Source organism: Salmo salar, chromosome ssa21 (genome assembly GCF_905237065.1).
Source record: "Salmo salar chromosome ssa21, Ssal_v3.1, whole genome shotgun sequence".
Lineage (NCBI taxonomy): Eukaryota > Metazoa > Chordata > Actinopteri > Salmoniformes > Salmonidae > Salmo > Salmo salar.
Window position 1 is genome coordinate 41,699,198 of NC_059462.1, and position 144,179 is coordinate 41,843,376.

Sequence of the window (144,179 nt, forward strand, 5' to 3'; positions counted from 1 at the left end):
ACATTCTTAAATACAATGACAGCCTTGGAACAGTGGGTTAACTGCCTTGTTCAGGGGCAGAACGACAGATTTTTACCTTGTCAGATCAGGGATTTGATCTAGCAACCTTTCGGTTACAGGCCCAACGCTCTAACCACTAGGCTACCTGCCGCTGTTAAACAGCCATCACTGACACAGAGAGGCTGCTGCCTACATGCAGACTCGGAATCATTGGCCACTTAAATAAATGGATCACTAGTCACTTTAATAATGGCATATCTTGCATTACTCATCTTATATGTATATACTGTGTTCTATACCATCTACTGCATCTTGCCAATGCCGCCCAGTCATCGCTCATCCATATATTTATATGTACTTATTCTTATTCCATCCCTTTACTTAGATTTGTGTGTATTAGGTAGTTGTTGTGTAATTGTTAGATTACTTGTTAGATATTACTGCACTGTCGAAACTAGAAGCACAAGCATTTTGCTACACTCGCATTAAGATCTGCTAACCATGTGTACGTGACCAATACAATTAGATTTGATTCTGTTTATGAGTGAGGTTAGCGTACGTCATCGGCCATTGTTACTCCAGAGATGTCATGTCCCATAATGTCCAGCGTGTAGAGCCAAATGATAACAGATATCATCCTGCCTAATAAAAGGAGAGAGCAACAACATGGCTTTTTGCATAGTTCTCCGTCTATTCTCTCTGTATTATCTGTTAGGTCGATCTACCTCTGTCTTTGCCATCCCAGGACATATAAGTGAATATGATATGAATTAAGAGACAAATGGTCAAGGTTAATGCTACCCAACTCAAAATCTTTGACTTGTCTCTGTGTTAGTTTAACTGGACCTATGTGTGTGTGTGTGTGTGTGTGTGTGTGTGTGTGTGTGTGTGTGTGTGTGTGTGTGTGTGTGTGTGTGTGTGTGTGTGTGTGTGTGTGTGTGTGTGTGTGTGTGTGTGTGTGTGTGTGTGTGTGTGTGTGTGTGTGTGTGTGTGTGTGTGTGTATGCATGTGCGTCAACATTTACAAAGGTAGATGTAATTCCTGTGATGGACCTCTCACATCTGGATTGATGCAGGTAGACAATACAAGCATTCAAAAACAGAGGGACAATTCAGTCACAGAAGCATGACGTTCTGGTAAACTAATGGGCTTGTTATGGCTCACAGGGCTTTTGTGAAAGAGATTTGTAACATGCTCTGTTGAACACTACAACACAGTTGGCACGATGGGCGCGGGCATGGGAGCGCAGAGGGATATGCATGGAAGCGTGTGGATGCCAATTGTGGGGCCAAGGGCCTGGTTATGAAGGAGGAACACACACACACACACACACTGACACACACATGCACTTTAGTGACACAGCATTGTTCAATGTGACTGGTCTAGGGAAAGGCCTTTATGCTTCTGGAACGTCAACATTAAACCACAGATAGAACAATGAGACAGATATCTCACTGGATGTATACATGGGAAACATCCGGTTGGCATTTCCACTCACTGCCAAATATGGTAGTGAGAGGATGCCCACTGGGGGGCAGTGGGAGAAAATTGAACAAGATGGATTTTGGCAGACATTCTGATTGGATTTTGGCAGACATTTCTTTTTCATTAATTAAACATTTGATCTCAAAACAGTTTTCTGTTCACAAAACTAAAATCTGTTATGAACAGAACGGACTAAGTATTGTAGACTTCACCCTTTGCAAAAGTAAAAAAAAAAAATTGCGTTGTTTAGAAGGAGTGCCAAGGCAAATTGAGTTATTACACACGAGCACTTCACAGAGTAGGCGTTCCCTAACGAAAATATGCAGATGTATACTAGAACGCGCCAATAGGATCTCACTAGCGCGTGCTTGGCTCTGCCCACCTCCTTGCTTGTTCTGCCCACTTCCTTGGATAAGGATAAGCTTTAAAAAAAGCATGTTGAAATGTGAGTGTTGACTTTGCATGTGTGCTTTCCTCTTTTTCGAGGAGATGGGATTGGGTAGAGTAACATTAGGACAGACAGACCATTGAGTGATGAGTGAGTTGTTATGTGGAATTTCCCTCCGAGGAATCAAATGATAGTGTCTCGCTTTGAGAAGCTCATTTAACATTCCTCTAATTCCAATCATGTTAGTGATTGTCAGTTATTGAATTTCTTCTTGGAAGCGGGAGTACAGTTTGCCTGGCCCCAACCAAACGCATAAGCTCTCGTTGTACTGCGTGGTCGAGGTCCGGGGCTATAAGTACAGCTAGAAACAGTATTAAAAATAGCAGATACTTCCAGATGGTGACCTGCTGACGCTGTGAGTCATTGGTCAGTGCTCAGGATGTAGGGTGGAAGTCATTGGCCAGTGCTCTCCCTCAGGATGTAGGGTGGTAGTTGTTGGTCAGTGCTCTCCCTCAGGATGTAGGGTGGTAGTTGTTGGTCAGTGCTCTCCCTCAGGATGTAGGGTGGTAGTTGTTGGCCAGTGCTCTCCCTCAGGATGTAGGGTGGTAGTTGTTGGCCAGTGCTCTCCCTCAGGATGTAGGGGATTACGACTGGACTGAGCCATCTTGAGACTTCTGAGGTGAGAGATGGGAAGTGAAGAAGTTGAACAGAGCTGAAAGAGTGTAGGAATGGAAAGAGGATGTGTAGAGAGTGGACAGAGGAGAAAGAGGAAATTAAGCGATAACCTATTAGACAGCAGAGAAGTTAAAACAAAAAGGGGATGTAGGAATGGAGAAAAGAAACAGGGTAGAAGTGAGGTCAGGTGTCCAATGGGAGCAGGTTTCTCAGAGGAGTGTGATGAGAGGTGAGATGTCAAGGTCCAGAGAGGACACACTTTCACACCAGCCTGCTACTGCCACACACACAGGTTATGTTCTTCTATCGTCGTGGGGACCTAAAATGAATTTCCATTCAAAATCTTACTTTCCCTAACCCTAACCATAACCCCTTACCCTAATTCTAACCCTAAACCTAACACATCAGCTTAAAATAGCCTTTTTCCTCATGGGGACGTGGGAAATGTCCCCACGATGGAGAATTTTTCTTCTTTTACTATCCTTGTAGGGACATTAGGTCCCCACAAGGATAAAATAACCACACACACACACACACACACACACACACACACACACACACACACAAGCTTCTCTTCCTCTTCCTTATCCACCAGGCATTATGCAAAGACAAACATGAAACATGCCGGTCTGATCAGCCTCAAGGATATAAAGTAGCAGTTCCCTTCCTGCACAAAATTACTTATACTATTAACATCAGCCCTTTCAATCCCCCTCATCACACTGCAGACCCACAGTCAGCTCCATTCTACATCACACTGCAGACCCACAGTCAGCGAGTCTACATCACACTGCAGACCCACAGTCAGCTCCATTCTACATCACACTGCAGACCCACAGTCAGCTAGTCTACATTACACTGCAGACCCACAGTCAGCTAGTCTACATTACACTGCAGACCCACAGTCAGCTAGTCTACATTACACTGCAGAGCCACAGTCAGCTAGTCTACATCACACTGCAGACCCACAGTCAGCTCCATTCTACATCACACTGCAGACCCACAGTCAACGAGTCTACATCACACTGCAGACCCACAGTCAGCTCCATTCTACATCCCACTGCAGACCCACAGTCAGCTAGTCTACATTACACTGCAGACCCACAGTCAGCTCCATTCTACATCACACTGCAGACCCACAGTCAGCTCCATTCTACATCACACTGCAGACCCACAGTCAGCTAGTCTACATTACACTGCAGACCCACAGTCAGCTAGTCTACATCCCACTGCAGACCCACAGTCAGCTCCATTCTACATCACACTGCAGACCCACAGTCAGCTTCATTCTACATCCCACTGCAGACCCACAGTCAGCTAGTCTACATTACACTCCAGACCCACAGTCAGCTAGTCTACATCACACTCCAGCCCCAGTCGGCTTCAGTCTACATCACACTCCAGCCCCACAGTCAGCTCCATTCTACATCACACTGCAGACCCACAGTCAGCTAGTCTACATCACACTCCAGCCCCAGTCAGCTTCAGTCTACATCACACTCCAGCCCCACAGTCAGCTAGTCTACATTACACTCCAGACCCACAGTCAGCTAGTCTACATTACACTCCAGACCCACAGTCAGCTAGTCTACATTACACTCCAGACCCACAGTCAGCTAGTCTACATTACACTCCAGACCCACAATCAGCTAGTCTACATTACACTCCAGACCCACAGTCAGCTAGTCTACATTACACTCCAGACCCACAGTCAGCGATTCAATCAAATGTATTTATAAAGCCCTTCTTACATGAGCCGATGTCACAAAGTGCTATACAGAAAACGAGCCTAAAACCCCAAACAGCAAGCAATGCAGATGTAGAAGCACGGTGGCTATGAAAAACTCCCTAGAAAGGCAGGAACCTAGGAAGAAAACTAGAGAGGAACCAGGCTCTGAGGGGTGGCCAGTCCTCTTCTGGCTGTGCCGGGTGGAGATTATAACAGTACATGGCCAAGATGTTCAAACGTTCATAGATGACCAGCAGGGTCAAATAATAATAATCACAGTGGTTGTAGAGGGTGTGCAACAGGTCAGCACCTCAGGAGTAAATGTCAGTTGGCTTTTCATAGCCGGTCATTCAGAGTTAGAGACAGCAGGTGCGGTAGAGAGAGAGTCCAAAACAGCAGGTCCGGGACAAGGTAGCACGTCCGGTGAACAGGTCAGGGTTCCATAGCCGCAGGCAGAACAGTTGAAACTGGAGCAGCAGCACGGCCAGGTGGACTGGGGACAGCAAGGAGTCATCAGGTCAGGTAGTCCTGAGGCATGGACCTAGGGCTCAGGTCCTCCGAGAGAAGAGAAAGAGAGAAAGAAAGAGAGAATTAGAGGGAGCATACTTAAATTCACACAGAACACCGGATAAGACAGGAGAAATACTCCAGATATAACAGACTGACCCTAGCCCCCCGACACAAACTATTGCAGCATAATTACTGGAGGCTGAGACAGGAGGGGTCGGGAGACACTGTGGCCCCGTCCAACTATACCCCCGGACAGGGCCAACCAGGCAGGATATAACCCCACCCACTTTGCCAAAGCACAGCCCCCAAACAGTGGCTAGTCTGCATCACAATCCAGACCCACAGTCAGCTAGTCTACATCACACTCCAGACCCACAGTCAGCTAGTCTACATCACACTCCAGTGTAGTCGATGAAGCTTAATTAAAGTATTGATTGTTAAAGAGGCTAGACATCTAATCCTCAAAGCTGATTGGGCCAGATCATTCAGAAGCTAGATTTTTTTTTCCTTCACTGTTGGACACATTGCATAGGCCTCAGTAGTTGTCCTTTACTGTTCAACACACTAGTACACTGACCTTGGGGGGAGGGGGGGGGGGGGGGGTAGATCAGCTTTAATATTGCACATAGATTGTGGATTCTATCAATATAATTGTCTGCATAATTTCTAATCCCCCATATACAGTGCCTGGTATTCAGACCCAGTAGTGACCTGTCGTTCAGGGAAGCTAGGCCTGTTTTGAGCCCCACAATTTTAGCTAAAAAATGTAATATATCAGTTTGCAAACAATGTAAAAAACAACATCGAAAGCTGCAGTACAAAAAATAAAATAAAAATAATAATAATAATAAAAATAATAAATGCATGAAATGAAATGAAATGTATGCATTCACTACTGTGAGTCGCTCTGGATAAGAGCGTCTGCTAAATGACTAAAACGTTTAAAAAAATGCATACAAACATGGTCTCTTTTTTGTTTTCTTGAGTAAGGCAGCTCCAAAATGCAGGTGTTTCAGCCGAGCTCAGTGCTTTCTGTGGTGGTGGGACAGCCAGGGGAAAATACGGAGCGTAGGTGTTGGTAATGTTCTCTAGTTGCACCATGATTATCTCAGTGTTCTGTCACTCATGGGGACAGTATGTCACCGCCAAGTCTAAGTGTAGAACTAAACATTTCAAGCCCCTTTGGAGCTGCCATAGAGTTACATTAGAAGTGCCCATCCAAGAAGGCTCAAGGTCATTGGCCACAGATAAAATGACGTCAAATCACATTATATCTACAGTAGATTTGATTGGACATGTCAACATCACACCTTCAAAATCTTAGCTAGCAGTCATCATCATGAATCAAGTCGACAATCTACTGGCAAATCCTTTTTAATCCTTGTCATGTGAAGAGAAATAATGAAGAGAAATTATAGATAAAACGTATCGGTGCTCATCGGCCATAAACATTACAAAACAAGTTGGAAATCGCAAATTCAAAAATGAGTGGTTTGGAAGGAATCAATGACAGTGGCAAACTGCAAGCATTGCAAAGCTATCACTAGCCTGCTATTCAGTGGAGTGGCTGTGTGGTCCCAAATCTGGGATTAAGGGTCTCTTTTCCAAGTTTGAAATGATAAACATTCAACATTGGCCATGCTGTCAATGAAGCATGATTTGTGCCACGCTCAAAACAACTGTTAACTTGGAACTGCAAAAACTTGACTTAGTGAGTTCAAGACAACTGGGAATTCTGGAAAAAATGACCGCTGACTGGGAAAATACATTTTGAACGGTCATCCAACTCGGAATTGTAAGTCGGGAACTCGAGCCTCTTTCTAAAGCTATGACCTGTAGATCAATGACGTCATCATGATTCGACCTTGTTTTTTTCCGAGTTCTCAGTTGTCTTGAAAGCACCATAAATCCAGAGAATGCCAGACTTTGATGACAAAATTTGCCCACGAAGGACCGCCGTGCCACCTTCCTGTTCAAGTGAGCACTACAAGGTGAGTCCAAAAATGTATTGTATGCTGCTGCATAAATTATGTAATATGCCAGGGAGATATGTATACTGTAGCTAAGAAAGTAATACTAAGTGTATGTTGTGTAGTAAGCTGTAAGCAGCCCATGTGCCTCACCCTAATAATTTGGTCTATTTACCCCTCTTAATTTCGCCTACTGTTCTAACCTGTTTTAGAGAAATGTACTCATCAAATTTTGTAAGAGCTTTCATTGTCTGCTTACATGCCCCCTTCATTTATCCTATGGTTCTGGCTTGGTGTACATGGAGAACAATGTAAGAACGGTCCATGTTTTGAATTATGTCGCTGTACATTTCAAAAGTGCTAAACAAATAGTTATATTCACTACATCCATCCTAGCTCGCTCATTAATGTCTTAATTGAATTAATGGATTGCCTCTTATCCACTTGTTGTCCCCTTATGCAATAGTTTGTACATCTCAATTGTTATTGGAAACCACATTTGTTTAAGCAAGTCAGCCATATCAGCTATGTTTTTTTAAAAGGCAGTAAATGAGGATGAATTAACTGTTTCACTGCCAGGCAATTAATGTATTGTTTAGTGTTGTGAAGTGGCTTTGCTGGCATGCATCCCACTTTATTTTAGTATTTTTTGCCCCACCAACATGCTAAAATAGCCCCTGTTCAGACCCCTTGACTTTTTCCACATTTTGTTACGTTACAGCCTTATTCTAAAATTGATTAAATAAATAATAAATCCTCAGCAATCTACAACGCGGATCGAATGAGAGCTTGGTGCCAAATGCGTCGCGGAATCCAAACAAAAAAGTTTATTGTTTTGAAAGTGTATTGGAAAGTTTCTTAGTAGCTAGCTAACTTTTTAGTTTGGATCCCGCGACGCATTTGGCATCAGTTGCTGGGACTGCTACTCTCTGTCCAGTGATCTTGCCGACCAAGGCAGGGTCTGAGGAGCTATTTGGCATAGCAGCTAGCCTAGCTGCCTATCAAGCTAGCTGGGTTTCTTGAGGGCTTGAACGCAGCCCCCGATGCAGTTAGCCATTGTGACTAGGACCGTGGATTGTCCCGGGTTTGTGGCTGTCTAGATCCCTGCTGTTTGTTGTGTTCAATCTTCCCTGTGACCTGCCCTGTCTGGAACTGTGAGGAGTATCAGCGTAACCTACGTTGCTAGCTACCATGACAAAGACCAAAGCCGGCGGGAGTACCGTTGAGGACAGTGGTGTCTCTCTATCACACGTGAAGTGCCTTTTAAACTAACAGAAATAGTTCTACAAGCAGTTGTTACAACAACAAGAAAGTAGTTTCAAGTGTTTTGTCCAAATACTGGTCGATTCAACTAATAAAAGAATGGACAACTTCACCAGAGAGGTCCAGGACTTGAAGGACGGTTTGCAGTTCTCCCAGGGTCAGCTCGATGAGGATAAACAGGAGAACGGCAAGATGACAGCAATCTGTAAGTCATTGAGAGAGTACATCAGTTCTGTGTGTGAATCCATGATAACAATGACGGATAAATCAGATCGAGGGATAATCAAGGAGGAACAACATGGTTGTGGATGGAATTGCAGAATCCCCACGAGACCTAGATGGAGTCTGAGGACAAAGTGAGGGAAATTATCTAAGAGAAATTGAAGATGGACCACAGGAAGATTGAGGTGGAGCACGCACACAGGACTGGAAAACCCACCACCGGCCCAGGTGATAGGAACTTGACCACTATCGGCCTGGGCCTGAGGTTCAAGGACAAGGTAGCTGTTCTGGAAAGAGCCAATAACTTTAGAGGAATGTATATCTTCTTCAATGAGGACTATCCTAAAGCTGTAGGCCAGAAGAGGAAAGAACTTATCCCAGCCATGAAAGCTGTCAGACCGCGTGGTGACATTGCTTACATCCGCCATGACAGGCTCATTGTCCTCTCTCCTTCCCAGAAGCCCGGAAGGGATGAGAGAGCCAAGCCTATGGGTTCATAGCTTCAACCCCGCAGCACACACACACCAATTGATTAATGGAGTGCTGAATGTATATATATATCTTTTTTTTATCTTGCTTTGTTTGCTCTTTTCCATATTATGTCTATCTCTGATAAGCTACCCAGGAAAGGGCTGAAAATATCCCATATTAATATGTGTAGCCTTTGAAATAAGGTTCATGAAATCAATAACTTCCTAACATCAGATAACATTCATATATTAGCCATTTCTGAGACTCACTTAGATAATTAATTTGATGATACAGCAGTAGCAATACAAGGATATAACATCTATAGAAGAGACAGAAACACTTATGGGGGAGGTGTTGTTGTATATATTCAGAGCCATATCCCTGTAATGCTAAGAAAATATCTTATGTCATGTGTAATTGAAGTGTTGTGGTTGCAGATTCACTTGGCACATCTAAAGCCTTTTCTTTTGGGGTGTTGCAAGTGCTAACTGTCAGTATCTAAATAATGTGTGAAATGCTTGATAGTGTGTGATGTAAACAGAGAGGTCTACTTTCTCTGGGACCTGAATATTGACTGGTTTTCATCAAGCTGTCTGCTCAAGAGGAAACTTCTCACTGTAACCAGTGCCTGTAATCTGGTTCAGGTTATTAATCAACCTACCAGGGTGTTTACAAACACTACAGGAACAAGATAATCTACATGTATCGATAACATTTTTACTAATACTGTAGAACTTTGTTCTAAAGCTGTATCCGTATCCATTGGACACAGTGATCACAATATTGTGGCTATCACCAGGAAGGCCAAAGTTCCAAAAGCTGGGCCTAAAATAGTGTATAAGGATCATACAAAATATTTTGCTGTGACTCATATGTGGATGACGTAAAAAATATTTGTTGGTCTGATGTGATTAATAAGGAGCATCCAGGCACTGCACTTGATGAATTTATGAAATTGCTTCTTCCAATTATTGATAAACATGCACCTGTTAAGAAACTAATAAGTCTGGTCGCACATCTGACTGGCTGACTTACTGCAAATTGAGTAATTATGTGACTAAACAAAAAAAAATGAAGCCAAGATCAATGATATAAAGAATGATTTAAAAAAGTACTTTAAATTAAATTATGTCAGGAAGACAAATTCAGCTCCATCTTTTATCGAATCAGATGGCTAATTCATCACAAAACCATTGATGTTGCCAATTATTTTAATGATTACTGCATTTGCAAAGTGGGCAAACTTAGGCAGGAACAGTGAGCCATCGTATTCAGGCATAAAAAGAACGAATAATGAAAGAAAAGCATTGCAAGTTAGAATTTTGTAAAGTTAGTGTGGGAGAGGTGAAAAAATGATTGTTAACGATCAACAAATGACACACCTCCTGGCATTGACAACTTAGACGGCAAGCTACTGAGGATGGTAGCTGACTCCATAGCCACTCCTATATGTCATATCTTTAATCTGAGCCTAGAGGAAAGTATTTGCCTCAGGCCTGGAGGGAAGCCAAAGTAATTATGCTACCCAAGAGTGGTAAAGCGGCCTTTACTGGTTCTAACACCAGACCTATAAGCTTGCTGTCAGCTCTTAGCAAACTATTGGAAATAATTGTGTTTCACCAAATACAATGTTTTTTCTCTGTAAACAAATTAACAACAGACTTTCAGCATGCTTATAGAGAAGGGCACTCAACATGTACTACACTGACAAAAACTACTGATAATTGGTTGAAAAAAATGTATAATAAAAAGATTGTGGGAGCTGTACTGTTAGATTTCAGCACAGCGTTTGATATTATTGACCATAACCTGTTGTTGAAAACATTTATGTGTTATGGCTTTTCAATATCTGCCACATCATGGATTCAGAGCTATCTAATAGAACGTAAAGGGTTTTCTTTAATGGAAGCTTCTCTAATGTCAAACATGTAAAGTGTGGTGTACCGCAGGGCAGCTCTCTAGGCCCTCTACTCTTTAAATTTGTTACCAATAACCTACCACTGTATTTCAACAAAGTATGTGTGTCCATGTACTGTATGCTGATGACAACCATATATACATCAGCAACCACAGCTAATGAAGTCACTAAAACTCTTAACAAAGAGTTGCAGTCTGTTTTGGAATGGGTGGCCAGTAATAAACTGGTGCTGAACATATCTAAAACAAAGAGCATTGTATTTGGTTAAAATCATTCCCTAAGTTCTAGACATCAGCTGAATCTGGTAATGAATGGTGTGGCTGTTGAAACATTTGAGGAGACTAAATTACTTACTGTTACCTTAGATTGTAAACTGTCATGGTCAAAACATATAGATTCAATGGTTGTGAAGATGGGGAGAGGTCTGTCCGTAATAAAGAGATGCTCTGCTTTTTTGACACCATATTCCAAAAAGCAAGTCCTGCAGGGACCAGATAATTGTCCAGTCACGTGGTCGAGTGCTGCAAGGAAAGACCTAGTTAAGCTGCAGCTGGCCCAGAACAGAGCTGCATGTCTTACTCTTCATAGTAATCAGAGGGCAGATATAAATACTATGCATGTCAGTCTGTCTTGGCTAAGAGTTAAGGAGAGAATGACTGGATCACTTCCTCTAATAAGAAACATTCATGTGTTGAAAATCCCAAATTGTTTGCATAGTCAACTTACACACAGCTCTGACACACGCACTTACCCCACCAGACATGCCACCAGGGGTCTTTTCACAGTCCCCAAATCCAGAACAAATTCAAGAAAGCGTACAGTATTATATAGAGTTGAAGTCGGAAGATTGCATAAACTTAGGTTGGAGTCATTAAAACTCGTTTTTCAACCACTCCACAAATTTCTTGTTAACAAACTATAGTTTGGGCAAGTCGGTTAGGACATCTACTTTGTGCATGACACAAGTAATTTTTCCAACAATTGTTTACAGACAGATTATTTCACTTATAACTTACTGTATCACAATTCCAGTGGGTCAGAAGTTAACATATACTAAGTTGACTGTGCCTTTAACCAGCTTGGAAAATTCCAGAAAATTAGGTAATGGCTTTAGAAGCTACTGATAGGCGAATTGACATCATTTGGGTCAATTGGAGGTGTACCTGTGGATGTATTTCAAGGACTACCTTCAAACTCAGTGCCTCTTTGCTTGACATCATGGGAAAATCAAAAGAAATCAGCCAAGTCTGGTTCATCCTTGGGAGCAATTTCCAAATGCCTGAAGGTACCACATTCATCTGTACAAACAATAGTACGCAAGTATAAACACCATGGGACAACGCAGCCGTCATACCGCTCAGGAAGGAGAAGCGTTCTGTCTCCTAGAGATGAACGTACTTTGGTGCGAAAAGTGCAAATCAATCCCAGAACAACAGCAATGAACCCTGTGAAGATGCTGGAGGAAACAGGTACAAAAGTATCTATATCCACAGTCAAACGAGTCCTATATCGACATAACCTGAAAGGCCGCTCAGCAAGGAAGAAGCCACTGCTCCAAACCACCATAAAAAAGCCGACTTCAACTGTAGAGTCATTATTGCAAGGAACTCTGTTCCATCTCATTTTTCTCAAATAAACAACAAACCTGGTTTCAAAAAACAGATAAAGCAACACCTCACGGCACAACGCCTCTCCCGTATTTAACCTAGTTCGTTTGTGTGTACGTATTGCAATGTAGGTTAAGTGTGCCTTTACATTTTTTTTTGTGTAGTTCTGTCCTTGAGCTGTTCTTGTCTATTAACGTTCTGTTTAATGTCATGTTTCATGTTTTGTGTGGATCCCAGGAAGAGTAGCTGCTGCTTTTGCAACAGCTAATGGGAATCCTAATAAATTACCCAAAATACCCCATAATGACAAAGCGAGAACAGGTTTTTATTTCTGCAGCATTGAAGGTCCCCAAGAACACAGTGGCCTCCGTCATTCTTAAATGGAAGAAGTTTGGAACCACCGAGACTCTTCCTAGAGCTAGCTGCCCGGCCAAACTGAGCAATCGGGTGAGAAGGGCCATGATCAGGGAGGTGACCAAGAACCCAATGGTCACTCTGACAGAGCTCCAGAGTTCCCCTGTGGAGATGGGAGAAACTTCCAGAAAGACAACCATCTCTGCAGCACTCCACCAATCAGGCCTTTATTGGAGAATGGCCAGATGGAAGCCGCTCCTCAGTAAAAAGCACATGACAGCTCGCTTGGAGTTTGCCAAAATGCACCTAAAGACTCTCAGACCATGAGAAACAAGATGTTGTGGTCTGATGAAACCAAGATTGAACTCTTTGGCCTGACTGCCAATCGTCACGTCTGGAGGAAATCTGGCATCATCCCTACGGTGAAGCATGGTGGTGGCAGCATCATGCCGTGGGAATGTTTTTCAGCGGCAGGCATTGGGAGACTAGTCAGGATCGAGGGAAAGATGAATGGCGCAAAGTACAGAGAGATCCTTGATGAAAACCTGCTCCAGAGCGCTCAGGACCTCAGACTGGGGCGAAGGTTCACCTTCCAACAGGACTACAACCCTAAGCACACCCTAAGGCAAGACAACGCAGGAGTGGCTTTGGGACAAGTCTCTGAATGTCCTTGAGTGGCCCAGCCAGAGCCCGGACTTGAACCCAATCGAACATCTCTGGAGAGACCTGAATATAGCTGTGCAGCAACGTTCCCCATCCAACCTGACAGAGCTTGAGAGGATCTGCAGAGAAGAATGGGAGAAACTCCCCAAATACAGGTGTGCCAAACTTGTAGCAGCATAGTCAAGAAGACTCGTGGTTGTAATCGCTGCCAAAAGTGCTTCAGCCAAGTACTGAGTGTAATGTAAATATGATATTTCAGAGTTTTTATAACAGTTTTTTCTTTGGCATTATGGGGTATTGTGTGTAGCTTGATGAGGATATATATATTCTCAATCAATTTTAGAATTAGGCTGTAACGTAACAAAATGTGGAAAAAGTCAAGGGGTCTGAAAACTTTCCGAAGACACTGTATATTGTTTTGTAAATAGATATATTATTTGAAATATAGATTTTTAAAATATATTTTCCTTCTTTATTATTTTCTCCTAACCTTACCACTCCTCCCCTAATTGTAGTAAACTTAATGGACAATAATACTTAGGCTTCTACTTCCAGCTTAAACATACTACAGTGAGGGAAAAAAGTATTTGATCCCCTGCTGATTTTGTACGTTTGCCCACTGACAAAGAAATGATCAGTCTATAATTTTAATGGTAGGTTTATTTGAACAGTGAGAGACAGAATAACAACAAATAAATCCAGAAAAATGCATGTCAAAAATGTTATAAATTGATTTGCATTTTAATGAGGGAAATAAGTATTTGACCCCCTCTCAATCAGAAAGATTTCTGGCTCCCAGGTGTCTTTTATACAGGTAACAAGCTGAGATTAGGAGCACTCCCTTTATCTCAGCTTGTTACCTGTATAAAAGACACCTGTCCACAGAAGCAATCAATCAATCAGATTCCAAACTCTAAACCATGGCCAAGACCAAAGAGCTCTCCAAGGATGTCAGGGACAAGATTGTAGACCTACACAAGGCTGGAATGGGCTACAAGACCATCGCCAAGCAGCTTGGTGAGAAGGTGACAACAGTTGGTGTGATTATTTGCAAATGGAAGAAACACAAAAGAACTGTCAATCTCCCTCGGCCTGGGGATCCATGCAAGATCTCACCTCGTGGAGTTGCAATGATCATGAGAACGGTGAGGAATCAGCCCAGAACTACACGGGAGGATCTTGTCAATGATCTGAAGGCAGCTGGGACCATAGTCACCAAGAAAACAAATTGGTAACACACTACGCCGTAAAGGACTGAAATCCTGCAGCGCCCACAAGGTCCCCCTGCTCAAGAAAGCACATATACATGCCCGTCTGAAGTTTGCCAATGAACATCTGAATGATTCAGAGGACAACTGGGTGAAAGTGGTGTGGTCAGATGAGACCAAAATGGAGCTCTTTGGCATCAACTCAACTCGCCGTGTTTGGAGGAGGAGGAATGCTGCCTATGACCCCAAGAACACCATTATTATAGTATTGATCGATTGACTTTTCAAATCACCCAGCAGTGCTATTTGCAGAGTTAGCCCATAGTAAATGTTTCACTGACCTTACTGGAAGTCCCTATAGACTCTATTTTAACAGTCCTCTCTGTATGTCCCTGTTCTTCCTGCAGATACTCTAAACTAACAAGCTAACCTACTTTTCCCCCCACAACTGAAACCTGGACTGAGGTTGGGCCCCGACTGCTCTGGGAGAATGACTTCACATTGGAGTGTTCTGGCTTACTGGATGGATGTGTGTGTGTCTGTATACGTTGGCGGGGGATTGGAGGAGATTTATGACCTCACTTCAGGCTGAATTAACAGCACATCCAGTCCCATAGACATGTTCCGTTTCCCTTCCCTCTATACTTGGTGTCTTCCAAAACTATGCAGTTAGCAGCAAGAAAATAGTATGCATTTTCCAGCTCAAACAAATATTTCTATGTGTTTATTGACATTCATTAGGGTTGTTACTTCTTCTATGAGTCTTATTTGCAGGTCATTTGAACTCGGAAAAATATGCTGATTTTATGCAACTAATACATAACTGGTTTAGCTGAGGAGAGAAGCACATGGTGAGGGTCGTCATGGTCGACAGCAGAGTGCTGGGAAAACAGGGAGGTGTTACTAACGCCTGCTACGTTAGGAAGATGTTTCTTTTACTCCTGCTAAGTTAGGGAGGTGTTTCTTTTACGTCTGCTAAGTTAGGTTAGGGAGGTGTTTCTTTTACGTCTGCTACGTTAGGGAGGTGTTTATTTTATTCCTGCTACGTTAGGTAGGTGTTTCTTTTACTCCTGCTAAGTTAGGGAGGTGTTTCTTTTACGCCTGCTACGTTAGGGAGGTGTTTCTTTTACGCCTGCTACGTTAGGGAGGTGTTTCTTTTACGTCTGCTACGTTAGGGAGGTGTTTCTTTTACGCCTGCTACGTTAGGTTAGGAAGGTGTTTCTTTTACGTCTGCTACGTTAGGCTAGGGAGGTGTTTCTTTTACGCCTGCTACGTTAGGGAGGTGTTTCTTTTACTCCTGCTACGTTAGGGAGGTGTTTCTTTTACGCCTGCTAAGTTAGGTTAGGGAGGTGTTTCTTTTACGCCTGCTAAGTTAGGTTAGGGAGGTGTTTCTTTTACGCCTGCTAAGTTAGGTTAGGGAGGTGTTTCTTTTACGTCTGCTACGTTAGGTTATGTAGGCGTTTCTGTTACGTCTGCTATGTTAGGAAGATGTTTATTTTGAGCCTACTATGTTAGGGAGGTGTTTCTTTTACGCCTGCTACGTTAGGGAGGTGTTTCTTTTACGCCTGCTACGTTAGGAAGGTGTTTCTTTTACGCCTGCTACGTTAGGGAGGTGTTTCTTTTACGCCTGCTACGTTAGGGAGGTGTTTCTTTTACGCCTACTACGTTAGGAAGGTGTTTATTTTACGCCTGCTACGTTAGGAAGGTGTTTCTTTTACGCCTGCTACGTTAGGGAGGTGTTTCTTTTACGCCTGCTACGTTCTATATGATCAGAGGACCATACATGAGGATGATGGACTTCTGCTTATTGGTTAAGAGGGAGAACAGATGTTTGAACACACGCACACACAGAACAGCTGCCCTGGTACCTGAGGTTCAGAGCCACACACAGACACAGCTGCCCTGGCCCCTGAGGTCCAGAGCCACACACAGACACAGCTGCCCTGGCTCCTGAGGTCCAGAGCTACACACAGACACAGCTGCCCTGGCCCCTGAGGTCCAGAGCCACACACAGACACAGCTGCCCTGGCACCTGAGGTTCAGAGCCACACATAGACACAGCTGCCCTGGCACCTGAGGTCCAGAGCCACACATAGACACAGCTGCCCTGGCCCCTGAGGTCCAGAGCCACACATAGACACAGCTGCCCTGGTACCTGAGGTCCAGAGCCACACATAGTCACAGCTGCCCTGGTACCTGAGGTCCAGAGCCACACATAGACACAGCTGCCCTGGTACCTGAGGTCCAGAGCCACACATAGACACAGCTGCCCTGGCACCTGAGGTCCAGAGCCACACATAGACACAGCTGCCCTGGTACCTGAGGTCCAGAGCCAGACACAGCTGCCCTGGCCCCTGAGGTCCAGAGCCACACATAGACACAGCTGCCCTGGCACCTGAGGTCCAGAGCCACACATAGACACAGCTGCCCTGGTACCTGAGGTCCAGAGCCAGACACAGCTGCCCTGGCCCCTGAGGTCCAGAGCCACACACAGACACAGCTTCCCTGGCACCTGAGGTCCAGAGCCACCCCCCCAATTCATTTATGCCTTTCTTAGTTAACGTTCGGTGTCACCCTCCACCACTTACAGTTCATTTCCTTCAAAAACAACTACAGACCAGATGTTAATTTTTGTTATTTCAAAATGTATAATTTCACGATTGCTACACAGGTGAAACTGCACAGGTAAAAAATTGCAAGAGGGTCACCACAGGGAGTAAACATCAAATAAGTGGGCTATATGTTTGCTTTTATGTCATCCATTTATTGCTGTTTTCTGTATTCCTGCTTTGTGTGCAGAATGACGTGTACATGTAGTAGTGTTGTAAATCTACTGGTCTCTATTGGTGAATTATCATTGCTGTACAGGAAGCATGCTGGTGAATGTACATTTTACTGTTGAACTCACAAAGGTCTGGGCTACTGCATTTCCCCACATGGTGCCAAGACACAAGTAAGCACAACGCAACTGTGAGACAGTTATTATGTGACTCTTATTACATCCACACACTCTCTCCCTTTGTCTCAAACACACTCTCTCTCTTTCTCTCTCCCTTTGTCTCAAACACACACACTCTCTCACTTTGTCTCAAACACACACACACACACACACACACTCTCTCGCTCTCCCCGTCTCAAACTCACTCTCTCTCTCCCCGTCTCAAACGCTCTCTCTCTCTCTCCCCCCTTTGTCTCAAACACTCTCACACGCACGCACGCTGGCACGCACACACTCCTTCTCTCTGCCCTTTGTCTGTCTCTCTCTCTCTCTCTCTCTCACACACACACACACACACACTGCTCACCATCACAAAAAAAGGTCACAGAACACATTTGACGAGCAGTCATCCCTCCCAACTCATACTGAAGCACTTTCATTACTCCAGTGCCATGTTAAAGTCCTGCCTCTTCCTGTGGGAATGGGTGAGGGAGAGTTATGTCCTATGTCAACACAGCTTAGAGGCCTTCCCAGCCTCTCCACCCACCCACCCTCACAGCATGACAGCAGGGTTATTGCAGCCATACTTAATAGTAGCCTGGGGCCAGATCTCTTAGTGCTGTATCCAAATGTATCTATTTGTTTGGCAATGAAATGACCATAGGGGTTGGATACAGCACAAACAGATCTGGATCCAGGCTAACTAAACAGATCAAGACTAGAGTGCAAATGACGTGTAACAACAACACAAGGAGAATAGAGAGATTCTTAGTCACTTTATGAGACTCTCCTAATAACATCATCATCTGTCGTGTAAAACAAGGGTAAGAAAACTAGTGCTCTTTTAATGTTTAGTACCATGATGTCAACGTCATCGTCACCCAAAAATATGTGCTCTTTTTATGTCATGAACCTGAACGACTCCTGCAGATGTAACGTTACATTATTGAATATTTCCACTTGTTATGAAGAATGATGCATAGTTGACTGTCAGGAAAGGCATTTTTCAGAGTAAAAAAAAACAAAAATATAAGTTGATGCCTTGTCTGTCTGTCTGTACAATGTATATATATATATATTGCTGCTTATGTGAAGGGGGAGTTAAGGTTTATGTACTATAAAGTTGGTAAATTCACTCAAATTGTCAGTGACAGACATGGTTTCATTGTTCTGTCTATGAAGTCCATTTTGTTTATATAACATCTGCTTGTTAGTTGGAGAAAAGACTCGGAGGAGCACATATTTTTTATCTCTGTCCTCTTTAAACAAGTTCCAGACCAAGAGTCCATGAATGTTGTTGCTCGTCCTCTGGGCTGTATTCTACTGACATCAGTAAATCACACAGGGCAGACCAGAGCTCAGTAAAGCACACAGGGCAGACCAGAGCTCAGTAAAGCACACAGGGCAGACCAGAGCTCAGTAAAGCACACAGGGCAGACCAGAGCTTTCAGTCACATCTCATCACGTCATGGCAGTGGGTAATTTCCCTTCTCAGTCAGGGAGAGAAAAAAGGCCACAGGTTCCCCAGAAACAATCCAGACTACTATTTTCACTTCTGTTTCAGTCCGTCATAAGTCTTCGGCAGATCAGATAGATGGTTGAGTTAATTTCTTCATTTCCCAACCCTCTTGGTTCTCTACTTGGACCGGTCCTGCCGTGCCCCCCGCCACACCAACACCCCGTGAGGAGGAGGTCAGTGGGCTGCTCCGTTGTAAGACTTGCTGTACATACTGAAATCGGTTTCTACATAGTCGTTGGAGATGGGCTGCTTGTACAGGGGGTTGGAGGCCTGGGGGGGGGGGAGAAAAATGGGTCAGTCAGTTGATTAAAATGCACATGTCGAGGCAGGGTGGACATTTGAGGTGCAGCCTCTGAACTTTGGAACAGTCAGTTTTCAAAACAACTATCTACCTAACTGACAGCTGTTGTCCAAGAAGACATCTGATGGTTTCAATCAACAGATGTTTTATTCTCCTGCGGATGCTTCAACTTAGGCTGTTCACACTGATCACATTTAAGTGGTCATACCGATCGTATCATACACAACTATGTTCCCATCCCAGATCCTACATATGTCTTCAGTTAGCTGGAGTGTTATGATATATGGAAACTGTTCCAAAGGTACACCACAATAAGATTCAATGACCTTGAAATTCCACAACTGTTAGACGTCTACATTACGTCTCAACATTTAAAATGGAATGTGCATATATTCTATCCTTCTCAGACATGCAAGAGTCTCATTACTTCTATAGATCTACTCTGGCCCAAAACAGTCAGTAACAGTAATTCACAGCCTTTCATTTGATAGATACTGTAGTCAGTGTAATAGATAGGACAGTTATCCTTCTCATTGATTCCCATAACTTACAGTATTTGGCAAAAAACTGTCAGTCTCATAAATTCAACCTTTCATATGTAAGTCAGTGAGGTAGGCAGGTTAGTTCCCTTCCTCACCATCTCATATCGTGCGCGGGAGCGTGCGCTTTGGAAGCGGGCGAACTCTCTGCGGTCGTGCACGGTGATGACCAGCTTCCAGATGGCTAGCAGCACGATGCCCACCAGTAGGATACTGCCCACCACCGCCAGGAGGACCGTCATGGCGTCCGGCGCTGCGCCACACTCTGGGGACGGGAGGAGAGGCAAACAAATAAACAAACATAAAACAAAGGTTATAAAAAATCTGATATACACAGGAACAAAGAAAATACTCAAAGATTAAGACAAATATAGAACGAGAGATATAGACAGGAACATTGAAATAGACAGACAGACAGGATAAATAAAGAGATATCAAATTAAATGTTATTTGTCACATGCGCCGAATACAACAGGTATAGACTTTACAGTGAAATGCTTACTTACAAGCCCTTAACCAACAATGCAGTATTAAGAAAAATAAGTGTTAAGTAAAAAAATAGGTATGTAAAAAATGAAAGTAACAAAGAATTAAAGAGCAGCAGTAAAATAACAGTAGCGAGGCTATATACTGGAGGTACCGGTACAGAGTCAATGTGCGGGGGCACCGGTTAGTCGAGGTAATACAGTGGGGAGAACAAGTATTTGATACACTGCCGATTTTGCAGGTTTTCCTACTTACAAAGCATGTAGAGGTCTGTAATTTGTATCATAGGTACACTTCAACTGTGAGAGACGGAATCTAAAACAAAAATCCAGAAAATCACATTGTATGATTTTTAAGTAATTCATATGCATTTTATTGCATGACATAAGTATTTGATCACCTACCAACCAGTAAGATTTCCGGCTCTCACAGACCTGTTAGTTTTTCTTTAAGTAGCCCTCCTGTTCTCCACTCATTACCTGTATTAACTGCACCTGTTTGAACTCGTTACCTGTATAAAAGACACCTGTCCACACACTCAATCAAACAGACTCCAACCTCTCCACAATGGCCAAGACCAGAGAGCTGTGTAAGGACAACAGGGATAAAATTGTAGACCTGCACAAGGCTGGGATGGGCTACAGGACAATAGGCAAGCAGCTTGGTGAGAAGGCAACAACTGTTGGCACAATTATTAGAAATTGGAAGAAGTTCAAGATGACGGTCAATCACCCTCGGTCTGGGGCTCCATGCAAGATCTCACCTCGTGGGGCATCAATGATCATGAGGAAGGTGAGGGATCAGCCCAGAACTACACGGCAGGACCTGGTCAATGACCTGAAGAGAGCTGGGACCACAGTCTCAAAGAAAACCATTAGTAACACACTACGCCGTCATGGATTAAAATCCTGCAGCGCACGCAAGGTCCCCCTGCTCAAGCCAGCGCATGTCCAGGCCCGTCTGAAGTTTGCCAATGACCATCTGGATGATCCAGAGGAGGAATGGGAGAAGGTCATGTGGTCTGATGAGACAAAAATAGAGCTTTTTGGTCTAAACGCCACTCGCCGTGTTTGGAGGAAGAAGAAGGATGAGTACAACCCCAAGAACACCATCCCAACCGTGAAGCATGGAGGTGGAAACATCATTCTTTGGGGATGCTTTTCTGCAAAGGGGACAGGACAACTGCACCGTATTGAGGGGAGGATGGATGGGGCCATGTATCGCGAGATCTTGGCCAACAACCTCCTTCCCTCAGTAAGAGCATTGAAGATGGGTCATGGCTGGGTCTTCCAGCATGACAACAACCCGAAACACACAGCCAGGGCAACTAAGGAGTGGCTCCGTAAGAAGCATCTCAAGGTCCTGGAGTGGCCTAGCCAGTCTCCAGACCTGAACCCAATAGAAAATCTTTGCAGGGAGCTGAAAGTCCGTATTGCCCAGCGACAGCCCCGAAACCTGAAGGATCTGGAGAAGGTCTGTATGGAGGAGTGGGCCAAAATCCTTGCTGCAGTGTGTGCAAACCTGGTCAAGAACTACAGGAAACGTATGACCTCTGTAATTGCAAACAAAGGTTTCTGTACCAAATATTAAGTTCTGCTTTTCTGATGTATCAAATATTTATGTCATGCAATAAAATGCAAATGAATTACTTTAAAATCATACAATGTGATTTTCTGGATTTTTGTTTTAGATTCCGTCTCTCACAGTTGAAGTGTACCTATGATAAAAATTACAGACCTCTACATGCTTTGTAAGTAGGAAAACCTGCAAAATCGGCAGTGTATCAAATACTTGTTCTCCCCACTGTATGTACATGTAGGTAGAGTTAAAATGACTATGCATAGATAATAAACAGAGTAGCAGCAGTGTAAAAGTGGGGGGGGGGGGGGGGCAATGCAAATAGTCTGGGTAGCCATTTGATTAGCTGTTCAGGAGTCTTATGGCTTGGGGGTAGAAGTTGCTAAGAAGCCTTTTGGACCTAGACTTGGAACTCCGGTACTGCTTGCCGTGCGGTAGCAGAGAGAACAGTCTATGACTAGGGTGGCTGGAGTCTTTGACAATTTTTAGGGCCTTCCTCTGACACCGCCTGGTATACAGAGGTCCTGGATGGCAGGAAGCTTGGCACCATTGATGTACTGGGCCGTACGCACTACCCTCTGTAGAGCCTTGCAGTCGGAGGCCGAGCAGTTGTCATACCAGGCAGTGATGCAACCAGTCAGGATGCTCTCGATGGTGCAGCTGTATAATTTTTGGAGTATCTGAGGACCCATGTCAAATCTTTTCAGTCTCCTGGGGGGGAATAGGTTTTGTCGGGCCCTCTTCACGACTGTCTTGGTGTGTTTGGACCATGACAGTTTGTTGGTGATGTGGACACCAAGGAACTTGAAGCTCTCAACCTGCTCCACTACAGCCCAGTCGATGAGAATGGGGGCGTGCTCGGTCCTCCTTTTCCTGTAGTCAGTCCACAATCATATAGATAGGAACATAGAAATAGACAGGACAAATATAGAAAGAGATATATATATATATATATATATATATATATAGACCGGAACATAGAAATAGACTGATATAGACAAGAGACAGACCAGAAACATAGAAAAAGGCATGGACAGGATACAAAGACAGGAAGGGAGATATACACAGGAAAGTCACAAACGAACAAATATAAACAATGGCTCTTAAAAAACAGGCCTTTGTTTACACGATGACATAAATCTAATATCATCCCCACACTGTCCAATAGAATGCATGTGCACAAGAGGCCCAGCACAGACTCATAACAGTAAACAGATAGGGTCTATTTTCGTACATCAGCAACACATGGCCTGGTGTTTTCTTCCTCCATTTCTGTGAAAATGAATGTATGAGGAGAAGCAGTTGGCTGATGGTTTATGTCCATGTTTTCTGCAGCAGAGGATAGTCTTTGACCAGTACTGACCTGGCTCTTTGAGAGCTGTGAGGACTGACATGCCGTTGGCGTGTTCAGAGTACGTGAACTTCATCACACATTCGTTCTCCGTCTTGTACAGGCAGAGGACAGCGTTGGGGTCGTCTGTTTCTGTGAGAGGGGAGAAAAGAGAGAGAGAGAGGCGCTGCTGAGACACATGCAATAAAACAGCTGGCTAAACTACAGCTTCAGGGAGAGAGGGAGGAGAGAGAGAGGCGCTGCTGAGACACATGCAATAAAACAGCTGGCTAAACATACTGCTTCAGGGAGAGGGAGGAGAGAAAGAGAGAAGAAAGAAAACAAGAGAATGGGGAGAGATCCAACAGCACAACACTGTGCAAAAACAGATCAACATGTATTATTTTATTGGGAAAGCACTCTTGGATAGTGAATGATTGCACTCCACGGTAAGGACAGAGATTTTCTTTGCTTTCTTGTCCTTGCGAACTCTTTATTATTCAAATATTCTAACTGCCTTGGGGATTGACTGAGGAGCCAGACTACCTCCAGCCTTTCCCCCATAGCCACCTCCAGCCCTTCCTTCTCCCCTTTGCTTTTGGCGAAAGATACGTTTCTGGAATGTACATGAGGAATCCAATAGGGGAAGTCAGATGGTTGGAATAGCTGAGAGAGAATGCAGTAAAACAGAGCAGCCCTGGGACAGGGAGGGCAGAGCTGGGCTGGGCGACACAGAGGGAAGGGCCTTAAAATAGTTTAACAAGCCCTTCAAATCATGAGCCAAAGAGTCTACGTCTCCGCCAGGCCTGCCATCATTATAATTCCCAGACAACTAACATTAACTTATTAATACATTCCTAGGCACAAGTTAAATATATCCCGCAATGCTGAGGTGGAGTGAAAAGCTTTTTTTTTACAGTCAAAAGCCCTGCGACTCTGTTCCACTTACGGGCCATGATTTTAAAAGCCATCACGCGATGACAGTTTAGCTTTATGGTTGCAGGTAGAGTTACATGTTTGTTTTGAGGGCGCGGTAGGGAGGAGGTAGTGTATCTAAACCTGTGGCATGCTTCCCAGTCGAAACAGTTTGCGCATACAGTGCATTCGGAAAGTATTCAGTCCCCTTGATTTTTCCACATTTTGTTATGTTACAGCTTTATTCTAAAATGGATTAAATTGTTTTCCCCCCTCATCAATCTACACACAATACCCCATAATGACAAAGCAAAAACAGGTTCAGAAATACATGCACATTTTTTTATTTATTTAAAAAACGGAAATATCATATTTACATAAGTATTCAGACCCTTTACTCAGTACTTTGTTGAAGCACCTTTGGCAGTGATTACAGCCTCGAGTCTTCTTGGGTATGACGCGACAAGCTTGGCACACCTGTATGTGGGGAGTTTCTCCCATTCTTCTCTGCAGATCCTCTCAAGCTCTGTCAGGTTGGATGGGGAGCTGCACAGCTATTTCCAGGTCTTTCCAGAAATGTTCAATCGGGTTCAAGTCCGGGCTCTGATTGGGCCACTCAAGGACATCCAGAGACTTGTCCTGAAGCCACTCCTGTGTTGTCTTGGCTGTGTGCTTAGGGTCGTAGTCCTGTTGGAAGGTGAACCTTGGCCCCAGTCTGAGGTCCTGAGAGCAGGTTTTCTTCAAGGATCTCTCTGTACTTTGCTCTATTCCTGACTAGTATCCCAGTCCCTGTCGCTGAAAAACATTCCCACAGCATGATACTGCCACCACCATGCTTTGCTGTAGAGATGGTGCTGGGTTTCCTCCAGACATGTCGTTTAGCATTCAGGCCAAAGAGTTCAATCTTTCATCAGTCCAGAGAATCTTGTTTCTCATGGTCAGAGAGTCCTTTAGGTGTCTTTTGGAAAACCCCAAGCGGGCTGTCATGTGCCTTTTACTGAGGAGCAGCTTCAGTCTGGCCACTCTACCATAAAGGCCTGATTGGTAGAGTGCTACAGAGATGGTTGTCCTTCTGGAAGGTTCTCCCATCTCCACAGAGGAACTTTGGAGCTCTGTCAGAGTGACCATCATGTTCTTGGTCACCTCCCTGACCAAGGCCCTTCTCCCCAGTTTGGCCAGGCCGCCAGCTCTAGGAAGAGTATTGGTGTTTCCAAACTTCTTCCATTTAAGAAAGATGGAAGCCACTGTGATCTTGTGGACCTTCAATGCTGCAGAAATGTTTTGGTACCCTTCCCCAGATCTGTGCATCGACACAATCCTTTCTCGGAGCTCTATAGACAATTCCTTCGACCTCATGGCTTGGTTTTTGCTCTGACATGCATGCAGTGTCAACTATGGGACTATGGACGGGACACTTCCATGAAGTGTTTGCGGTCATTCAACGACAAAGTGCAGCAACAGCTAGGCCCTACATTTTTTCTCTTGAGATGTAGTGCACCAAACATCTTAGATAGATGTAAAATTGCTCGATTAAGACCCCTGCAAAAAACGTCAAAATGAATGACAGATTTCTTGATTTATCTTAGATTAATTCTGACTATTATGAAGAAGTGTTACTGGGCACGTTGTTGCTACGGTGGCTCAAGAGGGACAAACATTCATATTTTGCCACTTTTTTCTAGTTTTTCAAGCAAAGATCTTTAGGGAGTATGCAAGCACAGACATTCGCGTTGCCTAGCCGAGTTCTGCTAGAAGCAAACCAAACCTATGTATTCGGACACCTTTAGGGTGTTATATTTTAAATGGGACTGCGTGTCTTTGAACAAAATGATGGGTTTGGCTGCATGGCTGTTATTATAAGCTGCTATCAGGAGGACAGAACAGAAGATATCTGTCTGCTCTGCCACTACAGACCCAGACTGACACTCGCCAGATAATAACATAATCAGACGCCCACTCGGACTGGAGAGGGTATATTTATTTCATAAATACATACATGTGACGTGGGGGCTGTATTAGCACAGAGATGGCTAGACACTGTGTGTGTTCATGAGTGTGCCTAACTTTGGTCTGAAGCTACCCTGTCAGAGCAGCTGGGTCATGTCACATTATCTAAAACAGCTGTATGTATGGCATGTTTTGGCGAGGCTGTGCCCAGTAAGAATAGGGGACAGCTAATAGACAAGGACAAGGGAAGAGGTACAGTATGTAATGCATCGACACAACTGAAAGTGTTGCAGACGCTAACCACAGACGTTGATACTCCTCTCTATGTGTGTCTGCAGGCCAGCTGATGTTAAAGAAAGGAACAAGTCAGTGTGTTGTTTACTCACTAAGCGTTTCCACGGTGATGATCTCATCCTTGCATAGCCGCTGGCAGGTCTGATTGTCGGACAGTCTTCCAGAGCTGAAAAGCCGGCATTCGATGCATTCCCTGGAGCGGAGAGGGAAAGAGATGTCGGGAGGGAGAGAGGGAGGGATGGATAGAGAGAGACAGAGAGAGAGAGAGAGAGAGAGAGACTGTGAGCGTGGCATAATGACATACATCATACACGTGTCGTGTTCACAGGAGCACAGAGGTGAACAGACTGTGTGTGAACAGGCCTTGAGGTTAAGGTCAGGTTAGGGTCAATAGTCACACACTAAAAGGTCACCTTTTACCTGTCTTAAATAAGATCCATGTGTGACGATAGGAGCATGTTGTGAGGGTACCCCAGTCCTGACTGATAGCAACAAATTCAAATCAAAGTTTATTGGTCGAGTACACAGATTTGCATATGGTATCGCAGGTGCAGCGAAATGCTTGTGCAGTAATACCTAGCAACAAAATACTAAAAGATACACACATAACACCCCCCAAAAATAAATAGAAATATCATAATGAGCAATGTCAGAAACCGGTATATAAATATACACAGTGGCCACTGTCCTACAGACAGTGAGTCACGTTGCCGTGGCATGCTATATAAATCAGGCAGACAGGCATCCAGTTACTGTTTGATTGAACGTAAGAATGGGCAAAATAAGTGACCTAAGTGAGCATGGTATGATCGTTGGTGCCAGGCTCGCCTGTTCCAGTATCTCAGAAATGGCCGGCCTCCTGGGCTTTTCACGCATGACAGTGTCTAGGGTTAACCCAGAATGGTGCTACAAACAAAAAACATTCAGACAGCGGCAGTCCTGTGGGTAAAAAAGGGCAAGGATGGCAAGGATAGTGCAAGCTAACAGGCAGGCCACAAACAGGTAAATAATGACGCAGTACAACAGAGGTGTGCAGAACGGCATCTTGGTCCTTGTCACGGATGGGCTATTGCCGAATCCTGGTTCCTGTTGCGTCATACTGAAGGCAGAGTCAGGATTTTGCGTAAGCAGTACGAGTTAAGGGCTTGTAAGTAAGCATTTCACTGTTGTATTCGGCGCATGTACAAATAAAATTTGATTTGAGTCCATGGCCCCATTCTGACTGGTGTCAACGGTACAGGCTGCTGGCGGTGGTGGGAGGAATGTTTTCCTGGCACACATTAGGTCTCTTGATACCAATTGAGCAACGTATCCTAACTGACCTAAGACAGGGAATTGTTACTAGGATTAAATGTCAGGAATTGTGAAAATCTGAGTTTAAATGTATTTGGCTAAGGTGTATGTAAACTTCCGACTTCAACTGTGTGTGTGTATATATATATATATATATATATATATATATATATATATATAAATAATACACACACACACACACACACACACACACACACACACACACACACACACACACACACACACACACACACACACACATATATAAATATATAAATGGGTGTGCAAAGACAGCATGGACAGTATATAGAAAAAATGTGTAGAGCATAGCAGTTATATAGGTAGAGCCATGACTAGAATACTGTATATACATATACAGTATGAAAAACAGTATGTAAACATTTTTTATTTGACCTTTATTTAACTAGGCAAGTCAGTTAAGAACAAATTCTTATTTTCAATGACGGCCTAGGAACAACTGCCTTGTTCAGGGGCAGAACGACAGATGTTTACCTTGTCAGTTCGGGGATTCGATCTTGCAACATTTTGGTTACTAGTCCAACTCTCTACCACTAGGCTACCTGCCACCCCAGTGTTCAATGACGCTGTACATAGGGCAGCAGTCTCTAAGGTGCTGGGTAGAGTACCGGGTGGTAGCCGGCTAGAACAGTGATTAAGGTTCAGGGCAGGGTACTGGGCGGAGGCCGGCTAGTGGTGACTGTTTAACAGACTGATGGCCTTGAGAGAGAAGTTTTTTCTCAGTCTCTCAGTCCAAGCTTTGACGCACTTGTACGCCTTCTGGATGGTAGCGTGCCCCTGGTGATGCACTGGACTGACCGCACCACCCTTTGGAGAACCCTGCGGTTGCTGGCGGTGCAGTTGCCACACCAGGCGGTGCTACAGCCTGACAAGATGCTCTCCATGGTGCATCTGTAGACGTTTGTGAGGGTCTTAAGGGCCAAGCCGTACTTCTTCAGTCTCCTGAGGTTGAAGAGGCGCTGTTGAGCCTTCTTCACCACACTGTCTGTGTAAAGGGACCATTTCAGGTTGTCAATGATGTATACGCAGAGGAACTTGAAGCTTTGACCCTCTCCACTGCGGCCCCTTCGATGTGGATGGGGGTGTGCACTCTCTACTGTCTCCTGTAGTCCACCATCAGCTCCTTCGTTTTTCTGACGTTGAGGGATTATTTTCCTGGCACCACTCTGCCAGGGCTCTCACCTCCTCCCTGTAAGCTGTCTCGTCGTTGTTGGTAATCAAGCCTACCACTGTTGTGACATCTGCAAACTTGATAATTGAGTTGGAGACGTGTTTGGCCAAGCAGTTATGGGTGAACAGGGAGTACAGGAGGGGACTTAACACACACCCTTGTGGGGCCCCGTGTTGAGTACCTTCACCACTTGGATTCTGCTCGTCAGGAAGTCCAGGACCCAGTTGCACAGGGAGGGGTTCAGACCCAGGGCCCTGAGCTTAGTAATGAGTTTGGAGGGCACTATGGTGTTGAAGGCTGAGGTGTTGTCAATGAACAACATTCTTACATAGGTATTTATCTTGTTCAGATGGAATAGGGCAGTGTGCAGTGCAATGGCAATTGCGTTGTCCGTGGATCGGTTGAGGGTAATATGCCAATTGTAGTGGGTCTAGGGTGACAGGTAAGGTGGAGGTGTTATGGTCCTTAACTTCTCTAGGGTAGGGGACAGTATTTTGACATCTGGATGAAAAGCGTGCCCAAAGTAAACGGCCTGTTACTCAGGCCCAGAAGCTAGGATATGCTAGGATATAAAACACTCTAGAGTTTCCAAAACTGTTAAAATAATGTCTGTGAGTATAACAGAACTGATATGGCAGGCGAAAACCTGAGAAAAATCCATCCAGGAAGTGGGATTTTTTTAATGTTTGTAGTTTTCCATTGACTGCCAATACAGATTCCATTGACTTAGGACTCAAATTTCACTTGTATTCTGAAAAATGAGGGAGCAAGACCACTTTGACCACTTTGAATGAGTGGACACTGTAGTGTCCCTGAGGTTTTTCATGCACACGACCGAGAGCGCGCCTTTGTTTTCCTTTTATATTGACGAAGCTTTTGTCTGGTTGAAATATTATTGATTATTGTGACTAAAAACAACCTGAGGATTGATTATAAATATCGTTTGACATGTTTCTACGAACTTTACTGATACTTTTCGGATTTTTCATCTGCCTGTTGTGACTACCTTTGAGCCTGTGGATTACTGAACAAAACGCGCAAACAAAACTGAGGTTTTTGGATATAAAGAGGGACTTTATCGAACAAAACAAACATTTATTGAGTAAATGGGAGTCTTGTGAGTGCAACCATATGAAGATCATCAAAGTTAAGTGATTAATTTTATCGCTATTTCTGACTTGTGTAACTTCTCTACTTGGCTGGTAACTGTAATGATTGGTCTGCTGGGCGCTGTTCTCAGATAATCGCGTGGTATGCTTTCGCCGTAAAGCCTTTTTGAAATCTGACACCGTGGTTGGATTAACAAGAAGTTAATCTTTAAACCGATGTATAACGCTTGTATGTTTTATGAATTTTTATAGCGTCCCACACCCCCTAGAGAGGTTAACTAGCCTCTCAAAGCACTTCATGATGATATGATGAGTGCTATGAGGCGATAGTCATTTAGTTAAGTTACCTTCGCTTTCTTGGGTACAGGAACAATGGACAACTTGAAAGTGGGGACAACAGACTGGGATATATAGAGATTGAATATGTCCGTAAACAGTCCAGACAGCTGGTCTGCACATGCTCCGATGACGCAGCCTTGCGAGGGTTAAATGACTTCCTCACGTCGGCCATGGAGAACGAGAGCACACAATCCATGTGTGCATCGGGGACCACGTCGGCGTCTCAAAATTGTTTTCATCGAATTAGGCGAAGGCTTTCCCTTTATAATACATGATTGTCTGGAGTCCCTGCCACATAGTGGAGTTGCAATTCAACGGCTCAGAAACTTTGTCCCTGTACTGTTGTTTTGCCTCTTTGATTGCCTTACAGAGGTTGTAGCTGGTCTATTTGTACACGTTTATGTTCCCGGTCACCTTACCATGGTTAAATGCTGTGGCTTGCGCTTTCAGTTTTGCGTGAATGCTGCCATCTATCCACATTTTTTGGTTTGGATAAGTTGCAATCGTCACAGTGGGAACAACATCCTCTATGCACTTCCTGATGAACTCAGTCACAGAGTCAGTGTATATGTTGATACTATTCTCAGAGGCGACCCTGAACATTATTACTGTTATAAAAAAAATGTTTACAAATATTTTCTTAACTCTATTTTCTTAAATCTGCATTGTTGGTTAAGGGCTGGTAAGTAAGCATTTCACGGTAAGGTCTACACCTGTTGTATTCGGCACGTGACAACTACATTCTGATTTGATTTCCCAGTCAAAGTGATCAAAACAATCTTGAAGTATAGATTCCGATTGGTCAGACCAACGCAGTTATCTTTTATTTATTTCACCTTTATTTAACCAGGTAGGCTAGTTGAGATCAAGTTCTCATTTACAACTGCGACCTGGCCAAGATAATGCAAAGCAGTGCGACACAAACAACAACAACACAGAGTTACACATGGAATAAACAAACAATAACACAATAGAAAAAGTCTATATACAGTGAGTGCAAATGAGGTAAGATAAGGGAGGTAAGGCAAAAAATAGGCCATAGTGGTGAAATAATTACAATTTAGCAATTAAACACTGGAGTGAGATGTGCAGAAGATGTATGTTCAAGTTGAGATACTGGGGTGCAAAGGAGCAAAAAAAAATATATATATAAAAGAAATAACAATATGGGGATGAGGTAGTTGGATGGGCTATTTACAGATGGGCTATGTACAGGTGCAGTGATCTGTGAGCTGCTCTGACAGCTGGTGCTTAAAGCTAGTGAGGGAGATATGAGTCTCCAGCTTCAGTGATTTTTGCAATTCGTTCCAGTCATTGGCAGCAGAGGACTGGAAGGAAAGGCGGCCAAAGTAGGAATTGGCTTTGGGGGTGACCAGTGAAATATACCTGCTGGAGCGCATACTACGGGTGGGTGCTGTTATGGTGACCAGCGAGCCGAGATAAGGTGGGGCTTTACCTAGCAAAAACGTATAGATGACCTAGAGCCAGTGGGTTTCGCGATGAATATGAAGCGAGGGCCAGCCAACGAGAGCATATAGGTCGCAGTGGTGGGTAGTATATGGGGCAGTGGCGACAAAACGGATGGCACTGTGATAGACTACATCCAATTTGATGACTAGCGTGTTGGAGGCTATTTTGTAAATGGCATCGCCGAAGTCAAGGATCGGCAGGATAGTCAGTTTTACGAGGGTATGTTTGGCAGCATGAGTGAAGGATGCTTTTTTGCGAAATAGGAAGCCGATTCTAGATTTAATTTTGGATTGGAGATGCTTGATGTGAGTCTGGAAGGAGAGTTTACAGTCTAACCAGACACCTAGGTATTTGTAGTTGTCCACATATTCTAAGTCAGAACCGTCCAGAGTAGTGATGCTGGACGGGCAGGCAGGTACGGGCGGGCAGCGATCGATTGAAGAGCATGCATTTAGTTTTACTTGCATTTAAGAGCATTTGGAGGCCATTGAAGGAGAGTTGTATGGCATTGAAGCTTGCCTGGAGGGTAGTTAACACAGTGTCCAAAGAAGGGCCAGAAGTATACAGAATGGTGTCGTCTGCGTAGAGGTGGATCGGAGAATCACCAGCAGCAAGAGCGACATCATTAATGTATACAGAGAAAAGAGTCAGCCCGAGAATTGAACCCTGTGGCACCCCCATAGAGACTGCCAGAGGTCCGGACAACAGGCCCTCCGATTTGACACACTGAACTCTGTCTGAGAAGTAGTTAGTGAACCAGGCGAAGTCATTTGAGAAAAAAAGGCTGTTGAGTCTGCCGATAAGAATGTGGTGATTGACAGAGTCGAAAGCCTTGGCCAGGTTGATGAATACAGCTGCACAGTATGGTTTTATCGATGGCGGTTATGATATCGTTTAGGACCTTGAGCGTGGCTGAGGTGCACCAATGACCAGCTCAGGAACCAGATTGCATAGCGGAGAAGTTACGGTGGGATTCAAAATGGTCGGTGATCTGTTTGTTAACTTGGCTATCCAATCTTTGGGGATCTCAGACGATACGAAAGAGAGGTTGAACAGGCTAGTAATAGGGGTTGCAACAATTTCGGCAGAATAATTTTAGAAAGAGAGGATCCAGATTGTCTAGCCCGGCTAATTTGTAGGGGTCCAGATTTTGCAGCTCTTTCAGAATATCAGCTATCTGGATTTGGGTGAGGGAGAAATGGGGGAGGCTTGGCAAGTTGCTGTGGGGGTACGCAGTGCTGTTGATCGGGGTAGGGGTAGCCAGGTGGAAAGCATGGCCAGCCGTACAAAAATGCTTATTGAAATTCTCAATTATCGTGGATTTATCTGTGGTGACAGTGTTTCCTAGCCACAGTGCAGTGGGCAGCTGGGAGGAGGTGCTCTCATTCTCCCTGGACTTTACAGTGTCACAGACCTTTGAGTTTGTGCTACTATTTAAGTCCCCAGCTTCAATAAATGCGGCCTCAGGATATGTGGTTTCCAGTTTGCACATAGTCCAGTTTAGTTCCTTGAAAGCCGTAGCGGTGTCTGCTTTGGGGGGAATATACGCACGACGGTGACGATGACTGAAGAAAATTATCTCGGGTGGTAATGCGGTCTGCTTCTGATGGTGAGATATTCCAGATCGGAAGAACAAATGAACTTGAGTTCCTATACATTACCACAATCACACCATGAGTTGTTAATCATGAAACAAACCCTTCCGCTATCTTTTTCGAGGAGAGTTCTTTCTTCCTGTCTGCGAGATGGGCGGAGAAATCCGGTGGCTGAATTGATGGGGGCAATGTATCCAGAGAAAGCCATGATTCCGTAAAACAGTGTATATTACAGTCCCTGATGTCTCTCTGGAAGGAGATCCTTGCCCTGAGCTTGTCTACTTTATTGTCCAAGGACTGAACATTAGCAAGTAATATACTCGGAAGCGGTGGATGGTATGCCATCTGAGTCTGACTAGGGCCTCACTCCTTCTACATCTTCTTCGGCATCTGCGTTTTGGTGCCGCTCCCGGGATGAACAGAGTTGCCTCGGGAAGTTCAAACAAAGGATCCAGGTCAGGGAAGTCGAATTTCTGGTGAGTAACCGCCGATCTAATATCCAAAAGTTATTTCTGGCTGTAGATAATACAAGAAACGTTCTGAGCAAATAATGTAAGAAATAACACTTGTAGCAGGCTCAAGGGTGTGGGGTTTCCACGTCACCAAGTTCAATAACAAAACATGCACCAGTAGCACAACTAGAATGCAAATGGGGAGTTTATTAGGGATTTTTGTATACTGGGGAAGAAGGGGGAATTCACCAATTACCTCACAGTCCACAAGCCGTTCTCATTGTCCGTTCCATTCTCCAGGGGTAATCCTAAAACTCGGGTCCTCAGCCAATCTGGTACACAAGGGGGGTAATCAGACAGTCCAGGTCACAACGGGTAATCACACAGATATTGTTTTCTCTTCTCCCACTCTTCATAACGCATGTTTTTCTGTCCATTCTCTGCCTCTTTGTGCAGGCCGTTTGCTCTTTTATCTCCAAGCACTCCCTGGCTGTATGAACCACAGCCTCTCCTCGTTGGGGCAGGAAGTCCATATAAGGCTTGGGGCTTGAGCCAGCGGGTTGCAAAATATCTCCCCTCAATAACCACTCCCCTCACCTCTCCCTGCCGTCTGCCACACACCCCCCCGTCTTCAGCTCCGACCGGGAGGGAGGGGTGCAGTCCAGCTCCCTAGAGCATCCCTCCTGGAGAGAGCATCGGCATTTCCATGGGCTGCACCTAATCTGTAGACGACAGAGAAAGCAAAGGGCTGTAAGGATAGGAACCAGCGGGTGACCCTGTCCTTATTCCGTGACATCCAAACCAGTGGTGCATGGTCTGTTACAAGGGTGAAGTGCAGTCCCAATAAGTAATACTTCAGCGTTTCCAGCGCCCACTTTATCTCTAGACATTCTTTCTCCACAGGGGAATATCTTCGTTCCCGTGGCAACAGCTTCTGGCTAATGTACATGACTGGGTGTTCCTCAACTTCTTGTAGCTGTGATAGGACGGCATTCATCCCGGTTTCGGATGCATCGGTCTGTACCACCAGTGGTTTGGAGATGTCCGGGGTCACCAGCACAGGTCCAGAACACAGTGCTCCCTTTAGGTCCTGGAAGGCTTTCTCTGTCTCCTCGGTCCATGTCACCTGGGTGGGCAGACGGCTCCTGGTCAAATCTGTCAGGTGGCTAGCTAGGTAGGCAAAATGGGGAATACATTTCCGGTAGTAACTAGTCAACCCCCCAAATGTGCGTACCTGCTTCTTGGTGAAGGGGCGGGGCCAGTCCCAAATCGCCTCCACTTTCTTCACCTGGGGTTTGACACATCCCTTCCCGATCGTGTACCCCAGGTACTCAGCCTCCTGCAGGCCAAGCCGACATTTCTTTGGGTTCGCTGTTAGCCCCGCCTCCCGTAAAGCCTGCAGTACCGCGCTCACCTGGTTTCGATGTGTCTCCCACTCGCTCCCATGGACCACAATATCGTCGATGTATGCCGCCAAGACGTTTTTTGTTCCCAGGCTTCTTTATCCACGTCCAGCAGTCCTCGGGGTCGTCTCCCATACAGGAGTTTGAAGGGAGAGAATCCTGTTGAAGCTTGGGGCACTTCTCGGATCGAGAACATCAGGTAGGGTAGCAGCTGGTCCCAATTAATTCCGTCAGCCTCCATCACCTTCTTTATCATCTGCTTCAGGGTTCGATTAAACCTTTCCACCAACCCATCGGTCTGTGGGCAAAACACTGAGGTGTGCAACTGGGATATTTTCATTAGCTTGCATAGATCCTTCATGATTCGCGACATGAACGGCGTGCCCTGGTCAGTCAATATCTAGTCGGGGATGCCTACTAGGGAGAACAGGATGACCAACTCATGTGTGATTCCCTTGGTGGCCATGGTGCACAGGGGAATGGCTTCTGGGTAGCTGGTGGCATAATCCAGAATCACCAGAATGTATTGGTGCCCTCGGTTGCTCTTTGGTAGAGGTCCCTCCAGGTCCATCGCAATCCTGCTGAAAGGGACTGAAATAATGGGTAGGGGAATTAAGGGACTGCAAAAGTGGGTTTTGGCGCCACCTGCTGGCACTCCGGGCAACTGCAGCAGTATTCTTCCACTGCTCTCTTCACCCCCGGTCAGTAAAACCGTGCCTTGATCCTGTCTAAGGTGTTCTTCACCCCTAGGTGAGCCCCAAGAAGGTGGGAGTGCGCCAAATGCAAGACAGATGGTACAAAGGGATGGGGCACCAACAACAACTCCATACATTCGTCATTCTTCTTCACGACCTTATATAGCAACTTCTTCTTTATAGAAAAATGGGGGTAGGTAATTTGACTTACCCCTCCACGGGCTTTCCGTCCACCATGGTCACCTGCTGGAGAGCACTGGCCAAGTAGGGATCCTCCAGTTGGGTCGTGCCAAACCGGCCCGCGGGGTCTGGCGCCACCTCATGGTCAATCGGGAACATGTCGTCCAGACTCGCCACCTCCCCCTCCAGTCTGGCTTCAACAGAGTCCCCCTCCGAGAGGGGGTCGGTTGACGCCTGGGGGTCCACTTCCTGGAATCCACACATCCGGGCATCCCTCCTCCTGGTGTCCCTCCCACCTCTCCGCCTTCCTCCTCCCTTCTGGTTCCCTCGGTTCCCCACGTCTCCGGACATACTGGTCCACAATTGGCGGAACATCGGGAAATCCCTCCTGATAAGGACCGGCATAGGCAGGTTTGGGACAACTCCCACTGGTCCTATGTGCTGTCCCTTTGTGGTCTGTAGGTGGAAGAGTGTAGTAGGGTAGTCCTTGGTCTCACCGTGTATGCACATAATGGCCACGGTCTCCGCCAGGTTTGAGGACTGGGCGACATCAGGTCGGACCAGCGTCACCATAATCCCAGAGTCCACAAGTGCCGTGGTGTCCTTTCCATTGGCTCTTACCGGGGTGACAGGGGAAGGACCACTGTCCCTAGGCCAGCATGCCATCAGCAAGCCGCAGGGCCGCCCATTGGCTACCTCACTGGCTGAAGCCAAAGGCATCGGGACATCACGGTTTGAACAGTTCCAGGCGATGTGTCCCGGCTCGCGACACACATTTCCTGCTGTCCAGGTTCAGGAAGGGGTGTCGTCTCGGGGAGCTGACTGTGGGTGTCCCCCTATCCTTAGCCGGGGTTCCGGTGTGGTCCTCCTCCCTTTTTCGCTCCTTTGGGCGAGTGGAGGGTCCGCCTTCCATGGCTGTCCTCTGCGCAGGACCTCCAAAGCCACCTGTTGTCCTTACACCAGTTCCACCAGCTGATCTGCGCCCTGCACGTTAGCTTGGCTGGCTAACTTTTTAACTTCGAATGGAAGAGAGTGTATAAATTGATCTACGCCCACTTTCTCCATGGGCGTGAGCGTCAGGGGTTCAGCAGTTAGCCAGCTCTTGGCCAGCCTAATAAGATCAAGCATTTGCAATCGGGGGGGACGCTGTAGGATCATACGCCCAATCATGGAATCTTTTTGACCTGCTAATCAGGGTGTAACCATACCGGCGCAGGATTTCCTTTTTCAGCACCTCGTAATGCGTCACCTGGTCAACCGACAGATCCTGATAGGTCTTTTGTGCCACGCCTGACAGGAAAGGTGCTAGCAGGCTGGCCCATTGCTCATGGGGCCATTTCTCCCTAGCCGACGTCCTGTCGAAGGCTTTGAGGTAAGCCTCGATGTCATCAGCCTCTGTCAGCTTCAGTATAAACCTACTGGGTTTGGGACAAGAGACTTCTTCGCCTGCCGCTATGCTGGCCTGGACGGCTGTCAGTTGACTCAGTTCAGCTCGCAGGAGAGCAGTCTGCTGACGCTGTTCCTCCAGCAGCTCCCGATGCATAGCCTGCTGTGCTATGTTCACCTCCACCAGCTGTTTCACCAATGCTTCCATTGTGCTCCGTGTCTTTTTGTTATTGAGCTTGGTTTGGGGTGCCCGCATTCTCCACCATATGTAGAAGGCCCAAGGGTGTGGGGTTTCCAATTCACCAAGTTCAATAACAAAACATGCACCAGTAGCACAACTAGAATGCAAATGGGGAGTTTATTAGGGATTTTTGTATACTGGGGAAGAAGGGGGAATTCACCAATTACCTCACAGTCCACAAGCCGTTCTCATTGTCTGTTCCATTCACCAGGGGTAATCCTAAAACGTGGGTCCTCAGCGAATCCAGTTCAGTAAACAAGAGGGGTAATCAGACAGTCCAGGTCACAACGGATAATCACACAGGTATTGTTCTCTCTTCTCCCACTCTTCATAACGCACGTTTTTCTCTCCATTCCCTGCCCCTTTATGCAGGTCGCTTACTCCTTTATCCCCAAGCTTTCCTTGGCTTAATGAACCACAGCCTCTCCTCGTTGAGGCAGGAAGTCCATATAAGGCTTAGGGATGGAGCCAGCAGGCGGCAAGATATCTCCCCTCAATAACCACTCCCCTCACCTCTCCCTGCCGTCTGCCACACACTGAACAATAAATAAATAAATGCTAAGTCGGCTTGGAGCTAGAAACAGGGCGACCGTGTCTGTTGGGGCCATCATCCCCGGGATAGCCTGCTTATACACACGGAGCCTGATACAGGAGGAGTTTGGGTCAGAACCGTTAGTTTCTTTGGGGGTCACCAATGGAAAGGGATCTTAACATATTTATTATGTGTCTTGTTTTACAGAACTAATTTAGAACTAATCTTGTGTGAGTTATATCCGTCTTAAATCCTATTTGTATCTTAATGCATGGTCATCGATGATATGGGTCCTATCATGATGAGTCAAATATCACCATCAGGTGCACATTAGAAACCCCTGGACACTTAGGGCATGGCTGACCCTGCTCTCCCTTTCGCCCTCTCTTCTTGCCCCATCTCTCTCTCTCTCCCTCCCTCTCTCCGCCCCGTATCTCTCCCTCCTCCTCTCTCTCTTCTTGCCCCATATCTCTTCCTCCCCCTCTCTCTCCTTCCCTCTCTTCTTGCCCCATATGTCTCCCTTCCCTCGCTCTCCTTCCCTCTCTTCTTGCCCCGTATCTCTCCCTCCCTCCCTCTCCCTCTCCTTCCCTCTTCTTGCCTCGTATCTCTCCCTCCATCTCTCTGTCCCTCCCCTTCTCTCCCTTCTCTCTCTCCCCCTCTCCTCTGCCCCTCTCCCTTCCCTCTCTCCCTCCCTGTCCCATACCTCTTGGTGCCACAGGCATCAGGGCAGGTGGGGCATTTCTCGCAGGTGTCCCCGAAGGCCCCTGGTTCAGTGCACTGGCAGCGCCCACACGCACAGCTGCCCCGCCCGCTGCAGATCTGCCCGTCATCAGACACACAGGATGAGGTGTCAGTGGAACAGTTACAGTTGTCCCCGATGTAGCCCGCATGGCACTTACACTCTCCACAGTGGCACTCTCCGTGACCTGAGGAAGAGAGGACAGATGAGGAAGATTGTGAGGACAGTTCTTCAAACAGAGTTTCAAATGGTATAAAAACAAGTCAATATGTTAGCGCCAATTAGCTTTACACAAGAAAACAAAAAACACAGATAAAATCATTTCTGAGACAAAGTGATTTGAAAAAAATACACATCCACGTTCAAATTCCTATAATAGGCCATTATCTAGCGAGGAATGATTTCCAAACATTAACAAAGCATTTATAGACAATACAGCCAATCACACACACTTCATCATCTGTTATTGATCACAAAATCTGTGAAAAGCTGTTTTCTGGCCAGAAATGTGTCTCCAGTGATGAACAACTAGACTGGATCACAGTTATTTCAGTCGGGGGAGAGCTTGGGCATCTAATGCCGGCAACAAGCCATGAAACACTAACAGTCTTTAAAAAGGCCCAGTGGAGTCCAAATGCATTTTTCCCCGTTTTATATCATACTGTACAACAGCTGATGAAACTAACACTGTAAAAGTGTGAAAACATTTGATCAGTGCTATTTCCTGACATTGTAGTTGCTGGTTGAAAATACAATCTACATAGGACCATCTAATCAGCAAGTTTGCATGGACGGGAGTTTCGGCTTTCCATGGTGACATTACCATGCGTAAATTGGGTAAAAGACCAATAAAAAATGAGAGTTCCAAACCTCTCTGCCAAAAACAGCTAGTTTTCAGTTTTCCCCTCCACACTCAGAACACTCCCTGACAGTCCTAGCAAAATTCTTGCTTGAGAAAGTTTTTTGCCAATTTGAATGGAACTCAATCACAGTAAGGTACTTAATTGTTACCCAGAAATGATTTGATATTGATATAAAAATGGCTGCATTGGGCCTTTAACGGAACAAACATTATCGACATCGGGAGCTAGGGACCAGAGGTCAACCAAGAGGCAGCCCAAGGGTGTGATGTCACAGTGGAAATAATCCCTGTTCAAACACTGACTTGTTTTAGTAGCGGCCCTGTGTCAGTCAGTGTGTGTGTATGTGTGTGTGTGTGAGATGGGAAGGCTGGGTTCTTCAGACAAGAACAGCTGTAATTAAGTCCTAACGGCTGTGCTTCAACGCTGACTTTAAGCCAGTTGTTCCCACAAGGCCCCACAACGAGAGCATTCATATTAGGCAGTTGAAAAAAGCAAAAGACAACCAGCACAGAAGCAAAGAGATGGCAAGCCTCAATGTTACACAATTAGTCTACATCTGATGACCAAAGGCCTTGCAATTAAAAAAAAAAACGATCAACTTGGCAAATCTGAAATAAAGCAACTTAAAAGAGGCCCTGTTCGGGACAGAGGCACTAGCCTGGGGGGTTAGTCTGACCAGGAAGTCTAACAGCACTGCTGTTGAACTGAGCCCCACCACACCACAGCTGGTAGCTGGAGGTTAATGTCTGAGGTGGGAGTCTACTGCTGTAGGAGAGTACAGGAGGTTGAACTGATCTGCTCCAGGATCTGTTCCTACAGACCTCAACCCTGTGAGCTCTAGTAAAAAGCAGGCTGTCTTCTTTATGGAACAGAGTGACCTCTAAGGTTCTTTAGAATCTCCACCTGCAATACTCATCTATTTAGACCTGGGAAGTAAGGGGACACTTGGACATAGGCCTCAATTGCGTGAGACAGAACTTTCTCAGGCCCTTTCTAACAGAGAAAAAGCCAAGTCTGATCTTCCAAGAAAGCTCTCCTAATGCAATCCATGTGTTTTAGCCTAGTTCTCCCTGTCCTCTAATAGCAGGATAATTCCACTGAGATTAGGTATTAGAAGAGCCTTACCTCATTTGGCTTATAATAAACTTTACAGACGGGACAACAGGGGGCAAACTAACCAGTCTGAACATTACAGCAGAACAACAGCACTGCACTGCTAGCACACAGAGTGGTGCCTCATCTATAGAACACCTATTAGGGTTATTTTGTTAAAGTTGTTCTAGAATCTATAGAAGGATTCCATTCTGTTGTGGGTTGGTAGAGATGTATGCAGACTGACAGACAGGGCCCAGAGAATGTAGGCCGCCTAACTCATTTAATTTGTGCTGTCTATTGGAGTAGGATACTTTGTTTTAAGGGCATACATCTCAATCATGGGTAATGAGTTCCAGCTTGAAGTGCCCCTCGGAAAGATGTGCCTAAAAGCAATAAAAAGACAAAGCCTAAAATTCGCTTTTCAAAATGAAAGAGGACAGTCGGTAAAGCCCTTTCAATTTGATCATAAACATATACAGTGCCTTCAGAAAGTATTCATACCCCTTGACTTATTCCATATTTGATGTGTTACAGCCTGAATTCAAAATGGATAAAATCATTTTTTTCTTACCCATCTCCACACAATACCCCATAATGACAAAGTGAAAACATGTTTTTAGAAATTGTAGCAAATGTATTGAAAATGAAACACACATTTGGCAGCGATTACAGCTGTGAGTCTTTCTGGGTAAGTCTTCAAGAGATTTCCACAACTGCATTGTGCAAAATGTTCCCATTATTCTTGTCAAAATTCTTCAAGCTCTGTCAAATTAGTTGTTGATCATTGTTAGACAACCATATTCAGGTCTGGCCACAGATTTTCAAGTAGATTTAAGTCAAAACTGTAACTCAGCCACTCGAGAACATTCACTGACTTCTTGGTAAGCAACTCCAGTGTAGATGTGGCCTTTTGTTTAAGGTTATTGTACTGCTGAAAGTTGAATTAATCTCCCAGTATCTGGTGGACAGCAGACAACCGGGCTTTCCTCTAGGATTTTTCCTATGCTTAGTTTCATTTTGTTTTTTTTTTTCTTTATCCTGAAAAACTCCCCAGTTCTTAACGATTAAAAGCATACCCATAACTTGATGCAGCCACCACTATGCTTCAAAATTACTCAGTAATGTGTTGTATTGGATTTGCCCCAAACATAACACTTTGTATTCAGGACAAAAAGTGAATTGCTTTGCAACATTTTTTACAGTATTACCTTAGTGCCTTGTTGCAAACAGACCGAATGTTTTGAAATATTTGTATTCTGTATAGGCTTCCTTCGTTTTACTCTGTCAATTAGGTTAGTATTGCGGAGTAACTACAATGTTGTTGATCCATCCTCAGTTTTCTCCTATCACAGCCAATAAACTCGTTAACTGTTTTAAAGTCACCATTGGCCTCATGGTGAAATCCCTGATCGGTTTTATTCCTCTCCGGCAACTGAGTTAGAAAGGACGCCTGTATCTTTGTAGTGACTGGGTGTATTGATACACCATCCAAAGTGTAATTAATAACTTCACCATGCTCAAAGGGATATTCAATGTCTGCTTAGTTGATTGTTTTACCCATTTACCAATAGGTACCCTTCTTTGCGAGGCATTGGAAAACCTCCCTGATCTTTGTGGTTGAATATGTGTTTGAAAATCACTACTCAACTGAGGGACTTTACAGATAATTGTGTGGGGTGCAGAGATAAGGTAGTAATTTAAAAATCATGTTAAACACTATTATTGCACACAGAGCGAATGCAACTTAAGTGACTTGTTAAGCACATTTTTACTCCTGAATGTATTTAGGCTTGCCATAACAAAGGGGTTGAATACATAAGACATTTCAGCTTTACATTTTTAATGAATTTGTTATATAAAAAAACAACAACATAATTCCACTTTGAAATGATGGGGTATTGTATGTAAACCAGTGACACAGAATCTCAATTTAGTCCATTTTAAATTCAGGCTGTAACACAACAATATGGAAAAAGTCAAGGGGGTGAATAATTTCTGAAGGCACTGTATGATGTGTGTAAGAAGTTTCTAGTAAGTGGAACTTGCTTTTCTTTATTCATATTTGCCCCAAATTGCCCTGGGTGAGTAGTAACTGAAGACATTTACACCAGGGCCTGTTTAAAGGGCGTGTACTGTTGTTAATAAGGACCATATTTTAAGAGGTGGAATAGTTGAGTCTGGTCAAATTAAATTGTTCCTATGGTTTACGGTCACATCGCCGCGCTCAATGACTGTTGGTCACTGGTGGTGGCCAGTAGCAGAACCATGATGGGTGTGTGTGTTTTTGTTTTACTATCCTTGTGGGTACCATAAGTCCTCACAAGGATAGTAAAACATGGAACATTTTCCCGGTCCCACGTGAAAAAATGCTATTTTGGGCTCAGGGGTTAGGTTTAGGGTTACAGTTAGTATTAAGGTTGGGGTTAGAGGTTAAAGTTAGGTTTGGAGTTAGGGTTAGGTATAGTTTTAGGGTTAGGGGTTAGGCTTACGGTTGATTGGGGTAATGGTTAGGTTAAGGGTTAGATTTAGATTTAGGATTAGGGAAAATAGGATTTTGGATGGGAATCAATTATTTGGTTCCCACAAGGATAGCAATACAAAACTGTGTGTGTGTGTGCACACAATCATGAGGTATGGGTGCCTCCTGAGTCTGGAGGCTGAGGCCTGGGAACATGTCCATAGGAGAGAGCACTGCACCTCTGGAAAGTTCATAGGTAGAGACTGAATCTCCCTTTATAGTGCACTACTTTTGACCTGGACCCAGGTCTATGGTAGAAACGTAGCGCACTTTAAAGGGAATAGTGTACCATTTAGGACACAGACAGATTACAGTAGATTAATCTTGGAGGTAATGCTCACTTGACTGTCTACCTGGCACACTGCTGTCTCAATGTTACGGCTTCTACGGTAAGAGGCAAGTCCTGACGCGCTGCCATCACAGCTGTTTCTTCCATCGCTCTCTGCTCTGCTGCTCATTATTAAATGTGTGTGTGTGGTTCCCAGAACGTCTAGATGAGGATCAGTAGAGCTGGTTTAATGTTGTGTAATCCTGTATTTAATGCCCCAGTCAGGGATATCAAGTACTTCATCTGATAGCATCAGGATCTTTGATACCATTTGAGGACTTCCTTGAGGACTTCAGCACTGGTTGACTCATGCTCACAGACTAACTCTTGTCCCTTTGTGACCATTTACTGTACATCATAGGACCAGCTAGCTACAGAATGTAGATAGAGAGGAACATTAATCCTCTACCTCACAATGTACTTGGGTACTGTAGGTACAGTACCAGTCCCTTTATTTTTACTATTTTCTACATTGTAGAATAATAGTAAAGACATCAAAACTATAAAATCACACATATGGAATCATGTAGTAAGCAAAAAAGTGTTACACTACTCAAAGTATATTTTATATTTGAGATTCTTCAAAGTAGCCAGCCACCCTTTGCCAAAAGTGTGCAAAGCTGTCAACAAGGCATTCTCCCAACCAGCTTCATGAGGTAGTCACCTGGAATGCATTTCAATTAACAGGTGTGCCCTGTTAAAAGTTAATTTGTGGAATTTTTATCCTTCTTAATGCGTTTGAGCCAATCAGTTGTGTTGTGACAAGGTAGGGGTGGTATACAGAAGATAGCCCCATTTGATAAAAGACCAAGTATTTTACCAAATGGCAAGAACAGTTCAAATATGCAAAGAGAAATGACAGTCCATCATTACTTTAAGACATGAAGGTCAGTCAACCTGGAAAATGTCAAAAACTTTTAACGATTCTTCAAGTGCAGTCGCAAAAACCATCAAGCGCTATGATGAAACTGGCTCTCATGAGGACCGCCACAGGAAAGGAAGAGCCAGAGTTACCTGTGCTGGAGAGGATAAGTTCATTAGAGTAACCAGCCTCAGAAATTGCAGCCCAATTAAATGCTTTACAGAGTTCAAGTTTTATTTATTTTATTTCACCTTTATTTAACCAGGTAGGCAAGTTGATAACAAGTTCCCATTTACAATTGCGACCTGGCCAAGATAAAGCAAGCAGTTTGACACATACAACAACACAGAGTTACACATGGAGTAAAACAAACATACAGTCAATAATATAGTAGAAAAATAAGTCTATACACAAAGTCAGCAAATGAGGTGAGATAAGGGAGGTAAAGGCAAAAAAGGCCATGCTGGCAAAGTAAATACAATATAGCAAGTAAAACACTGGAATGGTAGATTTGCAGTGGAAGATAGTGCAAAGTAGAAATAGAAATAATGGGGTGCAAAGGAGCAAAATAAATAAATAAATAAATAAATACAGTAGGGGAAGAGGTAGTTGTTTGGGCTAAATTATAGATGGGCAATGTACAGGTGCAGTAATCTGTGAGCTGCTCTGACAGCTGGTGCTTAAAGCTAGTGAGGGAGATAAGTGTTTCCAGTTTCAGAGATTTTTGTAGTTCGTTCCAGTCATTGGCAGCAGAGAACTGGAAGGAGAGGCAGCCAAAGGAGGAATTGGCTTTGGGGGTGACCAGAGAGATATACCTGCTGGAGCGTGTGCTACAGGTGGGTGCTGCTATGGTGACCAGCGAGCTGAGATAAGGGGGAACTTTACCTAGCAGGGTCTTGTAGATGACCTGGAGCCAGTGGGTTTGGCGACGAGTATGAAGCGAGGGCCAGCCATAAAGGGGCGTACAGGTCGCAGTGGTGGGTAGTATATGGGGCTTTGGTGACAAAACGGATGGCACTGTGATAGACTGCATCCAATTTATTGAGTAGGGTATTGGAGGCTATTTTGTAAATGACATCGCCGAAGTCGAGAATCGGTAGGATGGTCAGTTTTACGAGGGTATGTTTGGCAGCATGAGTGAAGGATGCTTTGTTGCGAAATAGGAAGCCAATTCTAGATTTAACTTTGGACTGGAGATGTTTGATGTGAGTCTGGAAGGAGAGTTTACAGTCTAACCAGACACCTAGGTATTTGTAATTGTCCACATATTCTAAGTCAAAACCATCCAGAGTAATGATGCTGGACGGGCGGGTAGGTGCAGGCAGCGATCAGTTTAAGAGCATGCATTTCATTTTAAGAGCAGTTGGAGGCCACGGAAGGAGAGTTGTATGGCATTGAAGCTCGTCTGGAGGGTAGTTAACACAGTGTCCAAAGAAGGGCGAGAAGTATACAGAATGGTGCCGTCTGCGTAGAGGTGGATCAGAGAATCACCAGCAGCAAGAGCGACATCATTGATGTATACAGAGAAAAGAGTCGGCCCAAGAATTGAACCCTGTGGCACCCCCATAGAGACTGCCTGAGGCCCGGACAACAGGCCCTCCGATTTAACATACTAAAACCTATCAGAGAAATTGTTGGTGAACCAGGCGAGGCAATCATTTGAGAAACCAAGGCTGTTGAGTCTGCCGATGAGGATGTGGTGATTGACAGAGTCGAAAGCCTTGGCCAGGTCAATGAATATGGCTGCACAGTATTGTTTCTTATCGATGGCGGTTAAGATATCGTTTAGGACCTTGAGCATGGCTGAGGTGCACCCATGACCAGCTCTGAAACCAGATTGCATAGCGGAGAAGGTGCGGTGGGATTCGAAATGGTCGGTAATCTGTTTGTTGACTTGGCTTTCGAAGACTTTAGAGAGGCAGGGTAGGATAGCTATAGGTCTGTAGCAGTTTGGGTCAAGAGTGTCCCCCCCTTTGAAGAGGGGGATGACTGCAGCTGCTTTCCAATCTTTGGGAATCTCAGATGACACAAAAGAGAGGTTGAACAGGCTAGTAATAGGGGTTGCAACAATTTCGGCAGATAATTTTAGAAAGAAAGGGTCCAGATTGTCTAGCCCGGCTGATTTGTTGGGGTCCAGATTTTGCAGCTCTTTCAGAACATCAGCTGACTGGATTTGGGAGAAGGAGAAATGGGGAAGGCTTGGGCGAGTTGCTGTGGGGGTGCAGTACTGTTGACCAGGGTAGGGGTAGCCAGGTGGAAAGCATGGCCAGCCGTAGAAAAATGCTTATTGAAATTCTCAATTATAGTGGATTTATCGGTGGTGACAGAGTTTCCTATCCTCAGTGCAGTGGGCAGCTGGGAGGAGGAGCTCTTATTCTCCAAGGACTTTACAGTGTCCCAGAACTATTTTGAGTTTGTGTTGCAGGAAGCAAATTTTTACTTGAAAAAGCTAGCCTTGGCTTTTCTAACTGCCTGTGTATATTGGTTTCTAACTTCCCTGAAAAGTTGCATATCACGGAGGCTGTTCGATGCTAATGCAGAACGCCTCAGGATGTTTTTGTGTTGGTTAAGGGCAGTCAGGTCTGGAGAGAACCAAGGGCTATACCTGTTCCTGGTTCTACATTTCTTGAATGGGGCATGCTTATTTAAGATGGTGAGGAAGGCATTTTTTTTAAATAACCAGGCATCCTCTACTGAAGAGATGAGGTCAATATCCTTCCAGGATACCCGGGCCAGGTCGATTAGAAACGCCTGCTCGCTGAAGTGTTTCAGGGAGCGTTTGACAGTGATGAGTGGAGGTCGTTTGACTGCTGACCCATTACGGATGCAGGCAATGAGGCAGTGATCGCTGAGATCTTGGTTGAAAACAGCAGAGGTGTATTTAGAGGGCAAGTTGGTTAGCATGATATCTATGACAGTAACAGACACATCTCAACATCAACTTTTCAGAGGAGACTGCGTGAATCAGGTCTTCATGGTCGAATTGCTGCAAAGAAACCACTACTAAAGGACACCAATAAGAAGAAGAGACTTGCTTGGGCCAAGAAACACGAGCAATGGACATTAGACGGGTAGAAATCTGCCCTTTGGTCTGATGAGTCCAAATTTGAGATTTTTGGTTCCAACTGCCATGTCTTTGTGAGACGCAGAGTACGTGAACGGATGATCTCTGCATATGTGGTTCCCACCGTGAAGCATGGAGGAGGTGGAGCGATGGTGCTTTGCTGGTGACACTGTCTGTGATTTATTTTGAATTCAAGGCACACTTAACCAGCATGGCTACCACAGCATTCTGCAGCTATACGCCATCCCACCTGGTTTGCGCTTAGTGAGACTATCATTTGTTTTTCAACAGGACAATGACCCAACACACCTCCAGGATGTGTAAGGGCTATTTGACCAAGGAGAGTGATGGAGTGCTGCATCAGATGACCTGGCCTCCACAATCATCCGACCTCAACCCAATTGAGATGGTTTAGGATGAGTTGGACCGCAGAGTTAAGAAAATACAGCCATCAGGTTTTCAGCATATGTGGGAACTGAAGACTTTTGGGAAAGCATTCCAGGTGAAGCTGGTTGAGAGAACGCCAGGAGTGTGCAAAGCTGTCATCAAGGAAAAGGGTGGCTACTTTGAAGAATCTAAAATCTAAATATATCTTTTTTTGTTTAACACCCTTTTGGTTACTACATGATTCCATATGTATTATTTCATAGTTTTGATGTCTTCACTATTATTCTACACTGTAGAAAATAGTACAAATAAAGAAAAACCCTTGAATGAGTAGGTGTATCCAAACTTTTGACTAGTACTGTATATTATTTTGTTGATAGACACATGTAACATAAATGGTATGGTAGTGTTTGTCAACAGACTGTGGGATGTGACCACTAACAAGGAACTTTTCTTTTTCTGTCACTGATAATTTCGACAAATCACGATTTCATAGGTGTTCGCACCTTTACTAGGCTTGGACGGTTTCCAGATTGTCATACCTTCATACCGACCTTGTGCCATCCTGGGATATTCGGTAATACCGGCACTCAAATCAAGGGCCAATATTTTCAAACCCCGCTGAGCCTCTAATCCGAAGGGAAGCAATGCTAACAAAATTATGTAAAATCCCATATCCCAAATTATATGCTAATGAGCGCATTGCGAACATTTTATACAGTCTCTGACCAAAACTATTTGTAGGAGAGACATCCCAGCTCATACAGTTACACAAGTGACTAAAAGCTGCTACTCGCAGTTTGCTACATGCACAAAACAAATAAATATTAGACAGCAAGGCTCTTGGTCCAGGAGGGGATTCTTTGCTGTTACCAAGCAAAGCATTATTGAAAAACCTCCCGTGGCTATTTCCAAATACCCCAAATCATTTTGAATCCCTTTTAGTTCCACATAGAACCTCTGGTTCCAAACAGAACTATTCAAAGGGTGCTATTTGTAACCAAAAAGGGTTTTATCTGACCCGAAAGGGTTCCACCTGGAACCTTTTTAAGGAGGGTTCTCCTACAGGGACAAATGGCTCTACATAGCTTTTTTCCCCTGAGAGTGTACCGCCCTGCTTCCGCTTCTCATTCTAGTATCTTTTCTAACACAACTCCCCCCAGAATTTAATCGAGCATCTGACGCAATTAAGTAAGATTTTAGTTCTCGGTCTCCGAGATTACTATAGGTATAACATCAGGTGCTACAATACTATGGGTCATTTTCTGGATTTCTGGACAAAAATCCCCACTTACAATGGATATTGGAGATTCTCCATTGGGCATGGGTCACCAACAGACATGCATTGAAAAGCATAGTGTAGTGTGGGGTTACTGGGGTAGAAATAAAGAATAGAAACACCCAACTGTACGTAACAACTAGCACACATTCTAAAATCATCAATAAATTCTTCTCACATCCTGAACCAGATGCATGTTTGGCGTAATGCATAGGTACTGCTCTGGTGCTGTTAATCATCTTAGTATTATGTCTCAAGTGGCACCCAATTCCCTATTTAGTGCACCACTTTTGACCAGAGACCATGGGGCTCTGGTCAGAAGTAGTGCACTATACAGGGAATAGGGTGCCATTTGGGACTTCAGCAATAGTCTTGTGTTGTTGTTATTCATCAGCATTATATATATATTTTTCCCCTAACTAATGACCTGGTCATCCTGACACCAGGCCAGTATAATGTGGCTGAGAAATCGGACATAGCCCCAGATAAACAGAGCCATAGTGAGGGGAGCGCCGACCCACTTCATCTCAGGCGGACAAGCTTGGCACGCTGCAGCAGCTATCCGCAGTCATTTTTTCTCCTTCTATCCCAGCTCTGCATGCTCTCTCTCCCCGGCAGGATGCAGGTCAGTGAGTTCATTAACTTAATGCACACCTCGCATCAATGCCCTCTCTGACTGAGCGCCACGGAGAGAGAAGGGCAGAAAAGTACCAACCAACGTGTTGTCTATCCCTTTCACAGCCAAAGCCCAGCAACAACCTCTCATGACAGAGAAGGGACAGGCATGAAAGGATCAACTAACATCTAGCAGCCTATCCCTTTCACAGCCAAAGGCCAGCTCAGCTTAGTTCAGTCCAGGGCCCTAGGGCAAGGCAAAGCAACCAAATCACACATGGGGGAGTGCAGATCCACCCACAGAGAGGGAGAGAGAGAGGGAGAGACAACAAGAGAGTAATTAAAACATAAGTAAAGTGGCAGGTTGGGCTGAGAGGAGAGTGTTGCTCCCCTCATTGCTGGGGTTTAATAGCACTGAAAATATAGGGCTGGAATATAGGATATTACATACACAAAAGTATGTGGACACCTGCTCGTCGAACATTTCATTCCAAAATCATGGGCATTAATATGGAGTTAGTGCCCCCTTTGCTGCTATAACAGCCTCCACTCTTCTGAGAAAGCTTTCCACTAGATGTTGGAACATTGCAGCGGGGATTTGCTTCCATTCAGCCACAAGACCATTAGTGAGTTCGGGCACTGATGTTGGGCGATTAGGCCTGGCTTGCAGTCAGCGTTCCAATTCATCCCAAAGGTGTTCGATGGGGTTGAGGTCAGGATTCTCTGTAGGCCAGTCAAGTTCTTCCACACCGATCCCGACAAACCATTTCCGTATGCACCTTGCTTTGTGCACGGGGGCATTGTCAGGCTGAAACAGGAACGGGGCTTCCCCAAACTGTTGCCACAAAGAATGGAAGCACAGAATTGTCTAGAATGCCATTGTATGCTGTAGCGTTAAGATTTCCCTTTGCAGGATCTAAGGAGCCTAGCCGAAACCATGAAAAACAGTCCCAGACCATTATTCCTCCTCCTTTACAGTTGGCACTATGCAATGGGGTAGGTAGCGTTGGACTGCCAGAGGGTGAAGCATGTTTCATCACTCCAGAGAACGTGTTTGCACTGCTCCAGAGCCCAGTGGCGGCGAGCTTTACACCACAATGCTTGGCATTGCGCATGATCTTAGGCTTGTGTGCGGCTGCTCGGCCACGGAAACCCATTTCCTGAAGCTCCCCACAAACGGTTCTTGTCCTGACGTGGCTTTCTGAGCCAGTTTGGAACTCAGTAGTTAGTGTTGCAACCGAGGACATATGATTATAATGTGCTACGAGCTCCAGCACTCGGCGGTCCCTATGACGCTGCCACGTTCAAAGTCACTGAGCTCTTCAGTAAGGCCATTCTACTGTCAATGCATGACTGTGTGCTCGATTTTATACACCTGTCAGCAACAGGTGAGGCTGAAATAGCCGAATCCACTAATTTGAAGGGGTGTCTACATACTTTTGATCATGTAGTGTAGGATGAAGTATATGGTTTGAATGCGTTGAGTATTAGGTTGGCTGATTTCTAAGAAATGTTAGAGAGGCTGGTAAGTGTGGGGTAGAGAATGGTCGATGCAAGAGAGAGAGCCTATCGATGTCTAAGTTTGAAAGAGTGGAGAGATTCTGCTTTAAAACAAATATTAGAAACATTTTGCAGGCCGTTTCTGGACCAACGGCTGTGCTTTTCCAAATATTTACTGTCTGCTGCCTGAGTGTCCATACTCCTGCTTGACACTGCTCTGGTGTATATCTCATGACACAGAGGGAAAGAAAGAGAAAGGGCGAGAGAGAGGAGGGGAAAAAGAGAGATGTCTAAGAGAGAGAGAGAGAGAGAGAGAGTGGGGGATTAAGAGAGAGAGAGAGAGAGAGAGAGAAAGAATGAGAAATCATAAATGGGAGGGCAGCAGTGATTCAATCGATTGTGCTCAGCTGACTTTTCTGTCAGAAGACCCAGATCAGTTAACAGCTGCTTTAGAACTGGTGTGAGCCTAGTTGACAGCATCAACTTTAGCCCTCTCTGGTGCATTTCAATCTGTTTCTCATTTATGGACCTAAATATTATTTTAATGAAAACATTACAGCTAAAAATAATAACGTGTCACTGAAATGTTAAGCCGTCCATTAAATATGTAATCTGCAGTAGTGGGAAACAGTGCCACTGGCCTCACCACCACCACTGTTATTGAGGAGCGTTGCGCAGCATGGTACATACAAATAAATACAGAATATAATAATAAATAAGGTACATTTGGTGCTCTTCTATCATTCATGCAATGATGTCCGAGGGGAAAAAACTGTGTTTGTTGTTTGCAGTAACTTCCTTGTTGTTGTAATATCGCAAACGGACGTAGCTGTTTCACCAATAAGGATTCTAGCTTTTAAAAGGGTAGAAAGAAATCAAACATCATCTGTTGGCCCAGCGTTGTCCAGGTTAGGGTTTGGCAGGGGAAGGCCGTCATTGTAAATTAGAATTTGTTCTTAACGGACTTGGTCGTTTACCAAATAGGGCAATCTTCTGTATAACGCCCCTATCTTGTCACAACACAACTGATTGGCTCAAACGCATAAGGAAATAAATTCCACAAATGAACTTTTAACAAGGCACACCTGAAATCAAGTTAAGTTGAAATATGCTTCATATGAAATGTATTATTCATGTCCATTTTGCTCATTGCTCATCATTGCTCATCATTGCTCTAGTGTCTCATACCCCAATCCGTTGCCAGCAACACTGTTCAGCAATATTGCCCTCCAAAAATGTTAGAGTATCATCAGCTTTAAGACCTACCCTGTAGAAAGCCTGCTCTGTAGAGTCGCATCTTTGGCTATGCCGGATTAAGTGATATGACATGCTATTCTATAAAATCATTTCTCTGTAATTAATATTACCTGATTAAGCTAATCAGGTAAATGTAATTAACTAGAAAGTCAGGGCACCACGAAATAATGTTTATAGAGCTGTTATCTTCTGAATAAACTCTTAAAGCCCTAGTGATCTTTTACATCAGTAGCAGTCAATATTTAATCGTCACCTTATTTAGTCTCATCTGAAAGTTGCACATTCTTGGTTATCTTCACAAACCCTGGTTAACAAGTTGAATCAGCAATACAAAATTTGGTTTAATTATTTATTTACTAAATACCTAAATAATCACACAGAATTACATCCACACAGAATGGATCATACATTGATTACAAATTATGTCATAAAGGAAAAAGTCCCTCGGTTGGAACATACATGACGGCTGGTTACACAAAGAAAGGGGGTTGGGTTTTGAATGAAAGAGCGGGAAGACTGAGGAACAAAAAGATTTTGTGTCTCTATCGGGCCGTAGGCAGCTACTCTATCGTAAATACAGAATCTTATACATTCTAAATAACCGCCCATTTGGAAAAGGAAAATGCAATAAATATTTACTCTGAGCTGCGCTTCGATCGGTTGGTCGTAGATGGAAGGCCGGGTTGTCCTTTGAAGAATATCTGGTGGTAAAACGGTTACTTGGTATTACCGTCATCGTGTGGTAGAACAGGTACTCTGTCCGTCCTCTCCTAGCCCACGTCTACAGTTGCTGCGCTAACGCAACGGCTAGGAGGTATCACTTCTTTAGTGAATAAGAGTTCAAAGTTCATACCAAGTTGCCATACTTTAAGCTCATGCTATATTCTGGCTGGTATAGTCGAAATACATTCTTCCGGCGTGTAGGTCGTCACCTTCACGTTGAGATTCGATGCTAATTTCGTTAGGTTCCTGTCGTTCAACCAGAGCTCACGCTGAGGTTGGCTTAGTTCTGTAGGTGACCTTGTCCTTTTTAACGCAGGGACCGCAAGTCCTCACATCCTTGGAACAGGAAGTTGAATTTTCGTCAACGGGTTTATATAGTGGTGAAAGAAGGGCGTCTTTCATAGTTTACAACCAAAGTCTGTTCACTTGGGCGGGGCCTCTGAGTGAGCAGAGTTTCTCTATGACAAACCGTTCTCTCATTTAAGAAGCTAAAATTACATTTAATCTTTTCACAAATAGTTTCATATTTAAACATTTAAATTGCACAACAATTCCATGTGAATCTGATAACTAGAATGTGTCGACTTTCCAAGACACAGTTTATGCCATCTTGTCATTAGTAATAATGTCTCAGACGCCAACTGATCTGACATCATATTCATTAAGGACCAATGGATATTTTCAACTGGTTGGATTACCGAAATAGAGTTCCGTTTCCCACCTTTTGATGTTCCCAGGCTCTCTATGTTAACAAAGGGATTTTCAATAGTCACATCGGGAGAGTAGAAAGAGGAAAAAGGGGAAAGGTATTTATGGGGGTCATAAACCTCCCCCAACAGGCCAACGTCATGACAGTAGGATGACCCTAAAGAACTTAGTAACTCCAATTATAACCATGAGTGAAAGTAGATGTAATGTCTTCCTGGTACGGGGACCTCCTATGTGTACACATGTTCTTTGTTATGGGCCTAAACATAGAATGACATATAGAATCTCTATTAATTTAATAGGATCTCTATGGGCCTAATCATAGAATGACATATAGAATCTATATTAATTTAATAGGATCTCTATGGGCCTAATAGTAAAGATTTGTCGTGTAACTTTTAAAATGTATTAGCCTACCTTATAATGTGGCAAAAAACACAACCAGTCATAATGTTTTCATCTGATGGCCATTTTGAAGTAAATGTTTGGCAATGTAGGCTACGTTACTCAGGAACAGCGGAAAGACAGATGTTGCAGGAATAAAAGTATAGCCCCATTTAGATATTTTTTCTGCTTATATTTTACAACATTTGGTAGGCTATTCATTAGTCAATTGTCTATAATTAGATACATGCAGCTTCTCGTCATAGCTTGATGCTTGTCTAAAATACTAAAAGCCTTGCTCACCAGAATAATATAAAAAATTGACATCGGTAAAGTTTTCTTTCATTTCTGCTTCTCTCACAGAGCGAGGACGTTTAGGGACCAGGCAGTTCGACCAGTTTGAAGAAAATGAAAAGCTGTGAAAAAGATAGAACATGTTTTTGATAGTATTTCAGTTCATCTTGGATGCATATGTTATGTGGTTAAAAATGAAATACTGTCAGCTGTTATGTTGCTGAAAGAAATTGCACGTTTAGGCTACACAACATATCCCTAAGAGCGCATTCGCATTCTCTCAAACGGCTGAAAGAAAGAAATCATATTTGTACACTCCTGTTTCTGAGAAATTAACATTTGGTCTATCATTTTACTGTGAGGAACACGTCATTCTGCAGTAGTTAACATTATAATAGGCTATATGTGAGACCCACATTCAGTGTCCAACTTGTAGGCTACTCCACTCTAAAATAATGCCGGCACCAATACAGTGCCATTTGATAAATGCAAAGAGACATCACTTACAAAACACCAAACAGTTTTATGAATGACATTCCGTGATTGTCCTTCATTAGGCCTACACAAGTCTCGTAACCTGAATTGATGCATACACTGCTGCGCGCGTGCCTCTTGGTCATTCATCTCTGCCTTGGCAAAATTTCAGTGCTCTCATAGAACCACACTGTATTTGAGTCTATTCGCTCATTTTTCACAAGTCTGACATGCGGTAATGATACATGGTGTAATAGCCTACAGTTGTCTTGGAAACTTTTGTTTTAATTATTGTGATAGTCTCATGTTTTACCAGTACGTTGTACCCCCTATATTTATTTTGCCAGTACCGGACCGGCTTACTTTCACCCCTGATTATAACCCAGAATACATATCCCCTACGTGGTGTTGCCGTGGCCATACAGGGCTACTAGCAGCTCTCCATGCTGATAGTCAGCCAGACTTCCTCCAGAGGCAGTGACTTCAAATCAAATCTTATTTGTCACATGCGCCGAATACAACAGGTGTAGACCTTACAGTGAAATGCTTACTTACAAGCCCTTAACCAGCAATGCAGTTTTAAGAAAATACCAACAAAAAAAGGTATGAGATATGAATAACAAATAATTAAAGAGCAGCAGTAAATAATAATACCGGGGCTATATACAGGGGCTATATACAGGGGGTACCGGTACAGAGTCAATGTGCGGGGGGCACCGGTGTAGAGGTAATATGTACATGTAGGTAGAGTTATTAAAGTGACTATGCATAGATGATAACAGAGAGTAGCAGCAGTCTAGAAGGGGAGAGGGGGGGGCAATGCAAATAGTCTGGGTAGCCATTTGATTTGCTGTTCTTATGGCTTGGGGGTAGAAGCTGTTTAGAAGCCTCTTGGACCTAGACTTGGCGCTCCGGTACCGCTTGACGTGTGGTAGCAGAGAGAACAGTCTGACTTGGGTGGCTGGAGTCTGACAATTTTAGGGCCTTCCTCTGACACCGCCTCGTATAGAGGTCCTGGATGGCAGGAAGCTTGGCCCCGGGAATGTACTGGGCCGTACGCACTACCCTCTGTAGTGCCTTGCGGTCACCGGCCGAGCAGTTGCCATACCAGGCGGTGATACAACCCGTCAGGATGCTCTCGATGGTGCAGCTATAGAACCTTTTGAGGATCTGGGAACTCCTGCCAAATCTTTTCAGTCTCCTGAGGGGGAAAATGTTTCTTCGTGCCCTCTCCACTACAGCCCCGTCGATGTTAATGGGGGCCTGTTCGGCCCGCCTTTTCCTGTAGTCCACGATCAGCTCCTTTGTCTTGCTCACATTGAGGGAGAGGTTCTTGTCCTGGCACAACACTGCCAGATCTCTGACCTCCTCCCTATAGGCCATCTCATCGTTGCCAGTGATCAGGCCTACCACTGTTGTGCCGTCAGCAAACTTAATGATGGTGTTGGAGTCGTGTTTGGCCACGCAGTCGTGGGTGAACAGGGAACACAGGAGGGGACTAAGTACACACCCCTGAGGGGCCCACAGTGTTAAGGATCAGCGTGGCAGACGTGTTGTTGCCTACTCTTTCCACCTGGGGGCGGCCTGTCAGGATGTCCAGGATCCAGTTGCAGAGGGAGGTGTTTAGTCCCAGAGTCCTTAGCTTAGTGATGAGCTTCATGGGCACTATGGTGTTGAACGCTGAGCAGCAGTCAATGAACAGCATTCTCACATTGGTGTTCCTTTTGTCCAGGTGAGAAAGGGCAGTGTGGAGTGCGATTGAGATTGCGTCATCTATGGATATGTTGGGGCGGTATGCGAATTGGAGTGGGTCTAGGGTGTCTGGGAGGATGCTGTTGCTACTCTCTGTTTATCATATATGCATAGTCACTTTAACTATACATTCATGTACATACTACCTCAATTGGGCCGACCAACCAGTTCTCCCGCACATTGGCTAACCGGCCAACTGCAATTGTGTCCCGCCACCCGCCACCCACCACCCGCCAACCCCTCTTTTACGCTACTGCTACTCTCTGTTCATCATACAGTGAGGGAAAAAAGTATTTGATCCCCTGCTGATTTTGTACATTTGCTCACTGACAAAGAAATGATCAGTCTATAATTTTAATGGTAGGTTTATTAGAACAGTGAGAGACAGAATAACAACAAAAAATCCAGAAAACCGCATGTCAAAAATGATGGAAAATGATTTGCATTTTAATGAGGGAAATAAGTATTTGATCCCTCTGCAAAACATGACTTAGTACTTGGAGGAAAAACCCTTGTTGGCAATCACAGAGGTCAGACGTTTCTTGTAGTTGGCCACCAGGTTTGCACACATCTCAGGAGGGATTTTGTCCCACTCCTCTTTGCAGATCTTCTCCAAGTCATTAAGGTTTCGAGGCTGACGTTTGACAACTCGAACCTTCAGCTCCCTCCACAGATTTTCTATGGGATTAAGGTCTGGAGACTGGCTAGGCCACTCCAGGACCTTAATGTGCTTCTTCTTGAGCCACTCCTTTGTTGCCTTGGCCGTGCGTTTTGGGTTATTGTCATGCTGGAATACCCATCCACAACCCATTTTCAATGCCCTGGCTGAGGGAAGGAGGTTCTCACCCAAGATTTGACGGTACATGGCCCCATCCATCGTCCCTTTGATGCGGTGAAGTTGTCCTGTCCCCTTAGCAGAAAAACACCCCCAAAGCATAATGTTTCCACCCCCATGTTTGATGGTGGGGATGGTGTTCTTGGGGTCATAGGCAGCATTCCTCCTCCTCCAAACACGGCGAGTTGAGTTGATGCCAAAGAGCTCCATTTTGGTCTCATCTGACCACAACACTTTCACCCAGTTGTCCTCTGAATCATTCAGATGTTCATTGGCAAACTTCAGACGGGCATGTATATGTGCTTTCTTGAGCAGGGAGACCTTGCGGGCGCTGCAGGATTTCAGTGCTTCACGGCGTAGTGTGTTACCAATTGTTTTCTTGGTGACTATGGTCCCAGCTGCCTTGAGATCACTGACAAGATCCTCCCGTGTAGTTCTCCCGTGTAGCTGATTCCTCACCGTTCTCATGACCATTGCAACTCCACGAGGTGAGATCTTGCATGGAGGCCCAGGCCGAGGGAGATTGACAGTTCTTTTGTGTTTCTTCCATTTGCGAATAATCACACCAACTGTTGTCACCTTCTCACCAAGCTGCTTGGCGATGGTCTTGTAGCCCATCCCAGCCTCGTGTAGGTCTACAATCTTGTCCCTGACATCCTTGGAGAGCTCTTTGGTCTTGGCCATGGTGGATAGTTTGGAATCTGATTGATTGATTGCTTCTGTGGACAGGTGTCTTTTATACAGGTAACAAACTGAGATTAGGAGCACTCCCTTTAAGAGTGTGCTCCTAATCTCAGCTAGTTACCTGTATAAAAGACACCTGGGAGCCAGAAATCTTTCTGATTGAGAGGGGATCAAATACATACTTCCCTCATTAAAATGCAAGTCATTTTATAAAATTTTTGACATGCGTTTTTCTGGATTTTTAAAATTGTTATTCTGTCTCTCACTGTTCAAATAAACCTACCATTAAAATTATAGACTGATCATTTCTTTGTCAGTGGGCAAACGTACAAAATCAGCAGGGGATCAAATAATTTTTTCCCTCACTGTGTATGCATAGTCACTATAACCATATCTACATGTACATACTACCTCAATCAGCCTGACTAACCGGTGTCTGTATGTAGCCTCGCTACTTTTATAGCCTCACTACTGTATATAGCCTGTCTTTTTACTGTTGTTTTATCTCTTTACTTACCTATTGTTCACCTAATACCTTTTTTGCACTATTGGTTAGAGCCTGTAAGTAAGCATTTCACTGTAAGGTTTACACCTGTTGTATTCGGCACACGTGACAAATACACTTTGATTTGATGTGAGCCATGACCAGCCGTTCAAAGCACTTCATGGCTACCGACGTGAGTGCCATGGGGCGGTAATCATTTAGGCAGGTTACCTTCGCTTCCTTGGGCACAGGGACTATGATGGTCTGCTTGAAACATGTAGGTATTACAGACTCAGTCAGGGAGAGGTTGAAAATTCAGTGAAGACATGTGACAGTTGGTCCACGCATGCTTTGAGTACACGTCCTGGTAATCTTCTGGCCCAGCGGCTTTGTGAATGTTGACCTGTTTAAAGGTTTTGTTCACATCGGCTACTGAGAATGTTATCACACAGTCATCCAGAACAGCTGGTGCTCTCGTGCATGCTTCAGTGTTGCTTGCCTCGAAGCGAGCATAAAAGGCATTTAGCTTGTCTGGTAGGCCTGCGTCACTGGGCAGCTCACGTCTGGGTTTCCCTTTGTAGTCCATAATCGTTTTCCATCCCTGCCACATCCGACGAGTGTCTGAGCCGGTGTAGTAGGATTCAATCTTAATCCTGTATTGACGCTTTGCTTGTTTGATGGTTCGTCTGAGGGCATAGCGGGATTTCCTATAAGCATCCGGATTAGTCTCCCGCTCCTTGAAAGCGGCAGCTCTAGCCTTTAGCTCGATGTGGATGTAGCCTGTAATCCTTGGCTTCTGGTTGGGATATGCACGTACAGTCACTGTGGGGATCGATGCACTTATTGATGAAGACGATGACTGAGGGGGTGTATTCCTCAATGCCATTGGATGAATCCCGGAACACATTCCAGTCTGTGCTACTAAAACAGTCCTGTTGTGTAGCATCTGCATCATCTGACCACTTCGGTATTGAGCGAGTCACTGGTACTTCCTGCTTTAGTTTTTGCTTGTAAGCAGGAATCGGGAGGATAGAATTACGGTCAGATTTGCCAAATGGAGGGCGGGGGAGAGCTTTGTATGCATCTCTGTGTGTGGAGAAAAGGTGATCTAGGATTTTTCCCCCTGGTTGCACATGTGACTTGCTGGTATAACTGATTTAAGTTTGCCTGCATTAAAGTCCCCGGCCACTAGGAGAGCAGCTTCTGGGTGAGCATTTTTTTCTTTGCTTATGGCCTTATAGAGTTGGTTGAGAGCGGTCTTAGTGCCAGCTTTGTTTTGTGGTGGAAAATAGACGGCTACGAATAATACAGATGAGAACTCTCTTGGTAGATAGTGTGGTCTACAGCTTATCATAAGGTACTCTACCTCAGGCGAGCAATACCTCGAGACTTCTTTAATATTAGACATTGCGCACCAGCTGTTATTGACAAAAAGACACACACCCCCACCCCTCGTCTTACCAGAGGTTGCGTCTCTGTTCTGCCAGTGCATGGAAAAACACCGCTAGCTCTATATTGTCCGTATCTTCGTTCAGCCACGTCTCGGTGAAGCATAAGATGTTACAGTTTTTAATGTCCCGTTGGTAGGATAATCTTAAACGTAGGTCATCAATTTTATTTTCCAATGATTGCACGTTAGCCAGAAGAATGGAAGGCAGTGGGAGTTTACTTGCTCGCATCCGGATTCTCAGAAGGATGCCCGATCTGCGGCCCCTTTTCAAGCATCTTTTCTTCACGCAAAAGGTGTGGATCTGGGCATGTTCCAGTGAAAGCAGGATATCCTTCTCGTCAGACTCGTTAAAGGAAAAAGTTTATTCCAGTCTGCGGTTGTCATGCCCTGACCATAGAAAACCATTGTTTCTCTATGGTATAGTAGGTCAGGACGTGACTAGGGGGTGATTTAGTATATGGAAGTCTATGTTGTATTCTAGTTTATTATTTCTATGTGGGTATTCTAGTTTTCATATTTCTAGGTTGGTGTGCTTGATATGGTTCCCAATTAGAGGCAGCTGGTTATCGTTGTCTCTAATTGGGGTTCATATTTAAGACGCATTTTTTCCACCTGTGTTTATGGGATATTGTTTTGAGTTAGTGCACGTAGCACCTCTTAGTTACGGTTCGTTGTTTGTTTCGTTCTTTCTTTGTTGTTTTGTGCGTTTCTAATATTAAATATGTGGAAACCATATCGCGCTGCATCTTGGTCCAATTATTACAACGAACGTGACAGCGGTGAGTAATCCCTTTTCTGATGTCCAGAAGTTCTTTTTGGTCATAAGAGACAGTAGCAGCAACATTACACAAAAAAAATGATAAAATAGTACAATTGGTTGGGAGAATGTAAAACGTCAGCCATGTTCTTCGGCCCAGTAAGACACATTAGTCATCACCTTTGTATACAAAACATCCAGTAATTGTCTTTGAGGACAATTTTTTTCCATCACCCACAGACTATTTTAGCATTTTATATTCATCCAATGTCTGTCATTTTTGTGGATGACATCATGACATCTCCAGTGCGCACCGAGTGCTAGTATGCAGGCGTTATGGGCTCTTTAAAACCGGATCTAGACGACCACGAAACGGCATACGTGAACGTGAGTAGATTACATTGAAAACAACGGCCGTCCATCCTGGATGCCGTCTCTAGTTCCTATATACCGCAGTGCCCCTACCACGACCCGTGTGTAGCAGCAGGAAATACACTTCCTGAAGTTCCTGCTCTCAGTTGAGCACAGTGGTGTGAGGAACCAGGATAGTCACTAAGGGAGAAAAATAAACATCTTTGGATGTAGTAGGGCTGATTCATGGTAGGGATGAGATGGGGAGCGATTGTGTAGAGGAAGTAGGTAAGTAACATAATATCAAGTAAGTCAATAGGTAAGGATGGAAGCTGGGCCCTGCTGCACTCCAGTAGTAGGGCTGACTATTTGCATTGACCCCCCCCCTGTTTTACACTTCTGCTACTCGCTGTTTATTATCTATGTATAGTCACTTTACCCCTACCTACATGTACAAATTACCTCGACTAACCTGTACCCACGCACATTGACTCGGTACCGGTACCCCCTGTATATAGCCTCATTATTGTTATTTTATTGTGTTACTTAATTTTTTTTTTTAATTATTTACTTTATTTAGTAAATATTTTCTTAACCAACAATGCAGTTTTAATAAAATAGAGTTAAAGGCTTGTAAGTAAACGTTTCACGGTAATGTCTATACCTGTTGTATTCGGCGCATGTGACAAATAAAATGTGATTTGACTGATGGAGTGGAGATGGAGAGAGGAGATGTAAGAACGGGGCCTTGCTGCGCTCCACAGTGTCACAGACTGGAGACATAAGCGCCTGTTTAAAGACACGCCTCCTTTATGATCCGTTTACTAGATATGGGAAAAGGCCTTGTCATTGATATTATTGGGAGTCTAATGGAGGAGCATTTTTGATGTACAGAAAACATTTATTCTGAAATGTATTTAAAGTACGTATGGAGTCCGAGTCAATCATGCTATTTTACAATGTTGAAAGACAAAATGAGAACTACTGTCGTAGCATGCTTTAAAACTATCTTCAAAGGGCTAGATACATCTATTATTGCACTGGGCCACTCCCTTTGCATGGGAAGTCTTTTCAAAATACTGCCTCTAATGAAGGCTTTGACAGCCGAACAATACCGCCATAACCACACAACTTAATTATATGTTTTCAAATTAGATATGTCTCGCAGTCGCAGAGTATTTAGGTCTCTACAGTACAAAGAGCTGGCTATTCCCATAAAAATAATAAAGAGCTGGCTTGTGATGAGTAAGTGATTCATTTTGTTATCCAATAGCGAAGTAGAACAAAGGTAAACAAGGCTTCAAACGCAGAATGCATTGCGTCTGTGTTCATTTATAAGGACCCTGCTGTGGATACACAAACAATCTGCCTTTCTACAAATCTTGTTTAGAGCAATGGGAGGAGATAGCTTATTTTTACTGTCTGCAGGCTTTGTGGTTCTGGCTGCTCTACACACGCACCATACAAAAGCCATCAAAAGAGAATTTAGATTTACCATGAGGCTGATCTGTATGGACATTCTCAATTCCCCATTATGACACCACATCGAAACACTGCACTCCCGGACAGTCAGCACGCTACCAAAGAGTACCGAGATGGTTTCAAGATGAGGTAGAAAAGTCACACAAAAAAACTGAGAAGCAGACAGACTGTAAGCATTGAGCACTGCAAAGTCTCAACAACGTGACAGTGGCTTCTGTAAACATATCAGCCAGCTCTTTTCCGCTTCAGTGAAGGAAACTGAACTGTGAGACTTGGCAATCTCAACTAAAGCCTGTAAGGGCTTTTGCAAGTCAAGACAGGCCTATGCAATCAAGCCAATAAATATTCACATCATACGTCAATTCCCAAAGGTTTCAGTTGGACAAGATAAAAAACCCAGATAGATAACGAAACTCAGTACACTTTGTTCCCCAAGAAGGGGGTTATAGTGGCATCACTACCATATTTTATAGAGTGGAGTCTCTGCTACGGCTCCAGCTACGGCTCCTCTGCCTTCAGTTTAATTAGAAGTCAAAGACAGACAGAAATGTTAACATTTTACTAGAAAGTGAGTCTGGTCTGAATAAGGCTCCTTCTGAGTAGCCAGTTGCTAACCCCCCCCCCCCGGCAGCAGTGTAGCAGGCAGGCAGCAGTGTAGCAGGCAGGCAGCAGTGTAGCAGGCAGGCAGCAGTGTAGCAGGCAGGCAGCAGTGTAGCAGGCAGGCAGCAGTGTAGCAGGCAGGCAGCAGTGTAGCAGGCAGCAGTGCAGCAGGCAGGCAGCAGTGTAGCAGGCAGCAGTGTAGCAGGCAGCAGTGTAGCAGGCAGCAGTGCAGCAGGCAGGCAGCAGTGTAGCAGGCAGGCCAGTGTAGCAGGCAGGCAGCAGTGTAGCAGGCAGCAGTGTAGCAGGCAGGCAGCAGTGTAGCAGGCAGGCAGCAGTGTAGCAGGCAGGCAGCAGTGCAGCAGGCAGGCAGCAGTGTAGCAGGCAGGCAGCAGTGTAGCAGGCAGCAGTGCAGCAGGCAGGCAGCAGTGCCCAAGATTACGCAGTCAGAGATAACACACAGGGAGTCTTTGTACCGTCTGCCTCCCAACGCCTCAAGGTCAGTGCTGCTCATATTTGATGTTGCTACATTGAGAGAGAAAAAAGCTAACTTGGGGAGAGGGCAGAGGGGGAATGGTAATAAATTATATCCAGTTTTAGCATAGGGAAAATACCAAATGAGATGAACTGTTTTTGAGGTCCAATCCTCCTTGCTGTGTCCTATGACATGAAGTGGAACATCTTAAAACATCACAGAAATAAAAAAAATACTTATGGTCATGCTCTGAGACAGACAGCTGTGGGAGATAAGTAGAATTTGTGGATGGTGTGACTTGGAGACAAAGGAAAACACAGACCGAGTTGAGAGGAATGTGTGATGTCCACTGTGTTATGACAGGGCTGTGAGTGGGTGATCCAGCGTGTTGCTATAGCCTATTTTAACAGAGAATGGACTATAGCTAGGGCTAGTTTTCGGGTTAGGAGCTAGGGCTACTTTTAGGGTTAGGAGCTAGGGCTAGTTTTAGGGTTAGGTTTTTGGGTTAGGGTACAATTTAGGGGTTAGGGAAAATAGGATTTTGAATGGGACTGAATTGTGTGTCCCCACAAGGTTAGCTGTACAAGACTGTGTGTGTGTGTGTGTGTGTGTCTGTGAGATGGTCAGCCAGGTATGGTCAACAGCACAACATCTGCTCTTCTGTCAGCATCCGTTTCTACAACAGCGCAACGCTTCTACAACAGCACAACGCAACGCTTCTTCAACAGCACAACATAGCACAACGCTTCTACAACAGCACAACGCTTCTAAAACAGCACAACTCTTCTACAACAGCACAACTCTTCTACAACAGCACAACGCTTCTACAACAGCACAACGCTTCTAAAACAGCACAACTCTTCTAAAACAGCACAACGCTTCTACAACAGCACAACGCTTCTAAAACAGCACAACGCTTCTACAACAGCACAACGCTTCTAAAACAGCACAACTCTTCTAAAACAGCACAACGCTTCTACAACAGCACAACGCTTCTAAAACAGCACAACTCTTCTACAACAGCACAACTCTTCTACAACAGCACAACGCTTCTACAACAGCACAACGCTTCTACAACAGCACAACGCTTCTAAAACAGCACAACTCTTCTACAACAGCACAACTCTTCTACAACAGCACAACGCTTCTAAAACAGCACAACGCTTCTACAACAGCACAACGCTTCTAAAACAGCACAACGCTTCTACAACAGCGCAACGCTTCTTCAACAGCACAACGCTTCTACAACAGCGCAACGCTTCTACAACAGCACAACGCTTCTACAACAGCACAACGCTTCTTCAACAGCGCAACATAGCACAACGCTTCTACAACAGCACAACGCTTCTACAACAGCGCAACGCTTCTACAACAGCGCAACGCTTCTACAACAGCGCAACGCTTCTACAACAGCGCAACGCTTCTACAACAGCGCAACGCTTCTACAACAGCGCAACGCTTCTACAACAGCACAACGCTTCTTCAACAGCGCAACATAGCACAACGCTTCTACAACAGCACAACGCTTCTACAACAGCACAACGCTTCTAAAACAGCACAACGCTTCTACAACAGCACAACGCTTCTAAAACAGCGCAACGCTTCTACAACAGCGCAACGCTTCTACAACAGCGCAACGCTTCTACATCAGCGCAACGCTTCTACAACAGCACAACGCTTCTTCAACAGCGCAACATAGGGCAACGCTTCTACAACAGCACAACGCTTCTACAACAGCACAACGCTTCTACAACAGCGCAACGCTTCTTCAACAGCACAACATAGCACAACGCTTCTACAACAGCGCAACGCTTCTACAACAGCGCAACGCTTCTTCAACAGCGCAACATAGCACAACTCTTCTACAACAGCACAACGCTTCTAAAACAGCACAACGCTTCTACAACAGCACAACGCTTCTAAAACAGCACAACGCTTCTACAACAGCGCAACGCTTCTACAACAGCGCAATGCTTCTACAACAGCGCAACGCTTCTACAACAGCACAACGCTTCTTCAACAGCGCAACATAGGGCAACGCTTCTACAACAGCACAACGCTTCTACAACAGCACAACGCTTCTACAACAGCGCAACGCTTCTTCAACAGCACAACATAGCACAACGCTTCTACAACAGCGCAACGCTTCTACAACAGCGCAACGCTTCTACAACAGCACAACGCTTCTTCAACAGCGCAACGCTTCTACAACAGCGCAACGCTTCTACAACAGCGCAACGCTTCTACAACAGCGCAATGCTTCTACAACAGCACAACGCTTCTTCAACAGCACAACGCTTCTACAACAGCACAACGCTTCTACAACAGCACAACGCTTCTTCAACAGCACAACGCTTCTTCAACAGCACAACGCTTCTACAACAGCACAACGCTTCTACAACAGCGCAACGCTTCTACAACTGCGCAACATAGGGCAACGCTTCTTCAAAAGCTCACTGTCTGAAACCAGAAGAGGCAGAAGAGACACTGCCAAGGTCGACCGATGATCCTCATAGAAACACACACTGGCTCAAATGTAAACAATGTCTGAAATATCCCTAATCAAGGGCCCAGGAAGGAGCTATAGGGGGACCTAACCTTCTCAGTTACCAAGGACACTGTGTGTTGATCCAGCTGTGACACACTAGACTAGAGGCAGAGTACTGTGGTGGTGGTTAGGGACTGTTCCCTACCACACAGTTGGCTCAATTCACCTGTTTTATATAGCCTAGCTACCTTCCAAATTGCTCCCATATGCTGCAGACTGAGCTCCAATGTATTTCAGTCCACTCTGACTCGTGCTGCTGTACAGTATGATGTATTTGACTCTGCTCCGAAGTTTGTTCAGTACCATTGCATTTTTTACATTTCAGTCATGTAGCAGACGCTCTTATCCAGAGCAATTTGGGTTAAATGCCTTGCTCAAGGGCACCGACAGATTTTTCACCTTGTCGGCTCGGAGAACAAGAGACTTTTCGGTTACTGGCACAACGCTCTTAACCGCTAGACTACCTGCTACACCAGTAAAATGAGTTATTGGACTTCCAGAGATAAATTAAGACAACTGGCCCATCTGCATTCCTCTTCTCTCTCTGAGAGGATAACACTAACACAGTTCTCAACAGAAAAATGTGTGTTAAGCAAGTATGCAGGCCACGACAAGCTGCCTCTTGTATGCTGAGCCAAGCTTTGGTGCTCATCAGCAAAAAAATCTGAAAATAGTCACTAGATTTCTGTAATATGTGTGAATATTTATGAATTATATATTTATTGATGGCAATCCTTTCTCTCTACAACTTGACGTTTGCACTGCACCCGATGTTATAGCTGTACAGCAAATCAGCAATCTGTATGCAAGCGCAGTGGTTCACAAACATTTTAACACACGACATCAAAAAAGGTGTGGTTCAAAGCTTGCATGAACACGCGCACAGGACGAATATGCGTCTACAATCTGCACAAATGTAGCATGTCATTACAGCCATAAATTGTGATGCATTTTCAAAAATGCAAGATAGAGAAATAAATTGCGTTTTAGACCTGCATTTTGAGCTGAAAGTCATTCATTTTAGTAGTCAATATCAACTAGGGATATCATGTCACACTGTCACTTCTCTGGAGTTCAGATCATGGAGGATCGTACGGCCTACCTGTATGCTAGAGGGTTGCAGGATCGTACGGCCTACCTGTATGCTAGGGGGTTGCATGATCGTACGGCCTACCTGTATGCTAGGGGGTTGCATGATCGTACGGCCTACCTGTATGCTAGGGGGTTGCAGGATCGTACGGCCTACCTGTATGCTAGAGGGTTGCATGATCGTACGGCCTACCTGTATGCTAGAGGGTTGCAGGATCGTACGGCCTACCTGTATGCTAGGGGGTTGCAGGATCGTACGGCCTACCTGTATGCTAGGGGGTTGCATGATCGTACGGCCTACCTGTATGCTAGGGGGTTGCATGATCGTACGGCCTACCTGTATGCTAGAGGGTTGCAGGATCGTACGGCCTACCTGTATGCTAGGGGGTTGCAGGATCGTACGGCCTACCTGTATGCTAGGGGGTTGCAGGATCGTACGGCCTACCTGTATGCTAGAGGGTTGCAGGATCGTTCGGCCTACCTGTATGCTAGGGGGTTGCAGGATCGTACGGCCTACCTGTATGCTAGGGGGTTGCAGGATCGTACAGCCTACCTGTATGCTAGGGGGTTGCAGGATCGTACGGCCTACCTGTATGCTAGGGGGTTGCAGGATCGTACAGTCTACCTGTATGCTAGGGGGTTGCAGGATCGTACGGCCTACCTGTATGCTAGGGGGTTGCATGATCGTACGGCCGATACAGGGAACAGAACCGGAAAATAACTAAATTTGAGGAACAGAACCAAAATCGAAATGTTCTGGCAAAGATGTGTCTGAAGCACATTGCTAAACTTCATTTTATATGGATAATATTAACGTAGGTAGGCTACTCTCTTTTTGCCAGGCAAAACCGGAGGAAATTAACTCTTTCTGGTCCCTCATCTGGATATGTGAGTCTGCCTTTGCACGCAAATGCTGATGACTGGTCATTGGTCAACAGTCAAGCCACGCAATTTTTTTCCTCTGAAGCACAGATTAGATGTTTCTGAAACAAGAATTTGGTGCAATGCCGTAGGCCTATGTTAGTGACCATATCAAATAAGCAAAGTTCTAAATAAAATGGTAGGCTACAGTGCCTTCCGAAAGTATTCATACCCCTTGACTTATTCCACATTTTGTTGTGTTACATCCTGAATTCAAAAAGGATTTCGCACAATACCCCACGATGACAAAGTGAAAACATGTTTCTAGAAATGTTAGTATTGAAAATGAAATGCAGAAATCTCATTTACATAAGTATTCACACCCCATGTTAGAATCACCTTTTGCAGCGATTACAGCTATGAGTCTTTCTGGGTAAGTCTGTAATAGCTTTGCACACCTGGATTGTACAATATTTGCACATTATTCTTTAAAAGATTCGTCAAGCTCTGTCAAGTTTGTTGTTGATCATTGCTAGACAGCCATTTTCAATTCTTGCCATAGACTTTCAAGACGATTTGTGTCAAAACTCTAACTATAGCCTTGTGTTGGTAAACTACTCCAGTGTATATTTGGCCATGTGTTTTAGGTTATTGTCCAACTGAAAGGTGATCGTCTCCCTGAGTCTGTTGAACCATACTGAACCAGGTTTTCCTCTAGGATTTTGCTTTTGTTTAGCTTCGTTCTGTTTATTTTTTATCCTAAACTCCCTAGTCCTTGCCGATGACAAGCATACCCATAACATTGTGCAGCCACCACACCATGCTTGATAATATGAAGTGGTACTCAGTGATGTGTTTTGTTGGATTTGCCCCAAATGTAACACTTTGTATTCTGGACATAAAGTTAATTTATTTTTTACTTTAGTGCCTTGTTGCAAACAGGATGCATGTTTTGGAATATTTTATTCTGTAGAGGCTTCCTTCTTTTCAAATCTGTCAGTTAGGTAAGTATTGTGGATTAACTACAATGTTGTTTATCCATCCTCAGTTTTGTCCCATCACAGCCATTAACTGTAACTGTTTTAAAGTTACCACTGGCCTCATGGTGAAATCCCTGAGCGGTTTCCTTCCTCTCCAGAAACTGAGTTAGATAATTGTATGTGTGGGGTACAGAGCTGAGGTAATGATTCACAAATCATGTTAAACACTATTATTGCACACATGCAACTTATTATGTGACCTGTTATGCACATTTTTACTCCTGAACTTATTTAGACTTGCCTAACAAAGGGGTTGAACACTTATTGACTCAAGACACAAGGGTGTGAACACTTTCTGAAGGCACTGTATATGTATGTAGCCTATTAAAATATGTATGAAAACTTTTTTCCCCATTCAGTTTCACACTTGCCCCCACCTCCCAAAACCGTCTCATTGTGGTAGCTCACCTGACCTGTGTTGATTGAAAGTTGGTCCAATCAGAGGGCCAAGTGTGTTTTTCAGGAACCAATCAGTTTTTTTTGCAAGTGCAATAGTGTCTCTGGCTGCGTGGAGAGTAGCATTATCCATGGAGACTGTGCCACAAAATGAGTGACAAAACGTTACAGATCAAGTCATGTGACTCGAGTCCACACCTCTGGACGCACGTTCTATTCCTTCTATTTCTATGGGAACACATGCAGTCAGCGAAGAAGAGGAGAAAATGTGCGTACATTTTGCATTTATTTTTTCTAATAATGTAAAAAAATATATGCTATTCGAAATGGTTAATTACGGAGATCGCGGTCATTTGACTGGCCAATTACTGTCATCCAAAATTCCATGACAGTCACAACCCTATTTGGAACAATTGGTTGACTGCATTTGACCTAACAGAAAAGCATGCAAACTGTGAATCTAACAGCGAAGAGGAGGAACTGCGCTGCTGAGTCACAGGGGGCGGGGATTGGTGTATGAGGGAAGCAGCCGCAAGAAGAAGAAAAACAATTACAAACTATAAAAGCTGACGTTACAAGTGGCTGAGATGCCTTTCACAATTTTGCATGCGATATGGATCTCTTGCGATATGAATATTGCATATTGTCAATATTGTGATTTCGATGTGAATTTGATTAATTGTGCAGTTCCAACACATCACTCCCAATATGAACCCCTATCTACCGAAACACAGAAGGATCATGAACGGGCAGGTACAACACATCACTCCCAATATGAACCCCTATCTACCGAAACACAGAAGGATCATGAACGGGCAGTTCCAACACATCACTCCCAATATGAACCCCAATCTACCGAAACACAGAAGGATCATGAACGGGCAGTTCCAACACATCACTCCCAATATGAACCCCAATCTACCGAAACACAGAAGGATCATGAACGGGCAGTTCCAACACATCACTCCCAATATGAACCCCTATCTACCGAAACACAGAAGGATCATGAACGGGCAGTTCCAACACATCACTCCCAATATGAACCCCTATCTACCGAAACACAGAAGGATCATGAACGGGCAGTTCCAACACATCACTCCCAATATGAACCCCAATCTACCGAAACACAGAAGGATCATGAACGGGCAGTTCCAACACATCACTCCCAATATGAACCCCTATCTACCGAAACACAGAAGGATCATGAACGGGCAGTTCCAACACATCACTCCCAATATGAACCCCTATCTACCGAAACACAGAAGGATCATGAACGGGCAGTTCCAACACATCACTCCCAATATGAACCCCTATCTACCGAAACACAGAAGGATCATGAACGGGCAGTTCCAACACATCACTCCCAATATGAACCCCAATCTACCGAAACACAGAAGGATCATGAACGGGCAGTTCCAACACATCACTCCCAATATGAACCCCTATCTACCGAAACACAGAAGGATCATGAACGGGCAGTTCCAACACATCACTCCCAATATGAACCCCTATCTACCGAAACACAGAAGGATCATGAACGGGCAGTTCCAACACATCAAACACAATAAATAAGAGAAAGCTATATACTGGGTCAGTGCCAATTCCACATTTCCAATGTGCAGGGATACTGGAGTATTTGACTTAGATATGTACACATAGGCGGGGATTAGGAGAAAGTGACTAGTATCTGGATAAATAATAGAGACTGAAAGCAGGCTTTCCTTCCCATTCCTCTATTTACTTCTTTCTCTAGCACCCTGATCTGAGGGTCTGTGGATCTGAGGGTCTGTGGATCTGAGGGTCTGTGGATCTGAGGGTCTATGGATCTGAGGGTCTGTGGATCTGAGGGTCTATGGATCTGAGGGTCTGTGGATCTGAGGTGCCATAGAACTCCAAGAGTACCATTTACACAGCTGTGGTTTTTCATCTTCTTCCAAGCAATAGAGTTTTATTTAAGAGTCCAGATCCATGGGTTGAACCTGTGACCTGCGACGACTTATGAGGGCTGAGGCACCACCCAGAATACTGCCACGTCATAAAGACAGCAGAGTTTAGAATATGTTTTCAAAACGTGTTGAGCCCACAAAATGAAATGCAAATACTGTGAACTCTTCCCTCCTGAGGTTCGGAGAGAACGTAAAGTTACTGACTTTGCTCAGGTGCAAATATTTTGTGAATCTGACGTTATACTGTTATACCTGTTATACTGTATTACAGTTTAATGACATGCCATAGGAGATAATTCCTCTTGTGAAATAACCTTGTCTAAGAAAGGGCTGAAATCATAATTTGAAGTCCACCACAAGCAACTAGAATCACCACAAAAATCCCTCAGATGACGTATACACTGAGCGTACAAAACATTAGGAACACCTGCTCTTTCCATGACTGACTGACCAGGTGAATCCAGGTGAAAGATATGATCCCTTATTGATGTCACTGTAGAGTCCATGCCCCGACAAATTGAGGCTGTTATGAAGGCAAAAGGGAGTGCTACTCAATAATAGGAAGGTGTTCCTAATGTTTTGTACACTCAGTGTACACACTTATTAAAAGTTATTGGCAACCTGCCCAGAGCTCTATCAAACAAATAATGTACAGTAGGAATAGCTGATATCATGAATATGATAATAACAATGCCCTTTGATAGCCAAGGTAATCACAGATGCATACATGTATCTACAAAGAGGTAACAGCCATTTGTAGTACAATTACATATATCCAGAGAAAAGGGGGAGTGTGATGGTGTGGATTGATATAAATACACTATTCTGCTACCTGTCGGTCCAAAAACTGCACTATTCTGCTGCCTTTCTGTCCTAAAACTACACTATTCTGCTGCCCGTCTGTCCTAAAACTACACTATTCTGCCGCCTTTCTGTCCTAAAACTACACTATTCTGCTGCCTTTCTGTCCTAAAACTTCACTATTCTGCTGCCTTTCTGTCCTAAAACTACACTATTCTGCTGCCTGTCTGTCCTAAAACTGCACTATTTTGCTGCCTTTCTGTCCTAAAACTACACTATTCTGCTGCCTTTCTATCCTAAAACTACACTATTCTGCTGCCTTTCTGTCCTAAAACTACACTATTCTGCTGCCTGTCTGTCCTAAAACTGCACTATTTTGCTGCCTTTCTGTCCTAAAACTACACTATTCTGCTGCCTGTCAGTCCTAAAACTACTCTATTCTGCTTCCTGTCTGTCCTAAAACCGCTATTCTGCTCCTGTCTGCCCTAGTGGCAGTAACCTCTGATCTTTGCTGTGATGTGGAAGTAGCCTACATGTCCTGTGGGCCACAGTGTTTGATGTGTACAGAGAGGGCCTGCAGCAGCAGCAGCGGTTAACCCGCTACCTACTAAAGCAGAACAATGGAAGCTCTGAGAAGAGATCTGGCCCCTGTTCCTGTGTCACATTTCACTGCATATTTCACTGCATATTTCAGAGAGACTCTCCTCTAAGCAGCACACGAGTCTTGGGGTGCGTCTGGGCACAGGTCAAAAGTAGTGCACTACATAGGGAATAGAGTGTCATTTGGGATGCAAGTCTTGGAGTACCACCCATCAAATACACCCAGATGGTGCAGAGAGAGAGAGAGAGAGAGAGCTGTAGGTTTCCAGCAGCAACACCTGCAGTGCTTTTGGGGTTCTTTATTACATGACAGGAATGGGGGGTTGAGAGGGAGATCCTTGTATTTGAAGTAAGAGGCATGACCAGCCCCAAACACAGCAGGCACGGGAGGAGAGTGGCTTCTATTGTATCTATAGTTAAAGGAGAGAGTGGATAAACAACAATCCTGAGGGAGTATGGGTCTTTATCCTGGTCAGGTTCAGTCAGGTTTGAGGGGGGTTGGGAGGGGATGAGGGAGTTTCAGGGGCCTAGCAAGGGAGAGGGGAGGGAGACACTGGGTAAGGGACAAAACGATCAAACACACACACACATAAGTACAGCAATATGTTAGGCACGTTTGTGCTCACAGCTCTTTGCTGAGCTCTGTGGTTTACATGTTGTCAAGCATTAACCCAGAACACATTGACTACTAATTGCTGTGTGTTCAATTTACAACAAATAAAGCACTAATTGACTCCACAGCTGTGCCAACATGTTGAATGAACTTCTGCTTCAGCCTTGTAGAACCTCAGATCCTGCTCAAACTATGTTCCAATCCAAAACAAAAGGGATTGAATGAAATCAGACGACTCCTACTACACAAAGAGTAGGTGCTACAGTCGGTACTAGCAGGAGTTACAAATCATGATGGTGATTGGGACAACTTGAGCACTGGTATTACCTTTGTTCCAGTTAGGCCTGTTCTTTTTGGACTACCACACTAACCCCACTATATATCGCTGAAGGCTTTTCATAAGACTAGATCAGACAGCATTACTGCAACCTGACAATACATATTAATACTTTCTGTGAATGTGCCGGATGTAGCCAGCCAGCTAATTTTCAACAGTAGTCCCTAGGCAGGTAGATAAAAGCCAAACTGCTACCTCTCTGCCTATGGGTTACTGGATCTTACTGTACCCCTTATGCCTCTGGCACCACCCCCAGATGGTGTTTAGCATGTCTGTGCTTCCCTGTGGCTCAGTTGATAGAGCATGGTGTTTGCAACGCCAGGGTTGTGGGTTCGATTCCCACGGGGGGCCAGTACGGAGAAGAAAAAAAAAAAAGAAAAAAAATGTATGAAATGTATGCATTCACTACTGTAAGTCGCTCTGGATAAGAGCGTCTGCTAAATGACGTAAATGTAAAATGTAAATGTCTGTAGTCTTTTTAATAGAGCTTGGGACTAAGGTTCCTTTATTTTTTATTTAACCTTTATTTAACTAGGCAGGTTCTATCTGCATTTTTGTTGAATGTAGTTACTGACATAATCTTGTTCACTTCGATGTTCTCTACTTTTATAGTACTCTAGATAACCAAATTCATGTTGTTCAGTTCAATGTTCTCTACTTTTATAGTACTCTAAATACCCAAATTCATGTTGTTCACTTCAATGTTCTCTACTTTTATAGTACTCTAAATACCCAAATTCATGTTGTTCACTTCAATGTTCTCTACTTTTATAGTACTCTAAATACCCAAATTCATGTTGTTCAGTTCAATGTTCTCTACTTTTATAGTACTCTAAATACCCAAATTCATGTTGTTCAGTTCAATGTTCTCTACTTTTATAGTACTCTAAATACCCAAATTCATGTTGTTAACTTCGATGTTCTCTACTTTTATAGTACTCTAAATACCCAAATTCATGTTGTTCAGTTCAATGTTCTCTACTTTTATAGTACTCTAAATACCCAAATTCATGTTGTTCAGTTCAATGTTCTCTACTTTTATAGTACTCTAGATACCCAAATTCATGTTGTTCAGTTCAATGTTCTCTACTTTTATAGTACTCTAAATACCCAAATTCATGTTGTTCAGTTCAATGTTCTCTACTTTTATAGTACTCTAAATACCCAAATTCATGTTGTTCAGTTCAATGTTCTCTACTTTTATAGTACTCTAAATACCCAAATTCATGTTGTTCAGTTCAATGTTCTCTACTTTTATAGTACTCTAAATACCCAAATTCATGTTGTTCAGTTCAATGTTCTCTACTTTTATAGTACTCTAAATACCCAAATTCATGTTGTTCAGTTCAATGTTCTCTACTTTTATAGTACTCTAAATACCCAAATTCATGTTGTTCAGTTCAATGTTCTCTACTTTTATAGTACTCTAAATACCCAAATTCATGTTGTTCAGTTCAATGTTCTCTACTTTTATAGTACTCTAAATACCCAAATTCATGTTGTTCAGTTCAATGTTCTCTACTTTTATAGTACTCTAAATACCCAAATTCATGTTGTTCAGTTCAATGTTCTCTACTTTTATAGTACTCTAAATACCCAAATTCATGTTGTTAACTTCAAAACAATACAACATACAAATTGTTGACACCATTCAAAACAAAGAGGATTCGAAACTTTAAAGCATTTGACTTACTTTAGTTTATTTTGTAAATAATTTCTTAAAACGGCATTGTTGGTTAAGGGCTTGTAAGTAAGCATTTCACGGTAAGGTCTACACCTGTTCTATTCAGCGCATGTGACAAATACAATTTGATCTCAGAATCCTGTTTTTGCAGATAGTTCCTTAGAACAAAGCTCTGGTAGTGTCTGGCTGAGGAGGAGAATAGGAGAAGCTGTAGGATAACGGATGGCTCTACAACATTTTGACACGTCAAGCAATAAAACCAAAGTGCTTGTGTGTGCTAAATGTTATGCAAACATTGGACTAGTTACAGGCTAGGATAACTATTTTTTAAAATAGGCTAACCATGTCAGAGAGGGATTGGAAGTTGGCCAGATGTTCTCATTTCAATAAGGTACAGTCACGGTCGTGCCACACACAGGGTCACACACGGGCACACTCGCGTGCACACACACAAACACATGTTCCCATTTACTGTTTGTCCTCCATTTCTACCCAGCTTCTACAAGAATCCGAGGCTGACGATTTATGGAGAGAAAGGGTTTGCGGTCTGGAAAGTCTGGAAATGAAGCCAAGCTATTCCGGGCATTTGGTGCTATTGAGCAGTTAGATTGTTACTGAGAACCTGCTGTAGACGTGACAGAGCAGAAGACTACAACGTCTAGATTTACTGAGACAGGCCTTGTCAAAGACTGCCGATAGCTTTCACACACAGACTTAGCTGATCCATGCATGCACAGAAAGAAGCAAAGAAAGTTTACCATTGCCTCAATGAACATCTTTTAACTCTCTCTCGGCGTCTATTTTACACACACACACACACACACACACACACACACACACACACACACACACACACACACACACACACACACACACACACACACCCTCCCTGTTGGTTATCGCCATTTCATGCTTTACTGTAAGTGATACAGTACAGAGACTAATTATATCCATACCTTACCCATCTGTCTACACTTCATTATCCTGACAGACTCAGCACAGGCCTCAGAAGACACCAAGGTTAGATTGCATGTGAATACAGAGAAATACATAGACCGTTAGTCTGGAGAGCACAGATCAGCAGAACCAACACACACACACACACCACAGCGTGGCCCCATAAGAGGGTACTGACACCACCCCTGCCCCATCATTGCTCCTGTCAGTCAAACTAACTTTAGAGGCAGATGAATGCCCCTGACCTGACCCCGTTCTACAGGCCACTCACAAAGTCACAAAGAACAAGGCTGTCCTTGCACAGTCGTAAGATATTCTTTCAATGTGTGCCCTGTATCACAAGGTCAACCTTGTCCAACCCCTAGCCTCTTACACTCTAGGAACTTACCGTTAGTTCCGTACATAAATATTGTGAAAATTTCCTCTATCCTATCAGAGAGGTGGAACTTTGTGTATAAATATCTCCACACACCTCACCTGAACCACCCCTACCAACTCAAATCTTCCATTCATGCAAAGTCCTTGAAATATTGCATTGAACCATTGCCAACTACATTACATACACCAGTTGATTGTTTGATGTGGGTGTAATTGGTTCAGGGGATTAGAGCTGACAGTCACTGGCCAGAAAGCACAACTGTGTAGGCGGCTAGGCACTATGGAGGTTTGGCTTGGCACTACCTTGCATCAGAGCACCAGCACCAGGCAGCACTGACATGACAACAGCAACCACTGGGTGTGGAGCGTGCCTGGCCTCCGCCAGTCTGTCATCCTCACTCACACTCTACTCGGAGACGGCCAGGGAAAACAAGATCAAGAGGCTATCCAGGAGCAGAAGGAAACGCCATATCCAAAAACATAAACCAGGATCATGAAAAGTCACTTTACAGTGACAATAGATAATGAAGTAGTGTAGGTAAAAGCTCAATTACTGTTTATAACAACATTCCAGAAACACAAAGAGAAGATGGTACAGGTTGGCAGAGTCAAGTATCTTTGTTTTTAAAATTGCAGTAAAACATTTCTGTTTAAAAAACTACTACGGTACAACCTCAGAGCTGGGCCCACTCCTGACTCACTCCACAGCTGTTTTTTATTGAGGAAGCAGGAACCAGTTCTGGCCTGGTCCTGGCATGCCTTTTGGCCCAGTGACACAATAGTCACATCAAACGGAGGGAGTGTAGGAGGGAAGAGTCAAAGAGAGGGAAGATGGTCTAGGCCTTAGAGAGGAGGAGCTGCTTCCCCTTCCTAATGTAGTCCTGGCTGCTAACACGATCCGCTTGGCCACCTGTAAGTCTGCTCTCTAAACCCTGACCCCCACATCCTCCTGTAAGTCTGCTCTCTAAACCCTGACCCCACATCCTCCTGTAAGTCTGCTCTCTAAACTGGACGATCTACGATTAAGACTATCCTACCAACGGGACATTAAAAACTGTAATATCTTATGTTTCACCGAGACATGGCTAAATGAAGCTGGCTGGCTTCTTCGTGCATCGGCAGGGCAGAGCAGCTAAATCTGATAAGATGAGGGGTGGGGGTGTGTGTCTATTTGTTAATAACTGCTGGTGCACAATGCCTAATATTAAAGAAGTATTGAGGTATTGCTCGCTTGAGGTAGAGTACCTTATGATAAGCTGAAGACCACACTATCTACCAAGAGAGTTCTCATTTGTATTATTCGTAGCCATCTATTTACCACCACAAACCGGTGCTGGCACTAAGACAGCATTCACCGAGCTGTATAAGGCCATAAGCAAACAAGAAAATGCTCATCCAGAAGTAGCTCTCCTAGTGGCCGGGGACGTTATTGCAGGCAAACTTAAATCCGTTTTATCTAATTTTCTACCAGCATGTCACATGCAACCAGAGGAAAAAACAAAACTAGACCACCTTTACTCCACACACAGAGATACATACAAAGCTTTCTCTCACCCTCCATTTGGCAAATCTGACCATAATTCTATCCTCCTGATTCCTCTTACAAGCAAAAACTAAAGCCGGACATACCAGTGACTCGCTCAATACGGAAATGGTCAGATGATGCGGATGCTACGCTACAGGACTGTTTTGCTAGCACAGACCGGAATATGTTCCCGGGATTCATACAATGCCACTGAGGAGTATACCACCTCAGTCACCGGCTTCATCAATAAGTGCATCGATGACATCATGCCCTCTGTGACAGTACGTACATATCCCAACCATAAGCCATGGATTACAGGCAACATCCGCACCGAGCTAAAGGCTAAAGCTGTTGCTTTCAAGGAGTGGGACACTAATTCGGACGCTTATAAGAAATCCCGCTATGCCCTCAGATGAAAGATCAAACAGACAAAGCGTCAATAGAGGACTAAGATTGAATCCCACTACACCGGCTCTGATGCTCATTGGATGTGGCAGGGCTTGAAAACAATTACGGACTACAAAGCGAAACCCAGCCAGTGGAATCCTGTGGCGCGTTATTCAAATACCTTAGAAATGCTATTACTTCAATTTCTCAAACATATTACTATTTTACACCATTTTAAAGACAAGACTCTCGTTAATCTAACCACACTGTCCGATTTCAAAAAGGCTTTACAACGAAAGCAAAACATTAGATTATGTCAGCAGAGTACCCAGCCAGAAATAATCAGACACCCATTTTTCAATCTAGCATATAATGTCACATAAACCCAAACCACAGCTAAATGCAGCACTAACCTTTGATGATCTTCATCAGATGACACGCCTAGGACATTATGTTATACAATACATGCATGTTTTGTTCAATCAAGTTCATATTTATATCAAAAACCAGCTTTTTACATTAGCATGTGACGTTCAGAACTAGCATACCCCCCCGCAAACTTCCGGTGAATTTACTAAATTACTCATGATAAACGTTCACAAAAAACATAACAATTATTTTAAGAATTATAGATACAGAACTCCTCTATGCACTCGCTATGTCCGATTTTAACCTGTTAGGGCTAGGGGGCAGTATTTACACCGCCGGATAAAAAAAACGTACCCGATTTAATCTGTTTACCACTCCTACCCAGTAACTAGAATATGCATATACTTATTACATATGGATAGAAAACACCCTAAAGTTTCTAAAACTGTTTGAATGGTGTCTGTGAGTATAACAGAACTCATTTGGCAGGCAAAAAACTGAGAAGGTTTCATGCAGGAAGTGGCCTGTCTGACAAGGTGTCGTTCTTCTTGTCTCTGTTTATTGAAGAGTGAGGATCTTAGCTGTCCCGTGACACTTCCTACGGCTGCCATAGGGTCTCAGAAGGCGGTAAAAAGCTGAATCGTGGCTTTGCAGGCTCTGGCTGAAAAAAAGTAGCGCGTTTGGGTAGTGGCTGGTTACAGTACTGTGAGACTCAGGCTCGTGCCCGCGTCGACCGAAAGCTTTGTTTACTTTCCTCTGTTTAGCTAAATGGACATTCTCGGTCAGAATATTATCGCTTTTTTACGAGAAAAATGGCATAAAAATGGATTTTAAACAGCGGTTGACATGCTTCGAAGTACGGTAATGGAATATTTAGATTTTTTTTGTCACGAATTGCGCCATGCGCGGGACCCTGATTTACCATTTCAGATAGTGTCTGGGACGCACGAACAAAACGCCGCTATTCGGATATAACGATGGATTATTTTGGACCAAACCAACATTTGTTATTGAAGTAGCAGTCCTGGGAGTGCATTCTGACGAAGACAACAAAAGGTAATCAAACTTTTATAATAGTAAACCTGATATTGGTGAGTGCTAAACTTGCCGGGTGTCTAAATAGCTAGCCCGTGATGCCTGGGCTATGTACTTAGAATATTGCAAAATGTGCTTTCACCAAAAAGCTATTTTAAAATCGGACATATCGAGTGCATAGAGGAGTTCTGTATCTATAATTCTTAAAATAATTGTTATGCTTTTTGTGAACGTTTATCGTGAGTAATTTAGTAAATTGTTAGCAAATTCCTCCGGAAGTTTGCGGGGGGTATGCTAGTTCTGAACGTCACATGCTAATGTAAAAAGCTGTTTTTTGATATAAATATGAACTTGATTGAACAAAACATGCATGTATTGTATAACATAATGTCCTAGGTGTGTCATCTGATGAAGATCATCAATGGTTAGTGCTGCATTTAGCTGTCTTCTGGGTTTTTGTGACATTATATGCTAGCTTGAAAAATGGGTGTCTGATTATTTCTGGCTTGGTACTCTGCTGACATAATCTAATGTTTTGCTTTCGTTGTAAAGCCTTTTTGAAATCGGACAGTGTGGTTAGATTAACGAGAGTCTTGTCTTTAAATAGCTGTAAAATAGTCATATGTTTGAGAAATTGAAGTAATAGCATTTCAAAGGTTTTGAAAATCGCGCCACAGGATTCAACTGGCTGTTACGTAGGTGGGACGAATTCGTCCCGCCTAGCCCAGAGAGGTTAAAATAGCTTTTCGGTGAAAGCACATTTTGCAATATTCTAAGTAGATAGCTAGCCCTGTGATGCCGGGCTATTTAGACACCCACCAAGTTTAGCCCTCACCAAAGTCAGATTTACTATAAGAAAAATGTTATTACCTTTGCTGTTCTTCGTCAGAATGCACTCCCAGGACTTCTACTTCAATAACAAATGTTGGTTTGGTTCAAAACAATCCATAGTTATGTTCAAATATCCTCTGTTTTGTTCGTGCGTTCAAGACACTATCCGAAGTGTAAAGAAGGGTGACGCGCCCGACGCGTTTCGTGACAAAATAATTCTAAATATTCCATTACCGTACTTCGAAGCATGTCAACCGCTGTTTAAAATCAATTTTTATGCAATTTTTCTCGTAAAAAAGCGATAATATTCCGACCGGGAATCTGTGTTTTAGTACAAAGACGGCTGCCATAGAGAGAGAAAATAAAAACAAGGGGTCGCCTCGTGCACACGCCTCAGTCTCATTGTCCTCTGATAGACCACTTACCAAAGGCGCTAATGTTTTTCAGCCAGGGGCTGCCTCGACATCATTCAGCTTTTTCCCAGGTTCTGAGAGCCTATGGGAGCCGTAGGAAGTGTCCCGTTACAGCAAAGATCCTACGTTTTCAATAAAAAGAGTCAAGAAGCCCAAGGACTGGTCAGAGAGGGCACTTCCTGTACAGAATCTTCTCAGGTTTTTGCCTGCCATATGAGTTCTGTTATAATCACAGACACCATTCAAACAGTTTTAGAAACTTTAGGGTGTTTTCTATCCAAAGCCAAACATTATATGCATATTCTAGTTTCTGGGCAGTAGTAATAACCAGATTAAATCGGGTACGTTTTTTATCCGGCCGTGTAAATACTGCCCCCTAGCCCTAACAGGTTAACCTGTTTGGGCTAGGGGGCAGTATTGAGAATTTTGGAAAAAATATGTGCCCATTTTTAACTGCCTCCTACACCAACTCAGAAGCTAGAATATGCATATTATTGTTCAGGTTTGGATAGAAAACACCCTAAAGTTTCTAAAACTGTTTGAATGGTGTCTGAGTATAACAGAACTCCTATGGCAGGCAAAAACCTGACAAGGTTTCATGCAAGAAGTGGCCTGTCTGACAAGGAGTCGTGCGTCTTGCATCTGTTTATTGAAAAGTAAGGATCTTAGCTGTAACGTGACAATTCCCAGGGCTCCAATAGGCTCTCAGGACGCGGGAAAATCATGAAGGTTGACGAGGCAGCCTCAGGCTGAAACAGATTATCATCTTATTCAAGTGTCCCATTAGGTGACAATGGAGTGAGGCGCGTGCGCGATTAGCCCCCGTGGAGTATTTTAATTCGGCTGTTTAGTTTATTGCAGATTCCCGGTCGGAATATTATCGCTTTTCTACGAGATAAATGGCATAAAAATTGGTTTTAAACAGCGGTTGACATGCTTCGAAGTACGGTAATGGAATATTTAGACATTTTTTGTCACGCCATGCGCTATGCTCGTGACCGTGGATTACCATTCTGATAGTGTCTAGAACTCACGAACAAAACGTCGCTGTTTGGATATAATGATGGATTATTTGGGACCAAACCTACATTTGTTATTGAAGAAGAAGTCCTGGGACTGCATTCTGACGAAGAACAAGAAAGGTAAGAACATTTTTCTTATAGGAAATGTGATTTTGGTGAAGGCTGAACTGCGTGGGTGTCTAAATAACTAGCCCTGTGATGCCGGGCTATGTATTTAGAATATTGCAAAATGTGCTTCATCCGAAAAGCTATTTTAAAATCGGACATATCGAGTGCATAGAGGAGTAATGTATCTATAATTCTTAAAATAATTTTTATGCTTTTTGTGAACGTTTATCGTGAGTAATTTAGCAAACTGTTAGTAAATTCCCCGGAAGTTTGCGGGGGGTATGCTAGTTCTGAACGTCACATGCTAATGTAAAAAGCTGGTTTTTGATATAAATATGAACTTGATTGAACAAAACATGCATGTATTGTATAACATAATGTCCTAGGGTTGTCATCTGATGAAGATCATCAAAGGTGAGTGCTGCATTTAGCTGTCTTCTGGGTTTTGGTGACATTATATGCTGGCTTGAAAAATGGGTGTCTGATTATTTCTGGCTTGGTACTCTGCTGACATAATCTAATGTTTTGCTTTCGTTGTAAAGCCTTTTTGAAATCGGACAGTGTGGTTAGATTAACGAGAGTCTTGTCTTTAAATAGCTGTAAAATAGTCATATGTTTGAGAAATTGAAGTAATAGGATTTTTAAGGTTTTGAAAATCGCGCCACAGGCTGCAAGTGGCTGTTACGTAGGTGGGACGAATTCGTCCCGCCTAGCCCAGAGAGGTTAAACAGGTCAACATTCACAAAGCCGCTGGGCCAGACGATTTACCAGAAGGTGTAATCAGAGCATGCGCGGACAAACTGGCAAGTGTCTTCACTGACATTTTCAACCTCTCCCTGACCGAGTCTGTAATACCTACATGTTTCAAACAGACCATCATAGTCCTTGTGCCCAAGAAAGCAAAGGTAACCTGCTTATATGATTACCGCCACGTAGCAGTCACGTCGGTAGCCATGAAGTGCTTTGAAAGGCTGGTCATGGCTCACATCAACACCATCATGCCGGAAACCATAGACCCACTCCAATTCGCATACCGCCCCAACAGATCCACAGATGATGCAATCTCAATCGCACTCCACACTGCCCTTTCCCACCTGGACAAAAGGAACACCTATGTGAGAATGCTGTTCATTGACTACAGCTCAGCGTTCAACACCATAGCTCATCACTAAGCTAAGGACACTGTGACTAAACACCTCCCTCTGCAACTGGGTGCTGGCCGCCTCCAGGTGGTAAAAAAATGGTCCGCCTCACATCGGCAATGGAGAAACCCTAATGCAGGGGCTGAGTCACTGGCTTACTGGTGCTCTTCCATGCCGTCCCTAGGAAGGGTACGTCACTTGAGTGGGTTGAGTCAGACGTGATCTTCCTGTCCATGTTTGCGCCCCCCCTTGGGTTCGTGCTGTGGGGGAGATCTTTGTGGGCTATACTCAGCCTTGTCTCAGGATAGTAAGTTGGTGGTTGAAGATACCATCTAGTGGTGTGGGGGTTGTGCTTTGGTAAAGTGAGTGGGGTTATATCCTGTCTGTTTGGCCCTGTCTTTTATATCCTGTCTGTTTGGCCCTGTCTTCTCTCTTTCTCTCAGCCCTAGGACCATGCCTCAGGGCTACCTGGCCTGATGACTCCTTTCTGTCCCCAGCCCACCTGGTTGTGCTGCTGCTCCAGTTTCAACTGTTCTGCCTGCAGCTGTGGAACCCTGACCTGTTCACCGGACGTGCTACCATGTTCCAGATTTGTCTTTTTCAACTTTCTAGAGATAGCAGGAGCGGTAGAGATACTCTGAATGATCGGCTATGAAAAGCCAACTGACATTTACTCCTGAGGTGCTGACCTGTTGCACCCTCTACAACCACTGTGATTATTATTATTTGACCCTGCTGGTCATCTATGAACATTTGAACATCCTGGCCATGTTCTGTTATCTCCACCCGGCACAGCCAGAAGAGGCCACCCTTCATAGCCTGGTTCCTCTCTGGGTTTCTTCCTAGGTTCCGGCCTTTCTTGGGAGTTTTTCCCTAGCCACCGTGCTTCTACACCTGCATTGCTTGCTGTTTGGGGTTTCAGGCTGGGTTTCTGTACAGCACTTTGTTACATCAGCTGATGTAAGAAGGGCTTTATAAATACATTTGATTGATTGCTTGAATGGTAGGCAACAACACATCTGCCACGCTGTGTCTCAACACTGGGGCCCCTCAGGGGTGCGTGCTTAGGCCCCTCCTGAACTCCCTGTTCACCCACGACTGTGTGGACGAGCACAACTCCAACACCATCATTAAGTTTGCTGACGACAACAGTTGTAGGCCTGATCACCGACAACGATGAGACAGCCTATAGGGAGGTTGTCAGAGGCCTGGCAGTGTGGTGCCAGGACAACAACCTCTCCCTCAATGTGAGCAAGAAAAATGAGCTGATCGTGGACTACAGGAAAAGGAGGGCTGAACAGGCCCCCATTAACATCGACGGGGCTGAAGTGGAGCGTGGCGAGAGTTTGAAGTTCCTTGGTGTTCACGTCACCAACAAACTATCATGGTCCAAACACACCAAGACAGTTGTGAATAGGGCACGACAACACTTTTTCCCCTTCAGGAGACTGAGAAGATTTGGCATGGGTCCCCAGATCCTACAGCTGCACCATCGAGAGCATCCTGATCACTTGCATCACCGCCTGGTATGGCAGCTGCTCGGCATCTGACCGTAAGGCGCTACAGAGGGTAGTGCGTACGGCCCAGTGCATCACTGTGGCCAAGCTTCCTGACATCCAGGACCTATATACTAGGTAGGGTCAGAGGAAGGCCCAAAAAATTGTCAAAGACTCCAGTCACCCAAGTCATAGACTGTTCTCTCTGCTACCGGTGCACCAAGTCTAGGACCAAAAGACTCCTTAACAGCTTCTACCTCCAAGCCATAAGACTGCTGTACAATTAATCAAATGGCCACCCGGACTATTTACATTGACAACCACCCCCCCCACCCCGTTTTGTTTTTACACTGCTGCTACTCGCTGTTTATTATCTATGCATAGTCACTTTACAAATGACCTCTACTAACCTGTACTCCCACACATTAACTCGGTACCCCCTGCATTTAGCCTCGTTATTGTCATGTAATTTTCTTGTGTTACTTTTTGATTTTACGATTTTTTTAAACTTTTGTTTATTTAGTAAATATATAACTCTATTTCTTGAACTGCATTGTAGGTTAAGGGCTTGTAAATAAGCATTTCACGTTAAGATCTACATCTGTTGTATTTGGCACATGTGACAAATAAAATTTGATTTGAGAGATTTTAAGAAAGAGCCCGTCTCACCTGCGAACGCTCATTCATCAATACTATTTCAACCTTTTGTTTAACTAGGCAAGTCAGTTAAGAACAAATTCTTATTTACAATGATGGCCTAGGAACAGTGGGTTAACTGCCTTGTTCAGGGGCAGAACGACAGATTTTTACCTTGTCAGCTCGGGGATTCGATCTAGCAACCTTTCGGTTACCGGCACAACGCTCTAACCACTAGGCTACCTGCCACTTTTTTCTTTTAATACTAACAGTGGTTCCTACAAATATCTATTTAATGTTCAATACCGACACGGGTGAGTTCTGCCCAAATAGCGTTGTCAGATCGATAAGGCTGGTACCTACTGCTCCATTATACTGATATGGTGGTGCAGTACTGTTTCAAAAACAACAAGATTCCCTTCCAGATGACTTCCAGACCTCACTGTAATGATGAAAAGGCTGGCAGAATTAAAATGCTTTGAGCTAGAAAAGAGAACCCATCCAGGACACCGCACCAATTTATTTCCTCAAGCCAAATGCCTTTCAGCAGTTAATCAGTCTGGATCCTACTGCAGTTCAATCCAAACCAGCGTGCTCTTCTCAACACAACACAGCACAGCTTAGCAAATTAGCTTTTATCAGCGCAGCGTAACAAATCTAAACCGTGTACAATGCTGTTTTAAAGCATTTAACAGGAGGGGAATGGGACTCGCTACAGAGCAGGCAGAACCTTCCCATAACCATCTGTGGGTTTAGGAGACCAGTGCTGGTACACAGAATATTTTTACAACATTGTTTAGTGTTTATACTCCTCAGCAATTAAGTAACCATGCCAGAGAAGTGTGGGAGAGGACTATCATTCTGAATCATTAGGAACCATGAACAGAGAGGCGGAGAAGTGTGTGTGTGTGTGTGTGTGTGTGTGTGTGTGTGTGTGTGTGTGTGTGTGTGTGTGTGTGTGTGTTGTGTGTGTGTGTGTGACAGAGAGAGTGTGGGGGGCCACAGAGCGTACTGGACTGTTAACATTTAAATGACCCCCTCCCATCCCAGTTAACATGCTACCCAGTGGGCTTATGGTCCAACCGACAAACAACAAATGGCCATTGTGTATTCGCCTCTGCTGAATAAATTAAACAAGGCACTTTAACTGGGTATAACCCCCACAATATTTGGGAATACACAAAGCACTGAGCAAGGCCTCTGTTACAAAGCTCTCTCTGTGATTTGGTGGAACAGTTGTTAGCTTGGGTATGAACCAGGGGGCCTGGGCCAACATCCAGCAGGTCTCGACCCAAAATGCACAGAGGCTGCTTGGACTGGGCCTGATGTCCTGGGAATCTAATAGGACAGCCTGTTTAGTGTGTCACTCAGTCAGTTATACGCCCAGCTAGCAACCCTGCCTGCTGACCAGCGTAACAGACATCTAATGCATGGGCATAAAGCAGGACCTTCAGGATGGAGAAAATTTGACATCATTTGTGGTTGACATCAGCGCATGCATCTTTAAATCAAAAGAGTAAATGTATGCTCTGGGGAACAAAACAAATGAAAGAAAGATGAGGAGAATGTTGGTGGTTGGAGGAGAATAGTTCTGTTAAGAACGGAACACAAAATGGATCTTTCAGCTCTGGTTCTGGTACTAGAAAGTATTCCTGAATCCTGCTCACACCCACCACAACTCTCCTGGGTTCTAGAGCACTCCGTGTTAAAGCCAAGAAAACACAGCTCAGAGAAAGATAAGATAGTAAAACATTAACTTTGCATCAACATGAAAGCACAAGCCAACTTAGACACACCCTGAATAACCACACAGGCTCTTGGAAGGTTTGTTCAGGGTTTCTTTCTGCACATATATCAAGTACTGTATGAAGCACTACTGTTCGTCAGGATACTAATTTCCTTTGTAATACATGCACACATACCCGAGCAGAGGATGCCCTTGTGTCGGGCGCAGGAGAAGTCATCACACTCGCAGAAGGTCCCGTAGATCTTCCCGAACTCTGACTCATAGCAGAAGCACTGGTTACAGCTGCACTCCCCTCTCCCACCACAGATCTGCATCCCCTCAGCCTGCCTGCAGGCGCTCAGGTACATGCTGCCAGCCTCGCCCTCCTGGCACTCACAGCGGGCACCCAGGTAGCCCGGGTCACAGCGGCAGATACCACAGGTGTACTGTCCAATGGAGCTGCAGTGGGTACTGTTAGCCTGGGTCTGGTCGGTGCAGCCACAGTCACAGCGGTAGTCCACAGACACCTCCAGACGATCCTTGAAGCCCACAGGCTTGATGGTGAAGCTCTGCTGGGTACCTGGGGCGGGGCAGCCTCTGGCGTCTACACTCACGTTGAAGGACACCTGGAAGAAAGAAGAACAGTACAACAGGGTCAGTATATGGACTGGACTAGAAAAAACAAATGTGCCAAAATTTGAGAACACTTCTCAATCAAGGAGTTGGGCTTTACAAAAAACAATGTCATAGTGACTATTATTCATAAGTGGATTTTTAAATGGCCTCCTTGACCTGGAACCATTACATTTACACTATCTTCCTCCATATGACTCAGAACCTATTCTGCTTTCATTAGGCTTGGCTGGGACAGGACTGTATATTACATATGACCTGCAAGCTGTTTTTTATACATGGGGATTATATAACTCAGACACACACCGAGACAGAGACACACACCGAGACAGAGACAGCAAGTTCAGAGGGAAAGGGGAAGAGCAAGACAAAAAGATAAGAGAGGGAAGAGAGGGCGGATAGAGTTCAGAGAAGAGTTGATGTGGCTGAGTCAGTTGATTAATCAGCCAATTTGAGCAGATGACACAGAACAGGACCTCCACCCATTTGATTGCTCTTAGGAAGGAAGTCTGAACAACAGAGAAACACCACCCTCCCTTTAGCATGGCCTGTCTCAACATGAACTGTTACTGTGCAGGGTTAGTGTTTGTCTCTCTGTACCTCAACAGCCACAGCAACCATCTCCAGTGTGTGTGTGTGTGTGTGTGTGTGTGTGTGTGTGTGTGTGTGTGTGTGTGTGTGTGTAGCTGAACTGCACAGCAAACATCTCCAGTGTGTGTGTGTGTCCGTGAATGTGTAGCTGAACTGCACAGCAACCATCCACACACTGCCTGTCGTAGATGAGGCAGAATGTTAATCTTTGTGGTTTCACTCCATTTAGATGGGATACTGGCGTGAATCCCCCCAGTTAAATAGTACCATAAATCTACAAAACAACAGAATACATGTCAGTTTCATATCATCACCTTCCATGAAACCTTGGAGTGTATTCTAAAGTGCCAGAGGCAAAACGAAACAAACAGACAAAACTAAAAAATGGGGAAATACAGCCCAAAGAAAACATAAGGATCGACTTCAATAACATCTAATAGAACTCATAAGAAATGTGGTTGACTTTTCAATATGTTCAACCAAACATACCTCTGGATAAGTATGGTTCCTTTAATCACCAAAATTCAGCAACGAGGAAAACTAATCTACACAATATGGCCAACAATATGAGAGTAACACATGCAGCACTAGAAGAAGTCCAATGACTTGTCTGAGAAGGTTCACTCAACGTTTAAGTACAGTGAAAAGCCTTTCTTGCAAACTCAAAACCTAACAATGCAATAAATCAATAACAATGTAAGACCGGAAAAAAACAAGAAATAAGAAGAACACAGTAAGTAAGTAAGCATATTATATACAGGGTCAGTTCCAATACCATATTTACAATGTTCAGGAATACTGGAGTGATGGAGGTAGATATGTATAGGGGTAATCATACTATATACAGGGCCAGTTCCAATACCATATTTACAATGTTCAGGGGTGATGGAGGTAGATATCTATAAGGGTAAGGTGACTAGGCAACAGGATATAAGATAAACAGGTTGAAAATCACCATGAATATGCTTGCCAGCAGTTATGCACAAGCTCTGAGAATGCGCCCTGGAATACCATCGGGCCCCGCGGCCTTGCGAGTGTTGACCTGATTAAAGACCTTCCTCACGTCAGCCACAGAGAGCGAGATCACCCAATCCTCTAAATCGGTGACGGCCCTCACACCCGGCACGATGTTGTTGTTGTCAACGCGTGAATACAGTCGTCTTCCTTTGTAATCCATAATGGACTGTAGCCCCTGCCACATGCGGTGGGGGTCGGAGGCTGTGTAGTATGATTCCACCTTATTCCCATATTGTCCTTTTTCACGTTTGATGACTTTGCGGAGGTCATAATGGGACTTCTTGTACTTATTCCTGTCCTCGGCCGTAGCCTCAGGGTTGTCTATGATAGCTCTGTGTCTGGCAGCCCTGTCCTTTAGTTTACCGCAAACCTCTGGATTAATCCAGGGCTTTTGATGGGGGAAGCAGCGAACCCTCACCATGGGGACAACGTCGCCAATACACTTTCTAATGAAGCTGGTGACAGAGGTGGTTAGCTTGTCAATGTTATCGGCAGAGTCTCTAAACATATTCCAATCAGCTTTAGAATCTAAAGGATTCTAAAGCAGTCCTTTAGAATAATCTCAGATTCTGGTGATCATTTCTCAACGGAGGGAGTCACGGGTACTTCCTGTTTGAGTTTCTGCTTGTAAATAGCAAGCAGGAGTCATGATCTGAATTGCCGAATGCCGGACGAGGGAGGGCCTTGTATGCTTGCTTATGGGTAGAATAACAGTGGTCTAGGACTTTATCACCCCTAGTGGCGTTGGAGATGTATTGATGGAAGTTGGGCATCACGTGTCTCAGTGATGCGGAATTAAAATCGCCGGCAACCAGAAAGGCAGCCTCTGGATGTAGAGTTTCTTGCTTGTTTATAGCCTTGAACAGTTCAGTAAGTGCCAGCTTGTTATTTTTCTTGTCCTGAGGTGGAATGTATGCAAGTCATGATAACAACTGAAAACTCCCTCTACCATTTGACCATCAGGTATTCCAAGACAGGTGAACAGTGGGTCGACACTTCCACCATGCTGGAGTTATCACACCAGTTGGTGATATGTAGAGGACCCCCCCCCCAATTTCCCCGACTCCACTGTCCTGTCCGCCCGATGAATTGAGAATCCATTGAGTTGTATAGCCATGGGGGAGTATTTTGTCCGACACCCATGTTTTTTAAAAGCAAAGAATAATGCAGTTTCGAGAGTCCCGTTGGTAGCAAATCCACGATCGGAGGTCATCCATCTTATTATTGAGTGACTAGTAGAATGGAGGAATAGAGGAAAGAGGAGCTTGCAAAACGGCGGCCATCCAGTACGGCGCCATCTTTGGGAGCCACTCATCCGCATCCCAGTGGTTCCAGATAAGGGAAGGAGCACTACATCAGTCCGCAGGAGGCCTGAGGGGTCGTGGGATGTGAAGATGTGAGGGGTTCAGCTCCCAGCAAAGACTCTAACGCCCACAGCCTCTTGGATTGCAGCCCCAAAGCCAAACACTTGGACATTAGGGCTGTGTTGATGTTGGCTTTAGCTCCACACGTAACGCACAGATCTGAGTCTTTTGGGGACAGAGCAGAGCCCTGTGTTTCCTTGGCTATATCTTCTTTCTCCAGTTCCTCTAACCCTGAGACCTGGCTGTAGACCATCGCTCATCCATATATTTATATGTACATATTCACATTCACTAGTTTAGATTAGTGTGTATTAGGTAGTTGTTGGGGAATTGTTAGATTACTTGTTAGATTTTACTGCATTGTCGGAATTAGAAGCACAAGCATTTCGTTACACTCGCATTAACATCTGCTAACCATGTGTATGTGACCAATACATTTTTAATTTGACTTCTATGTTATTAGATGCCATAGGAGTTTACAGACGCATCTCAGGGTTAGCCTTTCTCGTTCAATAAGAAGTGAACATCAACAGGCCTAGTGATGAAGAGGTCAGAGACCATGCTGAGAGAGCCTCTGTGTGTCCTAAAAGACTGAACAATCCTGTACGCTTCGAAGGCGGAGGAAAGACTAATACAAAACTGCTGCATGATAATAAGCAATGTGTGTTGGAGTGGCTTTGTGGAGGAGTAAACAGTCATGACATCATCACCCTGCGACACCTTTCCAAACCAAACCTAGGTGGTACTCTAAGCTACCAAGGAAACACGAGTCATGTAAGAAAGACAATCGACAAAACAACTTTATTCCACATGCACCAGCATCACAACATTCATGGCTGAAGAACCGGACATGACTGCAGAACAGTGGGGTGTTCCTCCTGGGCAGTCCCTCTACCTCGTCCACTGCAGCATAACACATGGAAGACCTGTCAGCCAGTCTCTCTACCTCGTCCACTACAGCGCAACACATGGAAAGCCTGTCCGACCGTCGCTCTTCCTCGTCCACTACAGAGTAACACATGGAAAGCCTGTCGGCCCGTCTCTCTTCCTCGACCACTACAGCTAGTCCTCTTCCTAACGAGGTAATGAGATTTAGGGGACATGTGAGTCACGAGTAACTTAGCTCATTCAAACTCTGGCTCATTAGGGAAACTAGTAGCCATGAGATAAAGCTGCTGGAGTAAAAAGACGGGGAACCAAATCAAATCAAAGTTTATTGGTCACATACACATATTTAGCAGATGTTATTACGGGTGTAGCGAAATGCTTGTGTTCCCAGCTCCAACAGTGCAGTAATATCTAAAAACAATTCACAATACACACACACACACACACACACACACACACACACACACACACCTAAAAGTAAAAGAATGAAAATATATAAATATTAGATTGAGCAATGTCGGCATGGCATTGACTAAAATACAGTAGAATAGAATACAGTATATACACATGAGATGAGTAAAGCAGTATGTAAACATTATTTAAACATTATTAAAGTGGCTAGTGTTCCATTGTTAAAATGGCCAGTGATTCCATGTCTATGTACAGTTGAAGTCGGAAGTTTACATACACTTAGGTTGGAGTCATTAAAACTCGTTTTTCAACCACTCCACAAATTTCTTGTCAACAAACTATAGTTTTGGCAAGTCGGTTAGGACATCTACTTTGTGCATGACACAATACATTTTTTCAACAATTGTTTACAGACAGATTATTTCACTTATAATTCACTGTATCACAATTCCAGTGGGTCCGAAGTTTACATACACTAAGTTGACTGTGCCTTTAAACAGCTTGGAAAATTCCAGAAAATTATGTCATGGCTTTAGAAGCTTCTGATAGGGTAATTGACATAATTTGAGTCAATTGGAGGTGTACCTGTGGATGTATTTCAAGGCCTACCTTCAAACTCAGTGCCTCTGTGCTTGACATCATGGGAAAATGAAAAGAAATCAGCCAAGACATCAGAAAAACAAATTTGACCTCCACAAGTCTGGTTCATCCTTGGGAGCAATTTACAAAATGCCTGAAGGTACCACGTTCATCTGGACAAACAATAGTACGCAAGTATAAACACCATGGGACCACACAGCCGTCATACCGCTCAGGAAGGAGACGCGTTCTGTCTAATAGAGATGAACGTACTTTGGTGCAAAAAGTGCAAATCAATCCCAGAACAACAGCAAAGGACCTTGTGAAGATGCTGGAGGAAACTGGTACAAAAGTATCTATATCCACAGTAAAACGAGTACTATATCGAAATAATCTGAAAGGCCACTCAGCAAGGAAGAAGCCACTGCTCCAAAACCACCATAAAAAAGCCAGACTACGGTTTGCAACTGCATATGGGGACAAAGATCGTACTTTTGGAGAAATGTCCTCTGGTCTGATGAAACAAAAATAGAACTGTTTGGCCATAATGTCCATCGTTATGTTTGGACGAAAAAGGGTGAGGCTTGCAAGCCGAAGAACACCATCCCAACCGTGAAGCACGGGGGTGGCAGCATCATGCTGTGGGGGTGCTTTGCTGCAGGAGGGACTGGTGCACTTCACAAAATAGATGGCATCATGAGATAGGAAAATGATGTGGATATATTGAAGCAACATCTCAAGACATCAGTCAGGAAGTTCAAGCTTGGTCGCAAATGGGTCTTCCAAATGGACAATGACCCCAAGCATACTTTGAAAGTTGTGGCAAAATGACTTAAGAACAACAAAGTCAAGGTATTGGAGTGGCCATCACAAAGCCCTGACCTCAATCCTATAGACATTTGTGGGCAGAATTGAAAAAGCGTGTGCGAGCAAGGAGGCCTACAAACCTGACTCAGTTACACCAGCTCTGTCAGGAGGAATGGGCCAAAATTCACCCAACTTATTGTGGGAAGCTTGTGGAAGTTAACCTCGACGGTCGCCTAGGATAGGGGACGCCACAGCGCATTTTGAAAAAAATGTATGCCCATTTTAAACGGCCTACTACTCAAACTCAGAAGCTAGGATATGCATATAATTAATACTTGTGGATAGAAAACACCCGAAAGTTTCTAAAACTGTTTGAATGGTGTCTGTGAGTATAACAGAACTCATATGGCAGGCAAAACCCCGAGACAGATGGAAACAGGAAGTGGAATTCTGAATTGCGGACTCAACTTCATCACGTTGCCTATTAATCACACCGTGAGCTATGGTTCATTGAGCACTTCCTATTGCTTCCACTAGATGTCCCCAGTCTTTACAAAGTGGTTTGAGTCTCCTACTGTTAAAACTGAATGAATGAGACGCTGTGGAATGTGGTCACACGGAGAGGGCCATCACCATTATGACGCCGGCGCCCCTGGTTACCCTCCCCTTTCGAAACGTTTTGAAACACAATGCAATCGTCCCCCTCGAATCTTATTGGCTCTCTTGTTGAAAAACGCCCTGGAGATTTATGTTATACGTTTGACATGTTTGAACGAACCTAAATGGGGAAAAAAATGCATTTTCTCGAAATGGCTGTCCCGTGGCCGACGGAGCATTTGGATTAGCCTTCAGACGCGCTAACAAGAACAAGCTCTTGGAACATAAAGGAGTAATTTTTTCTAATGAAAATACATTTCTTGTGGACCTGGGATTCCTGGAAGTGCTTTCTGATGAAGACAACCAAAGGTAAGGGATTATTGACAATATTATACAAGACTAGATGTGATATGCGATTGTTCCAAGATGGCGCTGACCTGTAACGTTAGCCTATTTTTCAGAGTATCGCATCCCCTTTCATCGCAAAGTATGATTACCCAGTAAAGTTAATTTTAAATCTGGCATTACAGGTGCTTTCAAGAGATATTCATCTATAAATCTTAGAATGACAATATTACATTTTAAAAATGTTTTCGAATAGTAATTTAGTAAATTGTAGCTCTGTTTCATCGGATGCATTTGAGGGAAAATAGTTAGTCAACGTTACGCACCGACGTAAAATGCTGTTTTTATATATAAATATCAACTTTATCGAACAAAAGAATGCATGTATTGTGTAACATGATGTCCTAGGTGTGTCATCTGATGAAGATTGTCAAAGGTTAGTGCTGCATTTAGCTGTTTTTTGGTTATTTGTGATGCATGTGGTTGGTTGGAAAAAGGCTATGTGGCTACTTTTACGATATACTCCTCTAACATAATCTAATGTTTTGCTTTTGCTGTAAAGCCTTTTTGAAATCGGACAACGTGGTTCGATTCAGGAGAGGTGTATCTATAAAACGATATAATTTGAGAAAAAAAAAGTTAATTTTTCTTTTTTTTTTTACATTTTGTTACGCTAATGGCGATATGATTTTTCGCTGGATGTCCGTCCCGAGGCCGCACAGGGGTTAAACAATTGACCCAAGTTAAACAATTTAAAGGCAATGCTACCAAACACTAATTGAGTGTATGTAAACTTCTGACCCACTGGGAATGTGATGAAAGAAATAAAAGCTGAAATAAATCACTCTCTCTACTATTATTCTGACATTTCACATACTTAAAATAAAGTGGTGATCCTAACTGACCTAATACAGGGAATGTTTTACCATGATTAAATGTCAGGAATTGTGAAAAACAGAGTTTAAATGTATTTGGCTAAGGTGTATGAAACTTACGACTTCAACTGTATATAGGGCATCAGCCTCTGAGGTGCAGGATTGCTTAACCGGGTGGAAGCCGGCTAGTGATGGCTATTTAACAGGTCTGATGATAAGAACTGTTTTTCAGTCCTGGAGGGCAGGTAGTTTGCCCCCGGTGATGCGTTTGGCAGACCACACCACCCTATGGAGAGCCCTGCCGCTGCGGGCAGTGCAGTTGCCATACCAGGTGGTGATAGAGCCCGACAAGATGCTCTCAATTGTGCATCTCTAAATGTTTGTGAGGGTTTTAGGGGCCAAGCCAAATGTCTTCAGCCTCCTGAGTTTGAAGAGGCACTGTTGCGCCTTCTTCACCACACTGTCTGTGTGGGTGGACCATTTCAGATCGTCAGTGATGTGTACGCCAAGGAACTGGAAGCTTCTCCACTGCGGTCCCATCGATGTGGATAGGGGCATGCTCCCTCTGCTGTTTCCTGAAGTCCACGATCAGCTCCTTTGTTTTGTTGACGTTGAGTGAGAGGTTATTTATTTTCCTGGCACCAGTTTCCCAGGGCACTCCCCTATTCCCTGTAAGCTGTCTCGTCATTGTTGGTAATCAGGCCTACTACTGTTGTGTTGGAGATGTACAAGGCCATGCAGTCATGGGTGAACAGGGAGTACAAGAGGAGGCTAGGCACACACCCTTGTGGGGTCCCAGTGTTGAGGATCAGCGAAGTGGAGGTGTTGTTTCCTACCTTCACCACCTGGGGGTCGACCCGTCAGGAAGTCCAGGACCCAGTTGCATAGGGCGGGGTTCAGACCCAGGGCCCCATGCTTAATGATGAGCTTGGAGGGTAATATGGTGTTGAATGCTGAGCTATAGTCAATGAACAGCATTCTTACATAGGTATTCCTCTTCTCCAGATGGGATAGGACAGTGTGAAAAACGTTCCACCTTCTCCACTGCTGTCACGTCAATGTGGATAGGGTGGTGCTCCCTTTGCTGTTTCTTGAAGTCCACGATCTCTTTTGTTTTGCTGACATTGAGTGAGAGGTTATTTTCCTGACACCACACTCCGAGGGCCCTCACTTCCTCCCTGTAGGCTGTCTCATCGCTGTTGGTAATCAAGCCTACCACTGTTGTGTCCTCTGCACACTTGATTACTGAGTTGGAGGTGTGAATGGCCACACAGTCATGGGTGAACAGGAGGGGGCTGAGAACGCACCCTTGTGGGGCCCCAGTGTTGAGGATCAGTGCAGTGGAGATGTTGTTTCCTACCCTCACCACCTGGGGGCGGCCCGTCAGGATGTCCAGGACCCAGTTGCACAGGGCGGGGTCAAGACCCAGGAACTCCAACTTAATGATGAGTTACTATTGTGTTGAATGCTGAGCTGTAGTCAATGAACAGCATTCTTACATACGTATTCCTCTTGTCCAGATGGCTAGGCTATCTTAAAGCATGTGGGGACAGCCGACTGGGATAGGGATTGATTGAATATGTCCATAAACACACCAGCCAGCTGGTCTGCGCATGCTCTGAGGACCCGGCTACGGGTGCCGTCTGGCCCGGCAGCTTTGCAAGGGTTAACACGCTTAAATGTCTCACTCATGTCGGCCACAGAGAAAGAGAGCCCACAGTCCACTGTGTTATCCTCAAAGTGGGCGAAGAAGGAGTTTAGCTTGTCAGGAAGCAAGACGTCTGTCCACAACGTGGCTGGTTTTCCCTTTGTAGTCCGTGATTGTCTGTAGACCCTGCCACATACGTCTCGTGTTGTTGAATTGTGACTCCACTTTGTGTCTCTGTACTGACGTTTTGCTTGTTTGATTGCCTTATGAAGGGAATAACTACACTGTTTGTATTTGGCCATATTCCCAGTCACCTTGCCATGGTTAAATGCAATGGTTCGCGCTTTCAGTTTTGTGCGAATGCCGCCATCTATCCACGGTTTCTGGTTAGGGTAGGTTTTAATAGTTACAGTGGGTATAACATCCCCTACACATTTCCTGATGAACTCAGTCACTGTATCCGTCGATGCTATTCTTAGAGGCTACCCGGAACATATCCCAGTGTGTGTGATCAAAACAATATTGACGCATGGATTCCGATTGGTCAGACCAGCTTTGAATAGACCTTAGCACAGGTATCTCCTGTTTGAGTTTCTGCCTATAGGAAGGGAGGAGCAAAATGGAGTCATAATCAGATTTGCTGAAGGGAGGGTGGGGGAGGGCCTGAGTCAAGGTGTTGGTAGAACTTCGGTAGCATTTTCCTCTAATTTGCTTTGTTTAAATCCCCAGCTATAATACATGCAGCCTCAGGATATGTGGTTACCAGTTTGCATAAAGTCCAGTGTAGTTCTTTGAGGGCCGTCGTGGTATCGGCTTGAGGGGGAATATACACGGCTGTGACTATAACCGAAGAGAATTATCTTGGGAGGCAATACGGTCGGCATTTGATTGTGAGGTATTATAGGGCGGGTGAACAGAAGGACTTGAGTTTCTGTACGTTATCACAATCACACCATGAGTACTTAATCATAAAACATACACCCCTTCCTTTCTTCTTCCCGGAGAGTTCTTTATTCCTGTCTGCGCTATGTACTGAGAACCCAGATGGCTGTATGGACGGGGACAGTACATCCCGAGAGAGCCATGTTCCCGTCTAACAGAGTATGCCACAATCCCTGATGTCTCTCTGGAAAGAGATCCTCGCCCTGAGCTCATCCACTTTATTATCCAGAGACTCAACACCAGCGAGTAATATACTCGAAAGCGGTGGATGGTGTGCACGCCTCCCGAGTCGGACTAGAAGTCCACTCCGAATACCTCTTCCCCGCCGGCGGTGTTTCGGAGCAGCCTCTGGAACAAGTTCAATTGCCCTGCAGGGTACGAACAAAGGATCCAACTCGGGAAAGTCGCACACCTGGTCGTAATGCTGGTGAGTTACCACTGCTATGATATCCAAAAGTTCTTTCTGGCTGTATGTAATAACACAAAACAAAATCTGGGCTAATAATGTAAGAAATAACACACAAAAAATAAAATGGCTCCTAAGAAAAGTTGCTTAGGAGCTAGAAGCAGAGCTGCCATAGCTCTCAGAGCCATCTGCAAATCACAGGACATCACTGCTGTGATTGGGAGAGAGGGCTGGAATAGAGAAGTGGACTAGAGGGAGCAGCAGATGATTCACCACAGTTTGTCTCAATGAAAGAGTTGACTGCATAACACAGTTGGCCTGTTAGCTCAGCGGTTGAGAGAAATGAAGTGGGGGGGGGGTGCTTGCGTGCATGAGCAAAAGTTGATACAGCTGTGATACGCTGGCTGCCAAAACACACTAATTTTAAGAAGATGTTGTAAACGGTAGCCCAGCAGGACAATCTCCTTTACTCAGGGGAAAACTATTCTCATCTTTGACAATGACATTTGATTGTACTCTTTGAATTTGAAGACAAAATTATATGTGGTAAATTCTATTAGATTCTCCTAACCCTGAAGATGTTGTCTTCACATTTGAGAGATCATTGCTACCAAGGAGAAATGTCCTACAGTATGCGATTAAAATGCCTCTAGACTGTACTTTGTCTCCTTCACTGTGGCATTCAACAACATACTGTCACGGCTGTGTGGAGAGACGGACCAAGGCGCAGCGTGATTAAAGTTCCACATATTTATTTAAGCGAAACTTCCAAACAAAAAGAAACAAACAATCACCGAACCATGACATCAGACGTGCTACATGCACTAACTTAAAACAAAATCCCACAAAGCAGGTGGAAACAGGGAACCCTTAAGTATGATCCCCAATTAGAGACAATGAACCTCAACTGCCTCTAATTGGGAACCATACCAAGAGCACCAACAGAGAAATAATAAACCTAGAACACCCCCTAGTCACGCCCTGACCTACTTTACCATAGAGAACCAAGGGCTCTCTATGGTCAGGGCGTGACACATACTCCCTGAGAGACAGAGCCTGATAGACAAGGAGTGTGTTGGTGTAGTCTTAACAGCCTTTCTACTTTTAAACTCGGTCAAAACAGAGATGCTTGTTCTAGGTCCCAAGAAACAAAGAGATCTTCTGTTGAATATGACAATTAATCTGGATGGTTGTACAGTCGTCTCAAATAAAACTGTGAAGGACCTCGGCGTTACTTTGGACCCTGATCTCTCTTTTGAAGAACATATCAAGACTGTTTCAAGGACAGCTTTTTTCCATCTACGTAACATTGCAAAAATCAGAAATTTTCTGTCCAAAAATTTATAAAAAGGGTTGGATAAAAAGCCTGTACACTCAGTAGCTCTCCAGATGGAGGGTTGACCACATGTGTTTTATACAGTAGCCCATCAGTGCAGTATTTTACTTTGTGGGGGGATAAGTGCCATACACTTGGCCACAACGGCAGGAGATATAATATACATGGGATCACAAACCAGCAGCCTTCCATTGTCAACACCAGTGATAATGAAGGTTATTTTGTGAAGTAGTTACTTTAATGATAAAACAACATTTCCAGTCACTGTTTTGGGCCATGGCAGGAAGCTTGGCCCCGGTGATGTACTGGGCCGTATTCACCACCCTCTGTAGTGCCTTGCGGTCAGATGACGAACAGTTGCCATACCAGGCAGTGATGCAACCCGTCAGGATGCTCTCGATGGTGCAGTTATAGACAGCTCAAATAAGCAAAGAGAAACGACAGTCCATCATTACTTTAAGACATGAAGGTCAGTCAATACGGAACATTTCAAGAACTTTGAAAGTTTCTTCAAGTGCAGTCGCAAAAACCATCAAGCCCTATGATGAAACTGGCTCTCATGAGGACCACAACAGGAAAGGAAGACAGAGAGTTACCTCTGCAACAGAGGATAAGTTCATTAGAGTTACCAACCTCAGAAATTGCAGCCCAAATAAATGCTTCACAGAGTTCAAGTAACAGACACATCTCAACATGAACTGTTCAGAGGACACTGCGTGAAATCAGGCATTCATGGTAGAATTGCTGCAAAGAAACCACTACTAAAGGACACCAATAATAAGAAGAAACTTGCTTGGGCCAAGAAACACTAGCAATGGACATTAGACCGGTGGAAAACTGTCCTTTGGTCTAATGAGGCCAAATTTTAGATTTTTTATTCCAACCGTCGTATCTTTGTGAGACGCAGATTAGGTGAACGGAGGATCTCCGCATGTGTGGTTCCCACCATGAAGCATGGAGGAGGTGGTGTGATGGTGCTTTGCTGGTTACTCTGTCTGTGATTTATTGAGAATTCAAGGCACACTTAACCAGCATGGCTACCACAGCATTCTGCAGCGATACGCCATTCCATCTGGTTTATGCTTAGTGGGACTATCATTTGTTTTTCAACAGGACAATGACCCAACACACCTCCAGGCTGTGTAAGGGCTATTTGACCAAAAAGGAGAGTGATGGACTGCTGGATCAGATGACCTGGCCTCCTCAATCACCCGACCTCAATCCAATTGAGATGGTTTGGGATGAGTTGGACCGCAGAGTGAAGGAAAAGCAGCCATCAAGTGCTCAGCATATGTGGGAACTGAAGACGGTTGGAAAAGCATTTCAGGTGAAGCTGGTTAAGAGAATGCCAAGAGTGTGCAAAGCTGTCATCAAGGAAAAGGGTGGCTACTTTGAAGAATATAAAATATATTTGGATTTGTTTAACCCTTTTTTGGTTACTACATGATTCCATATGTGTTATTTCCTAGTTTTGATGTCTTCACTACTATTCTACAATGTAGAATATAGTAAAAATAAAGAAAAACCCTTGAATGAGTAGGTGTGTCCAAACTTTTGACTGGTAATGTATACTGAACAAAAATATAAAACAATTTCAAATATTTTACTGAACTACAATTCATAGAAGGAAATTAGTCAATTGAAATGGATTTCACATGACTGTGCAGGGGCGCAGCCATGGGTGGGCCTGGGAAGACATAGGCTCACCCACTTTGGAGCCAGGTCCATGCACTGGGGAGCCAGGCCCAGCCAATCAGAATGAGTTTTTCCCCACAAAAGGCCATTATTACAGACAGAAATACTTCTCAGCACCCACCCTCCTCAGACAATCCCGCAGGTGAAGAAGATGGATGTGGAGGTCCTGGGCTGAAGTGGTTACACGTGGTCTGCGGTTGTGAGGCCGGTTGGATGTACTGCCAAATTATCTTAAACGAAGTTGGAGGCGGCTTATGGTCGAGAAATTAACATTAAATTATCTGGCAACAACTCTGTTGGATATTCCTGTAGTCAGCATGCCAATTTCATGCTCCCTTAAAATTTGAGACATCTGTGGCATTGTGTTGTGACAAAACTGCACATTTTAAAGTACACTTTTATTGTCCCCAGCACAAGGTGCACCTGTGTAATGATCATGCTGTTTAATCAGCTTCTTGATATACCACACCTTTCAGGTGGATGGATTATCTTGGCAAAGAAGAAATGCTCACAACAGGGATGTAAACAAATTTGTGCACAGCATTTTAGAGAAATACATTTTTTGTGCGTATGGAACATTTCTGGGATATTTTATTTCAGCTCATAAAAAATGGGACCAGCACTTCACATGTTGCGTTTATATTTTTGTTCTGTATACATTTTTAAGATACAGCCAATTTTGACTTTCCAGCTTGGCCACATAGCGAAAATCCAAGGAAAGCCGGGAGGCCTATGTAAGACTCACCGTGTCTCCAATCTTGAGGTCGGCACACTTCCTGAGGCCGGGGAGAGGCTGTCCGTCCTGACAGGTGGCAGTGAAGGACAGACTGAGGTCTTCAGGTTGATCCCACACGGTCAGCTCCACCTTGGATCGGATGTTCTGGAGGGAGGACACAGACACAGGAGAGGCTTGAATAAACTCACAAAAGCATATGCCTTGAACACAAAAACACAACCCTTATGAATAAGTATTTTTGACCTTTACATCAAAGTAGTAAATGTTTGATTTATTTGAAAACAAGACAGATGGTCCACTGGTCAACTATCCAAACACAAGTCTGATCAAAGACTAATCAATAGACCACATGAGAGTTAAAGTTTCTCTGTATATTAGAGGTTCCCTGGTGGTTTATATACTATTTGAATGTTACATTTAGGGTTGCAAAGGGTCGGAAACTTTCCGGTAAATTTCTGGAATTTCAGGAAATGTTCCATGGGAAGCTAAGCCCGGGAATTTTGGGAATGTTGCTTAAATTCATCAAAAAAGTTAGCTTATAACAGTGAACCTTTTTTTTGTGGGATACACAGAAGGCAATTCTAAGTCTTGTGGCATATTTTGGTTAAATTATCCCCAATTCAATGGAATTGCAACCCTCTGCATGCACAGTGCATTCTTCCATCACATGTGCAGTGCATTCTTCCATCACATGTACAGCTGATTCTCAAGATCTTGCACACTAATGAGATGCTATTGAGTCCCCACTACTACACTGTCGGAGCCAAGGACTACATGCTTTCTGGTAAGTTTTGATTACAATACTGGGTGGGGTGAATATATTTTTTATAACATACATTATTTTTTGTTAACTAGTAAATAGTAGCCTACAGCAAAGTGTGTTTAAATCATTTCTAACTTGTTAACAATTTCTACTCGTTAGTTTTTGCTACCATGTGGGTTTTAGCTTGCTTGAGCCCGCTAACTGAGTGTTAATTCACCTGTTTCCATACATGTTTCATTTTAAAACATTTATCTTACAAAGGAGTTGTCTAACTGCTTAACTATTTATCTGTATGTAACAGTGTAGGTTCCGTCCCTCTCTTCGCCCCAACCTGGGCTCGAACCAGGGACCCTTGCACACATCAACAACTGACACCCACGAAGCATTGTTACCCATCGCACCACAAAAGCCGCGGCCCTTGCAACGCAAGGGGAAACCCTACTTCAAGTCTCAGAGCGAGTGACGTCACCTATTGAAACGCTATTAGCGCGCACCACCGCTAACTATCTAGCCATTTCACATCGGTTACACTCACCCCCCTTTTGACCTCCTCCTTTTCCGCAGCAACCAATGATCCGGGTCAACAGCATCAATGTAACAGTGTAGGCTCCGTCCCTCTCTTCACCCCAACCTGGGCTCGAACCAGGGACCCTTGCACACATCCACAACTGACACCAACGAAGCATCGTTACCCATCGCGCCACAAAAGCCGCAGCCCTTGCAACGCAAGGGGAAACCCTACTTCAAGTCTCAGAGCGAGTGACGTCACCTATTGAAACGCTATTAGCGCGCACCACCGCTAACTAACTAGCCATTTCACATCGGTTACATGTACATGGAACTGTATTTGTTTTTTTTTTACCAATGCTTTTCTAATCTTTACAGGAAAACGCCACGGGCACTATCTGATATGTGGAGACGTTTCACTGCAGCTAATGTAGAAGGAAAAGCTGTGTACATTTGCAAATACTGTGCCAAATCATATGTGAAGAATGCAATAAAGATGCAGAATCATATGGCCAAGTGCATAAAGTTCCCTCAGCGCTCACAACAAGCAACCTCTGACAAAAGTCCCTCTACTTCTATTCGCGGTGAAAATTAGGAATCAGACACCTTATCGATATTAACAGCTCATGGTCCTCCTGGAATCAGAAGTTTTTTTTTAATCAATGGAGGAACGTAGCCAGAGAAATGCTGATGAATGTCTTGCTCGAGCTGTGTATGCAACTGGTTCACCTCTGATGCTCACAGGCAATGTGTATAGGAAGAGATTTCTGAATGTTCTTCGCCCAGCATACACCCCTCCAACCAGACATGCTTTATCTACTAATTTGCTGGATGCACAGTGCAACAGAGTTCAAGTGAAGGTCAAGCAAATCATAGAGAAAGCAGACATCTCTGATGGGTAGTCGAATGTTTGTAGGCAAGGAATAATTAACTACATCATCTCCACCCCTCAACCAGTATTCTACAAGACCACAGACACAAGGGACAACAGACACACCGGTCTCACATTGCAGTGACCTTGGAACACAGCAGGTATTTGCACTGGTGACAGACAATGCTGCAAACATGAAGGCTGCTTGGTCTAAAGTAGAGGAGTCCTATCCTAACACCACACCCATTGGCTGTGCTGCTCATGCATTGAATCTGCTCCTCAAGGACATCATGGCACTGGAAACAATGGTAACACTCTACAAGAGATCATTGGAAATGGTTAGGTATGTGAAGGGTCATCAATTAATAGCAACATTCTACCTCACCAAGCAAAGTGAGAAGAATAAGAGCACCACATTGAAGCTGCCCAGTAACACCCGTTGGGGTGGTGTTGTCATCATGTTTGACAGTCTCTTGGAGGGGAAGGAGTCTCCAAGAAATGGCCATATCACAGTCTGCCGATATGGACAGCCCCATCAAGAGGATCCTCATGGATGATGTATTTTGGGAGAGAGTGGTAAGCAGTCTGAAACTCCTGAAACCTATAGCAGTAACTATTGCACGGATTGATGGAGAAAATGCTATCCTGTCTGATGTTCAGACTCTGCTTGCGATGTAAGAGAAGAAGTCCGTACTGCCCTGCCCACTTCACTGCTGCTCCAAGCAGAGGAAACTGCAGTTCTGAAATACATCAAAAGCGTGAAGACTTCTGCCTGAAGCCCATACATGACGCAGCGTACATGTTGGTCCCAAAGTATTCTGGCAAGAGCATTCTGTCTGATGCAGAGATCTGCAAGGCCTATGGTGTCATCACTACAGTGTCTCGCCACCTTGGCCTGGATGAGGTCAAGGTTCTTGGCAGTCTGGCGAAGTACACTTCCAAGCAAGGGCTTTGGGATGGAGATGCAATATGGCAGTTGTGCCAACATATCTCATCATCCACCTGGTGGAAGGGACTTTGTGGATCTGAGGCTCTTTCCCCTGTTGCCTCCATCATCCAAATCCCACCAACATCAGCCGCCTCAGAGCGCAACTCGTCCTTGTTTGGGAACACACACACCAAAGCACGCAACAGGCTGACCAATACAAGGGTTGAAAAATTGGTGGCCATTTGGGCAAATTTGAGGCTTTTTGAGCCTGACAACGACCCACCTCAACAAGGTTGGAAAGTGACAGTGAAGATAAGGCCTCAGAGTCTGATGTTCAAGAGGTGGACATTCAGCAGGTCCAAGGAGAAGCACTGGAAGCCTGAGAGGAAGACAACCAAAGCCTTAGTTTCTAGACTATCATTTTACAGATGTATGTTGAAAAAGTTTTTGGGAGATAACATGGATCATTCAATATTCCCTTTCTTTTGTTGTTCAGTGAAATTATCCCATGTGAAGAGTCAACTCATTTAATTAAAGTTCAATTCGTAACTAAATAGTTTTTTTTATTTGTATTGAAAGGATTTAATCATTTGCAATTATGTCTACTTATGATAAGGTAAAAGGTTTATGTTTCTGTCTCCATATGATATGGTAAATATATCCAATGCAAAAAAACATCTACATTTAAATGGTATTAATATTAATTCCCATATATTCCCATTAATTCCCATAGAAAGTTTCCGCCTCTGAATATTCCCCAAAATGTGCAACCCTAGATACATTCTTCCAGTACCCCTGGCACTGGATCCACTCAGAAACACCACCACTCAGCATTTTATAATGAAACCAGTAAGAGCCTGTAATCCAATCTGTTTCTGTTAGCAGTTGGGATGGAAAAGAGAGAAACATGGAGAATTGGAGAGAGAATAAAATGCCTTGGTTAAGCAAGGTTTATAATGGTTTATTCTGTCTTTTATGATCCTACCCCACAGCGGTTCGGTTGGCATGGATACGGAGTGTGTGTACAATAGCGTGGCTTTTCTGCTACATGCCAGCCGTGTCCGTATTTTACGAGAGTATGTGTTCTCTCCAACGCATCACAGCTACAGAACTGTGACAGGAGGGTTATCAGAACCACGCCAGGCTGGCATATACCCATGATTGATTGAACCATGCCTGACTGACAGACAGATACCCATGATTGATTGAACCATGCCTGACTGACAGACAGATACCCATGACTGAGCTCTGACTTGCTTTGGCCTATATTGGGAAAAGAACACAATGAACTGAGAATAACTTTTTCTTCTCTGATAACAAAATGTGTTGAAATAGCTAAATTGCTTATGCATTGAAACCGCACCACCCTCAATAAAGACCGTGCTACGAAGCCAATGTTGTGGTATCTTGACAAGTGAATAGATGTACAGAATATAGGCAACACTTTGCTCGTTGGTGGTCATCCATATTTGACATTCTCAACACTTTGTTTGCCATAATTACCAGTTCTAAAATCAACTATTGTGTACTTAACTATGCAAAAACAAGTTTTCCCTCTCAAACACAGAAAGTGGTCCCGTGTGGCTCAGTTGGTAGAGCATGGTGTTTGCAACGCCAGGGTTGTGGGTTCGATTCCCACGGGGGACCAGTACGAAAAAAAAAGAAAGAAAAAAAAATTTTACCTTTTTTTTTTTTTTAATGAAATATATGCATTCACTACTGTAAGTCGCTCTGGATAAGAGCGTCTGCTAAATGACTAAAAATGTAAAATGTAAAATACTTGATTGACAAAAATGACACGGCTTGATTGGAATTGTTTTTAAGGAACACTTGACTAAAACAAGAAAATTATTAGGTTTAAAAAAATATTCAAAAAACACAGAGAAAGACATTATTTCATCCCTTCAATGTTGTTTCCTCTCAACTTGTCCAAAAGAGTGAATTATTTACAGTAACTGCCTTCCTGCAGCACATTAAAGACACAATCTGTCATTTCAACAGCCTGACTGCCACTTTGTTTGGTAAGCTGAGAAATGGGGCTGGGGCAATGTAGCCTAACCACTCAAATCAGACCGGCTTTAAGATCCCTTCTATGGCCAAACAGGAACCACAGTGGCAAAGTAGATATACGGTGACCTAGAGTCAGGTTTTAGTCAACAGACCACAGCACAATAATACAAGACGGGAGATGGATGGATGCTTTGAGAATGGATTATGAGAGTGTCTGCTATGACAATCATAAACATTAACGTCAAATTATAATTCAAGATCATTAGAGGCCCGGCTTAACTTTGGTATAATGGAGATTATAGATTTAGCATGACCCATCAATTAGTCTGGTGGCTATTTAAATCTCTGGTCTTATTTTTTCTATAAATGTGGTGTTTCTTGTTCCATATAACCAAGGGACTATGAAATTACAATTCTAAACAAGGACAAGATGCAAATCTCCTAGCACACCAGTCTGTTGCCGTTTTTCCAGCATAGCAGTGACCTCAATTAGAACCATCTCAGCAATGTTGCCAGGACAAATATTTATCAACCTTATGAAAAACTAAATCTGCTGCACAATGAGTTTCTCTTCTGTCCCTCAAATTGACTCCTTGGATTAAAATACACAAAAATGTGGATGCCTTTCAGCACTTCTAGAACCCTTTTCAGACCCTTCCAGAATCCTTCCTTCAAAGTACTGGAATGCTGGAGTCTATTTCCTGTGTGGTGGACTGGGGAGTAACAGGAGGGTCTCAGTCTCGGGATTTGGGCCATAAACCTCCTTCTTGTTCTGTGACCATAAAGTGCTAGACTAGTGCAGAGTTACAGACACAGGGCTGTAGCGTGACAGAAGTAAACCCCCACAACCCCACAACAAATTGAAAGGCTGGGTGAGGGTATCCATCTCTAATGCTAAAACATGAACATTCAACACTTCCTCTTCTCCTCTAGAGACCAGGGTCATGTTCAGTAGGGCACAAAAGGGAAAAATGACAAGTTCAGGGAATACCTGTCTTTTTCCCTTAGTTTCAAAATGTTTTCAACCAACATCCGTTTCAAAAGAGGACAGCTGAGACTCTCTTTTCTTCTAAAGCACACACAATCTGTGCTCCAAATGGAAGAGAACCCTCCTTTACTTACATTGTAGGCATTAACGATGAGTTGTATGATGTTCTTGGAGTCCTGATCCAGAATCTCCACTGTGGTTCCAGGTATGAGTGCTGTAAAATTCTGCATAAACACAAGATTGGAGAGATGTTATTAAATAAACAAATATTTGCAGGAATTTACACAAAAGGACCCTATACATACCAAACTGTACACACAGCTAATCTCAATACTGAACATACAATTCAATAAAAAAAATATACCTTGTAAATGACATACAGCCTTTTTGTCACAGCGAAGATAAGATAGATGTTGTTTGCAGCCAGCTTCTCTCCCAGTAGAGCCAGAGAGGGGTAGTCCTACAGAGACATGGATACATAGAAACATCTTATGTTAGAGGCATTTCTTTAAAGTTCTCACTAGTTTAGCTTCCATCTCACCCCGTCAGGAAGTTAGTGAAGAGAAGCGATTGCTCCCCTGATTCCAGTGTAGTGTTTACGTTAGAGTCCCCTGACATTTCCTTTCTCACCAGCAGAAAGGTCAAAGAACACTGAAGTGGTTTAGACCTATGAATTTACAGCTCTGCCCTAGAGTTGTGCATTAAAATGTGAATGCTAACTTCCACTTAAGTCAAATGTTCGCTATAGTCAAGGTATGAATGAGTGAAAATGTTTAAGCATTGAATAACTAATGACTTTCTCACAATCAGATTTGAGATTTTTGGCTTCAGTAAGCCTTTATGATTGTGTACATCCAAATCAATCAACAGTGAGATTTACACTTGAAATGGACTGTGACACATTTGCCTCTGCACCTTCTCCAGTTCGACGGTTTCCCTGAAAAACAGAGCTCTGTTCTAGGAAGTGCGTATTCCTTTCATCCCACAATCAGATGAGAGAGGAGAAACCTACTTAGCCTGTTGCTGAGGATCCAAGGATGTTGAATTCTTTAGATTTGTGTTGTAGTACCTCCACTGAACTTAATGTGATCAGATGTAATATGACTACAATGCCCAGAGCATCCAATGACACAGAGCATATAACTATAGAAACATTTAGCGATTCCGGGAGAAACCACCAGAATACTTTTATTCACTTAGCCAATTTTTATATTATTGAGTTGGATTGATTGAAATTCACATGATGTTAATTATGTTTTCATTGCATTAGCTCTTTGGACAAATAGCGATAGCTATGTAAACTCAAACTGTCTGCATGAATATATCTTTGTTTAAATCAAACGAAACGAAAAAAATAATCTGCTTAGCATGGCTTCTAGAATTTCTTTATGTCCTCGCTCAAGACATTTAACATTTTAGTAATTTAGCAGACGCTCTTATCCACAGCGACTTACAGTAAGTAGTGAGTGCATGCATTATCGTACTTGTCCCCTGTGGGAATCGAACCCACAACCCTGGCATTGCAAGTGCCATGCTCGACCAACTGAGCCACATGGGACCACTGCTGAGCTCTCAGCCTAACTGTTGTCTAAATTAACTTCTATGTGAACTTTCCCTGAGATAATAACAGCTTTTAACTTGCACTTCCTATGGCTGTCAGGAGATAAGCAGCTGCAATAAGACATGAAGTGAGTTCCCAATAAAGTAAGCAGGAGCTCCAGTGGAAGCAGAGCCAGGCAGACTCAGCAAACCAGTATACTTCAAAGAATACACTGCATTCTTCCTCTTAGAAACATAGCTCGGCTCTGGTCGTCAAAGAATCAGACCAGCGGTGGAAAATGCGCCTGAGAAGTTATCTTTACCTCAAAGCAAACCAAAGTCCATTCTTGAGAGGTGCCGCTTGAGTAGGGAATTTCAATATCTATTGAATAACCCAAGAAATATATCACAACGGCAATGTGGATTATAACCATGTTATAATGAGGTCAGTGATGTTACAGCTTGAGAGTAACCACGTTATAATCATGTCAGTGATGTTAAAGCTCTAGAGTAACCATGTTATAATGATGTCAGTAATGTTATAGCACTATAGTAACCATGTTATAATGATGTCAGTAATGTTATAGCACTATAGTAACCATGTTATAATGATGTCAGTGATGTTATAGCTCTAGAGTAACTATGTTATAATGATGTCAGTGATGTTATAGCACTAGAGTAACCATGTTATAATGTCAGTGATGTTATAGCACTATAGTAACCATGTTATGATGTCAGTGATGTTCTAGCTCTAGAGTAACCATGTTATGATGTCAGTGATGATATCGCTCTAGAGTAACCATGTTATTATGTCAGTGATGTTATAGCACTATAGTAACCATGTTATGATGATGTCAGTGATGTTCTAGCACTATAGTAACCATGTTATGATGTCAGTGATGTTATAGCACTATAGTAACCATGTTATAATGATGTCAGTGATGTTATAGCACTAGAGTAACCATGTTATAATGATGTCAGTGATGTTATAGCACTATAGTAACCATGTTATAATGATGTCAGTGATGTTATAGCACTATAGTAACCATGTTATAATATGTCAGTGATGTTTTAGCACTATAGTAACCATGTTATGATGTCAGTGCTTTTATAGCACTATAGTAACCATGTTATAATGATGTCAGTGATGTTATAGCTCTAGAGCAGTGGTTCCCAAGCTTTCTTCTGATTAAATTACATTTTCACAGAACAGCTTGTGGCAATTTCGATGAGGCTCTCTTGTTCAGATATTGGTAAGTGGACTGGAGGCAGGGCATTAAAGGGATAATGAATCCAGTTGTTTGTGTCATCCGTTTCGGGAAAGTACCTGCGTAATTGTGCACCCAACTCACTTAGGTGCTTCGATATATCACATTTGACATTGTCTATTAGATTGAGTTCATTTGCACACAAAAAAATCATACAATGATGGAAAGACCTGTGTGTTGTTCTTGTTAATGCAGACAGAGAAGAGCTCCAACTTCTTAATCATAGCCTCAATTTTGTCCCGCATATTGAATATAGTTGCGGAGAGTCCCTGTAATCCTAGATTCAGATCATTCAGGCGAGAAAAAACATCACCCAGATAGGCCAGTTGTGTGAGAAACTTGTCATCATGCAAGCGGTCAGACAAGTGAAAATGATGGTCAGCAAAGAAAACTTTAAGCTCGTCTCTCAATTCAAAACAACGTGTCAATACTTTGCCCCTTGATAACCAGCGCACTTCTGTATGTTGTAAAAGCGTTACATGGTCACTGCCCATATCATTACATAGTGCAGAAAATACACGAGAGTTCAGGGGCCTTGCTTTAACAAAGTTAACCATTTTCACTAGTGTCCAAAACATCTTTCAAGCTGTCAGGCATTCCCTTGGCAGCAAGAGCCTCTCGGTGGATGCTGCAGTGTACCCAAGTAGCGTCGGGAGCAACTGCTTGCACGCACGTTACTACTCCACTATGTCTCCCTGTCATGGCTTTTGCGCCATCAGTACAGATATCAACATGAGCAGCAGCTACATTTGGCTCCATAGGGACCGTTAGTGGAATTCCCGCAAGAGAGTAACAGTTAATGTGATTGGATGTTAATTATTTGACTAGGCTACCTGTATTTGACATTGTGTTGTTATTTCGCTTAACACTAGATGGTTTAATTGTATTTTTGGCAGTGAAACGAGGCTACTCAGGAGATAAAAAAACCTCACCCAAATGTATAGCCCCGTTGGAAAATATAAATGGACTGTTTGAAATTGTGAAGGGTAAAAAAAGACAAAATAATATATTTATTAATTATATATATATATTTTTTGAATGTGAATAAACAAAATATTTGGCGTACCCCTGACGGCATTGTGCGTACCCCAGTTTGGGAATACCTGCTCGAGAGTAACCATGTTATAATGATGTCAGTCACGTTACAGCTATAGAGTAACCATGTTATAATGATGTCAGTGATCTAGCTCTAGAGTAACCATGTTATAATGATGTCAGTGATGCTATAGCTCTATAGTAACCATGGTATAATGATATCAGTGATGTTACAGCTCTAGAGTAACCATGTTATAATGATGTCAGTGATGTTACAGCTCTAGAGTAACCATGTTATAATGATATCAGTGATGTTACAGCTCTAGAGTAACCATGTTATAATGATATCAGTGATGTTACAGCTCTAGAGTAACCATGTTATAATGATGTCAGTGATGCTATAGCTCTATAGTAACCATGTTATAATGATATCAGTGATGTTACAGCTCTAGAGTAACCATGTTATAATGATGTCAGTGATGTTACAGCTCTAGAGTAACCATGTTATAATGATATCAGTGATGTTACAGCTCTAGAGTAACCATGTTATAATGATGTCAGTGATGTTACAGCTCTAGAGTAACCATGTTATAATGATATCAGTGATGTTACAGCTCTAGAGTAACCATGTTATAATGATATCAGTGATGTTACAGCTCTAGAGTAACCATGTTATAATGATGTCAGTGATGTTATAGCTCTAGAGTAACCATGTTATAATGATGTCAGTGATGTTATAGCTCTATAGTAACCATGTTATGGTGTCAGTGATGCTCTATAGTAACCATGATAATGTTTCAGTGAAATTATAGCTCTATAGTAACCATGTTATAATGACAGTGATGTTATAGCTCTATGGTAACCATGTTATAATGATGTCAGTGATGTTCTAGCTCTATAGTAACCATGTTATAATGACAGTGATGTTATAGCTCTATGGTAACCATGACTCTTGTCTTACCATCTTGGTGGAGCCACTGTACTCATTCTTCTCATTCATGTGGCACTCCCCATCATGGGGCTGGACCAGCCCCCCCAGCTTACCGTCCAAGGCCAGGTGAGGCACATCGTCTGTGGCAAACACCAGCAGGTGGAAGGCCTCCTTCCTCCAGCCTATCCTTTCCTGCACAGGGGAAAAGAGATGGTCACATCACTGAAAGTCTTAGAGACAACTAACTGGGGTCTAAAGTAGTCCCCTCCATAGTAGGCTATGTATAAATGCACAGGGGATAAGTCCATGAGCTCAAAACAGATGTGAACATGCAGGCTTAATAACAAAAAAGAGGCGTGTTCCTCAACTGATCCTAGATAGTTATTGAGAAATTGTTTATAGAATTTATTTGAGATGTAACTGTTCTAGAGTTTGTAAAAGACCTTGGCACAACAACACAAACTCTCAGCTATACAGAGAGTAACAGTTCCAGGCCCTATAAAACAATATCACTTCATTAAGACCAGGAAATGAAAACCCTATCACTTTCCACCAGCTTGACAACCACTGACCCACAGATAAACAAGGAGAGTAACACAAGTGTTTTATCCAGAACAAGGCCATTGTCAACGGGAAGCAGAGGCCAACAAAAGAGTACAGAGGCAGAGAGTGCATTAGTCTCAACACAGTGATGAGTAATGGCATGACACTAAACAAACCTGACCTTTCACCAGTGTGTAGGCATATAAAGGCACCCATGTGACGCCCAGCTCAGTACATTATGTGCCACAGTATACAATAGAAAGAGATGTGAGTTGGCAGTTGAGTCTTTTTGAATAACATGGTAGCATGCTAGATACATTCCTGTCATATTCAGCTATGCCATACTTCAAATGTGTTTTGGATGGAGTTGTAGTTCAGCATGTAGTTCAGCATGTGGGACATGTTACCATGCCCATTTGCTATTTACATTCCTTGAAGGGAACCCCTTGGTTTTTTTTTTACAGGGGAACAAAGAGGCACATATAGCTGAATATTATTCAATTGGTCAACAATGCAAATTATTCATCATTCACAGTAAGTGAAACAAAGATATCAAAAAAGTTTTGACCAACCACCAAACTGTCCAATCCAAGGTGCCACATCCAATTACATGGTAGAGCTGGGAGGGAAGGGAGTAATTCTCTTCCAGTAAAAACCATTAACTCCTGTTCAGACAACAGCCCAACACTGGGATATGACTGGGCCTGTTTCTCTCCTTATTTAAACAGCTGCACCAGACTACAATTCCTGTTCAACCCCCTGGTCAATAGTGTTTGTGGCTTGTGTTCAATAGGCCAACAGTGAAAAAAAACTAGCCGGGAAAAGGAAGGAACTACCTAGACTTGTGCAATAAGAAATGCTAATTTTAGTTTTCCATTGTGTGTGCTAATGAACACTACCAGGGCCTAAATCCATCATGTTTGCCTGACTGACAGCTCACAGGAAAAAAACTAAAAGGACTTAACTTACAGCAGATCTGGTCCTGATTGGTTAGGGTTAGGTCAGGGTTAACGTTAGGGTCAGGGTTATAAGTTGACATGCCAGTCAGTCACGTCCCTTTAGTCGCACCATGGCCTCAGCTCACCTTACAGACGGCAGCCTGCAGGATGGCATCGAAGCCGCCCTCCGGAGCGTCCCTGTTGCGAGACACCATCTGTTTCTGCACTTCCTCGTTGAAGCGATCCACTTTGTCAGTCAAGGAGAGGAGGTGGCGGAACCCGAAGGAGGGGACACAGCTGGGGAACAGTTTGTATCTGTGCAGAGAGAAAGTTTTAAATAAAATGGTTAACTACATAGAGGATGCTATGCATGTAACAGACCTGGCATTGTTTTTCTGCGTTTGATTGAGCTTGTCTGTCCCAAATGGAACCAATTAAATGGTCCCAAAAGTGCCAACCCTGCCCATCTGGCACATCCACACAGGCTCTCCTTCAGGCAAACTATTTGAAATACTGTTTCAACCTAGGTCTGTTGGCTACATTGAGGATGTGTACGTAATGTAAATAAAACAGTTTCCCCAAGAGGAAGACCTCGGGGACATTCTAACACACCCTTCATCCTGGAGGAAACACAGATCCTGAATTTGAGTCATTTGTATAGCTTGTATTTGCAAGGGGAGAGGGCAGGGCTGTGTTAAGGACGAGAGGCCCAGATGTTATGATCTGTCCTCTGCCCCTTTAATATTTTCCAGCAGTACTGGATCTTTGACTATGACACACACAGTCCACACGCAGGACCCAGGGAATAACCTAGTTGGGAAGTGATGTGTGATGATGTCAGTAAGTTAGTGCAGCGTTATCTCACCTCCGGGGAAAATGTGGTGTGTGTGATGTGTAGGCGGCTGCTTTTCAACCTCATGTTTTATTCTGGTCCCTTTCAGCCTGCCATCATCATCCACGACAAGCCTCAGCATCACTAACCCTACAGTATGAGGACAGTGTCCATTTTGTGTCTGTTGGTGACAGTTTCTTAGGAAAATAGAAATCTTCACTTGCATAGCAAAAACCACAAAGTCACAACATGGACCCAAAATCCTCATTTTTGATTCTCAAACCTACACCAAAACCATGCTACTGTAAGTCAGTAGTAGTAGTGCCCTTTCTGAGTCCTCACCCATTGCAGGGGTTGTCCTGGTACTTGTGGGCCGTGTAGGAGAAGGGGGACATGTTCTTGTCGACAAAGGATCCAAAGCCCAGTCTGAAGTTGCTGGTGAGTTTCCTCATCTCATCGGCCAGTTTGGTGCCCAGGTTCCTGATGGTGTCCAGGTCGTCCTTCATGGACAGAGACAGGTCCATCAGGTAGTACAGGTCCACTGGGTAGTCCTCCACTTGACGCACCTGCACTTTGAATGACGTCTGGTCACCTTGTGGGAGGGGATATGGATAACGTGTCATTGCTTTAATAGGCTGATAAATCAATCAGCACCCAAATTGTTCTGCTAGGTTGTCTTTTAATGTTTTTTTTTTGTTTTCAATATAATATTTTGTTCTACATACAGCTCAGGACTCTCCAAATCCTTAGGTTCAAACTCTATTGCCTTGGCAGCACATTGTGGTCTGAGATGGTGGACTAGGCGTACCTTATATTGCATGTAAAGTGATTTCATGCCATACATGAAACAAACAGACTGGACTACTAGGCTAGGACTGGAGGATTACCTGGTCGGAGACTGAGGGAGATCTTCTGGGGCATGATCTGGATGACATCATACTGGGTAGGCCCGGAGCCTTTGGAGCTGAGGGGTTCGCTCTTCACTACCGTGGTGCTGCTACTGGGACTCTCCATATGATGGGCTTCACAGCCCCTCTTCTGCAGGTTCTGACGCAGGTCACACCGCGACGTCAGGGTCCTCACACTGCCAAACTTCTGACGGAAGAACAAAACAAATAGCACCTGTCATCCAGTGTAGAGTTAGTACACACGGGTCTGACTCAGCCCTGGCTTCAGTTGAGTATGGTAAGGGAAAATAGAGGAGGGGGGAATCTTTTATCTTCTTCTTTTAGTTCTAGGTCCTCCATAACAGGAGGTATGGAGACACTCCACTATAAACAGAGACCAACCATGGTTCCAGAACTGCACTGGTACACTGACATGTTTTGGCTCTTTGAAACAACATGCCATCATCACTCCTGAGTTTATAGAATATTACACAACCATATGAGAGTCCTCACCTCACTCAGCCAGCTATTGGGTTCAGTATGTCACATTTAGAAATGTAGTGTGAGGATTACTACTGTCACCACGTGGTGCATCATAAACCCAACAAGTTGGAGGAATGTGGAACGTGCCCTACCTCTTGCGCACACCAGGCACAGCTTGGATGGATGATGAGGCATTCTTCACAAGACATAGCGCTGCCACTCATACACACATTCAGACCTGAAAGTAGAACAAGTCAAAGTAGCCAACATTGTTCCAGAGATTCTATTTGATCATTCATGACATTTGATTACCAGCCAATGAAACTCAGGACATATGTAATACAGTCACAGCCTAATAAACGATGTTATGCAATTGCCTACTATTTGACACATTATATTCAGTTTGATTCGTGCTAAAGCGCGCAGGTAGGATATGGCAAATTACAATTAAGTCTTGAATTAATGCAACATGACAATAATCTCAAACATTTCAAAGAGAAAGACTGATAACTAAATAACGTTACCCTTTTGTGGTCTTCTAGTGTAAATGGCAACATTGTTGCAGGAATTTGCGGCTACTGTAACAACTGGCCAGATGTTAATACACTTATCGTGTGATTGCCTTCTAAAACGAAAACTAGTCAGCACTTTCCCGTTGAATACTGCCATTATAGGCCATTACAAGACAAGTTTCGCGAAAACTGTGTATCAAAGCATTTAAGAAAAACGTTCTTACCTTGTGCATCATTGTGAATAAATATTTCCAGAATCATGCAGCCAAGAGCTGTACGGTACAACTGCCACGGGTTCCACATCATTTCCTCGTATTGGACCGTTATTCAAAAGTCTCGTTTCGATAGGTTTTCTGGAACGTTTGTGGCACTAAAGTGTACAGTCGAGCCTTTCGATAGATCCACGTTGTCCTCTCCGTCGGTGCAGAGTAGTGAACAAGTCTTTGTCACATTTAAACTCCGGCAAAGCGAATTGACCCGATAATGTTACGCGCCCTCTAAACAAACATTACAATTCATTGTCCCTCAGAAGTATTCCACATAAGAGAAACAAAACTATATTTTTTAAATACTGAGTTCAGAGTCAAGAGCTGTGATTTTTGCAAATAGTTATGCAGAGCCAGCCTATCATGTTGTCCGTAGTTCACCCATAGCCGACATCCTTGGTTCTTGTTTTCCAATACTTCTCCATCCGTTATAAACCCTTATTTGGTGTGTAACAATTCCCTTGATAAAATGAAATGTAGGTAGAAGTTTGGCCTAAATGTAGAATAGAATTCCATGTCACTAGAATAACTTCTCCCTACCTAACAAGTTTGTTCTTCAGTCCCCTGTTGTGTTCAACGCGTCGCCAGTTGGAGTCTCCGCCCACTTGCCGCTGGTGGGTTGAGTCTCCGCCCATTTCCAAAGGGGGGGGGGCTATCCGTTAACCCTTTTGACTATCTTAACCCTGTTGTCTATCTCCATCAGACTCGCTCAGGACACAGGTTAATTAAAATATCAAAACGAACTCTGAACCAGCTATATTATTTTGGATAGGTCGAAACATTCATGGACATTTAGCCAGATAGCTTGCTAATTTCTCATTGAATATACAAATTGGGTTGTTATTTTACCTAAAATGTAAAAAGTATTTTTGGGGAATTCTCTACTCCTACAATTAATCCACACCTCGTTAGTTTCTAGTAATCTCTTGTAGTTGTCCTCTTCTTCTTCTGTGGATTTTATATGGCGGTTGGCAACCAACTTTAAGTTGCATTACTGCAACCAACTGGACTGGAGTGTGAATCTCAATCATCTTTCAATCACCCACATTGGTATATGGTCATAAAAACAATGAGGAGATGGGAAACACAGTGCTTCAAGTGTCTCAAATAGAACCAAGATCTATTTTAGTGCCTGGCTATGCAGACGCTCGTTGACATGCGAGAGCAGTTAGGATGACATTTTTTAATAAAAGCCCATTCATGCTCAATCTGAAAATGTGGTCGGACGCTCCGTATGGAGGGTGTAATGCAATTGCATAGCCTCCAGAGGCATGCAGAGGTCAAATTCAGCTCCGTACCGCATTGCCTTGCGCCTGTCCTTTGCCTTGCGCCTGTCCTTTGCCTTGCGCCTGTCCTTTGTGACAATGCGGAGGGCTCCGTATATAGTGCATTTGAAAAGTACTCAGACCCCTTGACTTTTTCCACATTTTGTTACATTACTGCCTTATTCTAAACATTTTTTTTTTAATTCCCTCATCAATCTACACACAATACCCCATAATGACAAAGCGAAAACAGGTTTTTAGAAATTTTTGCAAATGTATAAAAACAATTAAACAGAAATACCTTATTTACATAGGTATTCAGACCCTTTGCTATGAGACTAATAATTTAAATAATTTTAGAATAAGGCTGTAACGTAAGAAAATGTGGAAAAAGTCAAAGGGCCTGAATACTTCTAAATGCACTATATACGGAGCCCTCCGCATTGTCACAAAAATTGAGCTCAGGTGCATCCTGTTTCCATTAATCATCCATGAGATGTTTCTACAACATGATTGGCGTCCACCTGTGGTAAATTCAATTGATTGGGCATGAATTGGAGAGGCACACACCTGTCTATATAAGGTTCCACAGTTGACAGTGCATGTCAGAGCAAAAACCAAGCCACGAGGTTGAAGGAATTGTCCGTAGAGCTCCGAGACACGATTGTGTCAAGGCACAGATCTGGGGAAGGGTACCAAACCATTTCTGCAGCATTGAAGGTCCCCAAGAACACAGTGGCCTCCATCATTCTTAGATGGAAGTAGATTGGAACCACCAAGACTCTTTGAGGAGCTGGTTGGCCGGCCAAACGGAACAATCGAGGGAGAAGGGCCTTGGTCAGGGAGGTGACCAAGAACCCGATGGTCACTCTAACAGAGCTCCAGAGTTCCTCTGTGGAGATGAGAGAATCTTCCAGAAGGACAACCATCTCTGCAGCCGCTCCACCAATCAGGCCTTTATGGTGGAAGGAAGCCACTCCTCAGTAAAAGGCACTTGACAGCCTGCTTGGAGTTTGCCAAAAGGCACCTAAAGACTCAGACCATGAGAAACAAGATTCTCTGGTCTGACGAACCCAAGATTGAACTCTTTGGCCTGAATGCCAAGCGCCATATCTAGAGGAAACCTGGCATGATCCCTACAGTGATGCATGATGGTGGCAGAATCTTGCTGTGGGGATATTTTTCAGCGGCAGGGACTGGGAGACAAGTAAGGATCGAGGAAAAGATTAATGGAGCAAAGTACAGAGAGATCCTTGATGAAAACCTGCTCCAGAGCACTCAGGACCTCAGATTGGGGCAAAGGTTCACCTTCCAACAGGACAACGACCTTAAGCACACAGCCAAGACAACACAGGAGTGGCTTCGGGACAAGTCTCTGAATGTCCTTGAGTGGCCCAGCCAGAGCCAGGACTTGAACCTGATCGAACATCTCTAGAGAGACCTGAAAATAGCTGTGCAGCGATGTTCCCCATCCAACCTGACAGAGCTTGAGAGGATCTGCAGAGAAGAATGGAAGAAACTCCCCAAATACAAGTGTGTCAAGCTTGTAGCGTCATACCCAAAAGACTCCAGGCTGTAATTGCTGCCAAATATGCTTCAATAAAGTACTGAGTAAAGGGTCTGAATACTTATGTAAGTGTAAAAACCCAAATTTGTTACAATGCGGAAGGCTCCGTTTACAGTGCATTCAGAAGTATTCAGACCCCTTGACTTTTTCCACATTTTGTTACGTTACAGCCTTATTCTAAAATATATATTTTTAATTCTAAAAACTTGTTTTTGCTTTGTCATTATGGGGTATTGTGTGTAGATTGACAAGGGAAAAAAACAATTTAATACATTTTAGCATAAGGCTGTAAAGTAACACAATGTGGAAAAAGTCAAGGGGTCTGAATACTTTCAGAATGCACTGTATAAGATCCAATCTATGCTTGATCTGACAATGTGGTTGGAGCCTCCATATGGATGGTGTGACGCAATAGCGAAGCCTCCGGAGGCACGCAGAGGCCAATTGAGCTCCAATCCGCATCGCCATGCGCTTCTCAAATTTTGTAACATTGCGGAGGGCTCCATATAGCTCCGCATTGACATGATTGATTGATGGTAGGTGAGGGCAGGAGGTCCTGTATAAACACAAACTCACTTCCTTGACAACTTCCACGCTGCTCTGTGAAACGTAAGAAGTATAAATGCTCTGCAGAGGCCGTATCACTGTAAATGTTGCACGGCCAATGCAGACTCCGGGTTGACCATGCAGGGCCTTTAACATGTATGTGTAAAATTATTTTGCAAGGCTGATGCACACAACGCAGCCGGTGTGATCAGCATGTAACACACCTGTCAAACTCATAGGGCCGAGTGTCTCTGGGTTTTCGCTCATCCCTTGTACTTGATTGATTAATTAAGGTCACTAATTAGTAAGGAACTCCCCTCACCTGGTTGTCTAGGTCTTAAATGAAAGGAAAAACCAAAAACCAGCAGCCTCTTGGCCCTCCATGGAATGAGTTTGACAACCCTGCTTTAACACATTGCATTGAAACCTTGGTAGCTGACACACAAATTCATGATATTGACCTACAATAGTCAACAAAGAATAGGCAATATGCTACTGTAACAGCAGTAAGGTCACCATACATTTTACATTTAGGGCTGTGACTGCCATTTGAGGAAATAGGCTTATTGAGGATATTGAATTAGGCTCTTGGCCCAGTCTATTGATGGTATAAAGTGAGAATTAAGCTATACAGTATAGTGTCTTCCACAAAAACTGTCTCTGCTTAGTCAATATATAACCTAATTGCCTAATGAGCACAGACAGCAGTCATGTGATGTGATCTCTTAAGTAATACAATAGAGCGTGTGTACAGTGAATCCTCATTATCCAGGGAGCGCATGTAATCAGCACCCCTTTTACATATGCATTGATACCTCAACGGTTCACACCTCACTAAATGGCTCAGTCGAATATTTAGTCAAGTATTCGGTGATCAACAAAAACCTGGAAGCTTGCGCCACCAGCTGGCCACAAACAGAGACATGCGAGAACATACACGATGATGAGAGATGTGCAGGGGAGAAAGTAAGGCATACTGGTAAAACAGCCTATCATGATAAATAAAACAAAATGTCAAGAAAACTGTAGGCTATTACACCATTATTAATCATTGCTGCATGTCAGAGGCGTGAAAAATTAGGGAATGGACTTGAAAACAGGTGGTATAGCCTGCGTACCATAGTAAACTAAACATATTGGATGAGTTGCTTACCTCATTCAAATTAATCAAAATTGACAATAAATATAGTAACCTGTGTTTAAAAATAAAGGACGTGCTTATCGTGTCAGCAGGTCAGAGGTCATGTCTACGATGGTCTTGAGGGGCAGGCTGCTGAGGAACCCCTGCTGCTTGGCCCTCAGCTCCAGCAGGGCATCTATGATCCTCTGCTTCCCCGCCTCGGGGTGGCGCTCTGACAGCCGGGCCATCAGCGTATTGAAGCTGCCCATGGTGGTCCTCTTTTGGAGGCTGAGCTGCAGGGGCTGGAGAGAGAAACGCCAGATGAGAACAGAGATCAAAGACATGGGAGAGAGACAAGGATTATGGACAAATCAAATTGGGAGCAATCCACGCATTGCAACATATTGAAAACAAAGAATATTTATATCTACAATCCCTGATTACAAACCAAAACAATAACAAAACTGTAGAGAAACGTTCTACCATTGGTAGGAAGAGTCCTGTCCCCCTAACCTTCAGTCTAGTGGTAGTCTAGGTGTTGTTGCTCTTGTAGTCTTGGGGGCCTGGGGCGTCTCCAGAGAGCCCTGTCTTTGTGCTGGCTGTGGGACCTGACTGCTGCTGTTGGGTTTGAAAACATTGACATGTAGTCCATTCATTCATGTGGAGGGATAAAGCCCTTGTAATACAAAAGTCTTCCTGCTATTGATCTAGTTGTAATTATGTTGAAATCTTTGTGTAACAACAGTTATGTAGTTTCAGTCTACAGGGTCACTGTGGTTTTATTTTACCTGAGGTTGTTGCTCACTTCAGATGCCTGATAGTTCTCAAACCAGAGCATTACTTCTCCCTGTAAAATCGGACAGACAGTTCACTTTTATTAGGATCTGCTGCTCTCTCGTGGCCACATTACTCACACTTTCCCAATTCCATTCTTTGCTTGATTCCTCACATCCTATCTCCTTGCTTCCTTTCAAACAGAATTGGAGAAGAAGGCCAAAGGGGAGGGACCTTGGACCTTCTCCAAAACAGTTGATGCAATGGATGCAAGGAATTGAGAAAAGATGAATTGAGTAAGAGACATTGTCTCATACTGAGGCTTACCTCCGTTACATCACAGGGTAGGTCTGTGACGCATAGAAAGGAGCTCTGATCCTTCTCCTTTTCTCTAATGACTCTTAAAGAAAAATATCAATTCATGTTTATAAACACTTCTTATGAACATGTTGTGTTTGTGTTATGAATGTGTTATGAAGTCCTTATGTACCTACCAATAGGTAGTGTTACCGAAACATCAAATTCAGCTATATTCAGTCAAATACTGAACTATGACCCAATCCCAAACGATGCACTTTGAAACACTTGAAACTCAAACATCTGTGAATGGAAAATCTTCTGTCCGTCATGCAGCTTTTTCCACTACCCAATACTTGCCATTTTCACCCTCCTCCATGACCACAGCCAGACCTCCTTCCTTCAGTGCCCCACCTTCAGGCCCAAGGTCCTCCTCTGCCTTGTACCATGCCTCGCTGGAGTTGTGGTCTTTGGTTCCACCTGTTGAGTGTGAGAGTTAGTCAATCCAGGTGGATCTGAACCTGCTCTGAGAACACTGTGGAACACTATAGTGCAACGCATTGCATGTTTATTCATTCAACATGTCCATGGATGGATGAATGAATAGGTGTCATTACCTGGCCCCCTGGTTGTCCACAGGCTGCTTTGGGAGGAGGATGACCGCCTTCCCAGACCTGCTTCCCTCAGTCTTCGGGTGGACCACTGGACCTTTCCTCCTATAGCACTCTCCTGGCCAACCATCCCATCATCCTGTTCCATCCTGTCCCAAGGACCGATGAAAGAGACTGGGACACCAGTCTGTTTAACTCTCCCTCTTCTTCGCCACCTACACTGACGTCCTCTACGCGAATATCCCCTACCTGCAACTGCTGGGATCTCCATCTGAGGCACTGGAGGATAGAAAGAAAAACATTTCAACAACAGCCAACTCGATTCATTTATTGATTTATTTATTCAGCCATTCCTTCTTTAATTCATTAATATACCTACCCAGACAGAGCATTTCCCAAAGACTCTGCAATTATCTGACTGCATAGTATAAACCTAAATGTACTGAGAGGAAGGAGGGGTACTAGAGGGTGCTCACCTGTTGGGTGGATGTAGCTGGTCCCCGAGGTGATCCTCTGGGAGTCGACAGACAGGGGTCTGAGCTGGTCCAGGGGTACCCGACCGGACCTGTCTCATCTCTCTGTCATCCACCTTCAGGACCTGCAGCACCTTCACCTCTTTTTTCAGAGTCTGGTGTGCACTGAGACTCTCTCGGAACCAACCGGACTGATCCATCTTGGTTTGGCCTAGTGGGGGTGTCTCGTTTGAATCAGGTGTCCCCTCATTACTTGCTTTATACATGAGAACAATCCCATCCTATTCCATAACACTGTGATAGTTAACATTGTTATTCGCTGGCTCGTACCTCGAGGCCTCCTCCTCATTAGCTAGGATCCCGGGGAAGTTATCGTAAGTCCAATCACAGTACTCGCTGCAGTCTCCTGTGCAGGAAGACACTATACTGCCTTCAGGTGGTGCCGCCTCCTCTGCTCCCCTGGGCTGCTCAGTGCTTCCCCTGGTGACCACGAGTGACAGTGAGTCGCCACAGTCTGGCTCCGCTGACTGGCTGGTGTTGATGCTGGTGTTGGTGGTGTTGTTACACAGTGGCGCAACTTTCACTGGGGATGGGTCCCCCCCAGGTTTTATCAATGGAATGTGATACAAACGAGGCAATGGTGTGCTTTAGGACCATGCGGACGCCTCCGAGCGATCGGGTAGGCTGTTTGGAGTGTTTATCTGACATACATTTTTATAATAATAATAATAATAATAATGTCTCCCCACTTCTAAAACCAAAGTTGCACCCCTGTTGTTACACTCAGTGCAGTCCATCCTAGTGCTGTTGAAACTATAGTACTCTGGAGGAGTCTCCTGGTCCAACATGGGGAAGTCTGCCATCTGGTCGTGCATGGACATGGAGATGACCATGGACTCATATTGGTCATTGATGGCAGACAGGCTCTGCATTTCCAGCTCCATATCCAGAGAGAAGCAGCCTGGGCTGACGGGTCCTTACACACCATCAAACTACTGCTGTTGCCATCCTGCCACCCTCCTTTCTCCCACAGCTGAGACAGCAGCTGGACCTAGGTGCAGTGCCCCTCCTGTTGGCCTGGAGAATCCTCTGTGGCTCCAATATGGCCGCCACTGGTATCACCACAGGCTGACTGGAAGCTGTTCTGTAGGCTGACTAGACAGCCCACTGCTGGGGTAGTGGAGGGCTGCTGAGGCTGACAGGCCCTAAACTGCAGCATTATTCCTGCTGCCAACTGGTGGTAGACTTGGACTGACTGGACTCCTCCGTGCCCTGAACAGTTGAACAGATTTAGATCCTCTTTCATGTTGTTAGGAAGAAGAATAAAATAACATGGTTGTATCAAAATAAAGAAACAATGAAGCTGAAGCAAAACAACTTTGAAGCTGTGGTGATGAAACCAATGTCCCTTCGTGGGATTAATAAAGTCCTCTTCCAACTCCTACTACTAGAACTACTACCGCTACTACAACTACTACTACTGCTACAACTACTACTACTACTACTACTACTACTACTACTACTGCTACTACAACTACTACTTGTACTACTGTCTACTACTGTCTACTACTACTACTACTACTTCTACTACTACTACTATCTATTACTACTACTACTACTACTACTACTGTCTACTACTACTACTACTTCTACTACTGTCTACTACTACTACTGTCTACTACTACTACTACTACTACTACTACTACTATTAATGTCTACTACTACTATTACTATTTCTACTACTACTGCTGCTACTACCACTTCTCCTCCTACCACTCCTCTCCTCCTACCACTACTACTGTATATTACTACTACTACTACCGCTACTACTACTACTACTACTGTCTACTACTACTACTACTACTATTTCTACTACTGTCTACTACTACTACTACTACTACTACTGCTACTACTACTCCTCCTACTCCTCCCCCCCACTCCTCCTACTACTCCTCCTCCTCTCCTCCTCTCCTCCTCCTACTACTACTTCTCCTCCCTCCTCCTACTACTACTCCTCCTACTCCTCCCCTCCTACTACTACTTCTCCTCCCCTTCCCCCTCCTACTCCTCCTACTCCTCCTCCCCCTCCCACTACTACTTCTCCTCCCCCTCCTACTACTACTCCTCCTACTCCTCCCCTCCTACTACTACTTCTCCTCCTCCTACTACTACTCCTCCTACTCCTCCCCCTCCTACTACTACTTCTCCTCCCTCCTACTACTTCTCCTCCTCCCCTCCTACTACTACTTCTCCTCCCCTCCTCCTACTACTACTTCTCCTCCTCCTACTACTTCTCCTCCTCCCCCTCCTACTACTACTTCTCCTCCCCCTCCCACTACTACTTCTCCTCCCTTCCTCCTACTACTACTCCTCCTACTCCTCCCCTCCTACTACTACTTCTCCTCCCCCTCCTACTACTACTTCTCCTCCCCCTCCTACTACTACTTCTCCTCCCCCTCCTACTACTACTTCTCCTCCCCCTCCCACTACTACTTCTCCTCCTCCCCTCCTACTACTACTTCTCCTCCCCCTCCTCCTACTACTACTGTATATCACTACTACTACCGCTACTACTACTACTACTACTGTCTACTACTACTACTACTACTTTTCCTCCTGTCTACTACTACTACTACTACTCTCCTACTACTACTCCTCCTACTCCTCCCCCCCCTCCTACTACTACTTCTCCTCCCCTCCTACTACTTCTCCTCCCCCTCCCACTACTACTTCTCCTCCTCCCCTCCTACTACTACTCCTCCTCCTCCTCCCCTCCTACTACTACTTCTCCTCCCTCCCCTCCTACTACTACTTCTCCTCCCCTCCTCCTACTACTACTCCTCCTCACTCCTCCCCTCCTACTACTACTTCTCCTCCCCTCCTCCTACTACTACTTCTCCTCCCCTCCTACTACTACTTCTCCTCCCCCTCCCACTACTACTTCTCCTCCTCCCCTCCTACTACTACTACTCCTCCTCCTCCCCCTCCTACTACTACTTCTCCTCCCTCCCCTCCTACTACTACTCCTCCTCCTCCCCTCCTACTACTACTTCTCCTCCCCTCCCCTCCTACTACTACTTCTCCTCCCCCTCCCTCCTACTACTACTACTTCTCCTCCCCTCCTACTACTACTACTTCTCCTCCCCTCCCACTACTACTTCTCCTCCCCTCCCACTACTACTTCTCCTCCCCCTCCCACTACTACTTCTCCTCCCTCCCCTCCTACTACTACTTCTCCTCCCCCTCCTCCTACTACTACTACTTCTCCTCCCCTCCTCCTACTACTCCTCCTACTCCTCCCCTCCTACTACTACTTCTCCTCCCCCCTCCTACTACTACTACTCTCCTACTCCTCCCCTCCTACTACTACTTCTCCTCCCCCTCCCCTCCTACTACTACTCCTCCTCCTCCCCCTCCTACTACTACTTCTCCTCCCCTCCTCCTACTACTACTTCTCCTCCCCCTCCCCTCCTACTACTACTACTTCTCCTCCCCCCTCCTACTACTACTTCTCCTCCCCCTCCCACTACTACTTCTCCTCCCCTCCCACTACTACTTCTCCTCCCCCTCCCTCCTACTACTACTCCTCCTACTCCTCCCTCCTACTACTACTTCTCCTCCCCTCCCCTCCTACTACTACTTCTCCTCCCCCTCCCCTCCTACTACTACTTCTCCTCCCCTCCCCTCCTACTACTACTTCTCCTCCCCTCCCACTACTACTTCTCCTCCCCTCCCTCCTACTACTACTCCTCCTCCTCCTCCCCTCCTACTACTACTTCTCCTCCCCCTCCTCCTACTACTACTTCTCCTCCCCCTCCCCTCCTACTACTACTCCTCCTCCTCCTCCCCTCCTACTACTACTTCTCCTCCCCCTCCCACTACTACTTCTCCTCCCCTCCTCTCCTCCCTCCTCCTACTACTACTCCTCCTCCTCCCCTCCTACTACTACTCCTCCTCTTCTCCTCCCCTCCCACTACTACTTCTCCTCCCCCTCCTACTACTACTCCTCCTCTCCTCCCCTCCTACTACTACTTCTCCTCCCCCTCCTACTACTACTTCTCCTCCCCTCCCACTACTACTTCTCCTCCCCCTCCCTCCTACTACTACTTCTCCTCCTCCCCTCCCCTCCCTACTACTACTTCTCCTCCCCCTCCTACTACTACTTCTCCTCCCCTCCCACTACTACTTCTCCTCCCCTCCCACTACTACTTCTCCTCCTCCCCCTCCTACTACTACTTCTCCTCCCCCTCCTACTACTACTTCTCCTCCCCTCCCACTACTACTCCTCCTCCTCCTACTACTACTTCTCCTCCCCCTCCTACTACTACTTCTCCTCCCCTCCTACTACTACTTCTCCTCCCCTCCTACTACTACTTCTCCTCCCCTCCCACTACTACTTCTCCTCCCCCTCCTACTACTACTTCTCCTCCCCCTCCTACTACTACTTCTCCTCCCCCTCCTCCTACTACTACTTCTCCTCCTCCCCTCCTACTACTACTATCCTCCTCCCCCTACTACTACTACTTCTCCTCCTCCTCCTACTACTACTTCTCCTCCCCTCCCACTACTACTTCTCCTCCCCCTCCCACTACTACTTCCCTCCTCCTACTCTCCTCCTCCTCCTACTACTACTTCTCCTCCCCTCCTCCTACTACTACTCCTCCTCCTCCCCCTCCTACTACTACTCCTCCTCCTCCTACTACTACTTCTCCTCCCCCTCCTACTACTACTTCTCCTCCCCTCCCACTACTACTTCTCCTCCCCTCCCACTACTACTCCTCCTCCCCTCCCCTCCTACTACTACTTCTCCTCCCCCTCCTACTACTACTCCTCCTCCCACTACTACTTCTCCTCCCCCCCCTCCTACTACTACTTCTCCTCCCCCTCCTACTACTACTTCTCCTCCCCCTCCTACTACTACTTCTCCTCCCCCCCTCCTACTACTACTCTCCTCCCCTCCTACTACTACTTCTCCTCCCCTCCTACTACTACTTCTCCTCCTCCCCCTCCTACTACTACTTCTCCTCCCCTCCCCTCCTACTACTACTCCTCCTACTCCTCCCCCTCCTACTACTACTTCTCCTCCCCTTCCCCTCCTACTCCTCCTACTCCTCCCCCTCCCACTACTACTTCTCCTCCCCTTCCCCTCCTACTACTACTCCTCCTACTCCTCCCCTCCTACTACTACTTCTCCTCCCCCCCCTCCCACTACTACTTCTCCTCCTCCCTCCTACTACTACTTCTCCTCCTCCTCCTACTACTACTTCCTCCTCCTCTCTCCTCCTCCTACTACTACTCCTCCTCCCTCCCACTACTACTTCTCCTCCTCCTCCTACTACTACTCCTCCTCCTCCCCTCCTACTACTACTTCTCCTCCCCCTCCTACTACTACTTCTCCTCCCCCTCCTACTACTACTCCTCCTCCTCCTACTACTACTTCTCCTCCTCTACTACTACTCTCCTCCTCCCCCTCCTACTACTACTTCTCCTCCTCCCTCCTACTACTACTTCTCCTCCCTCCCCTCCTACTACTACTCCTCCTCCCCTCCCCTCCTACTACTACTTCTCCTCCCCTCCTACTACTACTTCTCCTCCCCTCCTACTACTACTCCTCCTCCCCCTCCTACTACTACTTCTCCTCCCCTTCCCCTCCTACTACTACTTCTCCTCCCCCTCCTACTACTACTTCTCCTCCCCCTCCCCTCCTACTACTCCTACTCCTCCCCTCCTACTACTACTTCTCCTCCCCTCCTCCTACTACTACTACTTCTCCTCCTCCCTCCCACTACTACTTCTCCTCCCCCTCCTCCTACTACTACTTCTCCTCCTCCCCCTCCTACTACTACTTCTCCTCCCCCTCCCACTACTACTTCTCCTCCCCTCCCACTACTACTCCTCCTCCCCCTCCTACTACTACTTCTCCTCCCCTCCCACTACTACTTCTCCTCCTCCCCCTCCTACTACTACTTCTCCTCCCCCTCCTACTACTACTTCTCCTCCCCTCCTACTACTACTTCTCCTCCTCCCCCTCCTACTACTACTTCTCCTCCCCCTCCCCTCCTACTACTACTACTCCTCCTACTCCTCCCCCTCCTACTACTACTTCTCCTCCCCCTCCCCTCCTACTACTACTTCTCCTCCCCTCCCCTCCCACTACTACTTCTCCTCCTCCCCTCCTACTACTACTTCTCCTCCCCTCCCCTCCTACTACTACTTCTCCTCCCCCCTCCTCCTACTACTACTTCTCCTCCCCTCCCTCCTACTACTACTACTTCTCCTCCCCCTCCCACTACTACTTCTCCTCCTCCCACTACTACTTCTCCTCCCCCCTCCTACTACTACTACTCCTCCTACTCCTCCCCTCCTACTACTACTTCTCCTCCCCTCCCACTACTACTTCTCCTCCCCCTCCCACTACTACTTCTCCTCCTCCCTCCTACTACTACTCCTCCTACTCCTCCCCTCCTACTACTACTTCTCCTCCCCTCCTACTACTACTTCTCCTCCCCTCCCACTACTACTTCTCCTCCCCTCCCCTCCTACTACTACTTCTCCTCCCCTCCTACTACTACTCTCCTCCCCCTCCCACTACTACTTCTCCTCCCCCTCCTACTACTACTTCTCCTCCCCTCCCACTACTACTTCTCCTCCCCTCCCACTACTACTTCTCCTCCTCCCCTCCTCCTACTACTACTTCTCCTCCCTCCTCCCCACTACTACTTCTCCTCCCCTCCTCCTACTACTACTCTCTCCTCCCCTCCCACTACTACTTCTCCTCCCCCTCCCCTCCTACTACTACTTCTCCTCCCCTCCTACTACTACTTCCTCCCCTCCCACTACTACTCTCCTCCTCCTACTACTACTTCTCCTCCCCTCCTACTACTACTTCTCCTCCCCCTCCTCCTACTACTCCTTCTCCTCCTCCCTCCTACTACTACTTCTCCTACCCTCCCCTCCTACTACTACTTCTCCTCCCCCTCCCACTACTACTTCTCCTCCCCTCCCCTACACTCTCCTCCCCCTCCTACTCCTCCTACTCCTCCCCCTCCTCCTACTATTACTTCTCCTCCCCCCTACTAATCCTCCTCCTCCTAAAAAAGCAAATGTTATGTTATCAAATATAAACTGTTATAAAAGTATAAGAAAATGATTAATTGAGTAAAATATACAGAGTAATGTGAGTATGGTATGTAGGCTATTCTTCCTTAAGGATAATTCAACCTGGGTTAAAACACAAAATAGTTCAAAGTCAAGCAGAGCCATAACTCAAGCAGAGCCGTTATGTTTTACATAAACCAGTTGTCTGGCTACTTTTAGAGCAGGATGCCTCTGCAGAAACTGATGGAATACTCCTTCCTCTGTGGAGAAGAATGTTGAGGGGAAGGACAACTAATCAGTTGCTCAGTTTTTACTGAGTCTATAGTAAGTAGGCTATGTCAATATATTTAACATTTTACAGTCATTTGGTATCACTGGGTAGGGATTCTATACAACTGTTTTGTAAATCGACTGCCAAACTATAATGACACAAATGGGAGCTTTCGTGCTTGTGTTGCTCTGTAATACATTTCCTGGTCCCTGCTGTACTTTGTATAAACTTCCTGTCCTCTACAGGCAGGGATAAGTACCAACCCAGCAGCTTGGGGTCAGCTCCTGGAAACGGGTGACTTTCACCAGGTCAAACACAGACCTGTAACGTACAGAGTTAGGCCTACGCTGCATCCCGATTCTCCAAACTTCTCCCAAAATGTGCACTTGAACACTCCCTTCTTAGATTTAAAAGGATTGGAATGGTGTAAGTATTGGCTGGACAGAGTTTCCACCATTGTTAAATCCATGACAGGGAGTTTGCAAGTGCACACTTCTGGAGAAGGGTGGAGAAATGGGACGTACAAACAGACTATTTCATGTTCATCATTCTCTAATTATAGTACAGAGAAAGTGCTGGGACTGATAGACATGGTCTATACCTGTTGAGAAGGAATTTCCTGCCGTCCTCTATCAACAAAGACAGAGGGGCTGTATTGAGGTAAAGGAACTTAATGCATGTCATGTACCAAAGCAATGAGAGGGAGACTACATAAATGGGTTGGACATTATATTATTTATTTTGTATTAAAATGGCCTAGCTCAAGTTAAAAAGTGAACGTGCATTCCATTGGTTATGAGATTTGTGTTGTAAAAGGAACCATCCTTCTTGTGCTTATTACTTTGAATAGTGTGTTTTGAACATTTTGAAGCGATTCCCGTTGACTTACCAGCCAAGTTGTTCATTGCATTTTGAAACCCACGTTGGTTATAAGGTACAATATGTATCTGGATTATCCCTGATGCATAGGGGATCTGTGACATAGGCCTAACTGCAGTGGTACAGTTGGGGGTATACAGTCATGGCCAAAAGTTTTGAGAATGACACAAATATTAATGTTCACAAAGTCTGCTGCTTCAGTGTCTTCAGATATTTTTGTCAGATGTTACTATGGAATACTGAAGTATAATTACAAGCATTTCATAAGTGTCAAAGGCTTTTATTGAAAATTACATGAAGTTGATGAAAAGAGTCAATATTTGCAGTGTTGACCCTTCTTTTTCAATAGCTCTGCAATCCGCCCCCACATGCTGTCAATTAACTTCTGGGCCAAATCCTGACTGATGGCAGCCCATTCTTGCATAATCAATGCTTGGAGTTTGTCAGAATTTGTGGGTTTTTGTTTGTCCACCTGCCTCTTGAGGATTGACCACAAGTTCTCAATGGGATTAAGGTCTGGGGAGTTTCCTGGCCATGGACCCAAAAGATCGATGTTTTGCTCCCCGAGCCACTTAGTTATCACTTTTGCCTTATGGCAAGGTGCTACATCATGCTGGAAAAGGCATTGTTCATCACCAAACTGTTCCTGGATGGTTGGGAGAAGTTGCTCTCGGAGGATGTGTTGGTACCATTCTTGGTACCAAGGATACTGGTCTCAGGATGCTTTACTGTTGGGATGACACAGGACTGATGGTAGCGCTCACCTTGTCTTCTCCGGACAAGCTTTTTTCCGGATGCCCCAAACAATCGGAAAGGGGATTTATCAGAGAAAATTACTTTACCCCAGTCCTCAGCAGTCCAATCCCTGTACCTTTTGCAGAATATCAGTCTGTCCTGATGTTTATCCTGGAGAGAAGTGGCTTCTTTGCTGCCCTTCTTGACACTAGGCCATCCTCCTCACTGTGCGTGCAGATGCTACCATTCCTGAGCAAGCTCTGTACTGGTGGTGCCCCGATCCCGCAGCTGAATCAACTTTAGGAGACGGTCCTGGCGCTTGCTGGACTTTCTTGGGCGCCCTAAAGCCTTCTTCACAACAATTGAACCACTCTCCTTGAAGTTCTTGATGGTCCGATAAATGGTTGATTTAGGTGCAATCTTACTGTCAGCAATATCCTTGCCTGTGAAGCCCTTTTTGTGCAAAGCAATGATGACAGCATGTGTTTCCTTGCAGGTGACCATGTTTGACAGAGGAAGAACAATAATTCCAAGCACCACCCTCCTTTTGAAGCTTCCAGTCTGTTATTCGAACTCAATCAGCATGACAGAGTGATCTCCAGCCTTGTTCTCGTCAACACTCACACCTGTGTTAACGAGAGAATCACTGACATGATGTCAGCTGGTCCTTTTGTGGCAGGGCTGAAATGCAGTGGAAATATTTTTGTGGGGGGATTCAGTTCATTTGCATGGCAAAGAGGGACTTTGCAATTAATTGCAATTCATCTGATCACTCTTCATAACATTTTGGAGTATATGCAAATTGCCATCATACAAACTGAGGCAGCAGACTTTGTGAAAATTAATATTTGTGTCATTCTCAAAGCTTTTGGCCACGACTGTACTCCTTATACCCATTTATTTTTCTGTGGGCATTGCATATACTCAATTCTTAATCCCCACTGATATGTATCAAAGTAGTGTAGTGGGGGTATATTCTGTAACAATTAATAGGGTTGATGGAAGTGATCGGAACATTTAGCTTAAAATGTTGCTAAACTCTTATTTATTCACATTTTACTCACAGCAATGTACACACGGCAGTAGGTCTATGTGTCATGATTCCAAAAATCTATTTGCGAGAAAACACCTTTCTAAAATGTGCACCACATGTGCACGCGGGTTTCATGGACAGAGATGTAATTATACGTTAAAAAGAGAGGGGATTTAAAGATGCAACAACTATTATGGTTTGCTAATATGATTAGGATAATGCCTTTAGGTGCTAGACAATAAAAAAAGTTGAAAGAAAACCAATAGAACAGAAGAACACATGAGTAAGTCCTTATAAAAATAATTGCCTCCACGTTTCTATGGTGGGATTTTGGCTATTGTCACGTCCTGACCAGCAGAGGGCGTAATGGTGTTAGTTTTGGTCAGGATGTGGCAGGGGTTTTGTGTGTGTGAATGGTTGTGTTGGTGATTGGGACTCCCAATTGAAGGCAGGTGTGTTGAGTTGCCTTTGATTGGGAGTCCTATATAGGAGTGTGTGTTTTTCTTTGGGGTTGTGGGTAGTTGTTCTTGCATTGTGTTTTGTGTGCCTGCAAGACTGTTCCTGTCGTGAGTATCATTGATTGCTTTTTCCCTGTGGATGCTTTACTTTTGTTTATTAAAAAACTATGAGTATCCACATACCCGCTGCGCCTTGGTCCATTTTTGAAGCCAGTTGTTACAGAACTACCCACCAAACCAGGACCAAGCGGCGGAAGAGGAAGGAGCAGCAGGAGTACAGCGTGATGGACCAATGGACTTGGGAACAGATCCTGGACGGAGAGGGACCATGGACTCAGGCTGGGGATTATCGCCTCCCGCAGTGGGAGATTGAAGCGGAGAGGCGCTATTACGAGGAGAGAGAGTGCAACGAGCGTGAGAGGCAGCCCCAAGATTTTTTTTGGGGGGGGGGCACCCGGGACAGTCGGTGGAGCTGAGGTCGGAACCAGAGCCAGTCGGGATGACATTAGAGGTGAGCGAGGGGTACGAGGCAGAGACTGTGACGGGGTTAATGGGGAAATTAAGAGAGATGAGAGAGCTGCTAGTGTGGTGCATAAAGTACGGCATTCGCCCTAATGAGCGTGTCGTGGGAATGATGTCACCTGAGGCAGCTCTTCATACTCGTCCTGAGGTGCGTGCTGGTTGTCTGGTAAAGACTGTGCCTGCGCCCAGAAACAGGCCTCCTGCATGTTTTCCCAGCCCTGCACGTCCTGTGCCTACGCCCAGAACCAGGCCTCCTGCATGTCTTCCCATCCTGGACAAGCCCGTGCCTTCTCCACGGACCAGTCCTCCAGTGGATCTCCCTATCCTGGTCAAGCCCATGTCTCCTCCATGGACCAGTCCTCCAGTGGGTCTCCCTATCCTGGTCAAGCCCGTGCCTCCTCCACGGACCAGTTCTCCAGTGGGTCTCTCCACCCTGGTCTCTCCTGTGCCACCTCCTCAAACCAGGCCTCCAGCGGGTCTTCCCAGACTGGTGAGTCCAGGGCCTGTGCCCAGAGCCAGGCCTCCTTTATGTCTCCCCAGCCTGGTGAATCCTGAGCCGGATCTGCCCGAGTGGCCCGCCGTGCCGGATCTGCCCGAGTGGCCCGCCGTGCCGGCCCAGCCCGAGTGGCCCGCCGGTCCTCCGGCCCAGCCCGAGTGGCCCGCCTGTCCTCCGGCCCAGCCAGAGTGGTCCGTCTGCCAGGGTCAGCCCGAGTAGCCCGTCTGCCCGGCGTAGCTATCGGCGCCACCGAAGTGGGCGACGCCGAAGGTGGAGCGAGGTCCACGTCCTGCACCTGAGCCACCTCCAGGAGAGGTGGGTTGGGGAGGGAGGGTGTAGCACAGTGCCGTCGTTGACGGCAGCCACCCTCCCTTCCCTCCCTTATTGTTTAGGGGAATATTTTTTGTTGTTTGGGGGTTTGTTTTTTTCTTTTAGGTGCATTCCGGGGTCTGCACCTTGAGGGGGGGGGTACTGTCACGTCCTGACCAGCAGAGGACGTAATGGTGTTAGTTTTGGTCAGGATGTGGCAGGGGTTTTGTGTGTGTGTGTGAATGGTTGTGTTGGTGATTGGGACTCCCAATTGAAGGCAGGTGTGTTGAGTTGCCTTTGATTGGGAGTCCTATATAGGAGTGTTTTTCTTTGGGGTTGTGGGTAGTTCTTGCATTGCGTTTTTTTTCTGCCTGCAAGACTGTTCCTGTCGTGAGTATCATTGATTGCTTTTTCCCTGTGGATGCTTTACTTTTGTTTATTAAAAAACTATGAGTATCCACATACCCGCTGCGCCTTGGTCCATTTTTGAAGACAGTTGTTACAGCTATAGGCTACTTTGAAGCAAGGTAAGACATGCCTCATAACAGGAAGTAAAACGTCCAGGTTTCGAACATTAAGGAACAGGAAAAATATAGCGACGCTAATGATAGGTCTAACAGTCTTCTGGTAGATGGAAAGGCTTTCCTAAAAACCTTCTCTATTAAATGTTAACTAACTACAAAGCTTATTAAATGTTAAACAACCTATTGAACGTTAACTAACTACAAAATAGTCTATGCCTACCTGTCAGAATGAAACCATGATTATTTGCATCAATCCAGTGGCTATTTCTTTTGCATATGCCATCTCATGCATACGCTACAGAAATGCAGCCAATCAAGTGCTAGGTGCTTGCACACTTGAATCAAAGGGTAACTACTCAAAAAAATTAAGAATGATTCGATTTTTCCCAGACCTCAAGTGGTCTCCTGATGTGGTTCAAGCCTTGTGTAGTCTTTAACATTCTGTATACTCCCATTGTCTTAAGGGTACATTTCACGTTCTGACCAGTAAAGGGGTTATTGTAGTTTGGTCAGGACGTGGCAGGGGGTGTTTGTTTTATGTGGTTCGGGGTTTGTTGGGCTATGTGTTTATATAGAGGGGTGTTTGTTTAGAGTGTTCCGGGGTTTTTGGTTTATGTTCTGTTAATATATTTCTATGTTCTGGTCTTTATATTTCTATGTTTAGGGTTTTTGATTGACCTTCAATTGGAGGCAGATGTTCCTCATTGCCTCTAATTGAAGGTCCTATGTATAGGGATGTTTTGCTATGGGGGTTTGTGGGTAGTTGTCTCCTGTTTAGTGTCTGAGCACCTGATAGGACTGTTAGTGTCGTTTGTTTTGTGATTTGTTTGTTTTTCCTTCTTCACATTAAAAAGATGAGTATACACGTTCCCGCTGCATTTTGGTCGGATCCTTACGACACCCGTAACAGTAAAAAATGACCTACCTTCACTAAACCGCTAAAATAGAGAAGCTTATATGAATTTTAACCCCAATCTATTTTGCATGAAGAAACAACCTGTCATTCATCACAAACCTTGTGAATATCTGGGTTTTCCCTCTTCACAATGCAGAAAGACTGCATTTAATCAGTTGATACCACTCGTTTTTATTACACACCTGTCATAATTGTTTTCTTTACTAAAGTAGAGGTTTATTATTATTATTGCTGAAGGTACTGCATAGGTGTAAACATTCATTTTTAGCAAGAGATAGCACTTTTATAGCCTAAGAAAGTAGCAGAAGTGTGCAGAAAGTAGTTTTGAATGCATTTTATTGAAGGGAAACAATAACAGTCTTGAACTTTATTGGCAACATAGTGATATATTCTTATATAATGTACAATGAGGAATTCAACTACAAAATACTAGTCTTCTACCATTTTTTTTAACCATTGCCCCCACCCAACAACAAGAAATAAGATAATAGATACGAAAGAAATACGTGAAAAAAATCAATCAACTCATTAGCACATGCAGGACAGTATGAAATGTGTGTCCATGGACTTTGCAGATGAATTTCTCACATGTGCAGCACATAGTATTTGTTTTACAGTCCTTCTTTGGGGGGCAGAATTGGCATCTCCTCTTGCCTGCCCCATCTGCAGCCTCAGGTGGATCAGGATAAGATTCAGCCCCCTGAACAGCTTTCACAAGTGCTGGAGAGGCTGCTGTGAGGGGGAGGTGCTCCCTTCTAATGAGTGGGGTTACAAATGCCTTTCCCAGCTGTTCCAGGAACACCCTCCTCTTGTTCTGCTTATAAGGCATCCAGGTAGGGTTGATCTTGTTCCATTTCACAAAGGCATTGTATTAGGACACGTCAATGATGTTATGGAAGATGACCAAGGGCCAGAGGGCAGTTATCCTCCTGCAGCTGTAAGTTCCAATCATCTTGTCCAGGTTGTCCACGCCTCCTTTGTTGTGGTTGTAGTCCAGGATGATGGCTGGCTTCCTGTCCTCACGACCACTGATCTCAGCCGTATTGTGCAGTGTGCTCAGAAGGACCACATTCTTGTTCCTCTTTGGGAGGTAAGAAACTAGAGTGGTGGTAGGGGTGAAGGCAAACTTTGAGAAGGCCTCTCTCCCCCTTGTTGCGAGGAGTGCAGGGGGGAGCTCAGGCTTGTTCTTTCTAACTGCGCCAACCATGGTGATCTTCCTCTTCAGGAGCTGCTGGCTGAGTTCAATCAGTAGCACACATAATCTCAGTTTCTCATTGCGTGTGTGTTTTTTGTGGTGTGTAAATAATTTTATAACTGCTGGGTCAAAATGACCCTAAGACAATCTTTGTACCCTGGTGGTGTACAGCTTTCATGAAAATATGAACGGCAATGTTGAACTTTTTCTAATTTTGGGGTCACTCTAGGAGAAGTCATCAAATTTCAAGTTGAAAAAATATAATTTAGGTTTTCACAATTTTTTCTCTAAACTTAAAAGCTGAAATAAATCATTTTCTCTACTATTATTCTGACATTTTATATTCTTAATGTCACGACTTCCGCCGATGTCGGTCCCTCTCCTTGTTCGGGTGGTGGTCGACGTCACCGGTCTTCTAGCCATCGCAGATCCACCTTTCATTTTCCATTGGTTTTGTCTTTGTTTTCTACACACCTGGTTTTCATTCCCCAATTACATCTTCATGAATTTAACCCTCTGTTTCCCCCAAGTTTTTATGCGTGATTGTTTCTATGTTCATGTCGGTACATGATGGCTGGTTTTTGACGGGTGCTGTTTTCACCCGTGCGTAATTGATTACCGTTTATTGTTGGTCAAGTGTATTTGTTTACCTTGTGCCTTTATTTTGAGTAAAGTACGTTGCTCATTCATTCTGCTCTCCTGAACCTGACTTCATGCACCAGCTACACCCACCTTCTGACACTTAAAATAAAGTGGTAATCCTAACTGACCTAAGACAGGGAATTTTTAAGAATGTGACATGTCAGTATAATAGTAGAGAGAAGGATTTATTTCAGCTTTTATTTCTTTCATCACATTCCCAGTGGGTCAGAAGTTTACATACACTCAATTAGTATTTGGTAGCTTGGGTCAAACGTTTCGGGTAGCCTTTCACAAGCTTCCCACAGTAAGTTGGCCCATTCCTCCTGACAAAGCTGGTGTAACTGAGTCAGGTTTGTAGGCCTCCTTGCTTGCACATGCTTTTTCAGTTCTGCCCACAAATTTTCTATGGGATTGAGGTCAGGGCTTTGTGATGGCCACTCCAATACCTTGACTTTGTTGTCCTTAAGCCATTTTGCCACAACTTTGGAAGTATGCTTGGGGTCATTGTCCATTTGGAAGACCCATTTGCGACCAAGCTTTAACTTCCTGACTGATGTCTTGAGATGTTGCTTCAATATATCCACATCATTTTCCTCCCTCATGATGCCATCTATTTTGTGAAGTGCACCTGCAGCAAAGCACCCCCACACTCCCGTGCTTCACGGTTGGGATGGTATTCTTCGGCTTGCAAGCCTCCCCCTTTTTCCTCCAAACATAACAATGGTCATTATGGCCAAACAGTTCTATTTTTGTTTCATCAGACCAGAGGACATTTCTCTAAAAAGTACAATCTTTGTCCCCATGTGCAGTTGCAAACCGTAGTCTGTCTTTTTATGGCGGTTTTGGAGCAGTGGCTTCTTCCTTGCTGAGCGGCCTTTCAGGTTATGTCAATATAGGACTCGTTTTACTGTGAATATAGATACTTTTGAACCTGTTTCCTCCAGGATCTTCACAAGGTCCCTTGCCGTTGTTCTGGGATTGATTTGCACTTTTCTCACCAAAGTACATTAATCTCTAGGAGACAGAATGTGTCTCCTTCCTGAGCGGTATGACGGCTGCGTGATCCCATGGTGTTTATACTTGCATAGTATTGTTTGTACAGATGAATGTGGTACCTTCAGGCGTTTGGAAATTGCTCCCAAGGATGAACCAGACTTGTGGAGATCTACAATTTTTTATTTTTATTTTCCCATGATGTCAAGCACAGAGGCACTGAGTTTGAAGGTAGGCCTTGAAATACATCCACAGGTACACCTCCAATTGACTCAAATTATGTCAATTAGCCTACCAGAAGCTTCTAAAGCCATGACATAATTTTCTGGAATTTTCCAAGCTGTTTAAAGGCACAGTCAACTTAGTGTATGTAAACTTCTGACCCACTGGAATTGTGATACTGTGAATTATAAGTGAAATAATCTGTCTGTAAACAATTGTTGGAAAAATGACTTGTGTCATGCACAAAGTAGATGTCCTAACCGACTTTCCAAAACTATAGTTTGTTAACAAGAAATTTGTGGAGTGGTTGAAAAATGAGTTTTAATGACTCCAACCGAAGTGTATGTGAACTTCCGACTTCAACTGTATTTATAAAAAAAATTGTTTTAATATATATTTTTTTTTGCTAAGAACTGTTTTTGGGGGGGTGCCATGCTGCCAGTTGGGGAACCTTGATGTACAGTGTGCTTTTATTTTAATCAGCAAAAATATGGATGGAAACGGTATAAGAACAACATCTGGAAATGAAAGCTCTAGGAAAGCCAGGTTAGTTTGTTTGACCGACAGGTATTTCATATTTTCAGGAGGGGGAGCAGGTAACTGCCTAGTGGCGGCTATTCAGCAGCCTTGCAGTCAGCGGCGGTGGAGTGGCCGGACCAGGCTGTAATGCAGTCCAACAGTATGCTCTCGATGGTGTTCCTGTAGACCACTGTGAGGGCCCTCAGGGACAGGATGAATTTCTTCAGCCTCCTGAGGTTGAAGAGTCTGGTGTGTGTGTGAGTGTGTCTACTAGGTAAAGTCTGTTGTGCAATACAGGATTAAGTACAGTGTGACAGCTCCTTGAGAGAGATGAGGATTGGGTCTAATCAGGGGTTCATGTGAAGATCAACATCTCACTCTCTCTACCTACGTATGTTCCTGTATTCTACTCACTCGTATTTAAATCCAGCTAATAGACCACATTTTATTATTCGTTTTATTTCATGAAATAATACAAAAAATCTGCAGATAACCCAAAGAAAACACTTTGTGTTGTCCCAAACGCCAAGGCTTCAAATAGCCTATTTTAGTATCAAAAAGAGGAATCGCCTGTTACAATGTGACATCCACAGGAGGTTGGTGGCTCCTTAATTGGGGAGGACGGGTTCGTGATTATGGCTGGAGCTGAACACGTGGAATGGTATCAAATACATGGTTTCTATGTATTTGATGCCAATCCATTAGCGTTGTTCCAGCCATTATTATGACCTGTCCCTCCCCAGCAGCCTTCCCTCAGAGGGAAAGACGGCTCATAATCATTTATCAATGGAATGGCATCAAACCATGAGTTTGATGTATTTGATACCAAACCCCATTCCTCTCCAGCCATTACCACGAGCCCGTCCTCCCCAATTAAGTTACATTGTTAAAATGTTACAATAAAACATTCCTCTTCTTCTAAAACCAGGAACCACTCTGAGTCAGATTAGGGTGTGTCTCTTACCGCTCCTACTGCATTGAAAGCAGCAAACTGCAGTGAGTCCTGGCCCTGTGACTAAAACCTCTATGTGCATTAGCTGCCTGTCCCACATCTTGTTTTTCAGAGAGGGGATCAATAAGTCACTTTGGATGTAGTCATTAGCTGTCTGTATGGTCAAATGTATGTTGATGGACCGTCCATTTAGTTTGTGCACACTGTCATAAATTGCTCTCTGAGTGTTTTTCCGACCGTCTTTTCACCACATAATATGACTGTATAGAGGTGTGAGAAACAGGGGGTGATATTTGACTCTGACTCTGCTGATTGTGATTAGCGGGCCAGTTCTATTTGGCAAACCTGGGTTCAAATAGTATTTGAAATCTTTGAAATACTTTGAGCATTTGCTCTAGCTGACCTGTAGTGCCAGATGGGCTGGGTTTCGAGTTTTAGGGATATTCAGTTGGTGTATTAAGCCAGGCAAGCTCAATCGAGCACAGATAAAGTATTTGAAATTATTTCAAATACCATTTTAACCCAGGTCTACTATCTGGCCTGCATTAAGATTTCCAGGGAGGATTGAAGAGAGTGGGGCTGAAGGTTAAGTGGCTTTCTAAGAGTGGATGTTTCCACGGTGATGTGACATCTGATCAGACTCAATCTGATCAGTGCATCCTCAGTAAGTGGATCAAGTAGGGATCAGTGCTATATCATGATGGGGAGAGAGGGAGAGTGAGGGGACGGTGTGTGAGGGGGAGGGAAGACTTGCATTATTAGAAAGAGAGATTTACATGGAAGGAAGGTACGTACATTGATAGGACTTTGCTCATCAATTTCTGAAAATAAACTAGATTGTATTTATTCACCATTGAATTTGTGGTCTTATTTTTTGAGTACGCCTGGCTTACCACTGCAGTGATTATAGTCAACTGCCTTCTCAAGCAGGTTTTCCAAGAAAGTTTTAAAAAACTACCCCCTCATTCATCTATTTTACATACAAAAGTACAACTGTTCTTCCAATGTAGTTCACAGAGTGCTGTTGTCCAGGACCTCAGAGTGTATTTTGCATGCCCATACATCTGAGACATACATTTCATGCATTTTTCTATCTCGTATTGTTTGACCTCAAACTGGGGAATTGTTTTAGTGATGGAATTGTAAGCTGAACTAGTCTACTTTTGTGCACCCAAAACCTTCTTATTAATAATAAATGTATTCGGAACTGCCATTTCTTCCTTAACTATAGACTTATGAAGAAAGTTGTAGGCTAGTGTAACGGTATGTAGTGTATGTTATATAGGTCGTCGGTACTCTCCTTCAAGACGGAGGTGAAAATATATCATTGAAACTCGACGTCTTGACATACATAGCCTAACATCTGTGTCTAGATTTTGAAACAGAAGGATGAGAACCGAGAGTGTAGCAGAGTTGATTAAATAACATCAGTTATGACTGAGTGATGCTCCATTCCATCAGGGTAGGCAGACTCACAGT

General features: G+C 44.3%; 1 protein-coding gene across 3 annotated transcripts; it reads right to left on the reverse strand.

Moving 5' to 3' along the window:
* Positions 1–18,162: 18,162 nt before the first annotated feature.
* Positions 18,163–118,882, reverse strand: LOC106582337 (integrin beta-5). Of its 3 annotated transcripts, none has more exons than XM_045704805.1 (15): positions 118,242–118,882; positions 117,658–117,743; positions 117,023–117,227; positions 116,478–116,727; positions 115,450–115,618; positions 113,853–114,014; positions 109,414–109,509; positions 109,184–109,273; positions 102,992–103,126; positions 88,309–88,738; positions 38,919–39,141; positions 26,403–26,503; positions 23,188–23,307; positions 19,859–20,025; positions 18,163–19,190 (listed from the first exon to the last, which is right to left on the reverse strand). In XM_045704805.1, exons 1-15 carry the CDS (start codon positions 118,321–118,323, stop codon positions 19,095–19,097), a joined length of 2,412 nt encoding a protein of 803 aa, XP_045560761.1. In that variant the 5' UTR covers positions 118,324–118,882; the 3' UTR covers positions 18,163–19,094. The 3 variants fall into 3 exon arrangements, with proteins under 3 accessions (XP_045560761.1, XP_014020798.1, XP_014020800.1); XM_014165323.2 differs by having other exon boundaries at positions 117,023–117,230; XM_014165325.2 differs by lacking the exon at positions 117,658–117,743 and having other exon boundaries at positions 117,023–117,230.
* Positions 118,883–144,179: the final 25,297 nt, after the last annotated feature.

Excerpts from the sequence above, each read along its gene's own strand:
- LOC106582337 (XM_014165323.2), bottom strand. The coding sequence starts at position 118,323 with ATGATGTGGAACCCGTGGCAGTTGTACCGTACAGCTCTTGGCTGCATG. Across the intron at positions 116,728-117,022 it reads CTCCCTCAGTCTCCGACCAG|GTGACCAGACGTCATTCAAA; the intron begins GTAATCCTCCAG and ends CCCTCCCACAAG. Across the intron at positions 20,026-23,187 it reads CACAGCTCTCAAAGAGCCAG|AGTGTGGCGCAGCGCCGGAC; the intron begins GTCAGTACTGGT and ends TCCCGTCCCCAG.